The sequence below is a fragment of the Acromyrmex echinatior genome, chromosome 3 (genome assembly GCF_024713525.1).
Source record: "Acromyrmex echinatior isolate Ae372 chromosome 3, ASM2471352v2, whole genome shotgun sequence".
Taxonomy (NCBI): domain Eukaryota; kingdom Metazoa; phylum Arthropoda; class Insecta; order Hymenoptera; family Formicidae; genus Acromyrmex; species Acromyrmex echinatior.
In genome coordinates, this window is record NC_141854.1 from 23,882,746 (window position 1) to 24,007,817 (window position 125,072).

The 125,072-nt window shown below is 30.4% G+C and overlaps 5 protein-coding genes across 10 annotated transcripts; 3 read left to right on the top strand and 2 right to left on the bottom strand.

Moving 5' to 3' along the window:
• Positions 1-3,194: 3,194 nt before the first annotated feature.
• LOC105143369 (hypothetical protein) lies at positions 3,195-6,189 on the bottom strand. Its single transcript, XM_011051671.2, has one exon. It carries the CDS (start codon positions 4,653-4,655, stop codon positions 3,447-3,449), a length of 1,209 nt encoding a protein of 402 aa, XP_011049973.1. The 5' UTR covers positions 4,656-6,189; the 3' UTR covers positions 3,195-3,446.
• Positions 6,190-8,854: 2,665 nt separating this feature from the next.
• On the top strand, positions 8,855-14,557 carry Hen1 (Hen1 methyltransferase). Its single transcript, XM_011051672.2, has 5 exons — positions 8,855-9,243; positions 9,524-9,771; positions 9,857-10,039; positions 10,113-13,144; positions 13,222-14,557. Exons 1-5 carry the CDS (start codon positions 8,977-8,979, stop codon positions 13,329-13,331), a joined length of 3,840 nt encoding a protein of 1,279 aa, XP_011049974.1. The 5' UTR covers positions 8,855-8,976; the 3' UTR covers positions 13,332-14,557.
• Positions 14,548-26,330, bottom strand: GAPcenA (GTPase activating protein and centrosome-associated). 4 transcript variants are annotated; one of them, XM_087404040.1, is made up of 18 exons: positions 25,456-26,330; positions 25,002-25,180; positions 24,410-24,581; positions 24,112-24,328; positions 23,801-23,984; positions 23,154-23,516; positions 22,797-23,072; positions 22,550-22,718; positions 22,225-22,466; positions 21,949-22,137; positions 21,690-21,815; positions 21,420-21,605; positions 21,084-21,258; positions 17,620-17,810; positions 17,485-17,544; positions 17,220-17,411; positions 16,910-17,147; positions 14,548-16,393 (listed from the first exon to the last, which is right to left on the bottom strand). In XM_087404040.1, the coding sequence occupies exons 1-17, from the start codon at positions 25,472-25,474 to the stop codon at positions 16,914-16,916; spliced, it is 3,174 nt and encodes a 1,057-aa protein (XP_087260166.1). In that variant the 5' UTR covers positions 25,475-26,330; the 3' UTR covers positions 14,548-16,393; positions 16,910-16,913. The 4 variants fall into 4 exon arrangements, with proteins under 4 accessions (XP_087260166.1, XP_087260165.1, XP_087260164.1 ...); XM_087404039.1 differs by having other exon boundaries at positions 22,797-23,516; positions 25,522-26,330; XM_087404038.1 differs by having other exon boundaries at positions 22,797-23,516; positions 24,112-24,310.
• Positions 26,331-28,792: 2,462 nt separating this feature from the next.
• LOC105143371 (uncharacterized) lies at positions 28,793-106,079 on the top strand. Of its 3 annotated transcripts, XM_011051674.2 has the most exons (11): positions 28,793-29,111; positions 34,966-35,729; positions 91,761-91,881; positions 92,390-92,580; positions 93,975-94,180; positions 94,547-94,766; positions 95,778-95,849; positions 95,935-96,609; positions 98,224-98,376; positions 101,234-101,439; positions 101,641-106,079. In XM_011051674.2, exons 2-11 carry the CDS (start codon positions 35,584-35,586, stop codon positions 101,760-101,762), a joined length of 2,112 nt encoding a protein of 703 aa, XP_011049976.1. In that variant the 5' UTR covers positions 28,793-29,111; positions 34,966-35,583; the 3' UTR covers positions 101,763-106,079. The 3 variants fall into 3 exon arrangements, with proteins under 3 accessions (XP_011049976.1, XP_087259902.1, XP_087259900.1); XM_087403776.1 differs by lacking the exon at positions 98,224-98,376 and having other exon boundaries at positions 28,794-29,111; XM_087403774.1 differs by lacking the exon at positions 95,778-95,849 and having other exon boundaries at positions 28,794-29,111.
• A 10,479-nt stretch (positions 106,080-116,558) lies between these two features.
• LOC105143391 (nose resistant to fluoxetine protein 6) lies at positions 116,559-123,590 on the top strand. The gene is given in 13 exon segments (XM_087404117.1): positions 116,559-116,816; positions 117,474-117,667; positions 117,816-117,913; positions 118,221-118,445; positions 118,542-118,749; positions 118,911-119,076; positions 119,273-119,352; positions 119,438-119,533; positions 119,603-119,732; positions 121,419-121,593; positions 123,149-123,291; positions 123,359-123,485; positions 123,488-123,590. Coding segments are annotated over 13 exon segments (1,827 nt in total). The 5' UTR covers positions 116,559-116,657; the 3' UTR covers positions 123,514-123,590.
• The last annotated feature ends 1,482 nt before the right edge of the window (positions 123,591-125,072 follow it).

Here is a 125,072-nt window from a genome sequence, read left to right on the forward strand (position 1 = left end):
TGTCCATAATTTTTTTAATGCTACGGATTATAACTATAAAAATAATTTTTCTTTAATGATACTAGATGTTTTCGCAATAATTCATACATGTAAAATTCAAATTGCACTTCTGTCGATTCTCCAAAATCTTATATTAATCGTTACTTTTATTTTCTTTATTTTGTACATTACATTTTATCATCTATGTTAAATAAATTAATTTTTTGAAAGAAGGAAATGCAAATTTAAATGAGAATATTTTCTAGAAGAACATGTAATAAGAATATTACATGTTCATTTCCATTCTGTTATCAAAGAAACCTCATGTATTACATTTTATCGCCTATTTTAAATAAATAAATTTTTTATAAATGGTGACCGCATAATATTGTTTGTAAATACAGGGTGTCCGATAATTGTTCTGGCGGAGTTCGTGGGCATGTAGAGCGGACTAAACTGAGACAGAAAGTCAATAATTTTTACTCAAATATTATCAATTTTACAGAAAAACTGCAAGAAATGAAAATTGTTTATTTTTTTCTCATAGAACTCTACAAATTTTTTCAGAATTTTTCATCAACTTTTTAGTAATACATTTTCTCATTTTTATCAACATGAAAAAAAAGTCCGGTATTAAAAAATTCTGAAAAAATTCTAAAAAAATTTTTTAGAGCTCTATGAGAATAAAATAAACAATTTTTGTCTCTTGTAGTTTTCTGTAAAGTTGATAGTAATTGAGTAAAAAATTATTAAAGATCAATTTTCGGCAATTTTTAGAAATTAATATCTTGTTAACTATTGCGAAAATTGCAAAGGACTTTCTGTCTCAGTTTAGTCCACTCTACATACTCCACGAACTCTGTCAGACTAATTGAATACCCTGTATATTAAAATTGAAATTAATAACTATAACATTAACTTACGTTACATCATGTTAAAAGTTGCAAAAATTATCTTCAATTTAAAATTAATTTTTAATTAACTATAAATTGATAATTTTGATAACTTTTAACATAAGGTAATGTAAGTTAATTTTATAATCATAAATTTTATTAAAATAGTTTATAATTATTTGAATTTTTATAATTAGCTTTTCTTTGTACGGTTAAAATGAAAATATAAATAATTGCAATATGGAATATATTATAAGTTTAATATTTATTTATACATAAAATTTGTATGAAATAATGAAAAAGTATAATTTTCAATATGGAAACCTATATTTTTTAAAAAATTATTTATAACAATAATATAAAAATTATTATTATGTATAATGTGAAATATATGTTACAAATAATTATTCAATTTCAATAAAAATAGCGTTTCAAAATTTATGACACTTAATTTTCCTTTTAAATTAACACATTCATTAGTAAAATCTTTGTTTTTTCTATTCAAAAACACAAAGTTGCTGATAATCAGACATAAAAATTGTTAATTTTATCTTATCATATCTTATCTGAAGTTCATTCGAAGTCTAATGTTCATGTTTACTTTCTATCCATTTATATTTGTCTAATATTTATTTTCTAATGTTTATTCATTGCTTAATGCTCAAATTTTATAGAAGTAGAGAATATTAGCGCTTTTAAAGAGAAACAAAAAGTTTTTTTAACTTAAGAAAAAAGTTAAGTTAAAAATTTAATATGTTTACAATTAGTGTTAAAAATAACTAAGAAAAATTGAAAGTTAATTCTATTTATAGAAATCATTAAGTTACAAATTATTAATTTTTTAACTTTAATATCTAACTTTTTAAAATTTTTTTTACTAGTTACTACCCTTGATGGTTTTATATACACATATATTTTGCAAAAGATAGACGCTGGATTTTTGATAAAAGATAAAAATTGAATGTTCTCAAACAAATTTCAAACGAATGTTAACAAGATATAACACATAAAGGATATAAATTCTGGTTCAAGTAAATTAATATAATAACATTATTACAGCATACATATAAATATTCATAAGATAATGTTTATTAATTATGTAAGCTCATTTTCAGTATTTAAGTTTTAAAGTATTAAATTCTAAGGTATACATGAATTAATGCTACGTATTGTTTTTACTTTCACGATTCATTTTAAAGAACTCCGCACTAAATGTATGGTAAATTGTAGGGTATCAGTAAATTAAGTTAATTTTTACATAAAATGATGATTAATCTAATAAACAAAAAAATATATGTCATGGACGTCAATAATGGACATTTTCTGAGCTATGATGTAATAAAAGTGTGAAACGAATTGTATTTTACAGTATACAATTATAAATGGAGCTTCGATATATCTGGAAATCTTACATATGTCTCATTCAATTCTAATTTTTTTCAATTAATTTGGAAAAAAGAAACAGTATTGATACAGAAAATGATTACTTCGATGTTTCTATTCTTGGCATCTTTTTGAAATAACCTGAGTTCAACAATGTGGACGTGATAGGAAGACTATTGAAAATCACTTGAACTAAGTTTTACTTTTTTAATACATTTAGTTTTATATGATTGCTGACATGAAAATAACGTTGTGTTACATATCTTTTAATATGCTATGTAAAAGATATAAAATAATGTCAGTTGGACACTGCACATCACAGCGACCGAGTTCTTTGATAAATTATAGTTCAAAAACTGTGTATTATTGCGCCTGACGTTATTAATCGATAAGGCCGCGTTAACAAAATTTGAACCCAAGGGCTTCTTGTGATCTCTCCTCAGAAACGCTATTACCTACTTCCATGATTTTCTAATGACCTTTTTTTGTGGTAACGTCACAATTTTCCACAGATAGTGTCAATGTTGCAAAGACCACTTTTCAAAAATAACGTGTAATAGTACGGACTTCTTTTTTAAAACAATTATCTAAACTCTTTATTATTGCTACCGTCATAACAATACAATATTGCTACATCATTACCATATTTCCAGTAAGAAATGATATTGGAATCGACGTCGATTCGACATCGATTTCATTGTCATTTGTTCTTACAGAACAGTGCTGCAGGATTTTATTATTCTTAACGCAAATTTCATTATCGTTATGACGTCATTACGCTGTTTTTTTATTACGGTATTATAACGGTAACGAAATTTTCATCAAGAATTATAAAATAGATCTGCTAGTGAAAGCTTAAAGTTTTGATCTTTTATCTGTTTAACTATGATATGTTTAGAAATCGGAACAATTGTTATTATAAAATAATGTTGCTTAATCTTCGGTTTACATTTATTTTTTAAATTGTGGCGCCCCTAACATTTCGGTACCCTAGGGCTCAAACCCCAAAAAAGCCCATAGGTTAATGCGCTGTTAATCGATATAGATTATGGGTGCGTTCCATTTGATGTTTCACAGCGCTTATAAACATCATTTTGTCCTTGTTTAACATTTGATAAACAACAAGAATGAAATAATTTCTACAAATGGAACACATCCTACATTTCGTGCGTCCGAATTATCTCGCGCAAACTACAAAACATGTTCCAGGCAGCCAAGATCTTTCAGATGCAGTAACGCTTCAGCTAGCATTTTGGATACTTCGTCTCCGCCCATGTATTTCTGTTTTTTTACACTTTCCAAAGGACCCAAATTTATTATCTCTTGTATCATTAATTCTGAATTGAGATGCCCTAGTAATATCGGTATAAAGCTGCACATAATAACGAAACCGAAGAGAGCACCCCTCCTAAAATCGTCCAACAAAGCGTCATACGAGTATTTCTCAATGTCTTGAATACCAGCGTCCAATAGATAATCCTTTAGTGCGTCGTGGTAGGCTTGCATGAACTCGGAAAATTTGTTTTTCCTCATTTCATTTGTACAACATATGTAAAGATATGTAGAAAGATCGATGGCGGGCATCGAGTATTTAATAAGCGCGAAATCAATTAGCATTGAGTGAAGTTGTCCATTGTCTTCTGTCTTGAAGAGCATATTGCTTAATGTAAAATCACCATGACACAACGTGGCCAAAGGTTCAAGCGGTTGTATCGTCTTTATCATCACTTTGTCAAATGCATTCGACAGATAAGCTTCCATCTTATCACAGAAAATTGCATCATAGTTCTGACTGCGAAGATATTCGATCGCTCGTAATGTATTAATGTTGGAACAAAATTTGAAGATATTATCTGTAAATTTATTTGTGTATCTAATTTCTTGAATTTGTTCCACGATGTCGAAGAACTTTTCCGGCTGCATCTGTTTCATGACATATCCTTTGCCATGAAATCGTCCTAACTCGCGCATTGCTGCTAATGTGTATTCCACTGGAGGATTGTGTACACATGAACAAGCGTAATATCCTCGTGTGTTAACATTTTCTAAAGCAATTACATAATCGAGAGGTGGCCGTTCTTCGACATAGAAGCATTTAGCATAGATTTCATCCGGTCGGGTGTACTTTTGATAAAACAAGATCTCATTATGAAATTGAAGATCAGTACGATATATCTGGAAAAGATTCGGCTTGAATCTTTTTAGTATTATAAACAATTCCTCATTCTGTTTATTTGTCTTATTTTCAAATTGCAAATGTATACGATACACGATGGATGTAATAAAAATGCTGATAGATTCTAATAACTTGTACCGAGTACTGTCAACGTCCAACTCAAAATTCTTGATGATCTTCGACATCACTTCGTCGAGCCATTTTTGAAAATTTTCGTGGGACATTTTATTCGATTATGCAATTTTCGTGTCCCAATAAAAATAATAAAATAAAATATATTATGCTAACATTAATTGAAGATGCCGTCACAGGGATTCTTTTAATTCCACAATGACTTTAGGAACAAACTGATTCTTTTGTGTTTTTTTTAAATATTAATAAATCAATAAACGTTTATGTAATAATGCGTTATCCGATTGACTAAACGATTAAGTGATTGACTGAGCTCTTCTTGTATTTTCCTTTTTTATAACCGCTAGTGCGATGAGAGGTGACAAGAATTCACTCTACTCTAGGAAACTTTGTGCGCATGCGTACAGTAAAAACAAAGTTAAAGTACAATAAAATAAGCAGTTTGATCCAATGATGGAAGGTTTTCTGAAGTTTCCCTTATCTTTTGCAACAAATGTTGATATTCATATGATAAATCGGCTGCAGAATCGGCTGTAATAAAAGACAAAATTTATTATCATTCATGAACATACTGTATGTATCTTTAATAAAAACCTTCCTTTTCTCCCTATAACTTTCTTAACATTAGGAGTCTTAATATCATGAAATGTGTATGTCAGTTAAGACTGCTCAGCTTGCAGTTAAGATGGCTTGATGATATAAAACAAAAATAAGAAAGAGTATACAGCCACATACGCAAGTTGTTATTCGCATATATAACCATCGTATATAATATTTTTCCATTTACACTAATATTTTTCTAACAAGATAGCATCGCATTATTGTATTATATTGATAGTTATGAAAACACGGATAAGTTTTTATAATTAAGTACACTTAATTTTTTAATTGAATGATATTAAATGATATTATTACTTATTGATATTTGTTTTATTAGAATCTGATAATCCCGTATTTTAACATACAAGTTATCAAGAATAAATTCTTAATTTCTCTATAAAAGAGATTATGAAGACAAGATTAATTTTTGGAATTTTGTACTGCGACATCTTAATGTGCTAATTTATTATTTTTTAACATTTGCATTCTCTTGATTGTACTAATGATAGTCACCACTTAACCGAAACATTTACATATTTAATTTATTTTAAATATATACTTGTGCAAATAATTTAGGTATGCGACTGCATGCTCTTTCTTATTTTTGTTTTATTTAATAAATATTTTACATTTGTTGGAAATAATTTTTGTAGCGAGTACAAAAGAGAATAAATATTCGTTACATCTGCAAATAATTTGCGATCCCTATATTTGCAAATTAAATTTGCTCTTATGTCATAGAATTAACGTTCAAATTTTTTCTCTCCGCTATAATTTTATTGGTTTATAACTTTACTTGTCGTTTGTGGTATTATATATTCAATATTCGTAAAATGTATAATATTAATTAAAGTAAGTTATTACAAGAACCAAGCACTCTTAATTTAAAAAATAAAATTATGAAAAATTACAGATTATTCTAAATCACATTTAAAAATAATATGACAAATTTGGTGACGGTTTACTTCCTTATAGTTATTTTAATAAATAATAAGTTATTTTAATAAATAATAGTCAGAGATAGATATCTATAAAAATATATTTAACTATTAAATGTCCTGTACACTTCAAATAAATTATACATGTATGAAAGTTGTGAATAAGATTATTATTTTGTTTAATAACACATTTTTGTAGTTTAATTATTTTATTTGTAAAAATGAAAATTTAAAAAAATAAATAAAATGGATAAAAAATTTTACATTTTTCTTTTATAAGTATTTTAAATATTAAAAATAATTTGTGCAAAGTTTCATTGCGATTCACTGATTAGTTACAAAAATATAGAACAAATAAATTGTTTATTTACTGGAGAACTAATTCATGCATTGCAATGTAATATACTTTACGTAAATAGTGCATTATACTTATATTTAAAAATTGAAGTTTTTATAATTTATTGTATAATACATTTCCATATATTTTTATTAGAGCACATATTTAAAAAATACTATCATTTATTAAAATAACTTATAAGATAGTACCGTCACCAAATTTGTCGTATTATTTTTAAATATGATTTAGAATAATCTGTAATTTTTTTATAATTTTATCATTTTGAAAATGTATTATATATAAAATATCCTTGCAGTGTCACAAAAAGATTGATGAGATTGAAAGTGATTATATTATTGATATATATATATATATATATATATATATATATCAATATATATATATGAGATATATATATATATAACATTTATATAATATAAAACTTTTCTTAGTCTTTATATAATAAGTTTATGTATTAGGTGTTGGAATTAATTCGTAGCGTTTTACAAGTGATGGGAAGTACTTTCATTAATGTATTTTTTAATGCTCATGTGAAATAAATAACATTCTTTCATTAAAAAACGCTACGAATTAATTCCAACACCTAATATAATGAGCTCCTTAAATTATTTAAAATGTTAACTTTTATTGTATCAATATTTTTATATTTATTAAATTTAAAATATTTATATTATAAAAATTTGATAATTTGAAATGTTATGTAATATGAAACAGCAAATGAATAGCAAAGAAAATTGAAGAAGCTAAGGTCTGATTTCATCCATAAATGTATGTAAGATTAACTTAACTCAATGAACTTTAATCTCGGTTTAATTTTCTATTTATTACTTTTAATTCTTCGAATTAAAAGAAGATAAAGACTAAAGTAAACCAATCCAAATAATACAAAATCTAAAATTATGACATAAGATGTTTTTAAGTAGTCTTTTAGACGCAAAAAATGCCTTATGGCCTGATTTTAGATACTTTTTGTTGTCTGAGAAGATTATATTGTTAATCTTATACATTGATGAAACTTGGTCTACAAAGATTAGTTTAAGACCTATTTTATACGATGTACTAATTTATACGATGATGACCTGATTTATACGACGTTTTACAGTATTGTATAAATTATTTATACAATATCTATTGGAATAGTAAAATCTTTTGTAATTTTCCTTGCAATAAATATTTGGTATTACATTTATTATTTGTTGGTTGCAAACCCAGCACACGAGAATGGATTGAAATAAATTAAAACGGATTCATATTTTCAGAAATACGGATTCATAAATGTTAAAATGAATCCTTTCCAATCCCAAATGCATTTTTATTCATTTATAAGAATTGCATAGAGCATATCTCTATGCCTTCCAATCTAAAAATATTAGCATTTTTTGTACATCGTGAATACTGCTCAATTCAACATTCTGAATGTGAAATGCAGTTTTTCAATCTAATTAAATAAAAAAAGTATTTATTTAAAAATGGACCATAAATGCTACTTAAATTATTCAAAATAAGTAGAAAATTTTTCATTTTAATCCAACTAAGTTAAAAGTTGTAACGTAAAAATAATTGAGCTATGTTCTTTTGTTTCTCTTTGATTAGAAGTAAAATAAATGATAAATTTGAACACTCGCAAACCAAGCTCGAATACAGCTCGAATATTAGGCTAATCACGTGACAACGGTTAAGCGAGATTAAATTATCACTTACCCAATGTTATCTCATAGTAATGTAAATTGTTTATACTTTATTATATCTGTAAATATATCTTAAATGATGATTTTTTTATTATATCTATATAATTTCATTACTAGTTTAGCTGGTTGTAATTGTAGAGAATGAATAATACATTTATCAATTGAAGAAATGATGTAACGTAGAAGATTCATAATCCAGAGATGCCAGGTTTCTCATTAAGGTGCGTTTTTTAATACCAATTTGAAGTAGTTAATTTTAGGTATAATTATTATAAATGTCTTAGAAATAAAATTTGTAACCTTTAAATATGAATGTTTTTTTCTTTTCAAATATTAAACTAGTGTCAGCTCGGATCCAATCCATTTCAATCCACTTAATCCATTTTCATGGATTTAAAGTACGCATTAAAAAAATTTTAATCCATTCTCGTTTGCTGGTAACATAATAAACTAATAAAATCGACTGTTGTTAATTTTATAAATTACAATACACACACACACATACCTATATGTGATAGAAAATTTTTCCCTCCATTATTTCCTTTGTTTTCCTCTCCCTCCCTCCCCCTCGTCCCTCCATGAGAAGCACTTACAATACACCCCTCACACACCATACACACGCACAGATACGTTCACATATGCAATTGAATCCTAAAACAATAATCAGCGTCTGCTACAATTCTCTTCACTGCGCATGTCTCGGAATCTTCCGACTTCCGATACTGAAGCCGCTTGATCGCTGCGCTGTGTTGGTTTGTCGGTTTAGTACACAGAACGGTATGAGTTTGCAGAGCGGTGTTAGAAAAAGTCTCAAAAGATTTTTACGAACATGGTCGGCCTACTCTTCCACGTGCTCTATTTGCTGGGCAAGTGCATATACGATAGATATCGTGTCAGAAAAACGAGACTCTTGCCCGATGTCGCATATGAAGAGGAATTGTTCAGGTACGATTATGATGCACTCAACGATTCGGAATTGGAAAATACGTTGTGGTGGACACACGGGACAATAGGCAACTTTTATCCACCGGCATACATACAAAGATACTGTGCGGCGATGAATGTGCTCAATGAATACAAAGGAAAATTGTGGAAGGTATCGATATCTTGAATGCTTATAACAATGTAAATTTAACGTATGTGTTATTATAACAACACTACTCGCAATCATTAGTGTAGAGTTGGTATTGTGAAATATTTGAGTAGGTTCTTGTTGTCAGCCGCCTGTTTTGTGTAAAAATCACCAGATAGAGTATTGTACGTTTAAATATCTTGTTTATTTTAAATATATTGACATATTGTTTCAAAATATAAAATTATATTAATTCCCATAATCTCTTATATTTATGAATGCATATAAAAATTTTTTTTTACAGATTGTTGACTATGGTTGCGGCGAGCTAGGTTTATTGTTGTACTTGAAAGGGATACCTGAAGTGGAGCAGATACTTTGTGTAGATGTGGATAGGGAAGTGCTAGAGAGATACAAAGAAAAAGCAGCACCGTTAACCACAGAATTGTTGTCTTCTCGAGAAAGGAAGCTTACAATAGAGATTTGTGAAGGCAGTGTAACAGACAATGACGTAAAATTGAAGAATGCAAACGCTGTAATTTGCATTGAATTGTATGTTCTTATATTGCATGAACATTATTATAAAAGTTATTTGTATATATATCTGTTATTTTAGAAAAATATTTTTTAATTGTAGGATTGAACATTTATATCCAGATACATTAATCGATCTCCCTTTTAATATTTTTGGCTATATTAAACCAGAAGTAGCAATAATAACAACACCAAATATGGAATATAATGTAGTATTTCCACATTTATCAGGCTACAGACATCCAGATCATAAGTTTGAATGGACAAGGGAACAATTTCAAGACTGGTAAGTAATTGTGTAAAGCTTGAAAATTTACTTCATGAAAAAAATTTAATTTTTATCTTCACTTTGTTAACAGGGCACAAAATATTGTGGTAAGATATCCATATTATAGAGTGACATTTCACGGAATTTGTAATGGACCTGAAGGCACTGAAGAATTTGGTGCATTAACGCAAATGGCAGTGTTTCATAGAATTTCACCAAGAAAAGATTCAAGACTAGAAATTTTAATGCCAGATGAATATATTCAGTTAAAAGGTCAACACTCATTATTTAATACAGTTGCTACGTATAAATACTCTACAGGACATGACATTCGTTCAGACGAACAAAAAGTACTGGATGAAGCGATATATTATATCAATTATTTATCCTATAGTATAAATGATGAAGACGAACCCAGAGTCTATGAAATATACTTGGACCGTATATTAAGCTTTATGACTAAGTACACCATCTCGACAGAAACACTGAGGTCGATTCTAACAGATGCAGGATGGAGCATTGTAGATCGAGAAAATGGACCAGCAGTACTTAATCCTTCCGTGGATTCTTATGATGAAATATCTAGCGATGATATGAACATGGAGGATGATTGGGATAATGAATATGATTCTGAAGATCCTGATTCTACAAATGTAGAGAATATATGGGATTATGCAACTGGACCACCCATAAATGAGACAGCTGTAGACGAAAATGAAAGACATTCATCTGAGCAAAATTCACATATTGAAAGTTGGCATGAAGAACCTAGTATTACAAATGAGGAAAATAGATGGGATCATGTAACTAATCCATCCATAAATGAAACATCTGCAGATACAAATGAAGAATATCCATCTGAACAAAATCCGCATATTCAGAATTTGCATGACAGTCCCAATTTTACAGATGAGAACAGGTGGGATTATGAATCCAGCATAAATGAGACACCTGCGTACATAGATGAGGAATATTTATCTACACAAAATCTTGATACTGAAAATTGGTTTGAAGAACGTAATTTTACAGATGTAATGAATAGATGGGACAATAAATCTGATGATTCATATATAAATCAAGTATTGGATGCAAATGAATATTCATCTGCGCAAAATCCTCATATTGAAAATTGGCATGAAGAACCCAGTATTATCATTCCCGAAAATTGCTCTATTAATCAAGAGAACACTTATTTATTTGATGGTGAAAATGATTTAGTAGAAGAATCTCAACCGTTAAAAGAGCCATATGCAAATAATGACGATATCAAACAATCTGGAGTTAAAAATGTAGATTCTTTAGTATACACTGAACGAGAATTACCAAGTAATTCGATTGCTCTAACTTTAAATGAGGTAGAAGCCCAAGTAACTGCTTCTAATATGTCCGCAGCAGCACTCAACAACAGTTTGACATTAAAAACTTCAGATGATGAAGTTACAGTAGAATCAGCTTTATTACAAAATGATCAGATAAATTTAAGAACTATGGAAGAAGTTGCTTCAATGTCGAATTTCCAATCACATATGTCTGTTTCACGTTCATCAACATCACTAAGAACACTTTATTTCAGTTCTGAGATGAATAACTCTTTGCAAGATTTTAGTACATGTTATCAAAATGAATCATCAATCAACAATCAATGTTTATTGAACAGTACTTTTCATCAATCTGAAATGGCAACTGGAGCAGCTATGAATACAGAAGATTCTACTGCAAAAGATATACCTTGTTTCAAAGAAAGTCTTCCAAAGAAAAATACACAAGATGAAATAAATTTTTTGTTACATACTCCAGATAAAAATCAAATTTATGAAGATAACGATATGACAAATGTGATGTCATTAGATGCTTATAGTTTTAATAATAAACCAAAATATACAAGTTCACCTCATACAAAAACATCCACTACTCATATTGTTAACAAAAGTTTAAAATATAGAGAACTAAAATCCGCAATGAATAGCAGTGTTTTACTGGACACACCAGAAGAAATTAAGGAAATTGTATCAGATATTATTGATAATATTTTATTAAAATCTAGTCAAGAGTCTAATAGTAGTATTACAGAAACAATTAAACCACATGCCACTTCTTCGAGTAGTAATTTTACAAATACTTCAAGACAAGACATAGACTCTTCTGCTAGTAATAGCACACAACAAAACTTGTGTTTAGAAAATAAAGAATTTAGTGATGTTGATAATTCCATGTCTGCAGAATTAATACAAGGTACTAATAAAGAATTTACGGAAAATAATATCAATCATGAATCTATTGTGAGTGATATCCAAAATGCAGATGCATCCTATGTCTCATTAGGCAATGAGAGTATTAATCATAAAGATAAAAGTGTATATTGTACATTAGCAAAAACAGATCTGACAAAAGCACACTTAGAAAATATAATTAGTGACCTTGCACAGTTAAGCATAAAGAAGAAAGATTTAAATCCGCCTAGAGAATTATTAAATTCCAAGTCACAGAGTATTAGCAAATATTCTTTATCTGATTGTGCCAAAGAAATTAGCATTTTAAGAAATGATAAGTTTGTACCTTGTAAAAGTAGTGAAGATACAAGTAATGTTTTCACGTCAGCACTGAAAAATGAAGAGAATGTTAGTACAAGTAAAGATGTATCAAATGCTGCTGGAATGAATAATGTTGAAGTTAAACCATTTTCTCCGCTTGAAACACCTCCGAATAGTTGGTCTCCCGAGATCATGGATTCTGGTTATCCAAATTCTGTTTCCGCGCAAGATATAACACCAGAATATGAGTTGCCTAGCATAGCTCAGGATTATATACCAGATTCCGAATCGCCAAGTATTGCGGAAGCACCAAGACTTGGTGTTTTGGAACCGATTGAGGTAGAAAACGGCGATTTAGCAAATAACAATAGAGATGATGAAGGTAATAATATGATGGCTGTGGATGCTAATGATATTGAAAATTTACAACCTCTAATTGACGTACTCGAAAACGATCTGGAGAACGAAAACGATATTTACGTAATGCAGAATGGTTTTCCTATATGGTTACTGAGGATATTGGATATGGCAAATCCGCTTGATTTTGATATGCAAGCTCGACAAAATCTGAGAATTCCTGATGAGGCTGCAGGTAACTGTATCTTTCTATCTTCTTCATACTGTGCATATTTTAAAGATAATGTATTTATAATATTTTTATATTTCCAGATGATGTTAACTATGTAGGTCAGGATGAAGGTTTTGATAGCAGTTCTTCAGAAAGTGAAAGTGATGTAGCTTACAATGAAATGGAAAATGATAATGGACATGGTAAATAAAAAGATTTGTTTTAAAGAGAAAAAGGAAGAAAAGAGAAAGTAAAACATGAGCGTGACATAATTGCAGCATTAAAGTACTATCTTACATATCATTCTTCGATGCTCCTGACAAGTTTGCAGTATAGGCTTGAAAAGTAAATATCTTAGAAAATATTTTTGCTTGCGTTTCATACATAAAGAGTATTCCAAATCATGGATAAATTTTTTTATTCATTAAAATCAAACTAATAAATAAAACTACCTCTTTCTATATATTTTAACATAATATTTTATTAAATATTTCAAACCTATGCAATGTTTTATGTAATAAAATATCTAGGACTACATTCCAAAACGTCTTCGAGAATAATAATTTTATTCAATATAATAGTATATGTTACATACACTATATTTCGAATAAAATTTTCCTCAGAGAGGACGTTTCGGAATGTAGCCAAAATCAATCTTAGATACCTAAACTAAATAGATAAATTATGTTCATTAAGTATAATATTTGTTTTTATTGTATGTATTGAATGTATTTTCTATGATATTCTCTTTCTCTCATTTGAATAACTGCAAGAATTTTTCATTCCTGTATTATAAACGTGTATTAAAATATCAATGAGCTTTTCTCTATTATTATGAATATGAAATATTCTTGTTATTATTCAAATTATTACGCAGTCTTAACATGTTATGCATACACGTATATAATATATGTACATGTATGCATGTTTTGTATGTGTACACGCGCGCGTACGCAGGCACGCACGTGTATGCACATTACGTATACGTAATATATAAAAGTACATACATGTACATAATATATATTCACATATCGATTTGTATGGGTGCATATGTATGTGTGTGTGTGTATATATATATATATATATATATATATGTATGTATATATACACACACATACATGTACGTATATATATATACGTATATTTTCTTACAATTTTATGAATTTTTTTTCAATAGTTTGTTAAATATCTCTAATATTTCAGTCCTTGATGTGATTTATGAAAATTTATCAATATGTTAAGTTTTGATAGAGTGTAACATATATCTATGTGATATCTGGTAGGTCAATAGCAAACGTGATAACTAATATGAAATTAATTTTTGTAATTGTTTGATAATTTCGTTAAAATTTCCTACCTAAGACTGAAACTACATAGTTAAGTTCGCAGTGATGCAAAAACTTTGGACAAATAAAATCGATATAAAATTTGAACAAATGTAATGTTCTCAATATATTTTATCCTAATACAGGTAAACATGTACACATTATATGGCATAAAAGTTACGAGCTTCTTAATATTAAATATTTTACATTGAAACGTGATATCTTTCTTTATTTCAGTGGAATGAAATTACAGGGTATACAATGGTTCATACGTAATTAGCCTAAGACTTTACATGATTCTGTTAGTTTGAAACGATTTTGACTGTTGTGTTTTAGTATTTACAGAAATAAAGTCTTCCATTTTTCAATACAAGCGGTTATTTGCTAGAGTGTAAGTCAAAGAGACCATAAACTTTGCTTGAAATCGTGTACATATTACTCGTTAATAATTTTACTAAATTTAGTTTAATAAAAAAAATAAAATAAAAATAAAATACAATAAAAAATGTGCGTTGACTGTTTCAGTAAATTTCATAATATAATTTAATGGCACAAATATGCTTTAATTTTACATATACGCAATTTTAATATTTTTTTGCATAAGATTCTAATCTCTTTTAATTCTTTCTTGTTTAAATCTGTATAAATAAATATATCACACTTGTATATAAGTAAATGGCACGACTTACGAAGCTAAGTTTGATAGTCAAGAATGTGCTATAAGTGTATAGCAAATTTATTGTGGAAACATCTTATAATACTAGACAAATTACACATCAATGGAATTGCATTTTTAAGTAGTGCCTTAATACTACAATCTATGGCTTTTAGTAACGTTCGTCTTACTACAAATTTTATCAAAACAAAATGCAAATTATAATTAAACAGTATTATAAATATCTTGCAACTATCGTGTAATTTACATGTGTGTCTATTCTGCTACATTCTTACTATTAATATCCCATGATTAAATGGGAAATTAAAATATACTTTTCGCGTGTTTATCAGTGTGACAAAAGTATATATAAAACTAAAATAGTGAAAGTTTTTAATATCAAACTTAACGTATAGAATTAGTAGAATTATCGGAATATTATGTCAGCAGAACTGTCAAGACTATATATACGTATGTAACTATCAATTACTACTATCAGTTGAATTGAAGTTATTGCAGAATATATAATGGACTTAATAATAAAGATACATGGAAGAAAACGCATTCGCACTATTTTGGAATGTTATATTAATTCAGATAAAATTAAATAATGGAAAATCAATTAATAGAAAAATAAATAAAACAATTACTTCTGTTATGTAAATTCCGATTTTCGTAATCACGCATTTGTTCAATAGAATTGTCATGACTATTGTTACTCGAAAGTTACTGTATGTATAGATAAAAGTCTCTACAGCATTTTCTCCCTTTCATGCTTAGACTAGTTTCATACAAAACGTGGCATATGTACTTACTTTTATTTTCTATTATTGTAAATAATTTATCATGTTTACGTACGTAATGTGATTCTTTTTCGGTTGTTCTTCGTTAGTAACCCGCGTGTTGTGTAAATTTTTATATCGAGCACAACATTTACACATATTGATATATGTCAAATGAAAGAAAGAAAAAAGAATAAACGTAAAAAATAATGTTATTATAAGCGTTTATACGCGTGTCGAAAAAAGGAAAAAAAATCACAGAAACAAATCTACTTTTAAAATGTAACAAAATTTATAACAATGATTTTCAATATAATATCAGCTGTTATGTAAATGGGGCTGCCTGATCAAAAGCATTTGATGCGCAATTCAATTGGGGAGCGTGACAAAGAATATATCAAGTTAACAAATAACAGTACATTAAATAACTACGAACATACGTTATGTTCACATATTCGTGCCTGGCGCACGACTCCAAGATGTACGTATTCTTCTCCTAATGGCATTTTGTCTGCATAGTGAAAACATGAAAATAACATGATTTAATATCGAATATTAGACTATCATTATTCGCAAGCACGCACAGGAAGGGCATTAAAAGTCATATCACGGAAGTAGATTGCACAAATAGTCGCTTCATAGTCGCATTGATATAAAAGATTTTTTTATATCGTGCGACAATGGTCGCGTTCAGCAGACTGTATTGGATGATCTAGAAGAATACACCAAGCAATGAGAGAGCGCTCACAGATTCGCTCCGCAACAGTTGAGCCTACTAAACGCAATCATTATGTCTTCCATCTTATTCTTTGCTTTAAAAAATATTTGATAGTTGACATATATATTTTACTTGTTGACAGATATTTTATTCGTCAATGAATGTCTCTGTTTTATATCTATGCAACAACTATACAGCAACTATGTAGCAACTGCTTTACGTAATATATATATATATATATTTCATTCTACTTTCATATTCATTTCACTGTAGTGCTATTTTTTAGGAGGTATTGTACTTTGTACTTACTGCATCACACAACTTCCTTGAGACTATCGCGCGTTTCACGACCACGAGAATGTATCAAATGGTGCAGATCACCTCCGGGCGCACTGTCGCGTCTCAGATCTCTCAGCGCGGTAGGAGCCATTGCTTCTCTCTTGTTTGCCGCTTCCTTTATACTGGACAAAGTTTTGCTGAGCCATGGCCAACTATTTCGCGCGGCTTGCAGCTCTGAAGCGGTGGCGTGCAACTCATGTGTCAGATACTGTCAAATGATTTGCGTTAGAATTCAAAGATACAAACTATCAACTATGCAAAACGTATCCTTGTCGCCCACCTGATTCCGGCATTCGGCCTCGACATGTGCTAATTTCGTCTGCGCTAATTCTAGCTCCAACTCACGCACTCTTTCCTGCACCCTATGAAGCATGGGATCTATTCGATTCTCCAAAGGATGTGCGATATCCGCCAATATGTTTGATGAATCCATTATACATGTCCTACATTTTTCGCATTTTGAAACCTTTGCCTGAAATATATTGTTATCAGTCTGTGTTTGATAAACCGTTAACGCTATCAAAATTAAACCAGAGATTACATACTCGTAATTCGCTCAATGTTGTTTTCGCAGCGTTGTAATCATCTTCCAAACGCTGACAGATCTGGAACGTGTAAATATTTTTGCAACTATCTGTAATACTTAAACTCAAATGTATAATATAATATCTTATAAATACCTGCTTGTATTCGGCTATAATGACATTGCTTCTGCGGCTTTCGGCGTCTGCCCGAGCTACCTCACGCTGTAACATCTCCTTAATTTGCAACAATTCTGCCTCCAATCTTTGCTTTTCTTCTTCATTTCTAGCCACTGTACCGCGTAATTGCTCCACTTCGTTACTGTATTCATCAGCATTTTCCTGTGCTTCTACATGAGGAATAAACAATTCTCATTTAGGCAAGTTTAAGAATTTAATGGATTAGACAATTAGATTATGTTTATTATGTCGAGATTTTGTTTTATGTTTACTCTCTCTCTCTCTCTCTCTCTCTCTCTCTCTCTCTCTCTCTCTCTCTCTCTCGTATAAATTTATAGCTATAAATTCCTAAAATTCGTAAAATGCATAATTGTATACAATGTTATTAAAAAAGTTATTATAAATAGTTATAAAAATATTTTTTTAATACACTTTTATTTTTTTGCATAAGTTAGATTTTTTTGCTAAAAATTTCATGTATTTTATCAGTCATGTTTGATGTTGCTACATGTATTACAAATGTTTTATTTTGAATTGCACACGTTTCTTCTAAAGAAATTCGGCAACAATTTCTGAACATTGCACATTTAAGTATTATATAAGCACACTTTTCACTCTTACTCTTCATTAATTCTTTCGTTGCATGGCTCATATTTGCGCCACCGATACGTTAAAAACAGATAATCCGAACGTAACTGACAGATATCGTGTTAACACGAACGGCCAACTTTGCTATGTACTACAGGAATGTACTATGATCAAATTTAAACCGCTGATATAGCTATATTGGATATCTTTATCTGTTATATATCTCAAGTGACAATGTTGATAGCCGAAATTTCCACGTACACTTTACAACCTTGTTATATCTTGAAACATTGTAATAAAAACAAACTTGACTGATAAAATATATCTAGAAGGATGCCTTTATCATTCCTTGCACATATCCAATTATTGCAAATTGTGATTTCTTGTGATAATAATTGATATACACTGTACTATCATATTGTTAACTGTGTCAGCTTCAAATTTAAATATAAACGACATTTCAGTATATACATAGTGAAAGCTATCTGATGATTAGTCAGCCTATAGTCACTGCTTTATCAGCCTATGTTATTGCGTAACAGCTTATGCATACTTCAACATAAAAATATTTCTATTTATCATTCTTACACATAGATATAATTTCTAGATCAGATAAAATTTTCTTTATATTATAAATACAAGTATATATAACTAATTATATCTCATTATTTTTATTCTTTTTGTTAATTATAATCTAGCATTGTGGTATTTATAGGTACCAGCAAAGACACAATCAGACACTGTGTAACAATGAATCGTTTCATCCTTGTTTAACATAGGCAAACAACAAGAATGTAATGATTTACTGTTACATTGTGTCTGACTATGTTCTTGCTAGAAAGCACCCTATATTGCGATACTACACTACTTCTATAGATATATAAGAGAAATAATTAGTACCATACAAACAAGTGCTGACAATTTTGTTTGATGCGCCATGCATACCCAATATAGCAAGAAAACAAAAATGTGAAGATAGGAAGTGCAGATGCTTACTAGATATTTATTAGGAATAGGATATTATCGGATAAAATAGGTAATTCACAAAACTAAAAGTACTCTGAGATGATTTATTTTTCACTAAGCAATAATAAATAATGTATAAATAAAAAGCAATACAAGAGGTCGTAGACACAAGCGCTACAGCCAATAAGCATGGATTCTAATAACAAACATAATAACAGTTTTTCCAATGTGATATCGTTAAAAAATAAATAATACTTTACAAAATTAAACTTACAATAAAGGTTTGATAACATGACATCTCTCTAAGATATTAATGTACTATATGTTCACAGCACACATATATAGCCATTGTAATACAATAGCACAGGAAGAATATAATAGTTCTACAATTTTCGACATGAGTATTTTATATTACGGAAGTTATATTTGATCAGTTGCTCATCAGTCATTATTCAATCAATAGAATAAAAAAAAAATACAATTAAATATTTCTAATATCCTTATTGATTTTTTTTAATATCCAAGTTTCATTCTTTACTCATACGTATTTAAATAAATTTCATAATTGCAAAAAATTTAAGAATAAAAAAATATTAATCGACCATAATAATAAATCTATTAATTTATTTGTTATTTTTAAATCTTTACACTTTACAAAATTACCATTAATATCATTAATAATTATTCATTGTGTATTTAATAATATATAATATTTTTATTAATATTCAATCATAATATAATCAAGAAATATTATATTAAACTGCGAGCTATTTGCAACTAAATGAAAGCAAACATATTTACGTGTGAAAATAAAATTATTTGCATATAGCATAAATTAAGATTACTAAAATAATTTTTATATTGAAAAATTAGATAAGTGCTTTTCACGCATTTTAGTCTTATTATTTATTAACAATTTATTAACAATTTTTGAAATATTCTGCTCGCTTTTTTTAAAACTCTTAACAAATTTTTCATACTTTAACAATAATCAAGATGTATTTTCGCCAAGTAGTGCACTACTCAATTTAAAAAAAAAAAATAACCAGGCAAACAAAACCACCACCTGACTAAAATAATTTACAAATTTCACACACACATTTCATATTTGTAAACTATTTAAATACTGCTGTATAGAGAGCCATAAAGTTTTTATAAAATTTTTACTAATGTTTGTTAATTTAAACAGCTATATATTAACATATTTCTTTATGAGACTAGAAACATTATTTTATACTTTAATTCGAAAAGTATCAAGTTCTATCTCGTGTGTATTTTGTCGAATTTACATGTAACTACGTTTAATATGCACGTGCACGCAATGTCCTACGCATAATTAGATTTATTTTATATTTAATATAATTCATATATATATATATATATTATAATATATTCAATTATTTTGTAATAAATTTAATTTACTATATTACTATTACTATCATATTATTATTAAAATATATAGCACAATATTTCTTCTATATTTTAATTTAATTATATTTGATTTTAAATTAAAAAGAATTTTCTAAGAATTACAAAAAGAAAAATTACAAAAGAATTTCTACATATATTTATGTTCTATGGCACAACTTAAAAACTCGTTGCATTTTATATGTAATTATGTTAGTAATAATTCTTGCCATGCAAGAATCTTTGCCTCTTTGGTTTTAAATGTAATATGTACGAATGTTTTTACATGTGCCTAAAACTTATACCAACATTGACAACAAATTCATAATCAATAGGCAATGATTGCTGAATGTTGCTCAATTATACATAAAATGTACATGCATGTACAACACGATATGTAGTATTTTCTAATGAATTGATGGAATGTTGTGTTTAAAGATGAACAGGGAAGTATGTAATTCAAACATAGAATATAAAATTACCTTTTAACGTCATAAATTCTGCTTCATATTTCTTCAGTTTCTTTAACGTCACTGAACAAGCTAACTTCATAACATAGCGTGCAACTTCTTCGTTTCGGCAACGTTTTGGTAAGTGTACCCGAAAGTATTTCAATATGCTCTCAAAATCTAATTGTAATAACTCTTTTTTACAAAGCTGAAAAATAAAATTACTTTTTTTAACATACACATTATTTATAAAATAAATGTAAGAAAAATATCAATTAAATCAACAAAATAATTATATAATTTGTTTATATATATATATATATATATAATATATATAATGAACTTTTTAAATTGTTTCTAATAGCCTACCATCAATAAAGCGAGGGCGACCTGGAATAACGTATCGAGTCCTTGTAAAAGAAATACGTCCAAGATATGAAAGACAAGATATAATGGAAATCTAGCAGTAAATAGAGTTAGAAACCATTGTGCGGCAAACATGTGCGTTTCTACACCGCGATCACAGAAATGCTTATAAAGTTCCGGTAATTGATCCTAGAAGCAAAATGTAGAATGTAGCTTCGTGCATAACTCATTGTAATATAAATATCAGATTATTATACATATAGATTGACTTACTTCTATTAAACGATTTAGTTGGTAAAATCGCATGTAAAGGTTGTCAAATCTATCCTTGTATAAATCTCGAAGACCATAGTCGTACATTAATTTAACCAGAACACAGAATGCTTGTTCTTCAGGCATCTAAAAAAAATACCAGTTCATTCGTTTTTGTCGATAAATACTTAACAAAAAGTTACAAAATATATCATTTGTAAAGAACTGCCACTTCAACAAAATCAAATTTCTATAAAATTACTATTTAGTAACTACTTACATGGAGTAACAGACTAGCAACTAAGAAACTGAGGCCCTGACAATACCCAACTTCTTCATCGTGAACAGCATATGCTTTACTTATTCTGTATAAAGAGTCTTGTCCTAAACCACCTGTTTCTTTAAAGAAGTCATGAGCTGGAAATGTTCTATTAATATCCCTTAAAATTACGCTCTCACAGCTGCTTTCCTGTATATTTATTCAAAATTCATGTTATATCTCTCAGAAAAGATTATTAATCATTTTTTATTATATGAAATTATATAAAGTACTTACTTTCGTAATTAACATTCTATATTTGTCCATCATCTCTTGTGAATTGTCACAGCTACTCAAACGTTGCCAAACTTCACCGCGTAAAGCTTCAGGAATTCCTTGTTTTGTTAGTTTTATAAGAAGTTTTGGACGTTGCTCGTTAATTTGCCAACTATCTAAAACTTCAGCCCAACTAGCCAGTTCATCTGCCGAGCAATCCTTCGAGACTTCGCCTGTACCACTTAACATAGGTTCATCCCCATCTATACGTAGAAATCGAAACGTTAGTAAATATATTTTGTATTATTAAATTAATGAGACAATTTTTCCATGTTGAATTTATTACCTGAATCTATTTCTTCTTTAGGTGTAAGTGTGTCAATACTAGTTAAAGAAGGCGATCTAATTAAAGATGCCAGATTTAAAGCAAGATTTAATCTGTTTCTATCTAATTCACCAGATGTTTCTATACTTTGTACTTCATAATGTATCTCTGTACCATCTCCAGAAATTACCTATTATAAAAAAAATTAATATAGAAATGAAAAATGACATATAAATGTAACAAACTAATAAATACATTTATCGCTCACCTCTTTTGAATTAAGATAAAATTGTTGCACAAGATTCCTTTTATTAAAATACCAAAATCTCTCGTTTTGCGGAAATACTTTAACTGATGTTTCTATTACAAATCTTACTGGCTCTCGAATATCTCTAATAACCAGATCGACGGCTATAGTCATGAAAGTTTTACCCTCTCTGGGAGTTTCTATATTAAGTGTCTCCAAAGCAGGATCTGCAGGATCCCAACGTCCACAAATATTATAACACTGTTTGTCTTGCATTATTGGTCCAGTATTAACTTGCTGCAAAATTGTTGTAATATTGCGAACATCTGAGCTGATTATAGACATAAAATTAACTTGCTGGTGTGAATCTCGTTTTACCATCTCGAGTAGTCGCATATCACTGTGTTTAACATTTCGCCCAGGACTAACAAGAACTCCGAAACATCTCTCGACTTCAAGTGTAATGCCACCTTCTTTACTGGAGACTTGCTGAATACTTAAACAAACTTGTTTTGCCACATTGCTTCGTAATTTGAAACAATTTCTATCCTTAGGAACTGTACTAAAACCACCTTTTCCATCCTCTTCTTTTATTTCCATAGTGACTTCAAAAATAAATACTCTAGAATTAACTTTTTCACCAGCATTGAAACCATTAAAATCACTGCCTGTTAAAGAACTTGTCATTGAACGCGGTATTCTGTGGAATGCTTTTGAAAAACAAGCTGATACTTGTCCGACCTAAATAAAATAATTATAAATTATTTTATTAATAATAAATTAATTATTAAGATATACATTATTTTATACATATTAATATTATATATATGTACATGTATTTAAAAATGACAAAATATATTTATCTCTCAGTAATATATGTGCTTTTAAATGTTTTATCAATAACAACATACTTTATATACTAAAATGATTATAATGAATTATGAAATCAAGAAAGTATTTACAGAATATAGCCCTATAATTATAGTTTTTATTTGCATATATATGACAATTAGTGTAAAACATACCGCTTCTGGTATATCACAGCGGAAAACATGACATTGATAAATGGCAGATTCTAAAGTATCACCGTGTGACCATGTAAAAGCAAAACATGCTGCACATGAACCAGTACTCTCACCACGTGCATAAAACAGAATACGTTGCACTTCATAACGTGCAATAGCTTGTTGTGTTGCTGCATCATATAAACTAAAAAAAATTACGATATATATTATAGAATTTTATATATATATATATATATATATATATATATATACAGATATATATATATACAGATAACCTATTTGTGCACCTAAATTTAGACTGAATTACTCACATAACTGAACCTTGAGAACTGTTCGGTACCGAGACGGAAACTCTTATTCCTAAAGTCAAGGATTGCTCTGCATTTAATATACTCATATTACGTTGGATTTCACATTCTGATTTTGGTGCATTTATAGCAGCTGCTCCCAGATATGTAACACCATTGAAAATAGTACATTCTTGTTGAACGTGCGACAATGTGTTTAATTCTGGACCACACAAACATACTTTTAGATCTTAAGCCTGTTTAGATCTTAAGCCATATTTTGTATTATTCATTTTTGTTTACAATTATGTCAGTAACTTACCTTCCTCAACATAATCTTCTGGCTTCATAATATCTTGCTTCTCTGATGAAACAACACAACTAACATCATAGAATTTACTGTGGCCTACTTTCTTCGTCTTCTCCTGATTTTGTTGGCTGGCACTCGTCACTTTGAACTCACTTCCTTCCATTTTCGAGTCCTCTGTCAAAATCTGCAGTTATCACACAAAGTGGAGATATATATATATATATATATATATAATATATATATATATATATATATATATATATATATATATATATACGTTATCTATATGGCAGGCCTATCCAAAAATTATACTTAGCTTGCAGGTTAAATGCTTCTCTCTCTGCATTGTTGAGCGAGATAGAGAAAAAAAAATAAAAAAAGATAGAGCTCTACTCAGTAACACATACGTAACAATATTAAGAAGCTGACTATTCTCTAGTGTTTGTCCCTTTCTGTTTTCTATTTGTCTCGCTCAACGAGACAATAGAGAAGTGGGAGTATTTAGTTCAAGAGCTATATTTCGAATAGGCCTGATCTATAGCATTCATCTATTGTAGATATAGATGAAAGACGACATGGTAAGGCTGATAAAGGTTGTACAGACCTCACGGAGATTATTTTGCAGATCTTCCAGATTACCGTTATTGGCAATTTTTAACATAGGTGGTTCTGAAAGGGCTTGCTGCTGCTTACTAGTACCTTTTTCGTTCACAAATTCATATTCATCGCTTGTCGCCACTGATTCCATGGATTTTACACTCATACTATCCTCCATAACTAGGTCTGCAACATTGATATTCAATGAACGCCGAATTTTACAATTAGCAACAATCTTTAAAAGCATGCAGCAGCTTCTTTAAGATATCATACGTATATTATATTCCTAATGTTTTTTTTTAATGTTCACACAATATTTTGTACATATTTTCAATAAATAAATAAAATATAATTTCAATATTTTGAAATATAAGTTTCAATTAGAAACTTATTTATCTCAAATTATCTATACAAAGTGCGTATTTATCTCAAATTCATCTATATACAAAGGACAATCTTACATCCTTGAAAAGATCCCATGCAGTATTTACAAACATCATTCTAGAACAATAACAATGAACACGTACAAGCCTACAACTTCCTCTCAAGAACACAAATGATTGTACTTCCCAGCGTAGCTTAGTGTTATCTCTGACCCGGTATCCCTGGAAACGTCCCCTAGGCGACACGGCTGATACCAAGGGAGAAATCTCCTCCTGCTGCCCCAATCTAGATTTTCAGCCGCGTCACCCTCGTGCTCTGTCGACGCGACCCATTAAAACGAAACAGTCCGTTCGTTCGTAATTAAATCCAAAGGAAGCCAACGGAGCATGTGCCAGGTTCGTGTCGACGGCATTACCGTTGTGCGGTAAGCAATGCATCCGTGATTTCTCTCTATCTCTTTCTCTCTCTCTCTCTCTCTCCCTCCCTCTCTTTCTTTCTCTCTCTCTCTCTCTCTTTCGTGATTTTCCTGATGTATTATTTCAGATGATGACAGATCATACGTATCCGCCCTAGTCGCCGAGCTTATCCCGACACGAAACGGCAACTCCTGGGATCTGTTCTCGAGCAATCCGCGAGGCAAGAGACTAAGATGATCGCCTTCTGCGGCGTGAATCCTCCTCCCCTTCGTTCCCGGCGTGAATCTTCGTGGCCTTCGACTCGACACCGTCGGGCAACTCTTTGCTGCGTCTCACGTCTCTCCGGCGCGCGTCGCCGCGCCTCGCTTCGCCGATACAATCCGCACGCGTTTTTCCCCGCGACGTGACGGACATTTACATGGTTCTCCCGTAGCAAGCGGCGCGCCTGATAGAAACGACGACGACGACAGTCGGGTCAGCCATTCGCGAATATCCACGGCCCAGAAGTCTCTGGTAGGAATCGCTACTGATATTCCGACTCCGAAACCGCGAGGAGCATGTCGATACCTTTCCTCTCGATATACTTTGCAGAGAAATAGATAGATCGGAATACTCGACAGCGAGAGCTACTATATTCCGATAGATTGCATTTCAAAGTATTGCGATTTTGAGTCTTTTTTGATATCGATACTCGCAAATGAATGTAGAGCGTATCGAATAAGGCACGTATGTACATAGTCCTTTTTAATTTGTTGAATAGGGGCTCTCGCGGAGAGAGATTCCTTTTTTTTTTCAAATAGATTAAGCAGAAAATAGGTTACAAGTCAGTCTCAAGCTTTCTTTGTTTTTATAATGGCAAAACACTTTGATATTTTCGTACATAAAAGTATACTTCACATAATTTAATTTATTTCTGTGATTAAGGGTCGCTTGTTCTACCTTTGGTAAATTTTACCTGTTGGGTAAGCAAGATTATCCAATCACATGCGCGGATTGCCAGATTTAGGTAAAATTTACCAAAAAGTGGAACAATCGAACCTTATCCAGTAAAGCAAAATATACTAATACATTACATTTAATAGTTTGGTCGACAAATTCGAACACAATGCTATGATTGATATTATTTACAAATTCGTATTGTGCAGACTTTCTTGCATAATTTTATATATTAAATGATTTTTTACGTATTAACTTTATTATTAAGTTTATTATTAAGTTTATTATTAAATTTTATAAAAATAGTGTATTTAATTCTTATATTGTCAACTAAACTTTTTTATATTTGTACGTAGTTTCGAAATTGTAAACGAAAATAAATTAACAAATAATTATTCAAAAATGTTTAAAAGTTATTGTAATAATAAGTGATCTAATTGTAGAAAAATTGAATGGGGAATTGATACAATGGATACAGTTTTCATCATTAAGATATTGTTATCGTGTTATGAGAATCGAGACAAATAAAGATTATTATATATATATCTATTATTTTTATAAAAATATAAAGATATATAGAATTAATTATTTTTATCTTTATACTAGGCGTAAATTACATTGGGTAAAACATTGTTATGGAACAAAGAAATTTTTTTAGCCTTAATGAAAAAAATTAATTGAAATTGTACATGTATTTATCCTGTGTGTTGCAAGTTTTATAAAGATGTATAAGAAATTAAATTGTATCAATTAATAAATGTTATTTATTAATTTAATGGTTTTTTGTGCGCGGCATGCAATATTTAAAAAATACTTTATCTTCGCGATATTCTGTTCTAATTTGTAAAATGCGTATATTTTTTATGTATAAATTTTAACTCGCTTGATTAAAATTATCTGTATATTTATATATCTGTATATCTATATATTTTTTCTTTACAATATAAAAAGAAATGAAGAAGTGAATACTGAGAAACATATCGACAAATAATAATATTATGTTGTATTTTTTGTTTGTATTATCTTTATTTATCTCTGTTTGTCTATTATCTTTATTTATCGCTTCGGTCTTAATATAAATATTTGTATTTGTAAATTGGCAATAATACGACATGATGTCATTCAAATTTATGATAAATCGAATTCTTTCACAGGAAATGATTCTCAAAAATGGCATAAAAATAATAATGCCAATTATTTGAATCAATATGCGATTTAATAGATACAATTTTAGAATTTAAATTATAAGTTTCAGGAAAAATATATTATAATCAAAGAAAATTTTGAAATTATATTTTCTTTGATTCAAAATCATATTTTGAAATCATCAAATATCTTAATTAGTCGAAATTACTAACTTTCAATTAAAAATAATCGAATAGCGACAAAACATTTCTTATTTAAGTTTCGATTAAGCGACAAAACAAATTTTGTGTTTTTCACTTTTAAAGATATTTTAAGAAATTGAAGAAAGTTTCTTTTTACTAATCTAAAATAGCAGGTTTATATACCAATGTATGTACAGAATAAATGTAAGACTTTTAGCAAAACTTTTAGTTTAGAGATTTTTTTAAAAATTCTTTAAAGATATCTAAGAAATTGAAGAAAATTTCTCTTTATTAAGCTTATATAATTATATTAACATATATATACATGAGTTAAAACCTTTGACTCATTAAACTAAAAAATTATAAAATTAATATAAATGACATGTGCATTTTAAAAGTTAAAATACTCTTTAAATTATATGTATCTTATAAACACATACAAAAATGTATAATATTTAATTTTATATATATATATATATATATATATATATATATATATATAATATATATATAATATATAATATATATTTTATTATTTGTATTCAATAAATAAATTTTACAATATATTCAATAGATTTTCATAATTGTATATATATTTGTTATATTTTACAATTCTTACTAACTTACCAAAAATTTATCTGTGATTTTCTCTGGACGTTTAACGGCGCCTTTTTTCCCCGAGCTAGGTGCTTCACTGGGGAAGCGCGTTTGTTGCGCATGCGCGCGAAACCTAGTCTGTAATTCTCGAACACCGAGTGCAATAGTGCAGTTCGAATCAGCAGTCAGTTCAGTTTGTTGGCGAGCTAGATGAGCTGTGTTACGTCGGGCGTGAGGTGAAGCGGTCGCAGTCTCTTCGTTCACGGGATTCTGATATCTTTCGCGTCGAGGATCGCCACCGTTGTCGCCGTCACCATCATCGTCGCCGCGGTACTTGTAGTCGTAGTGGTAATCAACGTCGCGAGAGCTCGCACAGAAAGAGAGAGTCTGTGATCATGAAAAGTGTGAGAGTGCGTGAAATCGGCTAGTGTGCAAGGAGAAGCTTACAGAGACATGGTAAGTATCATCCGTCAATTTTCTCATGTTGTGCATTCGTTTCTGAATCCATGAATCGATAATATCTCTCTCTCTCTCTCTTTCTCTCGTCTTGTGATGTCATCCCCATGGGGTTCGAAACGAAACGCGAGCAGGTGAAAGAGAAAGAATTAAAGCAGAGAATTAAAGGAAAATCGGGGCATCGAGTCGTTGACGCGCGCGAGATAGGTTATAAAACTGTCGCATCCGCGCCGTCATCGAACGATTTACGGGTGAGGTTCTCTCGTGGAGAGAATTCCCGAGGATTCGTCTGACGTTCCGCTGCAATTCGCGCGCGTGAGAAAATTCGTCCAGTCGCGGAGTCGAGGGTCCTGGATCGGAGTGTTCACCGAAGATCGATCTCCTGATGCCGCTAGCTTGACGCGCGCAAAAGGTTAGGAAGTCGCTGGAGGGTCATCGGCGTTCTGCCTCGCGACCGGACACGGTCGCTTTCACCATCTCATTAGGCCTGTTTTTTTTTAGCTCAACTTCCTACACGGCTCATCCTTTTCACTTTTTCTTTTCACATTGGAGAGAACAGATGAGCTGACTAAGAAGTTCATTTAACACCGTTTCTATCAATATAGAAATTAACCTTAATCTTCATTTAATTTAGTCTTTATCTTTTTCTGATTCTAAGAATTATGCCCGGTTCTATAAATGTTGTTTAATTTTAATCTTGGTTCAATTAACTTTATCGTTTTCTAGTTCTAAGTACGAGATTAAACTGAAGAGTAAGTTGAACCGAGGTAGAAGTTAATCTATATTGATAAAAATGGGAGTTAGAAAGGGTAAAGAACAAAGTTAATTCACATTGGTAGAGACGTACATTAAAAGAAGTAAATCTCGTGTCTCAAGGGGACATTCGTGTCGCTCCTTCGCGCCTGAAACATCATGCGAAATCCTGAAACACGTTCAATGCGCACTCAGTTTCCTCGCGAAGATTGGTTTGTAATCCCGGAGGATTCGGAGTCGATGATATACTGTTAGGATTTAACGCAATCTGATCGCTTAGGTAGAATCTGACGGAACTCAGGCACGCAAACGGCATCGTGGCGTCGCGGAGCGACTCGCAGAGAGTCAGAGAGGACAGTGTATCCCGTCCGGAGGCGTCTAACTCAATCACCGATCTGTCAACTGGCCGACGACCGACCGAGCGATAAGAACGTGTGTACATTGCGTGTGCGTTCTTATCGCCGTTGCTCTCGTTCCGCAATACTTTCACAATCATCGCGTGCGCGCGATGCGCGCAGTCGAGCACGAATGCGATATACATGGGGATCACCTCTGCGGGACTGTAGGGTTCAAGGCGTTTTAGGTTATGTTGAGCAATGATTTGTAGAAATTTGTAGATGGCACGTACGAGAAATTTGGCTATTCGAATTGTGCGTGTGAGTGTGCTTAAATGTATGAATGTATAATATTAAATATGTATATAGTATTTACAATATAATATATATTTTATACATACTATATGAAAGTTTATAAAGTAATATGTACGTATATAATATTCATAGATATTTTTAATACAAATAATTCGAAAATATATACGCACATGTACACATGTGTGTATAAAAAATTTTATTTTTGCTCATGTTTAATATCAATATTAATATAAATATTTGATTTACTGCTTCTTCTATATGTATATTCGATATATGCAAATATATTTATATTAATATTTATATTAAAGATGTAAATGAGAAACAAACCTTGTTTTCTTTGCAGTAATTCATACATTGAGAGAAAAAATAATTACAATTAATTACCATAATTTATAGTGATTTTCGATAATAACTATATACATTTTTGCAAGAACTATAAATATAATTGTTATTACTAACATTATAGCAGTAATAATTGTAAAAATGGAGTTCTCAACCATAATTATTTTACTATGCAGTTACAGTCATAAATATCGAACACTTTTCTCTCAGTGTAATATATGTGAAGAAGGTTTGTGTAAATTAGAACGATCTAGTTTTTGATACACATTACTTAGACATGGAGAAATTAATCCTATAAAGATTAGTATCTAGGGAGAGAGGAATTATATACTTCTCGATTGCACTTATCGTGATTGATCTCATCCAAAAGTCGGACGAGTTAAGGGAGAGTAGCGAGATCGTTGAGTGGATATCGATGTCAATGACGCTCAATGAGCGGATAATCCATCAATGAATATCCCCTTAATTTTTAAAGACACTGGGATAGAATTACTGCTCGTAATCGAAAATTGACGGATATTTTAAAGGCGATTTCTAATAAATAAAAATTTTAATTATTGAAATGAAATAAATTCTTTATTTCGAAAACAATAGTAGATATCATAAGCTACAAGATATCTTATTTTTTATTAAAATGACAAATTATATTAGGTGTTGGAATTAATTCGTAGCGTTTTACAAGTGATGGGAAGTACTTTCATTAATGTATTTTTTAATGCTCATGTGAAATAAATAACATTCTTTCATTAAAAAACGCTACGAATTAATTCCAACACCTAATAATAAAAATCGATTTTAAGTATATATATCAAATCGATTCAAATTAGTTTAGTTGTCAAGAACAATAATCTCAAAAAGCTTTTAATATTCTGAAATTATCCAATTATTTTGATTTTTTAAATCAATTTCGAATCGATTTTTCTTTAGTCAAATTGATTTGATTTTTCTAAAAATTTTCAGATTTGTGAAGCCCTCTATTTAAATAAAATATTTAAAATACATTAAACAAAAATTTTTTAATTTTTTAAGATACTTACATTAAAAATACAAAGTTCTGTTAAAGTCGCTTATTCGCGTCTTTGAAAATTAATATGTGAAGAATATTTTATTGTTAATCGATTACAACTTTCAAAGATCAGTAATACTCTAACTTGATGAAAAAGAAATTAATTTATTGAAAATTTTCTTTCTACGAAAAGTATAAGAAACTTAAACGAAAACATTTAAACAATAACAATAATTATATTAAGACTCTCGAATTTTAAATAATACAAAAAGATAAATATAGTAGGCTAATAAGAGTCAGCAACGATAAACGGCGCAATTATTTAGTGAACAATCAATAATCAGATGTTAGATTGATGTGATCTTCTTTATTTTTTGAACGTTTCGACTCTCTTTATATTTATCTTTTTGTATTGTTGAAACCTTTAAATTATAATATTTTTTATATATTCATATATACTTTTGATTTATATGACTTATATATGCATATATTATAATTGATTTGGAAAATTTCAATTTTTATAACTACATATATTTTATTTCACAAACATTTGTTATTTTATTAAGAAATATATTTTGCTTTTGTATCATAAATTTTGAGCCGCGATGAGAAGTCTATTGAAATATTGCTGGAAAGCATTAAATTTCCCCGCTACGTCAAGTGGCTTTCAAATATTTTTATCGCTGTCACTGGTCTTTATAATTTTGGCATCGTCGTCCAGTAGCTTAAATTCCCGCTTCGTAATGGACTGTGCGCCAGTTGTTGTACTTGTGTTTTTATCTCCTTTATACCTGCATCAGTCATTGGTGTTTCACGTTACTACGTTGCGCTCATCTAATTCGTATCCCGAAACTCGATTCCGGAAAGGAATGGACTTCGCATTTCCAAGCGCATTAGCATATTCAGAACATCCGTTTCTCTAATTAGTCGTTATGTAGTTAGCGTTTCTCTCGCAGGTATTTCGCCGCGCGATAAATTTTGTCACGATTTGCAAATTATTAAAACACTCTGTAACACAAAGAAATGGCGAAGAACGCTGTTTGCTTTTCTGTGAATAAAACACTTGCGGCGTGTGGCTTTTGTAATCATCTACTAAACGACAGAAATGTGTATTAAATATTACTGCTAGATAATAATTTAATCTTTCTCTTTATCTTATCCGGGTTAACAATAATCTCTATTTGAGGAAATGTTTTTGTTCCATTAATGAACCAGAATGTACTTGAAAAGAACACAATAATGTGCACATTATTTAAAAGTCTATATTGGCAATACGAAATGTACATAGAACATTGATATTTAGGATGTTATCTTGATGTCTTCCGCAAATTTGAAAGATAACGATTTGGATGATTTCTGCTTTCATCAAGCGTATGTAGATAATATTTTTTCTGGCTTTATTTAATTCTGTTACCGCGTAATTAATTATGCTATCGTTTATCTTTACCGTTATTGCTGTAATCTCGAAGTGTTTAATGGATATTTCATTTTGCATATATTTTATCTAAAACTGCATAAATTTGGAAAATACTGTGACATGTTATGTACGAATCTTGCCTCTTAAATTGATAGTGTATAAATTTGTTATCATGCGTTCATATTGATACATATTAAAATATAAACATACACAGTTGGAAAAAATTGTGTTGAATTTAACATAAATCACATGTCCCAAATGATTCACTCAAATTTTTGAGTTGATTTTACACAAGATGAATATGTTAGAAGGTAACACAAATATTATGTAAGAGAATAAATACAAAGAAAGATAACAGCGGCACAATTTGTAAACAGACCGTGAAAGCATTTTTGTCAGAAAATTAATATTTATGATATGTTACATTAAAACGGATTTTATTCGTTTGTCTTAGAATTTACGTTTTAAAACACATTATTTTTATGTTACTTGTTCGCTTACTCATAAATTGTATCATTTTGACACTAAAAAACATTGAATATCAATTTCACAAAAAAATCTTTAAATAATCACATGTTATGTTAAATTAATACTCGAATATGTTAAAAAATTTAACACAAACTGTTAACACAAACGTGAATGGACTGTTTCAAACACAAATACACAAATTTTTTTACTGTGATACATAAAGAAAAAGATAATGTTAGACTTTGTTAAGTTTTTCTATTTACTTAGCAAATTATGTAATATATGTATATGATATGACGTTATTACTGAAGAAAATGGACTAAATTTTAATAAATATTTGTTTTAATAAATATTGAATAATATACTAGTTAAATATTTATTAAATGTAAATATATTTATTTAGTATAAGAACCATTGATTTAATTATTGAGATTAAACATTTATTTACAGTAAATATTTATTAATTAATATCTAAACAATTTCTTATATATAATTATATGTGTGTGTATAACTTAAAAAAACAAATATTATTTTTTGTTGTATGATGCATGTATGTTTATTATTATCGATTATTATACTTTTTTTTACAATAATAGGCGCGCAGTTAAAAAAAAAAGATGTATCAACAGAATAATTTTAATTGAAAATGATCTTATTGATTTAATAACAATATAATGAAACAAAAAAATTTTATTGAATCAAGAACATAACGTATATTTGTTTCATTAAGTATTATTGAATTAACAAAATCTAGCTTCAATTGTACTTTAGACGAATTGTACTTCTTACTTATTTGATTAAAATTTTTTTGTTATTAATACATTTAGTTGTTATTGTTGTTTATACATGTTAGTTTGTTATTTATATACATAATAGTACGACGCAATATTTACGCATAGCATTTTTAATTCCAATTTTAATAAAGGAATTTCCATTTATTATTGTATACAATTAATATTGTATGAAATACTTAGTCTTAGTGTTTTCGCAATTATATGACCCAATAATAGACGTCTCGATGAGGCTTAATTACATTTTAATTTTATTACATTTTTAAGTATAATAATATTGTCATACGCATTATGCTCATTCGTTCTTTTTCTTCGCGCAACAAGTGAGTTGCGTTTTCTTTTTCTTGCCACGTAAACCGGTTACTTTTCCCCTATTTGCCCCGCATCGTTATGTTCACACTAATAAAACGTTGAATTTTACTTGCAGTTCCAGACAATGAAACTGGTGAGCAAGTGTGCCAGCTGCATTTCTTCCTCTTGAATCCTATCGCGACGTCGATGAACGTGGGAACGACAAGTTGCGTCGATGAAGCATCCGCGGGATCACGAAACCATCGTCCGTCACGTCGCACTCGCTCCTAAGACGTTCCTCTTCTGGGGGAGAACTCCCGATGGCAGAAATCGTGTGGCGTAATCCTCTCCTTCAGTTGTGGCAGCAATCTCAATCGCGCGAACCGAATAACTGAAGATTTTTAGGCAATTGAGCTTCGTTATCTCTCCCGGTGTATATTTTCCATAATTAAACATCGGGAATGACTTTCCCGTGCGCGCGCGAAATGTTAGTGAGATCGATGATGCGTAGAAACGCGAAGTGATAGTCGAAGAAACGCGAACCGGTTCCAGGAAGTTACGAAATTGGCCGTATGTATCGATCGGCCGGGATCATCCGCGATTGTTGAATTGAAGTCAGGGACAGTAGTGTCGCTGGAGGGGTCCATACACAGGTGGGCAAACTCGAGATTCCTGCTTGCCTCCAGGACTTGTTTGAGGACTTGCACGTTACACGCAAACAGGATTCAAAGTGCGGTGTCCCGGCCTCAGTGAGATGGCCTTCATGATGAAAAAGAAAAAGTACAAATTCTCTGTGGAGGTCGACCTCGAGGAGCTCACGGCGGTGCCATTCGTCAGTGCCGTGCTTTTCGCCAAGCTGAGGCTTCTGGATGGCGGTTCCTTTGTCGATCATTCCACTAGGTGAGTGTTGCTATTCTGAAATACCATTAATGGGGATAGCGAGTTAAAATTGATTTCACACTTTAAGTGCGCGCAGGAAAATTAAAGGCGATGTTATTGAAAAGCATATATCTTTGTAGATAAAAAAAAATGTTGTGTATGTTTGTATTCACGAATTTAACCAGAGAAGTTTTAATCGTATGATATGCGTTAAGTGTCTCAGATTTCCCACAGTACTTTTTACGAGATGAGTCGAGAGTTTTTAGAATCAATACACTTTTTTTGTGTACTGTGACTCGACTCATCTCGTAAAAAGAACTGGGAAATCTGGGACACTTAATGTATGTTATACGATTAATACTTTCCTGGTTAAATTCGTGAACACAAAGATACACAGTGTTTTTGTTTATCTACAAAGGTATATGCTTTTCAATAACATCGTCTTTAACTTTCCTGTGCGCACTCAAAGTGTGAAATCAATTTTAACTCGCTGAACTGATCCTATTCAGCACGTAGGATTTTATAAACGCGCAAAATATTTCTTTCCGACATGTACCATCAATTTCAAGTGGATTGGATAGCGATCAAATCGACTGAAACTTTACTTCAGAAGCGTTTGCGGTGCGCTTGTTATAGAGAAAGAGAGTTCGGTTGTATGTAAGAAGCGAACGCATTGTTCTGAGAAATCTTTGTGTTCACGCGCGTTTAATAAGCAAGTAGCAAGAAGTGAAAATAATAACAGAAAGTTAAAGTAGCGAGGCGATGAACAGTCACGCGAAACGTGCTGGCATTGGGCAATTCGCAGAATGTTAATACGAACATATATAAATATAAATTACAAAATATAAATTAATCTCAAACAATGTAGATTATTTTGATGATAGCAAACGTCCGGCTGTTTTATCTAACACACGTTTATTTCAAATCCGAGTTTACCGGTTTACGTAACTTCGCTGTATTGTCATAAGTACAATTACAACACAGTATCTATATAAATTATCTCACAGGAAAAATACTCATGCTATATTTCAATGCACGTTTGTAAAATGAACGTATCACTTGGAATCACGATTATTAACAACTGATCATTGATACAATTATGTAATAAAAAATTATGAAAGGTGTAAATTCAGAACTGTTATTATTTTTTAATTTAGGATAAAGTGGGGTAATTTAGATAGGTTAACAAAAATTTTTAAATTATATAAACGATTGAGGTCGCATTGTGTATTTAATCAAACATACAAAACATATTCTATTGCAGCAATAATGTATGTTTTGTATATTTAATTGAATATCTCATGATGCGATCTTAATTTTATACAATTTCAAAATTTTTGTTAACCTATCCAAATTACCCTGCCTCATCCTTTTTTTAAATTATTTTACGCAATTTGCTATCATTTTAATTAATTAACAAGTCAACAGATCAATATCATCTGACCTTAGACTTAATATTTATGGAAATATATTCTTTTTAATTTCGATCAAATTTACGAAAGAATCAACACCTCAACATATATTCTTCTAAAATGGAATATGTTTGCGGTAACTCGGATAATACATGTATTTATCATAAATACGTGCGTTTCGTGTAATCCGTTTCACTATATGCTGTTTCTCTAGAGTCTAGCCTTAAGACCGTGCTTAAGCGTCCTAAAGCTTGAACAGTCTTCAAGTTGGAGACTATCTAGAGCTGAGCTTCCGGCTTGGTTCAACGAAGTTTTAATGGTTCATCAGAAAAAGCAAACTGCGGGCCGCTAAATATAGGTCTCGACTATGGCAGGCCATTATACACTCGCAAATTCTATACAGCATCTTGCGGCGTCTCGCCATAAGAGAATCCCAAATGTGTTTCCGCGTCATCGCCGAGAATACAATTTTCAGTTTTAGTTGCACTTTTCTCTCGATTTGCTGAGGTTTTGATGAATAGCTTTGCAAGACAAAATAAAACGTAATAAAAACGTCTTCCCAAGATTAGAAAAGATTAGAAAGTTAATTGCACGTGCTTTTCCTGCTAGTTTGAAATAGAATTACTCGAAAATGTACACATTTCAAAAGAGAATACATAAAGTAAAAAAAATTCAATTTTTGTGTGAGACTAATCCACAAACGCGTTCTGTAGAGATGTTACGTCGAAATTATATACACATTCTCTCAATTTGGAACATTTGAAGCATTTTACGAACTAAAGTCATAAAATAAATAAATTTTTTTTAATGTTTCTCTCGCTTGCTATTTTCAGAATTATAAATTTACGGAATCGTATCTACATTGAAAATACGATAAAGTATTAGGTGTTGGAATTAATTCGTAGCGTTTTACAAGTGATGGGAAGTACTTTCATTAATGTATTTTTTAATGCTCATGTGAAATAAATAACATTCTTTCATTAAAAACGCTACGAATTAATTCCAACACCTAATAATTTATTCTAATAACGAGTGAAATTAATCGATATTAATAAAAAATATCGAAAAGTTAACAGAACTCATACAATATGTCGGATAACAAGGTGAAATAAGTATGTACCGAGAACTGCATTCTCGGGTGCATAGAAACGTGACGTATATGTTATTATATAGCGCAAAAATGTAAAGTTCACCGTGCCGGGCATAGTTGAGTCTTTATTTCCGTCGAGTATCTATTTCTAGAAAGTCTTGAGTTCTATGGACAGCAATATAAATCTTAATAAATCGTCATAATAGTTTTTTATGATAAAACTTCAACGCTGTTTGCCACAATATTACAAGCAGAAAAAAGATTCCTTCCAAATTAATGCTTGTTGATACAAATAAATGAATTAAATATTGAATACTAAACATTATGTGTTGTAACTAATCAATAATGCTCAAAATTTGCAAGATGTACACGAATATATCATTCAAAAATTGAACAAAAAACCGCGGATACTTTTTAAATGACTTAATATTAGTAAATTATTTTACACTTGCATATCAATATAAAAATTATCGAAAATTGTATAGTACTCCGTGAAATATTGAGCAATAAATTATTTTGTCATCAAATGTACATGTTCATAATTTATACGGTTCATAAAACGAAAAAAAAAGTAATATTAAATCGATGTTTATCGACTGATTAATTTTACTTCAGTTGTTCACATTCAAAGCTTCTTAACGGACTTCAATAAAATCCCATTCAATTATTATAATCCTTTTATAACATATCACGGATAGAAGAAAATTATTACAATACATGTACGATGGTACAATTAAATCTGTAAAACAGCATATCATTGTTTCAATTATTGAGTTGTGCATACTAAAGGTATGAAATTAACGGGTTTACAATTAATATTTACTTTTTATCTTTGCTTTTTCTCATAGAACTCGCGATGTCGATACAATAAATTGAAGTCTAAAGAGAGCCCGTCTTGTTGTTTAACAAAACGAGCTATTGTCTTACTAGCGAGAGAACTAACAACACTACTGTTTGTATCCGTGTGTTATGCGCGGTGTCATATGTTTTTTTTCTCTCTCTCTCTCTCTTTCTCCCCCTCCCCCTCTCTCTCTAAGTAGAATAATGTTTCTATCTGTGTGCAAGTGCGTGCGGCATAAATTCTACCATCGTTTATGTAAGCGTTTCTGCTTAACGAGGCATTTCACCAGCAGAAAATATAATGGTGAAACGTTGTGTATTTTTTCTCAGAAGTGGGATATCAAAGTGTTATTTCTTGTATATTACCTTCTCAAATTTCAAATAATATCCTTACTAGAAAGCAAACATAAGTATATAATGAAAACAAAATATATAAAGAAATGGTTCCGCACCGCATATTTTTCGTGGAAGTATTATATTATTCCTTCACTTTCGAATTTATTTCTCCGTTTTCAAATATTCGTTTCATTTCTTTGCCATGTGATATATTTTTCTTGTTCAAAGTAGAATAAGTCGATAAAACCAGTCGTACAAAAATGATCCGACTCTATGACGTGTACTGATCGCATTCGTATGAAACCGTTTTTTAAAACCGTCGCTTTTATTTCGGATATCGATGTGTTCGTGGAAACATGGGGACGACTATTGCATTTGTGTCAGAATACAGTTTCCATGAAAGGCACTCCAATCGTATTCCATTAGTATTGACTTAAAAAAAGAAGAGTTCCATTGCATGATAATAGCATCATGCTCATTAATTGTCTAGTCGCTTTCTGTTTCGTTCTAAATATATGTAGTCTTTCTTAAATTCCCTCCTTTCTAATTTCTTCTTCACATTAATTAAACCGCTAACGAACTGTGATATAGTATTCTAGCCACAAAGTGAAAGAAATGTTAGCACGTTTTATTAATCCAATTAGAATCATTCGTTGTCACATGTAGATATATTTATTATATTTTAAAAAGTTAGATATTTATTTAAAAATGATATACATAATAAGTCATTTCATTTATTCATTTCATTTATTGTCTAATAACATTTTAATATCGCAAGATATTAAAAGCGATATTAAAGTATAAAATTTTAAATTTTGTAAATATGAGTTTTAATTCCGTATTTATATAAAATTGCCACGTAACAAAGACAATTTTTTATATCAGAACAATTCACATATATCTACAGAAACATATAATATGTGTAATGATATATGTATATGTATATATATATATACATATATATATATAAAATAGTATATAATAGTTTGCAGAAATAATTGAATAAGCTTTTGGTTAATCGATTATTAAATACATAATTTTAGTAATTAATTAACGAAAGCTTATTTGAACTAATTTTGCAAATCTCGCTTGTGCCCTTAATCACTGCAATAATTACGCAAGTTAAACAGATTGATCAATTATTTGTGCATCATTAATTCTCGTATTTCCGATACGCTTAGAAAACTTTAATTCAGTTTAATTCTATCGACTTTCTGAACGATTTCTCCTATCGATTGCTCGCGCTGTTTCAAAGTTTTCCTTGTACCAATAATGATATCGTGACATTTTTACAGAGATAATTCAAAAGTGGAAAATATGAAAAGGGATTTACATTTACAGCATTTAAATGATTTTTTATAGTTATTTTTATTTTCCTCAATTGTCTTACACTTTAAAAGTATAATTTTGATTCAGGAAATAATAATAAATTCTATTTGTGACACATAAGCTTTTTTTGTTAAAGTTTCTGATTTTAAAGTATTATTGAAGGAAATACAAAATATACAAAAAAGGCTGTCGTAAAAAAGAGTATTTTTATTACCTTTACAATTTTTTTTTTAAGTCTATATATAGAATGATATGTAAATTTTTACAGGAAAACTGCTTTCCATTATTCACTACAAATAATGAAAATCTATATGTTTACGTATAGTATAGATTTTTAGTATTCGCAGTGAATAACGATAGCCATAGCTGAAAAAAGCGAAACAAGGTCGTGACAAGGTTTCTGATAATAATTCTATACCAATCCATTAGTAGGTTTATCGATTAGCTATAATAAGTATATTATACTGCTTGCTATTATACTGCGCATATAAGATAAATGCATCGTTTCTATGCGCTCGTCAAGGAAAAAAATTATCAATTAACATGAATAGCTTGTATAACTGATTCTTCAATGTAGCTGGAAGAAAATTCGCTAATTTGAAAGTGCATAACAGGAGAGGATAATGAAAAATTTGATTAATTGCGCCAATGCGAAAACGATTACTCAGCTACATCTTACAAGGAAAATGATGATGAATTTTTTGACGAATTATGTTAATTACTTGCGTATTACCGCATTAACCGTGATTTAATAATTGAATTATTAAACATCACTGTGCTTACTTACGAGACGTTCATTTAGTTGCTAATTGATTACATGTTGCACTTCACTGCATTCTCAGTCATAACAAAGAATTACATAGTACGATACCGCATTGACCTACATTTCCGTCACGCATTTAACGTGCTAAGTATGACTGTCATAATTGTCATAAATCTACGTAGATATTCCACAGTTTCCGACACTCTGTTCAACTACAGAAATTATCATTCGAAAATTAATTTTTCCGATTGTATATAATCGAAAGTATGCATTATTGCACGGAGATTTCATTTAACTAAGCTATACAGATATATAGTAAAGTTTTATTATATCTAAGCAAGTATTTTCAGATTTTTCAATTAATAGAATTTTAATTTGCGCTTTAACTATCGGAATATTTAAGTTTGACAATTAAAGAGTTTTGATTGTCATTCTTTGAAAGAAAAATTCGTCAAATCAAATTTCCATTAATGAAATATCGATCGTTCAAAGAAATGAATAAAAGGAATGGAATTTCTTAATATTTTGTATATATATTGTACATATATTGAATATATAAATATGAATTCTCAGAAATTAATAGGCACAGTTGCCATGAAACACAGTTAGAATGTGTACGTTATTTTTACTTTTATTTCTTGAAAATCTGAATCATTGTTTATAAGAGGAATGATTTATTAGTTCTAAAATTAATACGATGACATTACATGAAATTATCATTATACAGGATGCATTCGTAAATTGAAACGATATTTTTAAAAGTACACGACTATAATTGTATATTATAAATGAAATCAATAGTACCCATAATAGAGAACAAGCAAATGTGCTAAAAAGAAGTTAATACAGATACGGCATATTAATTAGGATGTTTAATAAATAGTATCAATATTGAATAGCGCACTGTGTCATGGCGAGAAATAATAGCTGGCTCTGCGAAACCGGTAGCAATTAATTGACATTTGAAATCAAAACAAGTGGCGATAGAAACGGTGACAAAGATGAGGTCGATGCTGCGATCGAGCTCCACATTGTACTTAAGACAGTCTATGCGTTGAGGGCGTTCGCGTGTTAATTCATTACAGGCTTTGTGCAGTGCTCCACCGCTTGTGTCTAGAATGGAAAACTGAATTCAACGAGAATTTAGTTCGGCGAAAACTAATTTCTCCCAGTTTTTTCGGCTCGCTAACTGCGAGAATTTGTCTTGTTCGTTAAAATGATGGTTTGTACACCGCAAAAAAAAATGACTTTAATTCATAAAATTTTCCTATTTTGCAGTTGCTGTGTAGTTATTTATGCATTTTGCTGTAACAAAGGAGAAGCGATTTCATATTTTGACGAGAGAACTTCCCTCGAATGAAATTTCTTTTAGAATGTAAAGGAACGTATAAAAATAATTTTTAAAACACTAAAATATTTATGCGAATAACAGCTGTTATCAGCTAATTGCTTGGATTTATTCTTTTGCATTCGTAAAGTAAGAGGAAGATAAATAATACTGTAATACATCTGTGATAAATCTGTCCGAATATTTTATGATAACAGGAGTTTTATTTCAAATTTTATTTCACAATGTAAAAGTTTTATCTAAATTACATTTGTTTAAAATAAATAACGTTAAATTGACGGTATGATTAGACTGAGCTGAGCTTTATAATCGGATCGAGATAAGTGCTTCAAGCTAGCAGTAACTACCTTGTCCATCGTCTTTTTGTCAGCTGCGTCACTTTGAACCATGACCTTCTGCGAAATCGTCTCTCAGACCTTCTATTCGGCTAACTTCGCAACGAAAATTCCACGCGACGATGCGACGAATCTCCAAATTTACGGTCGACAAGAAATCGATAATGGTGGAACGCAGAGAATAAAGAACAATGATGGGAAATTATCAGGCGCGTCTTTGTGTCCAATAGAAAGAAAAAAGCAATCCGTTTAATTTTCAAACTTGTTCCACTGCCATTGCAGAAGAACGCACATAGCAACCTTTGAATATTTCTTTATTTTATCCGTGAATCTAGATAGTTGGCTGAGATAATTTTTTTCTTTTTTTTTCTTTCTTTCTCTCTTCTAATTACTTTCTCTAAAAGTTCGAATTGAATCAAACTTTTACGTGAGATAAAATGAGAAAGAAATATAAAAAGTAATTCGTCTTTATACGCTTAAAATTGTAATAATTTTTTCGTGAAATGGATATAAAACTAATATAAAATTTAAGATAAAAATAAAATTATTTCCCATGTAATTTACAAGCATATTATATATATGAACATTGTACACAAAAGAACGATTTTACTGAAATGCTAAACAATTTTTGATACAGATCTAAAAATAATTTTGTTGTGGATGTGTGAAGTTAGTACATTTTATTAATATAAAAAAAAAATAATGACAGTTATAATAGCACTTTTAGTTTTTTGGGGAATTTTCTGATAGTTCTGCAATAGTTCTAGCGCTTTCTATATGTTTTGCTCAAAATCCTGGCCTTTATAGGTATTTTTAAATAATTATTAAACATGAATGCTCTCTGGCATCCTCATCTATGGGAAGTATTCCCAGAAAGTGTTGGAACTATTGCGGAACTATCGGAAAATACCAAAAAGTTGGTTGAAATTGGCCGTTACCTGATAGTTCACTTGTGTGATGAGATGCCAGCGATCAGATTAAAAAAATATTTAAAAATACTTAGAGAAACTATAATAGCTAAAACCTATCAGGAACTATAAAACTCTTCGAGATTTATAAAATTTCATGATTAAAATTAATTTTTTTTATTTTAAGGTGCCACGGGAAATTATCATCTCAAATTTTTAAATGTTATTTTTTTGTTAAATCAATGGAATTGTTTCTATATAAATTCTGTTAGACATTATAGAATTAATACGGCTGCAAATGGAACTTGCGTTAAAATTTGTAGTGCAAAAAGATAAGGTACCAACTTCATACTTTTTATACAAAAAAAAATCAGAAATAAAAATATGACGTGCTAATTTCGCGAATGTAGCACGAAATTTTTTTATTTTTGGTTATTTCGTATAAAAAATGCAGAACTTTTTTTTGTTTTTATAAGAAACTGTGAAACTATAAAAAACGCTACTAGAATTATAATTTTTTTTTAATTAGTAGCATGTCGTGCTAATTTCACAAATCCTTTTGTTATACTATTAGAATAATTACGTAGGAATCTCAAGTATGAGCAACTAATGCTGTAAAACTTTTTTAGTAATCAATTTGAACATCCTACACAATTATTTTGATAACCCAACAAAATTGTTTTTAGGTTTATGTTCAGTTAAATTTTTATAAAGATAAAACTTTAGTAAAACTGTTCTTTCCGTGTTTAATTACGAGATGAAAAGGAAATTGGATTTACAAGGCGAGAACGTTTTACGTTTCTCCCACGACGATCGTAACTAAAATATAAGATCGGTTTGGGTTTTTACGATCGTGGATCCAACAGGGATTTTGATTCCCGTAGACCATTGACTTGGAGAGCCTCGAGAAGATTTACGAGCGACGTACTGATGATGGCCATGGAAAAAGAAGGGAGAAAATTAGGAGGAGGATGGCATGCGATGATAATGGACAATGTCCTGTCGTATACGATGTCCCTGCATGGAAGTGACCGACCGGCCGTGCTCTGGAGGACCTGACACCACTTCATATGTGATGATGAGGAAACGCCCGATTACAACGCTGTTGCTGCTCCAACAGCCGCGGCGAGCGTTACATTAATATTTCTGCGTGTACCAACGCGGATGATTATGTTGATGCACGCACGCGTGCGGAGATAGACGGGATACGTTGTGTTCCCGTGCGCATATTTGCCGAAGGGACAGGAATTAAAAGGATTGTAGAAAGGGATTGACCGTGCAGCCTCATGTCTGACACGTTGTAACATGTATCAATTGATACGCTTACGTGTCACTGACACCTGTATTGTTTCGATATCGCTTATTTCGGTAGACGTTTTAAAAAAAATTACGATTTTATAATAATAAAATCGTAATTTTGGCTTTATATATTTTGTGCATAAAAATAAACATATTTTGGCTTCATAATTTATCATTTATGGTGAGAAAACAAGATTCTTTTTTTGTGAAAAATATGAAAGTTTGTAACGCTTTTGTGAACTTTCAAATTAATATTTTTTTTTCACGCTATTCTAAACATTTTCCACAGTATTAATATTTTCTGTGTTATATCGTGAGTTAGCAAAATCCATGAACGTGTACATATTTATATCGATATTCTGTGTACATGCATTAAAGATAATAGTTGCCACACAGTTTGCCCTATAATCCATTATAAGGGAATCGAGTGCGAACACGTTTGCTGTTTGTAATTGTCATTTATGTGATGCAAGAGTATTTAGTAACAATTACATTTTGCGTTTGATACCACGATATCTTTATTTAAGAACAATACAAATTAATGCTTTCGTGTTTCTTGCATAATTTAATTACTTTTAAAAATGAATATTTTCGTAACGCGTAATTGAAGGATTTCCCCGAAATATTAAAAACTGACCTCTATTGATAATGCTTTAGCAAAAAGCCTGATGCAGCTTGAAAATAATATCTGTTAAATATTGGATAATACTTATTTAATGCACAATTGAATAAAATTAAAATATTATGGAAAAAGATTATCGTCAGGATGTGCAGATTCCATTTATATTATCACATTTCCTCCATCTCTTTTACATTTTTTTATTAAGAATAAGTTAACGCTTACATTTTCTTGAGAATATCTTCAATTGTACAATACGACTGTATTACTCATTTATATGACACAGTCCCGCGGTGGGATCGATTATTATACGGCTATTGATGATACGCAAAGGAAAAGCGAAAGTATCGCCGGTCATCGAATTATGAATAGAATTGCCGCTCCGCGCAAGATAAATGAGCATATAAAGTTATCAAGCGAAATCGCTCATTATAAGAATGTTGGCTCCTCAATTATCGAGTGTGTATAATTATGCGCCGTAAAGCACTACGTTGTATTAGTTGCGGGATTATATCACACGTATAATATTCTGGCTTATAACTTTCAGCGACATCGGTTTAATTACCATTATCGTGCGCGGTGTTAACGATGCTTAATATTATTCTAATAAGGGGAGGATGACTATGATAGAATTTAAGAATGTAATCAGAAAATGCAGGAGCATTTTTCTCAGATCGAATAAGGAATAGGGTCACAATCGTAAAATATTTTTCGACTGGAAAAACTAATTGAATGTCAAAAATAATTGCGATTATTCCATTTGTATAATTTCAAGTAATCCCTCCTATACTTTCCGTTGAATGCGAGAAACAACTTTTATTTCCCGCAGCGATAATGTCGCCTACTTTCTGCGAAATGAAATGTCGTTACCGATGTTGAGGTTTAAGGTACTGAATTGATTCCGTGGAAAATCGCTCAAATTCCCGATTTCTTCGCCATGGCACGTCTTGATCGCTCATATACGATTGTTTCTCGTGTACTCTTCGAATGCACTCCTTGATCACTTGAAGTGGCTTTCGCCTGCGCAAACTGGTAAGTAGTAACGGTAATTCATAAGTGGACCGATTCTCGTCCTCGTGAGCAGGGCCATGGCACCACTCCATTCTGCGTTATCGTCGCGGTCATTTGATCGTAATAATCGTAATGTCCGATGCTGTATGATGTCGCCATTCACACGCATATCGTCGCCATCAGGAAGTCACGCGCTATGCACGTACACGCAGAAATGGGAACTTTTCGTATGTGCGGGCGTCTCGATATTCTTTATTTATCAGAACGTCTGCCGAAATCTTTGATGTTTGCATTCTTCGCAGTCTACTGCTTTTTCATGATAAATGATAAGCTCATTATCCTTTACGGTAGAACGCTCGTGTAGAATGCTGATAACTTAACGGGAACTTTGCATTCGGGGAATATATTTTTGTATTTGATCTACGATTTCTGAGATTAGTGTTATTCTTTTTAAGAAGTAATTTTTCAAGTTTTTATTTCGCAAACATTGTGCATAATTTTATGTTTATATATTTTGTTGTTTAAAAAACAGGCATAGAAACAAAAGTAATAAATATAGAAGAAAGAGCAATTACACGACGACAAAGCTTATAATAGATGTAATTATTAAATTAATAAACAAACTATGATTAAAATATCATATTATCCATAATATTTCATTATACATATTTTATAAATCATAAATTATATTATATTTATTATATATATAAGCATAATTTGTGATTTATAAAATATGTATAATGAAATATTATGGAATGATATTTTAATTATAGTTTGTTTATTAATTTAATAATTATATCTATTAACTATATATTATATAAACTTTATTAAAATACAACGATAAATTCTGTATGATGGAAACAGCAGACAAGCATTAATAATGAAAGTAACTTAGCGCACGTAGCGAAAATACTTCTTGCTGAAAAAGCAAAGTTGCAAGTGTGCTTGAAGTTTTACTTCACACTGGCCAGGTGAAGACCGAGGAGAAGATCGGGGAGAAGAACATGTTCGGCCACTTCCCATTGATGGATATCGTCCGAAGAAGACGGTGGCTACGTTCGATTTCTCCTGTTTTCATCAGGTCGTTTTTCGCCATCGGATTTGAGAGTTAATCTGAAACACGTTTACACATTCGACAATCGATTCGGGCATTTCAATATCCCGAATATGAAAAATCCCGTATTAGCGACAGCATGAAATACATCCAGAGAGATGTAACAGCACTATATGTACCAGTACAAAATTGCTCTTCCCAACTTTTATTGCTGAAATAACAATATAGGATTCTCTATTTAAATAACAATGCATGAATTAATATAGTTTTACCCAATTTTAGAATTTAGTTATCTATTTTAGAGCGTTACAGTTTTTCGGGTATTTTACGAAAATATATTTAGATACTGTATGTGTACTGTAAATATTTACATATATTTATGTAAAAGCTAAAGTTCAATAACTTCGATAATCTTTCCTTTCATACGTATATTTATTTTACGGAACATTTTTCGAGCTTTAAACTACCGCAATATGCTTCCCTCGGAAATTCGATAGTTCAGGTTTTAGATACTCGTACATCCCGATTCATTTTGCGCCGGTGCCAAATAAAAACACATTTCTCTAAGAAACGTCCACTTTCATTTTTTTTTTCCATTGTACAATTCAATTCGGATGTACAGGGAAAATCCGCGATCAACGGGAATAAATCGCTCTTTCGACAGTATTCTCTTTTGCGATTTTTCAGATGCGTTCTAAATTTGTCGGGCGTGAAAAACTTCGCATGTGGTAAATTTTTTATTCTGCTATTTCTATTACTATACTATATATCTGCCTTCTCGTTTTCTTTCGTATCTCGATTTTTCATGTAATGGCTCCCGATTTCTGTCTTCGTCTTACGCTTTGTCATTTTCTGTGTGCTTTCGAGAGGATTGACAGACGAACTGCCGGAAGCGAAGTTGTTTCTTTCTTCCATGTGACTTCCTGCTCGATTGAATATATTCCCAGCCGCCGCGATCGTTTACCTTTGAAAATTGTGACTGTGACGCGGAAGTAGAGCAGACGTCAATTTTCACAGCGGTTATTTCATTGGCTGTATATCACACCCATTACAGTAAGCGACAAATATTGAGAGTTTGAGGCGTTTTTCAGTAAATTAATTGTTTACCACTATAAATCACATTTAGATTATTATACTATACCATTAGATTACTAGACGAAAGGCGCGAAATTAAAGGCGAAAAATTAATTATTAAAATTAAATATTTTAAAATCTGATAGAAACAAGAGAAATAGTTGACATTAGCAATCAAATAGACCATTTAATAAATTTATACAAAATTATATATTGTAAAAAATTCCCATAGTACAAATATCTATACTTATTATAATTTTTTTATATTAATGAAAATTTTTCTGCGAAATAACGAGCTAATTTATTTTTATAATTCAATTTACAATTATTATGATTCAAGATAAAGCATATTATATAGAATTATACTTTATATAGCTCTGTTTTATTTTTTCCGAAAATGCTACAAACAGTCCTTTTAACGCAAACAAATTTTCAATTGAAAAGCTAAGTGTGTTTATACTTTAATTGAAGTGTCCTCAATGCGTGCTCTTTACTGAAGAACCATGATCTTAGAATCTCTCTGAATATTCATTAGATCATTCGGGACGCATCTTTCGACATCGTGGTTAGTCCAAAGCTTCTATTGTCTCACGAAGATTCGCATTGATGACTTGTAACGCGCGCGAATGGGTTGTGATATCGAATCTTCGAAACTTAGTGGTTCAATGAGCAATTCAGAGATTCGGGTGAGCGGACATTTCTGGGAGTTGAATTTCCTAGGACTTCGTTAATTCCCGCACGTTCGAGTTCTCGCGAATTTCGAGAGCTGTATGATGCACCCAATTTAAAGATTATCGTTTATCTGACAATGACTGAAAACGGAGATCGTTTCTTTTTCTCGAAATTGTTTCTCATCGAAATCCCGAGCAAAAATTCCCAGAAAAATCGAGTTTGTTTGAACTTTCGTAGGATCGAAACAGGAACCTCGTGATAGAAGGAGCAAGCCAGTTTTCCGAAAAAGTTCGCGCGTTTGACATTTCTATTTCCTTTTGCGCGAGATATTTTTCGAGCGATATTTTGTAAGAGTAGAGATAGTTATCTTTCTTCTGCCGAACTTCACTGAAACTTCGAATTAAAACGCCAATCGTGCTCGCGGTCGAACGAGCGAGTAGTAACGAAGAGACAACTTCCATTTTTCGGTATTATTAGCTAGAGAATAAAACAGAAAGTTTGAGAATGGAGAGGACAGAAGATGAATCGATGAATTTACCATAGCACCAGTGGCGTATTAAAACCCGCCAGGTTCTTCTGCCAAATGGTAATCCGGATTGCCGGCATCGATTGCATGAGCCGATGTTTCCGCCTTCTATTGACCTTGAATGCCCACGCAAATTTGCTGAATGTGTCTCTTTCGCTCCAAGATAAATGGCTGGTACGGGTAGAAGAAACAAATCGAGAAAAGTGAGAACCATTCCTTGATGCGGAATTAATTGGGATAAATATGGTAAATGTTCAATCATCACAAATTAGGTATTGGAGCTGTACCTGTTTTTACCTTTAATCTTTCAAAATAGTGTAAAAAATTATATATTTCTAAAAATACGTCAATTTAAATGTAATTACTTTAATTACATTTTAATTAAATTTGAATTCACGTGGATGTTTTACCATTTTCTAATTCGTTTCAATTGATGTGTAAAGAATATCATGTTGAGCTATAACTCTTAAAAGATCTATAATAAAAGGCAGTTAACACCTGAAGAAGGGAAGTAAACTTGGAAACAGCGAATGTAAAGTATGTGTATAGTTAATGGTTTAGTTTATTTCTAATAGCATTTGACATTTGAAATGCGCTTTATACTGTATAATTTATTTTATCATTTGTCTTCTTAGAAATGTAAAATAAAATAACATCTATTTAACTACTATACATATATTATCAATACAATATGTGTTAAGCCCGTATCAGACTATACTTTAGAGAATGAGGATTAAATAAAATTATATAACTTGATTGAAGATTATAATTTGATCAATCACACAGAGATAATTTTAATTTTAATCCATTTTATTCTAATTGATTGAATTCTAATTTTCAATTTGCAATCCTTATAACCTCTAATTCATAGTCTTAACTTTACGGACTTAAAAACTATTAGCTAGGAAATTATGAAACATTTGGATAACACGCTTTTATTGCTAAAATATTCAGTTGTTAGTACTTTGAAATAATCAAATAAATCTCTATATGCTAAATATTATATAATATATGCAATTTAATGTGAAACTGAACTCGTTTCGCATTTATTTATTAGTATTATCAGAACACTATAATATTTTTGACTATAAATTATGAGACAATGTTAAGATCTAATATGTGATCATGTTTTCACTAAAATTTCAAGTCCACCATTCATATTACATTTATAAATGCGAATTTAAGTATATGATCTTTTAATCTTTATTCTAATATTTGAACTTAGTGATCAAACGTCAATTTAATTAGCCCTTGACTCCTCTGATCTTCTCATTCTTTTATCTTGAACCTTGAGACCGTCGCGTAAGCCGTAACCTACAAATCATATTTTTTATTCTGAATCTACACTTGTGTGGACTCAACTATATGTTTTATATCGCAGCAAAAAGGCGCAATAGCATCCCCGCTGGCGAAATTATGGGTTCTCTCGAGGTCGCACTGAATTTCATTTGCAGCGATTGCTTCTTAACTTTATTGCTTCTTAACTGCAATCGCTTCGGCAGTTTTTTGCTTGAATTTAGTATAGCGGAGGAAAAAAAATGTTTTTCATGTAGATGGTCAAATTATGCCGACGAGCTCGATCTATGGACCACATAGATTTCTGTATTGATTACTTGAATAGTCTTTCTTCAGATATTGAAACGCTAGTGATATATTTCATCGTAAAGCATAAAGCTTCAATTGCTACTTCAATATGATAAGATTAATGAAAAACGTGCGATGAAATGCCTTGATATAATAGTTTGCGGATGAGACAATGACGTGAAATCTATTTAATATTGAAAATATACATTATATACATTATAGAAGAGAAGGTGGAAATGCTATAAAATTTTTAAATAAGAAATTATATTACAATTAATTGATTTTTTATTTTTTAAATTACATTGTACATATTCTGTCTAGGTATAGATCTACAGGCATGAAGAGAACATTTCCAAAAAAGCTTCGATATCACCTCTAATATCATATTGTCGAATCAAAATATTTTATTTAAACAATATTGGCGAAACATCAGCGAGCCAGTTGCTGAAATATATATTCTTCAATACGTTATTTATTCAACCTTGGCCAATACTTCCATCCAGATACGGCCTTGAAATATTGTTGGCAACACGTGCGACGTGAATTCTCTTTGAGAATTCGCATTGGAATAAAAACGTATTGATAAAGTTTACTTACAAAGTTTCAATCGTACGTAACTCAATAAAAAATAGCAATCACGAATATATGCTTTATCGCACACGTGTAGCGTTATTATCGTTTTTACAAGAAGGATCGTATTCAGAGAATCGTCGCGTATGTGACGTAAAACAGCTGTTAAGATAAAAGTGATAGAATATTGCCAGTTTAATAGTTAGCCATTAATGAATTAAATAAATGCTTTCGAAATAAATAATTCATGTTATACAATAGGTGAATCAATAAATAATCTTAATTTTATCCCTAAAAATTAAGATGTTATTTATATATTAACTTAGCCACATATATAATTAATATGAAATAATTGCATACATTATTAAATATAGAAACATGCATTTAATAAAATTAGAAATTGTTAAAATCTATTTAATCTTTAATCTTTCTTCAGAAATTGCAAAGATTCCAATCTTTACATGCAACATAATTATTGAGAGAGTAATACAAGAAAGTAATATCTCGATTTTGCTATTATAAATCTCTTAGATGTTTCATCATTTTATCATTATAGCTATTATTATTCCATCATTAAATTGTGAGGATAACTTTAGAGAAGATTACTTTCTTCCCCTTTTATCTTTATATATATTCCACAAAAATTTCCTTTTGCGGTGCACAAAATTAAGATCGAGCATGTAATAATGATAAATTGCCTTAAGTATATTGGAACGATGTAAATTGTTAACAGGTTTTTTTTTATGTAACAATAATGCTTGCTCTTTGATTGACAAATAAATCTCGGTTTCATAAATCGACGTGCTAAAATCGACCTCAACCTTCATTTGTATTATATATAAAGAAAATAATGTTTCACACAATGTGAAACGTTGATTGTATCATCTCTAAAAAAAAAAAAGAATATAAAAAGAAACAGCTTATTTATGTATTTCTTCATCCACACGTTTGTTTTTATTAATTCTGGAGCTTTTTGGATATTTTATTCGGAAAAGTGGCGATTTATTTATTTATTCGTTTTGAAGTATAAAGCGGGTGGCATTTTGCCTTCTTCGAGAGCGGTTCTCGCGCTAAGCATTGTTTAACCGACAGTCTCGAGATTCTCGAGCGACTTATTGATTACCTGACCATATACGCATGCACACGCATGCATACATACACTCACGCGTATGTGCGCGCTTAAGCTCTCGCCTTCACGTGCTTGTGCACGCGCGTAGATATGACATTGCGATACAATCGTTTTTAGCGTATCTGATTAATCGATTGACTACGTGATTATTGAGACTCTCGCGTCTGAGGACAATTTTAATTTAGTACCTACTTTTGTGTGTTATTGATTCGAATTTTATCACGCGGAATAGCTAATTTCAATTTTGGACAATCACATAAATTATCATATTCTCTTTTTTAATGTATATGTATATGTATATATATATATATATATATTGTATATACATATATTAATATACTTTATTATATATTAGGTGTTGGAATTAATTCGTAGCGTTTTTTAATGAAAGAATGTTATTTATTTCACATGAGCATTAAAAAATACATTAATGAAAGTACTTCCCATCACTTGTAAAACGCTACGAATTAATTCCAACACCTAATATTAATAATTATTTTCACGTATTCCGTTTCTTATATTCTATATATAATTTATAACATACTAATAATCGTTTACACATTTTATTCTCTTTATGCATTCTTAAATATTATATTTGTAACTTATCTGTGCTTGAATCTTTTCTCTTAATTTGGCCCAGGATTCAACAAGTATTCGTGATACTTGAGCCAAACTCGCCGACTCGTAGTGTGTTAACAATGTTTTCCTTATCTTTGGGCACTTCTGGTGCCAGAGGGATATAACAGCTGGTAAATGTCAGTCGTATAACGACACGATCGCTTCATCGGATATAAACCACATGCTCGTCTTCCCTTTTGCCGTCTTAGTAACGTAATATTTATCACAGGGTCGCCCACATAGCATTTCACATTTCTTTTCCCATGGGAACATCCTTATGTTTTTGCGTGACGACAAAGAGGACTTTTTGCACGAAAGTGTTTTGACATCGAGGAAAGCGTTGGTATGACAAATAGTTCCTAGGGGAATGTGTTAATATACAATGGTAATGGTCGGTCTTTCTAAAATTAAGTGTGGTTTTAACGGGCTTTTATGATGTTGGTGTGTTCAAATAATAAAAAAGTGAAACATAGTTTATTATAATTAATGCAATTTTGGATACAATATACCTATATGCATAAAAATTTTGTAAAAAAAGACACAATTGCGTTAAAAACACATTAATTAATACCAGTTTTATGAACATCTGATCAGAAATTTTTACTTTCTTGTTTTTGTTTTTATTTTTTGTAAACTTGTTTTCATTAAACGAAACTTTTTGTTTGATCTCGTAAATTAGAAAACGTTTAATTAAAGAGTGTTTTTGTTTTGTACTATAATATTGGTTCGTAAATTTTGCTAAACGCAGTTAAAAATGACGCCGACAAGGCTATTGTCGTGGAGAATCTTTGGATGTGTGTAAAAAATGGAAACCTTCCGCGGCTGCACTTGTTGCACTTTACTGTCAGCATTGCAACGACGAGTCACGCTATCAACGCGTGGACGAACTTTTATGCGTCAATTTATTGATTTCACACATGATCTCTAACATGCAGTAAGCATGCAATAAGCATGTCAGTGAAAGCTCCGTACATCGAACATTAGATTACTGTTTATTATCGTCAGGTTGTCGCGATATAAATTGTTAATTATGCTCTATCTCCATTATTTTCCTGTTAACACATCGCGGTTGAAAAATGGTTAAAAGAAAATTTCCTTATAACGTTTTTTTAAATTGTCTTTTAGTAAATATGTTGCATATTTTAAGTGTAATCAACGAAATATGCATTTGAAGAAAGATAATAGGAACATAAGAATTATTTTAACAATTAGCGTGCTCTTTAGATCATTGTTTGTCATTTCTTTGATTATTTGACTCTTCATCGATACGACCTTGGTCGTCGTCATCTTGTGTTTTTTAATACGTAAGATCTCTATTCAGCATTTTATGTCATAACAATCTTGGGAATTAGTATGCATTATTCTTCTATTCGATAGCGCATGCATTGGAGTCACGCATAGTAGTATAATTATTAGCGGCAAAGTACGTCATATTACGAAACTTAACAATGAAGTTGATTTTTCAACTAGTTAAAGCTATTCTTTATACTTAGCAGTAATTTATATAGCTCATGGATTAAAATAAGAATCTCACTACCAGATTTATATGCAAAGGCGATTTACGTTAAATATAGATAGAGAATATTTTATTAGTTTATTTATTTCATGAAATACATGTAATCTGTTGAACAATATACATTTTTACGAATAAATAAATATTAAATAAAGAAATGTATTCTATGTTTTTGTCTAGTCTTGTATATTGTATTAACTTCAATTATATAAGTATAGATTTTGTATTTATAATAAAACAAATCCATATTTATAATAAGAAACATCTTATAAGTTAGCGAAATAAAGTGAACAGACTCAATTCTAACAAACATTTTTTATTTGATGCTTAATTGTTGTTAAAAAGTTACTAAAAAAGAAATTTGTTGCCCTATAATTTTTTTAATGTTCCGTTAAAGGAAGATTATAAAGATTAATTAAAGTATATATATATATATATATATATATATATATATACTTTAATTAATCTTCTTAATCTTCCTTTAACGGAACATTAAAAAACTATATATATAAAACAATGAAATTATACTTAAAAGTAGAAATCTATTGCTAATTTATTGCTATCGAAATATTCAAGTTTCGAATCAGTTACTTGCAAAATAAGTAATATCGAAAAACTTCTTAGCGTGTAGGCAGTATAAAGGTAAAGTACGTACTAACACAAAATTTATTGCTTGCTTAAAGTTTGTACGGAGATATTCTCTGAATTTGTTGCTCTCGAGGTATGCAAGTTACAAATTTACGAAGTTAACACGTCACATCTTCAATTTTCATTTTTAGTTTAAAAAATGTATATTTTATTTTATTTTGGTTAGAAACTAGATTTGTGAAAAGTGCTACTGGAACTATCACTTATTTTTTTTATATACAGAATGACGTATTTACTTCACAATTCAATTTTATATGAATCTGTGAAGTTAACATGACATTCTATTAATATAAAAAAAATAATGACAGTTCCAGTAGGACTTTTTATAGTTGTACATTTCCTTATAAAAATGACATAAATATGACATTCTATTAATATAAAAAAAAGTTTCGCATTTTTTATATTAAAAAATGAAAATTAAAAAAATAGCAATTGGAACTCTGTTTAAAAATGACTGTAGAGTATAAAATTCTGCTAGTGATAACGAGAAGTCGTTGGAATAGCGATAAATTATCGGCACAGTACTTTTTTCCAAGTGCAGTGATACGTAAAATCTGAATTGATAAATTTGATAATTGTTAGAATTTTGTTTTCAAATTACATATATTGGTATAAAAGCAGTTTAACGGAAACTGTATGTCTTATAAGTTAGTGGAACAAAGTGAGCAGAATCAATTCAAATTAATATTTTTATTTGTTGCTTATTTGTTACTAAAAAAGTTGTCAAAGAAACAATTTTGTTGCTTTGCAAGTTTTCTTAAGAAAATTATGTCTGCTAACTTAATCTTCTTTTAGCGGAATATTATTTTAAGAAAACTACAGATTAATGAACTTTTTTTTTGGCAACTTTTTAGTAATAAATGAGCAACAAATAAAAATGCTAATTAGAATTGATTCTATTTACTTTGTTCCGCTAACTTATGAGACGTCGATAAGAAATAAAATTAATTTTCTCACATATATATATAAAGGAAAATAGAAGGACATATATCTTACTTGTTTTGATTTTCATAATTATATTCAAAATAAATACTGAGATCAATGCCTGTTAAGCTTATCTATATAACGGCAAATCGTGATACACTACTTCTGAGAAGGATATCGTTTTCCTGTAATATAAGTGAAAAATAAAATCCATAAAGATAACCGCAATAACAAACAGTGCACTGACAAGATTCCGAGCTCTCTTCTTTTCTTTTACAAAAAAATCAGATTAAGTGCAGCGAGCATATTTGTTTGATCTTTTTTATGAATTATGATTTTCATAATTTACAATTGTCATACGGATTATGTCTCATAAATAGTTATAAAATAAAGTCATAAAATATTTTATTAATTTATTTACTTCGTAGAATACGTGTAACCCGTTTGGCGCGAAAGGATTAAATGACTGATATATTGCCGCGTTTATTATTTATCAAAAGTTTTCATAAAAATTGTAAATACTGTATGACCAACAAAATATATTATGTAAATATTAACAGACTTAAAAAAGAGCGAAAACTAAAAATTAAACCTTTTAATTATTGTTGTAATTACGTGGTATTTGAACAATTCACGTATTTTTTTAAACAATCTAAACAATCTGTTGATCATAAACTATTCAAAATTTTCTTTTGATATACTCAGAATTGTGCCGTCTATGCACATGAAAAATATGTTCGTCGTTGTTACTATTTTATAATTTTAAAGTCAACTTACTCATTCGTTCGCGAATTATATACATAATAAAATTTTGGTTTGAAATGTCAAAATTTACGTAAATGTTTAATTCATATATTGCATATCAAGATTGTTGGTCATCGTAAAAACGGAGTATTCTGATTGAAGATTACGACGAATCTGGATTTTTCTTCGTACAAGACTTCGTGGAATCAGGGAAATCTGCCAAACGATTTAAAGAGTTCAAGCAAATTTCAGAGCAAAAAAAATGTTCAGACAAATGTGTTTTCCATCCGTTTCTCCTATCTGTCAATTACGCAAGTGTGTCTTTTCTGTTCAGAAGAAAGTATATCTTCATAATTGCCACGTGACGCAGATCCCGTCGAGTCGAGTCTCGTTCTGATCAACCTTTCGTAATAATCCGTTACACGTAATACATTTGTCGTAACCATGCAAATTCGAGATTGAGTTCTTTTTTTCCTCTCCTTTCTTTTTCGTGCAACAACGCGGCCTTTCACTCGCTTTCGCGATAAAAATATGAGTCGCAAGGGCGGCGCAAATGTGTAGATTTCCTGTATATGAAATATCACAAGACACGTGTTTATTATCGTTGTTCATTTTACGCTTGTCATTGGCAAGCGTAAAATGAGCGCGATTTATCTTGTGAATCTGTCGGAATTAAAATAGTAGTCTTGAAGAAGACTTCTAAAGAAAATGTCGACTGCCGTAGTTTTTTTTATCCGATTATCTCAGTCAAAGGTGTGAGACTTATAACAGGCAGCAGGTCGGTGAGCTCCGTGCTATAGATGCATGTAAATTGTCTAATCGTGATAGTCTGATAGGGGAATCATAACAATTGACGCAGGGTACATATTTCTACATATATATATATATATATATATATATATATATATATATAGAGAGAGAGAGAGAGAGAGATCCATAGAGAAGAGTGTAGCTATCGATATACTACGTTATTATATCCATCTTGTCGTCGTCATTTTAGCTCTCACACATTACGTAAATTATAGTCGGATTAACTTAATAATTGATCGCCGGATTGGAAACTAGGACAATTTGATATTACTAAATTCTCTGAACGGAGAGAGGTTTCATAGACATTTAACACTTCCACGAAATTTAATGTAATAAAATAGAACTGTTATTTATATCATAACATTTTTTCAGAGAGAGAAATAAAATTTCAGGAAATGTAGTCTCGATTGTAGTCTCGATAAAGATGCAATTTATTTATTTTAACATGTATTAACGTAATATGTTATGTTGCATTATACGGTATTTTTTACGAATGGCTGAAAACACAAAGTAGACATTTTTTTCCACGTCGTTAACGTCAATCGTCATTTGGAAAGTTCAAAGTCCAGTCTCATAGTGCTGTGAAATTTACGGAAATATCATGATCATGCATTTCACACTTGACACCTCTATGCGGAGGTTTCTCTTCCTCCCATAATAATTAGCGTAACGAGAAAAGCTGCCGCCGCGCCGCCAAATACACGGTCACGCTTTTACAAATTGGTCTTACCTTTCCCATGCACAATTCACTATTAATCCAACCAAATAAAAACATTCGGTAAAAATGAGATAAGCAGTTAAACAACGGTGCATATTTCTCGCTTTTTAATTAGCGCGGATTTGATTTCACCGCACTGCACCGCCACCGTCCGCGGTCTTTCTGACGAAGAAAAACCGCAAACTGTGATATTTAATTAATATCGCAACATGTTTTATACTTTCTGCGTCATTTTTTAAAGTCTCATTTCACGCACTTCTGCACTTTGCAATGTCTAATTTCCACTTAAACATCCAAAGAGAGACTCAGCGTAGCAAACTCCCGTAAATATCTTCGCAATAACGTCTTTCGTTTGACTTTTTTTTCATAGAGATATTTTATTAATGATTGTTTGAAATGAGATATTTTCTTATGCACTTTGATCTTTTTTGCATCGCTTGTTTTGCAGAAGTAAGAATTAATATAGATACACTGTTAAAGCAACGTATCTGATACGCTTCATCCGATCTGACTTTAGTTTTTCATTTATGCGATTCTTTAAATTGAGATTCCTTTTGCTCTTTTTTTTTTAGAACCTTATTTACGAAGAAAAATGGTTGAGTAATTTTTACCTTACAAAACATAAAAATATTCTAGCTATTTTTGCCGAATTTATGACAAACTTTATTTATTTAAAAATATCGGAGGTGTAATGTAGAAAGTATATTATAGTAAATCCCTCTAAATTATTACTTTACTTTACAGTAAAGTAAATCATATTATTCTGGAAACTGTATAAGCATGAACAACTCTCAAGACTTTATATACTTGTATTTTTTACTGTGTAATAAATTCGATCAGCGTTAAGACAAAAAATATACTCGTCGAGTAAAGTAAATTCTATTGTATGATAATTTATAGAATTCTTTTACGAAATATAAAAAGTACCTTACCTTGTATAGTTGCATGACAATCGCTCATTTTACCAGAAAAGTATCTACAGTAAATTTTACACAGGCGTGCTCTTGTCCCTATGAACCTGCCAATTTCGTAAAATTTACTAGAATTCTAGCGCACATTACTTTACATTTTTCTCCTTCGTATGCATTATCGAGATTATAGCACACTACACGCGCTGTTTCTTTTCCCGTGACAATCAAATGCACGACATGTTTCGTACGATCCGAGTTGCAATATATCGCATTTAAAGACTTCTTGCACGCGTTATTTATCTACCAGGAATGATGACCGCGATTAATAGCACAACAGCATGCATGCATGTGGATTGTTCCCTATGGGCGATGTTTCTGTAACGGACATTTATATTCGAGACTTTTCACGCAATGAAAAACGTTCTTTTTGCAGCGCGAAAGTCGCGAATTTTACGTTACAATTTTTTGGAATCTATTGAGAGTAAGCTGTGCAATATATTTTTTCTTTGGTCGTAATCATATAATCAATATTTATGATCGATTCTGCCGACTAATATGACATATATTTCCGTAAAACGTGAATACTTCATATATCAAATGAAAGATTTTGATTACATGGACGTCTTAAAAATGTGCCAATTGTTACGTGATCATAAGACGTCATGTTCTACGATCTCGGATACTTGATCTAAAAAAATGTATGCTGTGGAATTTCATGTTAGAATCTTAGAAAACCACTCTCTAAATCTGAATTAGTAGATAATCACTGATATCAGTGCCAAATAATCAGTAGTAATCAGTGAATTAAATGCGAGATCCTTAACCTAATTAAACTTTATTATGTGATCTAACTAACTTTGTTTTAGTGCTTAAATTCAATGAATATGATATTGGAAAATAATTGAAATTAACATTTAGATATTCAGTATTTTGGTTATATAATGCTCAAACATTCTTTCTTTTTTAGTTGAACTTTACTGATTATCAGTGCCAAGTATGTCACTGGGTAATTAGTGACTATCCACTGATTCAGATTTAGAGAGCAGAGATGTAATATAAAAAATGTATTGTAGTGAGGAACTAATATAGTACTCGATCTCTCTCTTTCTTTCTCTCTCTCTCACACACACACACACACACACACACACACACACACACACACACACACACACAAAACTGTTATAATATTTTTTTAATGTAATTGGTTTTTGTCCTTAGTTCCTTACTGGATCTAATTAATCATATTAAAAAATCTTACAAGTTGCAAAGCTGCTTTTTCTACTGAACGCAGTCAATCAGTATCTACGTTGGGTTCCCATAAGAAACTAATATGACAATAACAAACCCAACTAATATTACATCTCTAGTTTTTTAAAGCTTTATTTACATGTCAGCTTAAGTTTGCAATGTTTGCAATTAAAATGGAATTAGATACGAATAAACAAAGATTACATCGAGGAAAGTAATTCAAAAATTGGATTTATAACTTGAAAATATTATTTGTTACAGAATATCGAACTATTTTATCTCAATTTTCAAGAATTTAAAAATCTTGAATCCATCGAATAACTATCGTTAAAATCAAATTAGAGGATTCAGAACTTTATATAAATTGTATAATATGTAAATTGTACTTGTATATAATTTAATTGTGGGTTTCGTTGAAACGGAAAATTCGATTAGCATATACGTAAATTGCTTACGAAGTGTTAATGTCTTTTGCAGTGGCTGAATGACAAATGAGAATGCTCTGTTGATTTGCTGTTTACTCGTATTCCCTTGTTATAACAGATGAACTGAACATCTCTCTGAGATGTGAAACGTAATCGGTCGGATGATAAACCGATTTTGAATTAGTAATTAACATTGTGACACGCGAGCGATGATTACGTAACAGCTGTGAAGTTAGCATGACATTATATAAAAAAAATAATGACATTTCCGGTAGCTAGCTAGCTCTCTCTCTCTCTCTCTCTCTCTCTCTCTCTCTCTCGCTTCATAGTTCCACAGTTTTATATACAAATAAAAAAATTTCACATTTTTATATTAAAAAATGAAATATGAAAATAATGGCGTGCTAACTTCGCGAATCTAGTACAGTTTTTCCTCTAAAATACAAGAAAACGATAAATATTACTACTTTTGAAAGTTCCCGTTAATTCTAAAAATACTAAAGTTTTAATAATGTATATATATATATATATACACTTTGAAAATAAAATTCCAACAATTATCAATTTTTACATTTTAATTATAGAAGACAGAGCGATACTTGGAGAAAGTATCGTGCTGATTGTTTATAGCAGTTTTAGTGACAGCTAGAAAGTTTACAAAATTTGATAAAACAAGCTCTAAAGGAATTTATTCCGTAGAGCTTACAAAATTTGACATAATAAGCTCTCAGGAAGCTTATGAAATTTGACAAAACAAGCTCCTCGGGAGTTCATTTCTCTGAGCTTTCGGAGAGCTTAATTTGACACAAGCTTTTTCTCCAAATATCGTATTGGATTCTGATATTAAAAAAATAATTAAAAACATATATACACAGCTGTTTGAACTCTGTTTAAAAATGATTATAGAGCACAAAATTTTGCTAAGTCTAACGAGAACAGTCATTAGAACTGTTATAAGCAATCAGCGCGACACTTTCTTCAAGCGTTTTGATTTGGTATAGACTAAGAGCATCGTTACTTGTGAATCGCACGTTCATATAAATAGATTTTATATTTAGACGTGTCGGTTGAATATATTTAAACGACTAACCTTGGATACTTTTTTAAAAATTGTGATAAAATATCAAAGCCAGAAACTTTCTGTTGTAGAAAGAATATATTAAATAATCTCGATTAGAGATTAATTTTGTAAACTTTGTTGTTAATTCCGTATTCTCTAAGTCTCGAATTTTTTATGAATTTAATTTGACGATTACGTAAGTTTGATTATTTTTACACATAAAAATTGTTCCGTGTTACATTCTTTCATGATACACTATAATTACATCTTTTAAAGTTTATTAAATATACAAAGTTATGGTTATAAAATCTCACAAGTTTTTCTATTTAAAAATCTTGTTGCATAAATTTCGAAATATGCAGAGAGATTTTTTTTTTTCATTCTTATTTATCTTTGATATACATTTGTTAATATAACGATCAGGAGAAAATTTATGAAACATCCTGTATGTAGTTTTGAAGATCAATTCATCAGCGTATCGCTATCGAATTCATCAATTCTCACGTAATCATTTTTATTTGTTGTGCAGAATTATATATGCTTCTTATGAAACAGGCCATAATAATATTTTGCAGTGCGAACAAAGTTCTTCTGTCATTATCAAAGCTCAAACGTAATGTTATCGTGTTCGGCGGATGTAATTAGAAATGTAATATAGTCCACGTCCTCGCGACACTGGTCCAGTTTTTACACACATACATATAATTATTTTATCGAATTAACTACGATCGACTTCTTACGATTTTCTAATCACTAGACAACGATTTCGTTTTTTTCTAAAGAGAGTTAAATTTTGCATAAAATTATATAAGAATAAATAAAAAAGAAGTTAGAAGAAATTTCTATAACTTTCTAATATTTCTCTGTTTTATGTCGAATAATAATAAATCTTTTACTATAATAAGAATAAATGAGATGAAAGAAATTTCTGTTGGTGTAACAACATAGTAAAAAAAAACATTTTGTATTTGTGTTAGAAACGATCCATTCAAATTTTTGTGTTAAATTTTTAACATATTTAAGCGTTATTAATAACATAAAGTGATTATGTTATTTAAATCTTTTGTATTAAATTGATAGTCAATATTTATTAGTGTAAATAACACAATTTATAAATAAATGAACAAATAACATAAAAATGATATGTTTTAAAATGTAAATTCTAAGATAAATAGACAATTACGTATTTTACATATTAAAAATGTTAATTCTACTAAAAAAAATATACTTCCATAGTTTGCTTACAAATTGTATCAATATTACTTATTTTATATCAGTATTACTACTATTATTTTTGTCTAATTTATAGTAGGGTAAATCGAGGCGAATCGGATCAATTTAAATTTTGAAATAGTTAGTCAATATTTGTCATTAATTTTATTATTTTTTTGTTTCAAACGAGCTATTTTTTAAATAAAAAAGTAATCAAATTAATAATAACAATAACAAATAATAACTGTTTCAAAATTCACATTGATTCGATTCTTCCTATGATCCAATTCGCCTCGGTCTACCTAGTATTACTTATTTTGCGTCAATTTTTTTTAAATATTTGTGTTATTTTCTAACATATTCTTCTTTTTTTCTTCTTACATTAGACTTCTGACCTGTGTTTACCTTTCTCATATATGCTTGTGGTGTACACGCTGATTATTCAATTGCCACAAGCATATGGGGCTTATTGTTGGTTTTAATGTCGATTCCGTACGGCAAATTTTCGAGAGGTGTTTCTGTAGGCAAAGATACTCTCTGGAGGCTGTCTTTTTCGAGAGGAGACACGAACGTAAATATTTTGGTTCTTACCGGGATCGAATTCGGAATCTCTGGTATGATACCAGTGCACTACCATATGCCATGCTCGTGCTCTTCTAAAAATTCTAATAAAATTCTTCTAATAAAATATTCATTGTATCTTAATCTTATATTATCTTGTGTTAAATTTACACAATTTTTTCATCTGTGTACTCTACATTTTTTGGGAGGAAATCTCATTCCAAAAGATTGAAAATTGAGCCAGTCTTGAAAAAAGAGTGAAAATATTTTTATTTTTTAACAAAAGTGACAGATTTTCACTCTTTAGATGTGAAAGTCTTTCTAAGAAATAAAATCTCTTTTTTAAAAAAGGAGTGAGATAGATAGATTCTCGCTCCAAAAAGAAAGAAAATCTGTCACTCTTGTTCAAGAGTAAAAAGTTGTCACTTTTTTTCAAGATTGGCTCAATTTTCTCAAAAAGATTTAGAGAGTATGTAAACATCGAATTAATAATAATGATGATTATAATATGACGTTCTCTGTATATCTTATGGCGAACATTAAATTACATTTTCTATGATTGGATTAACCCAGAGCGAAATTATAACGTTGAATTTCGCCTGGTCGTCGTTTAGTGCGGCATGTCGTCAAACGTTGCTTTTACAAACGTCTCTTATGCACGCAATATCGCAATATAAAACAAATATGATGTAATTTTGACCATAGGCTTATTGATTCAGTGTTATATATTCGCTATGCAATCACGCGCAATCATTATGAACTCTTTGATAAGCATGGATGTTTCATCCAATGTTTCTGTTTTATATTCGTAGCGTTTTTAATGAAAGAATGTTATTTATTTCACATGAGCATTAAAAAATACATTAATGAAAGTACTTCCCATCACTTGTAAAACGCTACGAATTAATTCCAACACCTAATATATATATATATATATATATATATATATATATATATATAGAACTGCTTTAATGGTAATTTCATCGCGCGTTTACTCTATTTAATATAAAGAATTTACTGTTGTATATGTTTCTTAACGAATACATAAAATTATATAATATACAATAATTTTTGGATCAATTAAAATAGTCGAATTGCGATTAAAACTGCGATTGAAATTCGAAAATGGATTGGAAATGGATGCTCGTTTTTTTAATGAGATTATTAATTAATGGTTTATTCGTGTTTTTTTTGAAACTATTTATTAGAATATATTAAAATATAAATTGGTGCTTATAATATGAAAATTAAATTTTTATGTGCTAGCTACAATTTTAATTTGTCAGTAGAGAATTGCCTAACTGTAGTGTTCATTTAATTTTAGCGCGCAAGCATTCATTGTGATCGATGCAACGACTGTAATCAATTCATCTTTATGTCTGGCTATTCTATGTGACGCTAGTAGTTTTAATTGTTATACACTGAGAGAGAGATTGCTTTTAAACTCGCTATTCTAGTTAATAGTATCACGATTCAAAGGAAACTTTTTCGTCTTCTTTAGCCAATTGGTAAATGGAATCGTGACTACTTTCAGGGGAAATTTTCCGTTGACTTTCCTGAAGATAGTTTCACCTTCTAAAAGTAGACTCTCTCTGTCGTAGTTTTCAAATCCGGGCACGTAGTTTTTGTACGTGGAATTCGCTTAAAAATAAAAACCCTTTTGTGAAAATGATGAAGTTAATTTATGGTCTTGCAAAGAATTTTATCGCTTAATGGAGAATATTAGCCACGACAGAATAGATTTATACGCGCAACGATAAAATGACTGAGTACACACACACACGATGTTATACGAGAAGAGTTGGAAACAATAATTTTCCTGATAATGTCTCCATCTGAGGGTGCGTATGTTTGTTTTTCATAAATGAATATAACGATGACATTCGTCTAAATTGGCTGTTCTATATTATGTTTAACCATGCAAGTTGTACATCAACGAGCGATAGCTGAACGTACTAAACTTATATTTGATAGTCGATCGTAAAATTTTGTCGATAAGGTAAATTTTCATAACTAACATAAATAAGAGAAGTATCTATAACAGTCAAAGTTATTTATTGTTAGATGTAGAATAATATATCTACGTGTATTTTAAGTAAATTTATTTCAGTTTTATGACTGCGCGCTGATTATTTTTAGACTTGAGATACAATCAAACTAAAATAATAGTATTCTTTCCAAATTAAATTAGATTTTTTATTTTGATGCTATAATACTAGCATCTTAAAAGAACTGTAAAGAACTTATTACGAAAAATATCACTTCAATCGGGATGATATTTTAATAATAATAATTTTATCTATTTTCTCTCGATATACGTAATATAAAAGTGTATTACTATTTACTTCTTTGGCGTCAAAATGTTCATCAGGGAATTCAGCAGTGTAATTTTAATCTGAATGTTTATACTATTATGCTTGTATATAATTTATGCTTGTACTTGCAAAAACTTAAATACGATATATTTTGTGATTAAGTTGAGACTATTAATTAAATGTTACATGAAGTAAACTATTATTCAATCTTTCTTTAAAAATATTTGTATTTATAATTATTATATATATAAAATAGATATTGTAATTTTTAAATGTGTAATATTGATCTCTTTTTTTTATGTTTAAATGTTTTTAACAAAACTTTTGTGATATATAATGTATTTCGTGTTTTTCATGTATTTTATTATTTATCTTTTATAACTTAAATGCATTAAAAATTGCTGTGATACCATTTTTTAATGTATTTAGGTTATAAAAGACTATATCGCGTGCAGATCAAAATTTGTTTCAATTTGTCTCTTTTCTTGAAAAAATTGCGAGTCTACATATCAAGGGTAAGATATAAAAATATTTTTTCAGAAGATAAAAGTGATTCCTGATTATACAGAACTGAGTGTCAGGCCAGTCTTTCAGTTTTGATTACAATGTCCAAAGACGTTTTGGCATTGATCCTAAAATCAGCTTCACGCGTTGCTTTCATATCACTGTTACTTCGCGGTAATTTATATGCGCTGTCATCAATTTCAACAGACGTCAGAATGGATATTTGTGGACCTTCATTAAAGTTGTGATAAGTCATAAATTGACGGAACGAAATCGATGATTTATGTTTTTCAGGTAGATAAAGACGTGAATAGAAAATTGATCTACGTTCGACATTTATTGTTTTTTCGTGGAACAAACACTTGTAGATATTTGCTATTGATATAAATAAAGTAATATATATAGTATATAAGCAATTTGATGATTAATACTACTTTCTCTCACGGTAACAAGATCGATTCTCGCAATTGAAATTACACTGTATTTAAAATTCTTGTATCGTATTCGTACCTGTAATTGGATACATTACGTAAACGTCTATGCTGAAGAAGTATTTCAGCAGCAGCGGTAACTCTATTATATGCAATAATTGCGTATTATTCCTTGTAAATCAGAAAGTTTTTAGTCGCAGTGAAAGTGTAAGAATATTTAAAAATTTTAGTGATTAAAAAAGTATAGTACGAAAATTATAGACCATTAATGATTATAATACAATTACTGATTTAAGTTTTGTTATATATTATATTTGGCTTTCATATGCAAGATAGTTAAACAAAAGCATATAGAAAGTTATACAATGTTCTAATGCCTTACGCTAGATTTATTTTGCCTGCGTACTACTTTAAGATATAAATTTAATTAAGTATGTTGCAGAGATAGAAACTGGCGGTAACTCGAGTATATTAAGTGTGAGAATCAGTTTAATAAGTACATGTATTCTGATATGTATTGTTCGATGAGAATTTATACAGCTCACACGATGAATTATCATTTGATTTTTCATATTAATATCTTACACAATTGTAGACTTGTTAATTATTAGTCAGGATTATTAATTATCACTTTTGAGTTGTGAGCGATCGCGAATCGAAATGTGATTCAGCTGTCTCGTCTTGCAATGCGAAATTATTTTAATCGGAAGGAAATTTATATTGTTTACGTTATATATTCATTCGATTTTGCGATAAAATAAAAAGTATTGTCTGTAAAAATGGAGAACATTTAATTAGTTATTGCGAACTATTGAACTGTTCAGTTATTTACGTTAACATTAAGAAGAGATACTATCTATTTCTTTGATAACTCTTATCACTTATCGATTATTGCGTGATTTAAACGATTCTTTTGAACAGCATGTTTTTCATTTTGTTCAAAGGTTATTTATGATATTCTGAGTTCTTAGTACTGCACATTCGTCACTGTCTAGCTATTATTAAATGCTTTAGCAAGATTTTACGCAAAGATTATCATTTCACTTTTTTCAGATAAATAAATTTTCAAGAAACTGTTTTTAAATAATTTCTTATTTCTCAATATCTATATTTATATTTATTGTGTTAATTAGTTCCTTTCATGTGTATAATTTATTTTTGAATTGAAAGAAATTGGTTACATATTTTTTATATAATATTTTTTTATTATAACTTGTATTTTGCATAATTTTAATTGATACACTATCGAATACTGTTATAACTAATAAAAATAAAAATTGTTTAAATTGTAAAAAATGAATTGTTAATTTTATTTAAATTTTTACGTAAAATTATTTATTACTTTTAAATTTGTATATCACCATCAACATATGACTGTAAAAACCTATATAGGTAAGCTTCGTGTACAGTTTATGAAAGAATATTTCCTCTGCGCCTTCGCTCACGAATGCTAGGAAGTTAATTAGCATTTAATTTTAGCACGACGATCGTATGTGTTAATTCGCCCGCACTGCTACCGGAAACGCTACCGAGAACACGCGTTCGCTTTTTTTTTAATATGACCCTTCCACAAATGTAACGGTCGATTTCCCTTTGCGTGTGGCTCGATTGAACACGTCGCGATAATTGACGTATATTATTGAGGTCATAAGTCTTCGAACAATCCAAGGCTTAATCTTTTTTATTTAAATCGTTTATATTCTATTATTTGAATTCGAGATTCTTTTATACCTTGTTTAAGAATACAAAAATTTTTGAATAATTAGTGATAAAGTTATTTATTTTATGCAAGTATTTTTTATTATTATCTAGGAAAGAATATAAAAAGAATCCGTAAAGTAGATAAAATATATTATAATTAAAAGTATGTAAGTCTTTCAAGTTTAGTTTTCTGATATTTATATTCTTAAATAATTATAAATTGTTCAAATTATGATATTATTTAAGTATACCTACTAATTATTATATATTATTATTGAAATTGTTATGATTGAGTAAAAGAAAAATTCTTTTTTTCAATTAAGAAAAAAACTTTATTCTAAATACTTTAAAATAATTATTACATAGAACTAAGAATAAAGCTAGAATAAATTATATGTGAGTAACGTAATATATATATATATATATATATATATATATATATATATATGATCTTTTATGTAAAATATAAAACAACTGTGTTTAACGTTGAGAAAGGAAAGAATAAAATTTGATAGTGCAAATTTTATAAATTTGCTGAATACTAATCAATATTAATGAAAGTAGTAGTATCGTACATAAATGCATAATACCATTTATATATTTATACGAAAATCGATAGAAAGTTTTCGTCGCGAACGTCATGCGAATTTATTCGATAGGTAGGTAAATGTACGCGCGCATGTAATACATACAGGTAGCTATAAGGTTCTCACTGAGAATATATTTCTTGCTGAGGAAACACGAAAACTCCGGTGCAATGATGCGAAGAAAGTTGAAGCAAGCAAAAAATTTCCAGACATTCGGTATATAGTACAGAATTTCTCGATAAGAATTTTTCTATTGCATTATCAATATAATTATTTATGCTTAACATTTAAATCATTAAGTATTTCATAAATAATACAGAGGGCAAAGTGATTAATAAAATTATGGATTTAATAATTGAATGTAAATTTAATTATTTTGAAAATTTAATAATTAATGCTTGTTTCTAATATTTGTAATTTAATTCTATAAATTTCTATAAAAATAAAGTGAAACAAAATTATTTATTATAGAGCCTGTAACATAAAGTATTCATAGAGTAATATTGAATACAAGATCTTTCAACACTTTAATAACCAATTAATTAAATAAAAACCTGTGATTAGCAAATACCTTTAATACTTTAAAATAATAGTATATTACTGTATGTAATAAATGCACGTGCACTGAATAGCAATTTATATAAACTATTAACTCGTTTTACGCAGACGGAATGACAAAGAAATAAATAATGAGGAATATAACTTCGTACATCGCATTGATTGAAACTTCGCAGCCTTAATTATCGGCAAATCAGTCAAGTCCTGTATTCTCCGTTAAAGCTGCCCCTTTATATTAAAATTCGTGCTTCTTCGAGCACTTTACCTTCATCTGCCTTTCCGTATGAAATTGAATCTAGAGAACGAGACGGCTCGATTTCGATTTCGTTATCGTTCGATTCGCATCCAGATCCGTAAATAGAACGGAATGCTTTGCCTCACAGATATTACAAATCTTATTTTTATTTTTACGGAAAATAGTATTATATTTAAATGGGATTTTTTTATTTTATTAAAAGGTAGTAGGATTTTTAGTTATTTTTAGACATTAATAATGCTTATATCTGTGCGCTGGAATATATTTATGTGCTTGCAGTTAACAACATCTTTTTAAATTAAAATAGGATTGAAAATTATATTTAAATTGAAATACATGGAAAAGCTGTTTTCCGAAAATATTACATACTTATTTCATGTCTTATTTTTACAGAAATTAAATAATTATGAATAATAATAATAATAACAATAATAATGAGGTATTATTATTGTTATCATATTATTATTTATATAATAAGACGTTAGATAATTGAGTTGATTTTACAGTTCAGAACACTAAAATATAATATATATTTTGGATTGGTTAAGTTCTGATTTTGTATAATACGTTTTGCCTCGAGCGCAAATTTTTAACCTAAATGTAACCCGATTAATCACGATCAGCCAACTCAAAATAAGATAAAGAAAACTGGTCTCACCGGATTAATGTGACAGGGAACGGCTTTGGATACTGCTCACTTTGCGAACGTTCGATTCGAACAACAACTTCGTCGTACCATTTTTGATCCGTTGCATAAATATCGTTTTTTCAATGAAGTGTCGCAAGTTAACTTTCCAGCATTAGTCCTTTCTCCAGCGACTTTTCTCTCTCTCTTTCATGTTTAGCAAAAAACCATCTCTATGGATATTTAAATGCATCTATTTCGCTTCAAAACGACTTTGCTTCCTCCTGAAGCGATGCTTGCGAGTTTGATGTCGAAATTACGTACAAAAATTCGGTCCCGAAGGGTAAATGAAGGTTTACTTCATCAAGTGAACATCTACCATCACAGAGTGCGAGTTCTCGCGCGGTTTTTTTTGCAATTTATTTGCTTACTTTATTATGATAATATAAGCTAAACGTAATTTTTGACGCAGTAGTAACTTTTACCTGTCTATTAATATAATAATTGTTACATTTCATTATGGAGTTTTGGAAATGCTCGAGATATTTGAAGCAAAAATCATTAAAAATTTATGCGCTTCGTGCATAATTGAATATTTTGTTACTGATTCGGTTTACGGATAACGCATGGAGCCATGAAATTGTAAGTAACCGTTTATGATGGGCTTTTTCCTGCTTGAACAAGGGTTAATATCGTTTAGTAAATATGATTCTGTATATCATCGCATGCTGTATACGTATTTGCCGGTTTACGAGCGGATATTTGCGGACAGAGGGCTGTACTCGCTTATTTCCGTTCTTGAATTTCAGCTGCTGGATTCTAGAATAAAGAGAGAGATACATTATATTGCGAAAGAATTTCCCTGAAAACACACATAATTAGAGTTGAAAATGACCGAAAAAAATTAGACACTCAGAATACAGTATAATGACTAATAATAAGTAGTGGTGGATAATACACTGTCATTCACATTTTATTTGAACGATTTTATTTTTTGTGCTCTGATTTTAAAATTAAGTGCTCCACATTATTATTAACTGCAGTTAATAAATATTACTTTATTATAGAATAATTAACACGGTTTTTGTTTTATATCAGTTTTAAAGTCAAGTATTAAATGCTTGAAAATGGAAAAAATTTCGCAAACAGATAAGAATCGATAATAAGATTTTGTTATTGATTTTAATTTCGTGTCAGCATTATCTCGCAGATTACTCATACCTTTCAAGATGATATTAAGGCTGCATCGTTGCTTACAGCGCTCTTGAAATAATTTTATCTTTGTTACTTATCAAATGTTACAAGGACAAGTAATGCTCATGAATGCTTTTAGCGTCAAATGGAACGCACCCTAAGTTACAAGAATATATGAGGAAAAAGAATTCTCGAAAAAGAAATGAGGTAGCACATAGGAAATTTTACATGTTATCGAAAAATCAAAGGATGTGGTAATTTCGAAAAAACTTGGCGCACGATCCACGTGTATTGTGAAAATCACGAATCCTTATTGAGAAATCTTAACTACTCCTTAACATTATTACGCCATCGTTATATTGTGTACGTTAAACGTATCGATTGCATCTACGATTGGCATCATCGCTAGCGAAGTCTCTCTTCCCGATCAGTCTCGATCATTCCAACTAGCGCTTGCCTTGGTATGCATTCTTGAACGCGTACGGAGGAATGGCATAATGATGACAATAATCGCAGACGATGCTGCAGGAGTTCACGGCCAATCGCCGTGTCTCCCCCGACGAATCTCGAATCCTTGCGCCTCTCGGGGATCTTCCCTCGTGGAGCAGATCTCGCGCGCGAAGTGTGCATCACCGAGAATAAACTACGCTTATTATTAGCTTACATCATCAGTCGCTATGCGCCATCGTTCCTCCTTCGCATATTGCTCAAGCTATTTTTTTTTCTCGTTTTTTTAAATGCGCTCCGCAGCTGGCAAGTGCAAACAAGATCCACAAGCTTACAACGTCTGTACAAACAATTAGCTGCCGCCATGTCGCAAGCACGTTGCGAGTTTACATCTTTTGTAGAGAAATCGATCCGAATTTTTGTACGGTGCTGAAATCGATCGTTATAAGCTTTTGTCGACAAAGGAATTTGTTTTACAAAGACCTATGTTGAAAAGAAAGATTTTATCCTGGTTCCTAAATCTGAAACCAAATCGACTTGTAAATCCGGGTAACATTTTTTATTGGTATACGAGGCACGTCCGAGAGATTATTCAAGTTGTGGTAGAGACTATATGTTTATCACCGATTTTGTCTCGACATTTAAGAAAAGGTTATAAAGTAGATAAAAGATCAAAAGAACAGAATTTCAAAAGAAAGGCAAAAAATTATGTGTATATATATAGATTTTTGACGACATGACAGTAATTAATTATTTATACGATGTCGTAAGCTTATATACAAGGTGTCCTGAAATTTGTGACTTAAAATATCATAATAAGAAAGTTCTCGAAAAATTAAATAAAAAAGTTTGTAAATTTTTTTATTTTCAGCGGCAATTTTTAAGATAAGGGCTCAAATATGGCCAGTTACAGACTACATTTAAATGACCACCTGTTCATGAGTCACGCATGTGGTAATTAGCGAACACTTCAGCGTGCTCACTAATCTCATAGTTGATCATCCAAACGTAGTTTGTAATTGGTCGTATTTAAACCATTATATTTCAGAAAAATTGCTTAAAATACAAATTTTTAACTAATTTAGTTAATTTTTCGAAAACTTTTTTACTATAATATTTTTGTAAATTTTGACAACCTGTATATTTAAAATTAACATAAATATATTATTTTTATTCACAATTTATATATTATTATTTATAAGTTTTAAAAATTATAATTTTAATTGATGTGATAAATTGACTGCCATTTAATTGAATAATATGTTAATAGTTATGTAATATAGAATCAGATTATGCTGATTGTCGTATTTCACTTAAGATCAGAATGAACAGGATGACAGTTTTATTAGCTTTGTTTGCTGATGCAGTATCATATACTGCGATTATTAGATCTCATTAGTGCAGCGACGATTTCTCGTCGTTGAATAGCGGATTAAGATTCGATGCACAGTTCGGCCAAGTCGAGGATAAAAATGAGAAACTCAACTGGTGAATTCCCGATGCGTTACGGTGGCTCGTTTACAGTTACGCGCATTATTCTACAGAACGGTTTTCTCCGGAACGCTCGTCGATCGTGTTACATCGCGACTTGGAGACAAGGTAGAGAACGTCATACTTCAAAGAATCCATGATACTTTATCCATGAATTCGAATATTATTTGTCTATCTATCGTTTTATCCATCAGTTATGCAATTATATTATATCTGTAACTTCGGCATGAATGTCAATGTCGATTATCGCTTCGCGTCGTCAAATTCCAGAGAGATGCTCTGTTAACAAGTTCCGACGAGCTCGAAATACCTTACGCGACAGTTCCGCCTCGGCAACGCTTAACTACGTTTAATAGTTTTACTGCCATGCAAACAAGCCGCTATTTATCTTGAAACGCCTCCTGATACCGTTCGACGTCCGGTATAACGGAGATCGTAACAGATTCCGCGATAGAATGGTGACAATCGATGCACATCTTTCGTTACAATTCTTACATTTAAGGAGAGTAGTCCTTGGATATTAATAGCTCGTTAAGACAGAAAAAGTGAGCAGGATTTTATTATGGAGTCAATAAAATTGCTTTACACGACATGTAAATTTGTAAATTTTTATTTTTTTCTTCTCAAGAAAAATCTAAATTATTTATATAATTTATTTATTTATAAATATAACGTAGCCAATCATTATTTCGTACCTGTTACATGTGGTCACATCATTCACAGGGAAACATGGACGAGGATATCGCAAGTGTTACGATTATCGTGAACGTCTAAATAGGATATTTTTGCTTTGGTACTTTAACGTACATCAATGTCGTATAAATTCTCCGTAAACGGTATTCTCGGCGATTCACGTGCAAGGTGAACCAAATATAGCTGTTGACTTGACGTTGAAGGATCTGGCGATCGATTTGTCTGCGCGGACCGATTAGAGTATTTTATACGGGTTGGCTTAAGACTTTATATTGTTTATACTTCTAACTTTTGAATACATTTACGGATAAATAGATATGTTTCAGTAAATGTCAATAGTGAAGTAACACGCGATATGATATGCAATTAATGCAGAAAGAAAATTCTTTAACTTGCTGAAAGCTTAGGAAAAGTGGACGATTACTTGGTTTCACTCTATAGAGAACAAATCGCATAGACACCAGCATACGTATTTATGCGAGTCTTCAACTAGTCCAGTTTTCCGTCCAAACTCCGTTAACTCGATAAACACAGAAAGGTCAAGCACAGAGGAAAAACAACGCATTTAAATAATGCCCCGCACTTGTGATTTTATTCTGTTTTATTTGAAAATTAAATTTTTTAAATATTTATGCTATATCGCAATATTTATGCTTTTCACATAACCTAATAACCTTTCATTTTTCCTGAGTTAGTAATTTATTGCTGGGAAAACAAAACTGCGAAAATATAATTTATTATTACATTGATAATACTAATTTACAACAAAAAATTACTTTGAACCAGACAAGGGATTTCTTATAAATTTTTTGGATGTTGAAAACAATTTGCTGCAAACAAAATTTTACTAGTATATTATTTTCGAAATAATAGACGTTTAATGTGAAAAAATAGCTTTTTTGCGATTTTTGACTTATTTGTAAAAAAAATTGAAATTCTGATCAGAAGTCATGATCATATTATGTACCTTTTTAAACTTTAATTATTTTGGATACCTGATGTGCTAGTATTGGTTTGCGGCATTATTTTTGGTATTCAAAATCTATCTAATATTTTGTCCAGTTTAAAGTAATTAAAAAAAATTTTTTCTTAACTACATAGTATAATTTAAAGCAGTAAATGAAAATGGTCCACACGCATCATATGCTCTCATTATGGGACACGCTCTTCTGTTTGTACACAGGACGCATTGCAAAACCATGAACGACACACGATCCCGACAGCCTTGAAATAGCCTTGCCTACAGCTAATGTAACTGTTGCAATCACATTCGTGTTTCTGCAGACCCATACCGGGTGTGCCGAGGGTAAGAGTGAAGTGGGCGAAGAGAATGTGTTTGACATGGCGAAACGCGTTTGATACTCTACTTGCGTTACATTTTACAGATGTGATCTCGACTGATGCGATTAATCAATTACGCCTGCAGTAATACGTAATAACGATCATCGATTTAGCGTATTCTAACTTGGCGATTATGTAAGGTGAATTGACATGGAGTCATACTTATAATATATTAAGGCAATTATTTTTCAAATTTAGTGTTTACTCAACATCAAGTTAAGCCTAATCATAAGTTAATAAAAAAAAAAAGAAAAATCGGACCTAAAAGCGATAAAAACAGTTCTATACTGATAAATCAATTGTATACAAAAAGAACAGTTTCCCTGAATATTTAAAAATTTAATTAGATGCAGATCTGAAAATAATTTTGTTTGACCTTCAAAATAATATGCAGAATACTCAAACTGGTTGCTAGAATGTCAAAATTTTTTGCAGCATTTTGCTTATTACGCTTGAGTGTCCTACGTAATTATTTTAGTAATTTAACGAAATTATTTTCAAATTTATAGTTAAATTTTTTAATACTTACACTTAGAAAATTCTTTTCAGCGTATTTTAGCATTAATTATTTTTGAATTTATATATCACGACGAAATATTTGATGATACAATTTGCGATTTTGATCCTTTGATGGATTTTTTTTTATCATTATTGAAACACTTTAAAAGTACTAAAATTTGATATTTCAGTCGCTCACCTATTTACATTTCAAGAAATTATTATGCATGATTTGATAATTTTTATATTTTATTCGCGTGCCAAATGAATTGAATATGAAAATTAATTAGTTGTTTTGGACATAAATAACATCGATATTGCGTATTGACCTCATGAACGCATTTAATTCTTCGTACATATTAATATCGAGACGACAGTTCAATTTTTACGTTACGTGACTCATTTACTACCTTTGTGCAACATTAACGGTTTCGGCCTTCAGAATGTTGTAAGCTATAATGTTTGTCGCACTGTTCAAAGGTCAACCATCAAATGGAAATAATAAGCAGGAGGAAAGCGAAAGCGTATATTTTACTATTTATTATACATACATGTCTATCGCAACCGTCTAGTTATGTCACACTGCTTATATCGAATTTTTAATTAATATAAATTACGTACAAACGTATATTTTAAATTCTTTTTCCAATGTATTTCAGAATGAAGTAATCGTCATCCACGAATATTTTTGATAGAACATCTTTCAATTATGCCTTTTTTTATATCTCCCATTTCTCTCACGTGTTTATTTTTTAGTGAAAAATGGGAACTCTTATAATATTGATATTAATAATTATAAAATAAATGCGCAAATATGCGCATAAATATTTATTACAACTATGTTTTCAGTTTGTCTGCTTATAAAATTATCTCTAAAATTATCACTTGTAATACAAATATCAACTGTATTACGTGATTTGTCGTGTTTCATGTTCGCGTATGAATCTGATCGTGCAAAGGTCAAACCGAAACGAGGTTAATATAGTGAACTTAATAGAGCTTTATGGATAACACCTAATTGCAATGTGGATTGAGTACAACGAACTTCTGAGTTTGTTATCTAGAAGATTAATTCGGTCTCGCGTTTCTACAGTTCTGTGAGAGCTCACAACTTTGTAAAAGTGTCGCACGTAAGTCAACTTGAATTCTACTTCATAAATTTTGGCTGCATTTCAGTTGCATTTTTGAGAATATTACCACTTGTGCAACTACGATTTTGCGTACGTGCAGTAATCTAAATTAATCCTATCTACGATTAAACTTTCCAAATAGAAAAAAAGTTAATGTGATTGCTGCGGTTTCGAGGCATTTTTTAATGCGAATAGAGTATTTTATAAAAAAATTAAAGACAGATATTTAGAAAATAGTAATTAAAAGGAATGGGTTCACCGTTATCGCCAATAATATCCGACATAATCCTTCAAGACTTAGAATCTGACATTTTAAATAAATTGACAATCAAACTTTCATTTTATGTACACTACGTAGGTGACATTGCTCTTGCAATTGACAAAACACACATTGACGATCTTTGCAATATGTTCAACAATTATCTTGACTTGGTTTTACATTGGAGGAGGAGGGTGACAGATTGAACTTTTTGAATGTTATCTTGATAAAAGACAAGGATTCGGTTATTTATGATTAGCACCAGAAGGTTACCAGGGCGTTTTTTGAATTTTTATTCCCAGCATCTTATAAGTCGAAAAATAGATATAATGTTGGGCTTGATAGATAGAGTTCTGTTACTGTCACACCCTTCCTTTCATGAAAAAAATTTTGATAAAATTATAAAAATCTTGTTGAATAATGGATTAGAGTTGATTTTCTCCACCATTAAAAAAAGATTACATAAAAAATTTAACCTATGGAACAGTAATGCTGACAAGAATGAAGAGAATAATTTAAAAACAAAAAGGAAACAAATATTTTTTACAATACTATACATAACAAGCATTGCTGATAAAATCAAGAATTAATATTATATAAGTTGAGCAGGTTTATTAGAGTCCATAAAAACAGACTTCCTTCTATCCATAACAATGTGGCATACAAAATAAATTGCGGGGACTGTGATGCGGCCAGATGTGGGCCAGATGAGCAGAACTTTGAAAACGAGGATAGGTGAATACAAAAATCATATAAATTGGAGAACACAACAACGTTCTGTAATTACGGATTATTGACATTAAAACATGGACATGAATTCGATTGGAATAACACAGAGATTCTTGACGAAGAAAGAAATTTAAATAAAAGGCTTATTTTGGAAATAATTTTCATTCGTAAATAAAAATATAATTTAAATTTACAGACACAGAGTGTTAGACAGCGTTTATGAGAACCTATTGATTAACAAATAAAACTTCCTCTCTTCAATGTTTTCTTTATCTATGTTTAGTTATTTTACCGATACATGCTTATTGTTAGATGAGTTATAATTGTCAATATATTTTCATTACCTTTGACGAAATTCATATAAGATAAATTAAATTTTATGTACAGATATTAATTTAAATATTAAGTAATGTTCTGATTAATATATATTAATTTATAATGCTTTCATTTATTATTGTACAGTGTATCAGGAAACACACAATGATTTGCGAATGTAAATTTCTGACATTGAAAAGGATCCGAACTAGGATCGAAACGTTTGGAGTTTGTGTGAGAGATTAAATAAAGAAAATATTTCACACCGAGATCCAGTACATAACTCACAAAGACACATTAATTCATTGATCGATTAATTAAAAAGAATATAAGATCGAGCAGTAATTAATATCTTTCAATAGCAGTATAATTATAAAATTTAGTTAAAATACATACACATGTGCGCGCGCGCGTACATGATTTTACATATTTGTGTATACTTATATTATTCTTCATTATCAATTTTCGAAAGTACGTTTTATGGTATATAAAGCGAAGAGTTTTTATAAGGGAACGAGTTATATTGTAAAAATGATTAAATAACTAACGTTATCAATTGACAGATCACGTTTGAAATAAGTATTCTAGACAATCACATCCTTATACGTATATAGTATATATGAATTCTATACCTAACTTAGACCGAAACATATTTGGCCATTTTAATTTAGACGCCAAAATATCTCGAAAACAATGTTTTAAAAAAAAATGTTTCAATTAAAAAGTGTAGGGTTTGAAGAGGGTCATCAGATAAACTACTTAGATCTTGGATCCAGAGATGTATTTTCAAGAATTTATTGTTTTCGAAATATCTTGATGTTTCTAAATTAAAATGGCCAAACGTGCTTCGAGTGCTGAATCCATAGGTTTCCAAGATTTGACCATCTAGAGTACCTATTTCAAATGTGATCTTTTGACTGATAACGTTAATTTTTCTATATTACTTTTGCAATATAGTTCCTTTCTTATATCATTCCTTTATTATCAGGAGGCTCAAGAATTACAAAACTACTATTCTTATACTAGTGGACAAAATGATCAATACAACAGCCATGGGAATTTAAATACTTATCCTTAAATTAGCATCGGATTTCTGGCGATCAGTCTTATTTGAAATTTTATGACGCGTGATATTTGGATTGAAGATTTGCAGTTCGGGAAAATCCTTGCGCCACTATTACCAATTCTAAAACACGCACAGCATGTAGTAGACAGTGTTTTCGCTTTTTTGGAGTCGAGTTGCATTACGCCAAGTGGCATATTTGGAGCAGTGGAACGACTCGCTTAAACCAGCAAGACTACTGCAGTGGTAATCTTTCATTCAATATACATCTGATTTTGTCCCGTTCTCTTTTTCTCCATTTCTTTTTGGATTCTCTCGGCAGCTAATAGATTTCGACCAAATCGTATGTTAAAACCATATCGCTTTAATAAAGAAGATAACCTGGGATGGAAGCAAAGAAAAATAGCCAATTTTTTCAATCTTTATATTATAGTTTCCTTTACCTATTATTAATCGTGATCGGTTTTCTTACATAATTAATTAATTATTTTGCATCAATGCAAATCCCCTGACATTTAATATTAATATAACTGATTGTGAGTAATTGATTCTGCTGAAATGCTTTACATTCTATTCTTTTATTTCAGTTAGAATGTCTATAAATTATTCAGAATTCACATTATTCCAATGTGTATATAAATAAAACTTGGAAGATATATTTCTGCGCAGCGATACGCGCTTATCGGTCGCGAAATATGTAACGACGTAGTACATAAATCACGGTAACAATTTTGTCGTTATATCTCGGCAAATTCTACACTGCAATATACAACATTATATAAGAATGCGTTAAATTGTGTCGAACAATATCTGACATAGAAATCAGCGAATGTAATGGGGTGATCGACCTGTTGACATCCGACTATAATACCGAGCTATGGTGCGGTTGCGTTAGGTAGAATCAACGATCAAGTTACACGACGGAGAGGCTGAATTAAATGCTCGCCCGGATCGGCTTACAGGTCGGATAATTCGTTTCAATGCTTTCGATTGTTCCTCTTGTCTTTTAATAATTGCTGCTGTACAAATAATCGTTTTTTTTCTTTTCCTTTTCGTGTAAATCGTTAATTTGCAATTTAAGATACGTGAAATGATTATACTCAGCTCATCATGCGGGTTTCTCACGAGGATTTTTCAAGGATCTTAAATTATTAAATTAATGGTGGTTTATTACGTAGATTACCTAAATCGATTGTACTATGTGAAAAAAATATTTGGTACGGTATAAGCATAAAAGCATTTTGTTAACAAATCGTAATAATTATTTGTCCCAAGTTTTGTTAGATATTATCATTTTTGCAAACAAAAATGGACTAAAGACGAAAATAACAATAAAATCTATTCTTATTTAATCCTATATATTTTACAGTTAATACAATTGCATATATCCGATATATTTACATTCAAAAACGTGTTACTTTAATTTTTATATTTTTAACACATCTAAAAACGAAACATGAGACTTTTTTATTATTCACTGACTAATTATCATATCCGAAAGATATAGTATGCCTTCCAACAAGCGACACAAATGACACGGTATGACACAATGGATCACTATATCCTTGTTTGCCAATGTTAAACAAAGATGACATGATCACTGTGTTGCACTGTGTCGCTTGTTGGAAGGCACACATAAATACGTATATCAGATTTTTGCTGAATATAAAATATAAGGTCACACTTTCGACCTACAGAACACAAATGCGACACGCAAACGCTTCACTATCAATGCTCTTTGTGTCAATCATTTCAACAAACAATGTACTTATCGATCGATCAATAGATCTTTTATCATGTGAAGAAACGCGTGTATTTGTTATGCGCTTGTTGCTATGAGACGGCATCCTAAATCTATAACAGCACTTTGCGCAAATATAACAAGAATGTTAATGAAAAATTCGATGAATGCAAAAATGTAGACTTCCGCGATTAATCTTTTGTAGTAATTAAAAGTGTACCGGAACATTATACTTGAAATCGTATGAATTTTGCACTCTTCTTTATAGATTAATGAGATGTTTCAAAAAGGAATATAAGTAGAAAGTTAATGAAAGAAATTAATTAATAAATGACATTTATTGAAAATTTAATAGAAACTAGAAACTTTTTTGTGCAGAATATAAGCTAAAAATAAAACTTTCACGTTAAAAAATATTAATTAGCTCTTAATTATAGAAAAATCTTTTTTAAAGTTGTTTACAGTTTAACTTTAATTATTCATAATTTATATAATTATTTCCTCAATCATAAAAAACTTTTTAACTTTATGTTTCTTAATAAATAATTTACGATTATTTTCGTTTATGATCATCAATAGAAAACCGCTGATAAACTTGACACTGAAATAATGGGACGCGGCTATGGTCGTAAAAATTCAATCGTAACTCGTGCGAAAGAAAATCTGGTCGCTAAATTTTGCGATGTGATGTCGCATTTTGGTACCAAAAATCCGATTCGTAGGAACGTATATTCAAGAACCAGAATCCGGACGTGTTGTTCCGGTTTTCCACGGTAATTGGCTCGCTACGTTTTCGCTCTGGCGAAATTTTGGCAACCGCAGGAACGATTTCAACGCCATCGGCACGTCGCGACGCCTACGACGCCGCTCAAGTATTGACTGGTGCTCATCGTTGCACGCATTCTCACATCCGTGACGTGAACCGTCCGTAACGGCAACGTCCGCGTTACGTCTAACTAATGAAATTTTCTATCGAGATAATAGTCCGATAATGAGCGTTGCGACACGCGTCGCTCTTTCAGAGGATATCCGTGAGTATCAAAATCGGTCATCGAATGCGGAAAAAACTGTCAGAATATGTGGAGGCTGGAAGAGAATTCACGGTGGGATTTGGGTTTGTATTGAAACTCAATCAATAATAAATCATCAGTTTCGTGTATACTGAAGCAGGTTTTATATGATTGATAATTTAGTTATCGCGATGTCTTAGACGACACACAATCTGATTAGTCACATTCAATTTATGAGTAGATGCTAGATTTGAAATCTAATCAGACGTAAATTATCACCTATATTTATTGTAAGAGCAGATGTAATAATCATAATAATATATTTTATTTATTATTATTTTAAGCGATAAAAAATTTCTATTATTAAGAAATACAAAGAATAATGACTTTGAGATTAAACAATGATAAACGATTTATTAAGAGAGATTTTGAGATTAAAATATATTTTATTTAAATATATGCGATAAAATTGCATAAATATGATATTTTTCTTTCAAGATTATTTCTGACTATCTAATTGTATATTACTCATTTTATTTATTTAATTCAATCAAATAAAATTTTTTTATTAGGTGTTGGAATTAATTCGTAGCGTTTTACAAGTGATGGGAAGTACTTTCATTAATGTATTTTTTAATGCTCATGTGAAATAAATAACATTCTTTCATTTAAAAACGCTACGAATTAATTCCAACACCTAATATTTTCTTTTATAAATGCTACATTTAATGATATCTACGAAAATAAAGAAGACGTTATTTATTAAAAGCGATTCGTGTGAATTTCGTTGGAAAACATGCTGCTGTAAATTCACGCGTCGATATATTTTTCTGGAACATGCTTGCGAACAGGTGTTTCTAATCGCGATTTTTCGCCGACAACGTTTTTCACGCGAATATGTAGGCGATAAGTTTTACGGAGATGAATTCTCACATTTTGCACACGTAGAAGGGATAGAAGGGGGAGGTCTTTGAAACAATTTTACGGGCATCGAACCGATGGAGATCTCACAACGTGAATAGACCGGCATAGCTATTTCATCCGGGCGTTTCCTCCATTCCTCGCACTTCACAATCAGCGGTGAAATTATTGGTCGCCATTCAGAATTCGTTTCATTAAGCAGTATTTTCTGACGTTGCAATTCATTTGCAGCACCAACTGCCATTTCTCGTTACATTCCCGCCTATGAATACCGGAATTCAATGGGAAGTTGCTGGAGAATCCCGCTGGTTATAGCTTTGCTTTCGCTCACCATGTCGAGCGCATTTACGTCATACCGCTTACTCGCTTATATGTTTGAGACAAAAAAAGAGCTCATTTTGCAATTCATTACAGATATTTATACGTTCGCGTTTTTACACGTTTTCGAACCATTCTTTGAACAATCGGTATGGCACGAAATCTCAAAAGCTTGTCTGATTATAAACGATGTTCAACTACTGAAAATATATTATTAAATATCTTTATTTGTATTTTCGATTACACATTGCATAACATCGTTTATATAATTTTGCATATAGTAGTAATTCGCATATATGAAGGAAAGATTTTCAGCTTTCGCAACATAATAATTATACATAATGTATTTTTATTCTTTCCTAAAATAAACTACATTATAAAAAGAATGAATGAAAAAACATGAAAACGAAATTATTAAATTAAATTATTGATATTAATTTTAATGATCTCAATCTTATAATAATGATCCTATTATATTACATTTTTTCACGAATGCTGTGCATTATTTAAGAATTTAATCAAACATTACTTTCATGTTTATTACATTTACGTCCGATCGCTCGTTCGAGTGATAATCCGCGAGTTGTCGTCGTTGTCACGCGGCAGACATGACGAGTAACTCTGTTAAGCCTCTGGAAATGAAAAACATTACGGAATTATGAACAAAGGGGGATCTTGCAGGCGTACAATGCTCCGGCGAGAAGTCCTGGTGACGATCCTCTTTTCATTCGTGACGAGGACAATGCACATGATACAACAGGAGCGAAAACGAAGCGAAACTCGTTATATCGCAGGCCTCTGAATATTTTCTTATATTGTAATCTAACATTTCGGTAGCTCGTCACGTTTGAGAATTGTCTTGAAGAAGATTGCGATGTCTTCGAGATGTCTCTTCCCTTTTGACACGATCTTAATACGAACGATAAGTGTTGCATAAGAAAGCGCGATAGTTTCATTCAAATGCAGATTGTAACTCACAATATCATTGGGCTACTTTGAGGAAATAAGAAGTTGCAATACCATTGTACGTAGCATATCGATATTAATGAATGAATAGGTGTTATTTGATTTATATTATAGGTTGATTTATATTATTTGACGTTCGGAAAGAGGATAATTTATCGAAACAAGTAATGTACGATGTACACGCGATGTTACGAAACTACATAAATTATAACTAATAAATTGCTATCTCATAAATAAGAATAAAGTTAATGGCTTTGGGACATCATGTTTATCAAATACGGCTTTACGTGAAGTAAGATTGTACTTTGCAATGATTCTTGACTGAATCGGGGATCTTTTTAAAATCATATTCTGTAAAGCGACACATTTATGATAAAAATAGCTCGACGCAAACAGGATTATTTGCGAAGCGCGTAATTGATAAGTTTATTTGCGAAATGAATTTTTTCGTTTTGTAAATTCTGACGTAGACAGATTGTCTATAATGATTTCTTAAATATAGATTATTCTTCTTGATTTTAATTTATGTTGATATATTATGGATGCACTCTTAATGGAATGTTAATTAATCTTATCATAATTATATCAGTCATAGAATTGTCAAGACAATTGTCAAGAAGGGATATATTGAATTACCTATAGTTCACAAGAGTTTTTACTTCTACCTTCGTTAGATTATATACTGAGTATGACTTGAAAAAAAACCGAAACATTTGTACGGATTATGGTGATTGATATTTGTGAGAAGATAAAATGTACAATGGAATAAATATATTAAAAATTGTATACGCTAACATAACTGCGGTATTTGCTCTCAGTTATACTTTTCCTTATTATGAATATTTCATTTTAAATATTGAAGCTCTAGAATTATTTTATTTTATTAATGAATTCGTTCGGATTTTCTACATGAGCAGTAAAAGCTACATGGAATAAATTTTCATCGAATTTACAGATCGGGAAAATATCGCAATATCAATTTTCGTTTGCACGTGTACAAGATTTCAACATTACGAGGCAAAAAGAGAATTCGTGTTGTAGCTTGCGTTCTCTATTGCATCGCCGTAATCTCATGTCTGTTATCAATGGAACAACGATACCGCATGCAACGATATCGTTATTATCCCATAATGACGTTTGATACCACCGGTTCTTTTAACTCACTATCCTAATTTAAAAGCTCTCGTTGTTTTTTCAGCTATCTCGTTGTTTTCCTGTTCATATCGTTTATTTTTTAGGATCGTTACTTTCCACAATGCATCGCATTGTTCTCTACTTTCCTTTTAATGAGTAACGCTGAACAGTAAATATAATTATTATAATATATATCAAGCTAGTAATTTTACAATTTGTATGTCCTCAAAAATATGAATAAATATGAATATTTTGTATTTTAGTTGCACCAATATTTTAACAAAGATTTTTATTTGCGATCTCCGGAAATTAAATGGAAAATAATTAAAAAATTATAAATAAGAAAAAAACGAGATTGACACTAAATTTGCTAAAAAATGTATAAGTTAATCTGGAATATTTTGTGTATAATGTTTTATAAAGCTATGGCAAATTTTGATGAGATTGAGTTTTAAAAAAATGCTAATAATGTTTATTATATAAATTTATATATTTAAAATATATAAATTAGTTCCATTTTTTCTATTTATATTTATTATTTTTTTAACCCTTAATTTTTATGAAATATAGAGAAACATGTATTTCTTGCAATTTGTCACGTGAAAAGAACGAAATTAAAGGTTATTAGAAAATTGATTGTAAAAATTTTATAAACTTTAATTAAACGTCAATGTCACACACATAGAAGGTAATTATATTAAAGATTGTCCTTATAAAATTTTCTTTTCAATTTTGATTCTTTATTTATAAAAAATTTATATAAAATTGCATGTACAAAATATATGTTTTATTCATATATTTCTCTGAAAATTTACCTCCTTTATCAAGATGATCGGATAGATTTACAAATATATATAACAATAATGTACATATAATAATAAAGTTTATTAAATAAGTTTTCCGCTTGATTATATACAAGCTATACTTTTTAGATGTCTGTACAATCATTGTACAACCGAAAAAATAATAGACATTGGAAAAATAATAATTTGAAAAAATAAAATATTTTCTTCTCGTAAAATATACGTAAAAATATAACATATTTTGGTATTTAATATATTTTATATTATATATGTATAAATATTTGAACTGCAATAGCATAATCGCGTGCAAGGAATGTGTTTCTATGAATGTGTAGTTTCTTATCAGCTGTTATCATAACAGGCGTCATCGTGTTGCGTTGCTTATTATTTTTTTTTTATTACGCAAATGCTTCGAGTCGAGTTGCCTAACGTGGAAAATGAAAATTTGCTCTTTTCTATTACCTCTCGTTATTTTTTAAGTCGCACGATTTTTGTTAGGAGCAGTATCTACGTTTCACGAATTGTATATCACGAAGTGATATGCGTTTTAATGGGCCTTTCATTCCGATAGAAACCATCGACATTTAAAATTAATGGCACACACACTCTTATATAGTACTACAATCATAGCGAATGTACTAAAATGTACTAAACCACTTATTAATGTTATTGTGGCCACATAGGCACTTTATTCCTACATTACCGTTTATCGGCGAAGCGGTATTAACCATTACTGTTTTATCCCTAAAATATTCGTCTCTTTTTTTTTTATCGAATTTTACTCTTTATCGTAAGGTTCATTTTTTTCGTTTACCATACGAAGCACGTTTCCAATAATAAACTTTAATAATAAATTTTTAAATTTCAAAAAAAAAATACAAAAACGTATATCGTGTATTACTTTATTTGTCTCTTCTGATAGGTTCTGAAAATTACGATATTGTAAAATAAAGTGTACTGTCATGTGCGCGCGCACCTATAAAACGCTCTATTGACGTCACAAAGATATTTTTAGCTTATAGCAACTGTTTAGAAAAAAAAAGAAAATAATATTAAGTTTTCTTTTCGAATTGCAATTATGTGTACTGTAGCCTCCTCCCCGTGATTATTTGCACGTTTTCGTCATTCTGAGTGATATTCCGCCCGCACGTTTCTTTTCTTTCTTTCTCATTACCTACCACTATCGATATTCCTGCCTGGTATGATAAGAAGGGTTGGCGATGATATTTACGATAAGGCGTTTCTTCGGGGTTACGTGGGCGCTGTAGAGTGGTGGGTGTTGTGCACAGGGTGCATTTGGTTTATTTTAAACTCATGTCATCACGCATTATTCGGTACACCATGAGTCAATATCGGCCTCCGCCTTGATCGCTCTTTACGCTTGCTTAGTTAAGATATCCGTGAGATGAGTAAGGTGAGAAGGTACAGGGTGGGCCATCTATTGGTACGTTTTTGAATTTCGTCGTATGGCAACACCGAACGAGCTACAGACCCGAAATTTTGACAGTTTATTAGTCATACCGTCCGCGGCACGAAACAATATGTTTTCTCTTGAAGAGCGTTTTGAAATTTTAAAAACTTATTTTCAAAGTCAGTGCTGTGTCGCCGAAACTGTACGAATTTTAAAAAGAAATATGGGTCGTGATAGAGCACCCACCGAAGGAGCTATACGCAAATTGGTGAGGAAAGTTCGTGAGAAAGGGATGTTAGTGGATGACATTATATTACGACTGTTTTGAGTGAAATTGGCGCCGAGGTAGTCCAAAATGTCATTAATAATTGGGGTGACCGAATGGCATACTGTAAGGCCAGTAGAGGGAGCCACATGAACGAAATCGTTTTTCATTCTTGACGCGGATACTTTTAGCTTCACAACAAAAAAAAAATTAATAAAAAATATCAATGTATGCTCATTTGATCGCATTTTTAAAAACGTACCAATAGATGGCCCACCCTGTATATTGAAGGAAAAAAAGAGAGAAGAGGAATATAAAATGGCAGGGATACGCAGGGGTTAGATTGGGTTGAATTTAATATTATCAATAAATTTATTTAATGCTATCGATAGTTTTTTTTAGTTTTTCTCGTTTTGCAGAAGTCTTTAAAACACAATTTAAATTTCTATTATATATATATATATGACTGTACAACTATTATAATTGTAAGAACATTTATGCGTTTACAATTACAGTTAATTATTCTGGAATAGCTTAATTATTTTTCGATAATAGTTTATCGCAATTGCCTGCTCATTGTCAGTAATAGAGCCACGTCATATAAAGAAGTTTATTACACAAAGTCAGAAATAATAGAACGCTGTTTGCCTGGTTAAATCAGTAATAACATTTAACATCGCAATAAATAGGAATTATTCACATAGTTTCGCTATCCACATAGTTTGCAATTTCAGTTTTTACATCATCGAATGTAATTAGCTGGGGGGCGTCATGTTACAGTTATCAATACGTACTAACATCAATTACGATTTTATTCACAAACCGAGTGAAATCGATAATAATAATGTTGCTTGTTCCATATGACATATTGCGAATCTCATTATAGGTGTGGAAATTAGTTGACGAAATTCAGACATGTCGATGGTAATTCGTTGAAATCGCTATCGATCCCTTTGACGATCTAATATGTGTGCTGGTGCATGTGGGAACGTGTGCTGGAAGTATTCTTACCGGAAGTGAAGAGCATCGGACATTAATCGGCGCGCACATTTCATTAACAAGATACACATGTCGGTCAAGGGCCTCGGCGCGACGAAGGGAGACGCCCTCGTCATTTCGAGTCATGATTCATTGGTGTCTTCGTGTTCCCAGCGGAACTGAAACTGCTGATCGCATGGCATTATGCATACGCGTCAATTTGTCTTCGTTTGCATTAGACGAGAACGGCACGTCTTCTCGGGAGGTTCTTTATCTCTTTTCTCATATTATTATGCATGCATACTTGGCGTGAAAAGCGTTGCCGCATAGAAAAATTCACTTGAAACTCCTGGGAAATGCAAAACGTTATTAAAAATGATAACGCGACAATCGGTGGATAATTTACATTTTTTTCTATCTTAACGATAACGTTTCTTTTTTTTTTTATTTCATCGCTTTTCTCGGTAAAGCACGAATGTTAAAAGAATTCTTGAGTATTTGAGTTTTCGAACGTTACTTTGCATTTTTCTTGAGTACACGGGCTATCCCAGAATGCATTTTCCCCGAGTATGTATGAGCTGTCCTATAGAACGCATTTCCTTTCGGCTATAGATCTTCTCATGAATGCAGAATTCATTTTTCTCTAGTGACGTTTTACTGACAAAATATTGAAATTTGTAACAATGATAATTAAAATAATTTATTGAATTGAACTTCAGGGAGAATCAATGATAAAAAAATAAATTATTCTAATCTCAGTTTAAAACAGAGATTTCAAGGTAACATAAATTTATTACGAGATCTATCAACTTGCTATAAGAATTAAGAAATAGACGATTGTAATCACAGCTTGTAAAAAGATTAATGAAAATTTAATAAAACTTCAAGGAATTTAAATATCTACATAAATTGAGAGTGTGTAATATTAAATGAAAATACCCTTCTCCACTTATTAGAGAAAGGGAGAGAAAGAGAAAGCAATTAGTACACTTTCAGTAATAATAAAAGTAACGTGCTGAATAACACGGGAAGACATTAATCTTCCGTTTCATCCGAAATCTTTGTCTATCTTTACAGGGAGGAAGTGCAAGAGCACACGGTGAGATGGAACGCGAAGTTCGAGTTTTTATGCAAGATGAGCGCCAACGCGTCCACGGGCGTGCTCGATCCATGCATTTTAAGGATATCTGTAAGAAAGGTGAGAGCAAACTTCTTCGAGGTGTGAATATCACCGGACTGAGAAACGAAATGAAAGGAAGACAGAGATTTTTCTCAACTTTTGTTTTCACAAATGTTTTACTCTTCATTCACATTCTCACGCTCGAAATACTACAGAGCAAGAATTGACTAAGAAAAATGTTTTTATCTGATTTATTAATTCTTTATTTTATTTGTAAACTTATAATAAATAATATGAAAAAAAATTAATAAATGATGAAAGATAAAAGTATTTCTTGTTGTAAATATTTGCTAATTTTGTTTAAAAAATATTCTAATAATTTTATTATTTACAATTAGTTAATTAGTTCGAATAATTGTAAATGTATGAACCTCTCTCTTGGAAAGATTCGGAATATTCATATATTGAAGTTATATATTTCTTTTTACTACAAAAATAATTTTCATCGCGTTCTTACAAATATATTATAATTAGACAAGTGGTTAGCTTTAAAAACATGTCCTTATGAAACTCTTTTGTGCGACAGGAATTAAAAGGAGGCAGATCCTTCCAGAAGCTGGGCTTCACCGATTTAAACCTGGCCGAATTCGCAGGAGCTGGCTTCTGTCGAAGAAGATGTCTCTTGGAGGGTTACGATGCGCGACATCGTCAAGATAATTCTATGCTGCGCGTAGCCATAAAAATGAATATGCTCTCCGGAGATATCCTATTTAAAGTGTAAGATACTATCTGTTTATCTGAAATAGTGCTTTATTATAAATTGTTGAATGTTTATGTGCAAATTTATAATCTAAATTCTTGGATTTATTATATTAGTATATATGTATGTAATCTTTAGTATAAATAGTTTTTTTTTAATTTGATAAGTTAGTATATTGAATTAAGTTAGTGGACTTAAGTTCAATAAATTTAAAACTAATCTAACTTTTAAATGAAGCTTTAATGAAAAATATTCTTTAAAGTGTATTTTTCATTTCTGCCATTTTTTTTCTATATCACGCGAAAACGTGGTAGTAGAACAGAAAAAAGCAGAAACAGAAAATAAGACAATCAGACAGACTCTATATCTGCTTAAGCTTTGTAATTATTTCTAATTTTTTACTGAATCCAAAATTGAAAACTGATTCAAAAGAAAAAATATTTTTGAACGTTAAAAAAATTTAAGACATTTTCAAATATTTACATGAATGCAAAAAAAAAATTTTAAGAAAAACTAGCATTTAGGTTATTTTGTGTATACATATAATTTTCCTCTTTTTCGTAAAAAAAAAGTTAGAGAAATGAAAAATTATAAATTTATTAATATATTGGACACGTAAGAAAACATAAAGAAACTGTTTTAACAATCTACTGATTTATTTGTCTACTTATCTCTACAATTAGCAGTTTAACAGATAAATTATAATTCATGATCTGGAATAATAAAAGTATTAAAAAAAAATGTTACACTCAACATGCTTGGATTAGCCATATTGGTTCTGTCTTATGAAAAGTACCTTATAAATAGTTTTTTCTTTGCTTGTATTAGGTGTTGGAATTAATTCGTAGCGTTTTTTAATGAAAGAATGTTATTTATTTCACATGAGCATTAAAAAATACATTAATGAAAGTACTTCCCATCACTTGTAAAACGCTACGAATTAATTCCAACACCTAATAAATACAACATTAAAATATAAATTAAATACAGTATTATAAAATATAAATACAGAGTTATAATAATATGGAAATTAATAATCATCTCTTGATAGTTATAGAAAGTTAAATTACGAAATACATTACGACTACGACGTTCTGCATTTTGCTTTACTGATAATAACAGAATGAATAAATTGAGCAATAAACTGATACAATTGAGTCAGGCAGACAATCTGCACGATTTACTAATGCCTTTGTTAAATTTATCATGTAATTACTCACAAATAACGAATAGAGCATACTAGGCTATATAGAATTCGGTTATCTTATGCTATAAAGAACTTCTTTATATTAAGGCTCTTTTTAAAAGTTAAGATTTAATTTTATTTCTACTGACACAACTGTGTCTACGATTTTAATCGAAAGAACATGGACATTTTTTTGATTAATAAATTAATCAATTATTGCCTCAGCCCTTCCCCATCATTGAAACAAACGCAGTTGGCGGTGCCTGGGGTGCAAGGTGTACCTAGTGTTACCGGTGACGAAGTGACGGCATCCGAGAGATGTTCTAATCGAGAGGATTATGTATCTACCGGTTCCTTGGCAGGAAGTATAGCAAGTGCCAGCAGTGGTTTCGGCAGTCTTCCTAAGAAGAGGCCCGCACTCTTCACTTCCGGTAATTTGCCCGCTTTCTATGCCGTATCCGATATATGTGTAAAATATTGGGTGGATCCAAATAATCGTTCGGTTTTTGAAGGTAAAATGAAACAAGTTTTTACAAAGAATGAATTTTAATCAATGATATGATTCTGCGTTTTTGCACTACTAACAAAAACCGAACGAATATATGGATCCACCCAATATATACATATGATTCATAAAACAAATTTCATATTTAATAATAATAAAAAAAAAACGTTACATAGCTAAGTACAAAGCGTCGAGGATAATATAAGTCTAAAATTACAAAATATATTAATTCTGGAATATATTTTAGAAAGAAACAAAGGAAACTTATTTTAATGAGTTATATATTAATTAGAACTTCTCAGCGGAACAGAAACGTACGATCCGATGACTCTTAGCGAAATCGTACCCTCGGCAGTTCCTGTGGAGACTCTAGTAGAGGCGCACACGGAATCTGGGCACTCGCGCAACAGTAGCAATACGAGTCAACTTAGCAAAGGATCCGGCTACGGTTCCTTGAATTCGCACAGTCAGCATAGCAGACAGAGCAGTAGCGGTGATAGCGGTCACATTAGGTAAGCCTTATCATGCGTTTCGATTACTTCTCGATGCGATCTCATGCGTTTACTTTGAACAACTTTCGAAATCTTCAGATTCTGATGTCATAATATAAAACAAAACAATCAGGAAGGTTTATATCTTGAAAAATATTTTCAAGTTGGGCATAATCAACGATGACGTTTTCATTTCCTATTGACAAAAACGATTTAAACTTTTCATGTTGCATTATTTTTCACATTCAATTACATTTAATTGAAATAGGAAACTATATAGAATTTTAATTGTCAGTTATATGACGTGGAAAGATTATCGATATCTAGTTCACTAGTTCATTTTTCTTCTAATCTACTTGCGAATTGCCTAATTTTACTATTTCTATATAATAACAGCAACGAGCATGAGTTGAAAATAAGGTTTAAAAAATATGTTTGTTTATAGTAATAACTATAAATGATTAATAACGCGTGAATGATAAATAAATGATCAATACATTTCATTCATAATTTTACCATAACAAACTAACGATTTCTTTTTTATAATGCAAGACACTTGGCTTTATTAATAAAATACTTCAGCTACAATTATTACACTATATCTTGCTTTAAATATTATTCGCCTTTATCTTGACTCTAGAAAGATATTCTATCTTCGACCTTTAACGATATCAACCTTCTATACGCTAATCGATAAAACTTGCTTGTTGAGCAAACTCTTGCATTGAAAAAAATGTCAGATTGAATTAATTGAAATTCTGGTTGAAAATGGATAAATCAAAATTTTCTGGTTAAATCTGCTAGAATTCTAATTGATACAGTCGGAATTCAGATTGATATAATCAAAATTTTCTAGTTCGTCCATTTTCAACCAGATATTTTTTCATAGTGTGTAATTTTTTAAATAGCCAACTATTTTTATTTTAAATTAATTATATGAATAGGATTATATATGATGATATAAACGGTCTGACAAATGATTAACAAAAGAGCGAATCAATAACGCGAGAAAATCTCCTATTTTTGCTCCAGCCTCAAGCAATCTCTTCATTCTCAATTTCTCGACCATGAGACTCTGGACTCTCTATCTTTTTTTTACTTTACGTATGTCTTTTTTTCTTTTTTTATCTTTATTTATATGAGTTTATGATTTTTGCATGCTTGTACATTTGTGTTGTGATCTTTATAGGTCACCTTCCTGGCCGGTATGGGCGCCACGAATCCTCAACTCCTCTCAGAACCTATCCACACAACCGATTGCCTATCGACCTGATACCTGTATCGAACCTCTGTCATTGCATCCATCTTCTCTGTCGCACACGGCCTCCAGAACTCGATTCTGGTCGGCATCGAGTCCTCTCTCCTCTCGTATTGGTCCAACAGATATGGAAGATCCGATGAAAGTAGACATTATTGCGAAGAACATTTATTCGGTCGGAAAGCAGCCACTTTACGAAATCGAGAACGGTTTCTTAAATGACAGCGATTCACGCGAATGTCGCAATGACGCGAACACCCGAGTAACACCCGGGATCTTCAGGGTGCCAGACGTGCCGCGCCACTCGCATAAGAATTACGAGAGGAACAGCTTTGAGACGCGTAACGAACGTAACATGATAATGAGCTCGATCGTCAAGGAGAGTAATGGGCAACAGAATAACGTCTTCCCAATCGCAAAGTCGAGAATTAGTGCCGCGGGTTGGCGCAGCATGTCGAAGACCTGCGATTGCATCGAAAAGGGTAAAACAAGCCCGGTGTTGCGATTAGTCGATCAGGCCAGAGCTGTGTCCTCTCCTGATCCTCTCCATAGGCCTGACAATCAAAGAGCCCCACTACGTCCCACGACGACAGCTCAAACCCTCAGGTAGGTTTTATTCATCAGCGAATTTTTTAGTTGTGCGATTCTTTTACGAGAGACGATCTCTCTCCTTGAAGAGTCTCTTTCCTTCTATTCTCCTATTTCCCTGGCGTTTTTGTGTATTTCCAGTTTTAAAATCCTCGAAACGATTCTACGTATCGTAATATCTGGCTTTATCTTGAATGATTAATATCCTTCTGCCACAAAAACGCATATTGGCAGAAGATATCTAAAAAGGAGATATTTCCATACTTATATTTACAACAATGCATTTGTGTTTTATTATTATTATTTGTGATTAGTCGATGGTGTGTCGCATTTTATTCTTGCATTAAATGGTCTTTATTCGAAGGTGAGGTCATCTCACTTACAAATCGTTAACGACTGTATGTCCGGCATTCCAGAGTAATTGATTCCGTCCTGAACGAACCAACAGATGTTCGAAGAAGCAATCCCCCCAGTGTTTTTTTCCTTGTAATACATCGTGTTTTTTTATATTCAGAAAGTTAAAAATATTTTCCCCAATCAAGTTATATTCATCAATCTTGCTTTATATTAATCACTTAATTTGTTTTACGTATTTATTTTCTCGATATCTTTTATTTTGCTATAATTTTTATTTAATTTTGTTTGGAGAGTAGAGTGATGATGCTTGAGACAAAATAAATAATGATAACCCAATAAAAAAGCTCATTTACGCGTAATCGATTCGCTTAAATTTTATCGCAAGAAATTAACGGTACATCATACATAATCGATCATACATATAATATAAGAATATAACAGATATATTAAAGTATATAGGCATGTACATTTTACTTATTAAAAATTGATGAATTTTTGGACAAATTTAATATTATGCTGCTGCTTAATTATCTCCCTATATCTTACTTTTATCATATGAGTGCAATGACTTGTGTTTCATTAACCATGCTCGACCATTATCATTTCTGCCTTTGATGTGAGCTAACTAAATATATGCTACGTTACATGGCAGTTCCAAGTAAGGAAAGTTATCTAATGTCACAGTAAGGGGAATTGTATGTGTACGTCTAACACATGAACATAACATTAAGGAATATGTGTTTTGTTAAAAATTCATTACTATTCTCACGCGATATACAATCTGTCCTCATATTTTTTTGCAAAATCAAAATTATTATTAACATTTATTATTAGTTTATTATATAGTTTCCAGACTATATTGAGCCTTAACTAAGTAATTCCTTAGTTATAATAATAAAACCTAATATAAATATCTTATAAATTAAAAAAGATAGCAGAAGAAAATTCTAGGAGTTATTAATTAGAAAAGTAATAACAAAAATGTTTAAGGTTTTGATTTCTTCAATTTTCATCTTATATAGTCATTTTCTTAATTTTCGATAAATTAATAAAATAAATAACGAAAAGTTGAAACTGCATCTCAACGAATAAACACATAAAGTACAAAGTAATGCATTGTCAGGATCAGAAGCAATATCGTTATTAATCCAAATTTAATTATTCTAATTAAAAGCTGATTATTTCTATACAAATAAAGAAATACAAATCGGGGTGTATAGTGTATGTATGCGGTAGCTATGCTTCCAGTTTGGATGGCTTTGTGAATCCTTGCAGGGGTATTGGCGGAGGTCACCGGAAGTTGCTGGACGGGGCGGGGGGCAAGCTAGCTACGGTCGCCACCAGTCCAGCGGACTCTGAGGAGTCCTCGTTAGGGGTACCGGAAGTTGCGCCACCAATCTCGCAGCATCGAAACAGCATTACCCCACCGTCAGTCCATGCTTTCGTCTTACGTATACCTTTCCTTTATGCATACATCTTTATTTTCCGCTATTGCAGTAGCTTCTAGCCTCTATATGAAGAATACTTAACACTGTATCAGCATACTTTAATCCGAAGACAATAAGTAGCTAAAGCATGCATAAATATAATTTTTTGCTATTTTCTCTGCAAAGCTTCCAATTACAATTCACATGCAATTCACTATTAATATTAACTCTCTCATGATCAATATTTAAGCTGTAATATAATAGATCAAAACTAAGCCAATTATTATTGAATCAATGTTTATTTGATTTGGTAATAAAGTAATAAATGAATATTAATTTAACGATGTATTTATGATATTTATTTATTATAAGCAGAAAGCTGAAGGCGGATTAAATATTATTCGAAAAAATAAATTTGGATTTCAGGTTGATTATTTATATCAATTACTTTGTCTTTATATATTTGTTGTAAGTCTTTGAATCGCACATTTAAATTGTCCGATGCAAAGCGTATTTTATTTCTTTGTTAACCGTGACAAATTAATTATTAAATAAATTATTATGCAAGGGAAATGAAAATAATTGTTTGTTTTAATTACATAGTGGAATGAAAGTGTGATGAAGTGAGCCTTGAACTAGCTATAGTTCAGGAAACGAGAACGAGCAAACCTCAATGAGACTTAAGTGCTCTCCAAGTTTGCTTCTACTCGTTGCGAATGAGCAAGTTACGAATGAAATCTTATTTCACCGTGTTATAACTCTTAAAACACTAGAATCCAGCGCTTATTATTGTCTGACAATGAAAATCGATAGTCTAGGATGTTATCAATGTTAAAATTTTCCTATGCTTTTCGGAAGTTGACGCGTCCAGTGATCCGACAGCAACGATGATTTATTTTAACATTCTGCAGCACCTTATAAACTTCTTGTTTTCTTGCTTCGTTGTTCATCATGCAATTAATCATACAAGAATTCAGATTTGCATGACTTATCGCATCTAAAACGCACGCTTTTCAAAAGAAGTAGTTCTGCTACAAAAATTCATTCAATAATACTTGTACCATATCCACTTCTCATGTTAATAGTAGTATTAATAAAATATATCACAAATGATATATTTTATTAATACTACTATTAACAATACACTCATTAATTTACTTGGATATGTCTCACATTCATGTGAACTATTTCATTGCTAAATATAATTTATTTTATATATTAAGTCTTAATGACAAGTTCTTTTACTAATTTTAGAGTTATAATCAGTTCCTATTAATAAAATAATTTTTTTTAATTCTTATGAACTGAATTTGACAAATAGATTAAAAGTGTAAATATTATTCTTTAATAAAATTTATTTAAAATTTAAATTCATTTATTTGTTTTTTTGTTTTCTATGCTTATTTTTTGATAATATTTAAGTCTTCAAAATTGAAAAATTAAAATTAAACAAATAATTGCTTCATTAATTGAAGTCGTTTTCTAATATTTATAATATTTATTTTCTTTAAATGATTTAAATTACATTATTTAAATTACCAATATGTTATTAATATCATAATCATTATATGTTTTGCTTTTATTTTTAAAGAACTTACTTAACAGCAACTTTTATTTATTAAGAACATTTTTTTAATAACTTGTTTATTTTAATTAACATAACATAAACTTTTAACCACAAAAAACTGGTCACTATAAATATATATTTATGGTCATTCTTTCTGTGAGTTTCTTTTTTTTTTCATTTGTTCACTTGCTTAATTAATCGTTTTCCCCTAACATCCACACATATAATTAATCCTATCGACCACTACCCGCACGAGAAGTCGTCTCCCTTATATTAAATTGATTGTTAGTATCACGCAAAGAAGCATCGGACATTCACGTCTTAACATGTTTCCTTTTTTTTAAAGAAATGCATTATACATCACACTCGATCAATATTCACCTCAAAAGTTAAACAGATGCGAGCATATCGACAAAAAATCTATTGTTTAGGAAGTAATACTTCCTTTAATTTAAAAAAAATCTTAAATTCTACACAATTATTTATTAAGTACATACTTGACATCATATTTATTGCTTGTAAATACAACTATGACACTACTCTGCGGAGAAATCAATGCAATACAGAACTAAAATGTTAGATAGAAACTTTGTACCTTAAAGGTATTTTTTTTGCTACTCTGAACTTATATATTTTAGCTAAGATTGAACGAATAAATAAGTTTATATATATACATACATATATATATATACATACATATATATATATATATATATAATATAACGAACGTAAAAAGGAACAATTGATCAAATCTTGCTTGAAAGCAAGACTTAATTAATTATTTCATTACTCTATTCTGATAAACTCTACAATAAGCGCAAGCTTAATAAATTGAATGATTTTTTAAAGTCAACTATTGCGTAGAATTAATTTCCATTTTAAAGATATATTATACAATGACATCTTAAGCAAGATCAAAATCAGGCCGTGAGTTATAATTACAGCTTATATCTACATCGAGTGATTACAAAGAAATAGATTAATACTATAATCACGAAAGATTTAGACTTCTTACTGGATTAATCATTAATTTTTTATGATCTATGTGGTCAATGAGTCGAGAGATAAAATTAATTCTTATAAATGTATCAGATTTGTTTTTACCATTATTTGTATTCAAGCTGTTCAATCTTTTATAGTCTTCTGATTTCATCGAAGAGCAGTGTTGGTACTTTATTCCTGCTTTTTATGCCCAGTGCTCGATTTAATACGAATTAGAATGATTTAATATGATTTAGAACGTGTCGCAATATGTGATGAAAAATGTATGTAATTTGTATATTATTTGCAGAAATCCTTCCGGCGGTTCAGGTCTCAGCGAAACTGGATCCCTGGATCGTGCTAAGGCTGCGCTAGAGCGTAGAAAAAAAGCGGAGGATGGTGCTGGTAATCCTATCCTCTGTAGAGTTGAAGTCACTAGGCCGAATCCTGATTCTCTTATCGACGAACTGCTTAAAGCAACGAATTTGGAGCAGACGGATCTTGAAAGTTCCGAGAGTATGTTTTTTTTCTAATTTATTGTATTTATTATATTAGAATGTATTGTATTTATTACATTAAAAAATGACCGTTACAGAAACTAGATCGGAGAATTTTGCATCTTTTGTTCAATTGATTTTTTTCTTTATTTTCTACGCTGGAAAGTAAGAATAATCGAAAAAAAGATGAATTTTATAAATAAATATTTGCATTTTGCAGCAACTGGTCTTCAACTCTTCATTGCGAAAGACGGCACGACCGCGCTTGGCAGTCATGAGGTAAAGAGTCAGATGCCTGCTGGTGTGTTCAAGCAAGTGGTAATGGAAGAGAACAACAGGTAACACGAAGCCATCACCACAAGACGGCAGTACGCAAGACAGACCAGTGCCACGTTCTCGTTGGCTCTGGTGCCAGAGCTCGTCTATGAGGCCTACGAGCCGCGGTAGTTACAAGAGATAACGATATGAATGAGGAAGGAAATCATTGACTTGAGAAGAGCGGCTAAACACGATACGAAGTACATCCTCGTTCTAGACTGTATCTTTCCTCCATATAAAAAAATGACGCCTCTGAATAGTCAAACTAATATTCATCGAAGTAGTATGTTCGAGTTGATTACTTCGTGTGAAATTTATTGTACGGATTCGCAAGACCGAGGCTGATATTTATGTCATAAGTGCGCATTTAAATGTGCGAATAATCGAACAATCATATGCAGCTTGCAAGAGTGTTAATTGCGTTTTAACACTCGGTCCTCCAAGATAATTTTCGTGGATTTTGCGTTTTTTAAAATCCCGTGCAACGAACGAAATCTATGTACAGTGTTGCTGTTCATGACGAATGACCTCAGCTGCGTGCACAATTTAAGGACGATATTAAATGAATACATGTTTTCGGAACTATTTCAAAAAGACAGGTATATGTATTTCTTCCTAAACGAAGCATAATGATTTCCGTCAAGCATGTTTCGCTTAAAAAGGAAGTGTTAGCCCGGTTCCACCAATGTAAGATTTTAATCTCCGTTCAATTTACTTTTTATCTTTTTCTAATTCTAAGAAACTTTCTAATTCTAATAATTAAAAAAAGGCAAACAATAAGTTAAATCGAAATTAATGTTAATCTTACATTGGTAGAATTAGGTCTTGATCAATAAAGTTTAACCGAGAGGGAGCGTAGTGAAGAAGTATAGTTACAGAAAAATAATGACAGGTGAAACACAGTCAAGGTCTGGCGAAACTTCGCAATGGGAAGTAACATCGAGCAAAATTTAAGCGCCAATTTTTATTTATGCACCTACAGCAATACGACGGCGATATAATCTTGCTAATGTGAACGTACATTATAAAACAACTTGTGAAGTTAGCGTGAAAAGAAATATCAAATTGAGACATTAAATATCGTGTATCTTTATATGAAAGTATTCTTGACAGCATTTCTGACAATATTAATCAAATAGAAAATGTTTCTCCAAGATGGCTCAAAATGATTTCTAGGAAAAGCATCTCGAGGAAATTACATTCTATCGATGTCTTGCTTTTAAATTATTTTTTTATCATTTCTGCGTATTAACAATTTATTTTGCTTCATACTATAGCACATATTTTTTTATCATTTCTGATTATTTTTTGTTGTGCTCTTTTACTATTTGTGACATCCTCATTCATAATTAATCTAAAAGTGCGTTTAAATTACGCTAAAGATGAAATCAGTTTGAATAAACAAATTAGTCAGTTAGAGACAGAGAGAGGAAAATATAAATTTATAATTTTAAATATATTGCATGTTGCGTTTGTGAAACTATGAAAGCGTAAATCTATAATTTGTATATAAATATATTATTGTTTTCAAATAAGTTTGCTTGAAAACGACATAATTTTGACTTCCTGAACAATTCCGTTTCGCGATCTGTAATATCGAAAAAAGCCGATTCATTTTTTTTCAATAGAAATAAAGTTGAAGATATGTTTTTGTGTAATATAAATATTTCACGACTGAATACATACATACATACATATACACACAATACATACATACTCGTGTGTGTGTGTGTGTGTATATATATATATATATATATTATATATATATGTGTACAGACTGTTTACTAAAAAGCATTTAGCATTTATATGGTAGATAGTACACATTATATCAATAAGAGTAAAAAAAACTTTATAGATCGAAAACTGAATTGTTTTTTAGATATATACAATTTTATATGTTCATAACTAACTTCTTGTATTCTACGTGATGTAAAGTATTGTATTCGCATGTGATGTAAAGATTTACTTCAGTGTTTATAAATTGAGAATATTTTCTGAATATGTTCCAGTCAATTTTCATACATATTTTATAAAAATTTCAGTAGGAATCAGTTGACATCAATCGGCGATTGTAATTGAATAGGCAATATAAGAGAGTACCTTATTGGACTTGTAATTCTCCCAAATAGGCTATCAGGTGCTATTTATCTCAATTTCTTTCTTTTCACATTGCATGCGACACATTGTAGGAGCCAATATACTAACACATAAAATTGTTTATATCTCAGAAAAGATTCAGACTTATATTTACTAAAGTTTTTTCCTCAGTATGGTATATGCTATTACCATGTAAATGCTGAATGCATTTTTGTGAACACTTTGTATAAAATGTATTATTATTTTGTATTATGAAACTCGACGAAGATGGATCACCGTTTCGTCGAACGTTCTCCAAAGGCCCGTGAAGGTGAACTTGACGCGACCGGCTGTCCGGTAGTAATCTGTGTATATAGTTGTAGTAATTGTTATGTAGCTAGATCGCTGGTATTGTATACACATTCTCTCCGTACTCGAATAATCTGTAATTGCTAGCATTGTGCAAACGTATCAAAATAACGTATGCGAATGCGTGCGTATGCTTGTGTATATGTATATGCGTGTGCATGTGTGCATGCGAATGTGTCCCTTTCTGAAGATTTTTTGTATGTCTGCAGACGAAAGAAAGAATTGTTAAATGCGTGTGCTTAGGTATGCCTGAATCATTGCAGAGGGTAGTGAGTACTTCCAATGTCCGTGAAGCCGATTTCGGAAATTAGTTTGAGCGTTTCAGTCCTCGTGGCTAAAAAATAAGATAATGGAGTATGAAGTTGATAAAATCGCATGCACAAACGCTTCCTCAGAGCTTGCTCTCTGAAGCAATTTGCCGATTTGATTTACCGTACTGATCTTAAACACGCTCGCGAGCGACTTTTCCCCAAGAATTTCCCATCAGATTCCGCTCAGGAAATCAAGTCCGCTAATTACGCTAAACCGGGAAGACTGTAGAAACGGTGATAATCGCCGATGTTCCGGCAGATTCATTTATCCGATCGCTGGTTTGATAATAAGCAGCCATCGCGCTGTGCGTTTTTTTTATAAATAGATCGATACGTTCCTTCCATTGTTGCGTTTCCTCTTCGTTTTGTACGTACGTATTTCTCCTTCTTCTAGATCATACCCGAGTGCCGTTCGATACTACTTCGATTTTATATTACCACGACTGTACTCGTACAAGTTCCGTCACGGCGACTTCCGGATTAACTTTCAACCACTAAGAGATCGGATCTATTCTCATGTCACATATTTTAAAGTAACAGAAAAATTGCTCAATATACGCATACTTGCTTTATCTTAAAACAGGATTTTCAAAGATTTATAAGAAATTTCAGAGGTTTGGTAATTGTAATTTGACAAAGATAAATTTGAACAATTGGAAAAGCTTGCAATTATTTTCAAAAAATACGTGAAAAATATAGAGTATATAATTTGTTAATTAATTTAAAATTATAAATTATTTTAATTATACTTATATGTTTATTAATATATATACATATGTTTTTTTGTCCGTTTATAATACATTTTTATTTGTTATGAGAATAAATAATATAAATAATTAGAATATAATTAGAATTGTCAATTCGTTAATAAATATAGTGTCATTTATTATCAAAATAAAAACTGAATCTATGTAGTCATATTATTCATCTTCACAGTGGTTGCGAGTTAAAACGCAAGTCGATGTACAAGATTTCCTGCGGATGAGCGTGAGAGTTATTTTTTCAACATGCCGCTCGCGTACAGCTTTTTTATTTATAACATACACGTGCGACCAGATGTGATTTCTCCGTGGCGATGTCACGTTTGCCGATTGACAATTAGTTAATTTATTAAACGGAGCTTCTCGCGAAGGGACGACTCTAGTATGCGTGAGTATCTCTCCCGAGTGAAATACCAATAGTTCCTCGTTTCTTTTATTTTTTTTTTTGTATATCAAGACAAAGAGGGTAGATCCGATAGATGTGAAAAGTGCAGATTCCACTCATTCGCTGAGTCTCTTCCTTCGCAAGAAGCCACGATCACAGATCGTTCGCTTCATTCGCTCGGCAGATATTAATGTTGTGATATTTTACGATATAGCATAATGATAAATGCCGTTATTATCTATATTATTATGATCGAAATGTGTATTGTAAAAAATACGTTATCTTTATTTTGGAAGGCAGCGTCACTCAAGTCTGCGAGTTGCGTGCGAGGTCGCCTTTCTTTTGATTCGCAATTGTTGACATTTCGCGTCTACTTAATCTTTACTTTGTGAGACGAATACGAAACTTCCATGTGCTGATAATAACATTCTGAAAACTACTCTTGTATCATTTATTGACGAATCCACAATGGTATGTGAATTAGTAAAGAACAATGCTCGCATTATTTGTTTCAGGCTCATAGCAAAAATTTTATTAATATTAAAATATTAATACAATTGCATGGTATATTTTTAATATAACATAATCGATAAAAATTTTTTGACTGTGGAGTTACGCAATACCACACAGCACCGAAAGTTTTCAGAAATATCTCAGAATATTTTAACTGAAAAGTGAAACATTTCATAAAAATTGTGAAATATATGTCTGCAACACTTCTGACACAGTTCTGGAATAGAAAAATGTCCACAATACTTGCATATGAAACCTTGTTGAGAGATTGATGAAATGTTACAAGAAAAATCTGCAATCTCTCTTTTTGAAATATTACGGAAAAGATTTTAGCTATTTCTAATACTACAAAAATGATATTTAAATATACTTGATTGATACATAAATTATTTTTTAATTCCATTATTCATTACAATCTGTCACAACTAAAAACATTCAGTAATTTTTATGTAAAATTTGAAATAAAGACCCTGAAGGGTAAGAGTTCTTAGTAACTCTCCCATTAAGTGTACGGGAGTTACTCTAAGTCTTGTAGGATTGTGCGCTTAAGCCTTTGTAATCCGGATTATTAATTAGAGTTGCTATATGATTAAGATGATCCTGTAGTCTAACCTTATGTTATGCAGCTGAATTTTTAATTTTTTCCTTTGGTAAGTATACCAAAATCCGTGTGGAAGATTTCGTTAGAAACAAGTCAGGTTGCATCTGCTATAGCTTGGAGGATTTTGGACTGAATACATAAATAATATTTATGTTGACATAGTAAATTTAAACGATGTTTAAGAGTATCAATTAAACATATATTTAAATATCATTTTTTTAAGTACGTAAAAATTATTAAGGGGGCATGTACCTTTCTCGACTCGAAGAACAGTTCATTTTTTTTCTTTCAAGAAAGAAAAGGCGCATTAGGATCGAGTTTTTTTTATGTTAAAGAACATATTCTAGATTTATAAATCAAATTTTATTAAGGTAAAATAAGTCCCCCTTTATTCCTCTGCAGTTCCGAAGTTGGTCGTGTTCGACGGGATATAATCGCGGTAGTATGAATCGGTCCTTGGCCACTCATCTGAAATAAAAAATCCAAATAGCATCTTGAAGTTTATTAAATTTATTCGTATTTGATCCATACTTTTTTTAAATTTTGAATTTAAAACAAAATGACGGACGTTCCAACTCAAGGTATCATTTTTCACGTATTTCATTTCTTAAATGTGTAAAAAGAATACAAAAAATTAAGATATCAAAAAATTATAGATCAAATACTAGAGAATTTTATAAGCTTTCAGACAAAAAAAAAGAGAGGGAATTGGTTGAATAGTTATCGAGATATTTATGGTTATCGACTTTATGTAATTACCTATTCCGGGGCCAATTACCATACAGGGAATCCTCTTGGAAAAGGTGCTGTCTTTTTGATTTTTATTTACGATTTGCACTTCTCGGCCAATTTTTTACTCGGCTCCGCCTTCTGCTACTCTTCTCACCTCATCACCCCTGGCATAGTCCAAATGCGATATCTCTCGACGCTTATAGGATCGCATAACGCTCGTCGACGTGAGGTCCATCCGTTTTAGGCTATGTGCTGTAAATTTCATTCTATCTTTTTTTTCGTACATTATATAACTAAGAATGAAGCTACGTGCTCGATCTTATACGAGCCAAAAATTGATCGAGAATCGTATTGAGGTATGTTAAAATATTTCATGTGACATATTGCAGAATCCTTTCAAAATTGTTGCACCTGACATGTGAAAGGTTGAAACATTTCTGAAAATTTTAATTTTTCAATAACCAGTGCTGTATGGACTTACAGTTATTACTTATTTTATTAATTTTAGAGAAATTTTTGAGTATATTTCGTTCATCTTTTCACACATTGGTTGTAATCAATATATTTAAATTCAGTGAGAAACTAAAGAATAAAATCTATCATATTACAGAATTTTACAACAATTGCAAAATTGCTTTTTCTGGTGAGCCACTGTTAAATTTCTGAACTGATGTTTTTTATGCTATCCAATCACTTTCAAATTTTTTATAATATGTTTTACAGAATATATACGTAGATGTAAGAGGAAATGGCAATGTAAATGCCAACATCAGTTCTTCATGTAATTCAATGCATATATTAAAAATATGGTACAGACGTTTCGAGTATTGAATCTTCCTCAGTACATAAAATATATTGAAGTTTGATATTAAGCCATCAATGTTTTTTGACAGTATAAGCAATTTTTATAATATTCTTTACAATTTTGCAATAATTAATTTTTTCATAAGCAAAAATGAGTCTGAATAAAATGGGGTTCAAAACTGATGCAGTAATACTACGTATATCTATTTTTTTTCTTTTTTATGAATTATCTAAATAAAGTACCTACAAGTGAATGTATATAAGATATTCTAGAATCTTTTCACTTCATTATAAAACATTTTCATTGAATTATGTGCATATTCACTCCTCTATTAAAAAAAATCAAATCACAACGTTATATTATGAAATCATGAAATTAAAACACAAAACCCAATTTGCCCCAAACATACGGTTTTTTTTAAAAAATTTGAAAAACCATGATATTAAAAAATTTTACCATTAATTTTTTTTAAGGCCAAAATTTTAAAAAATTAAAATGAAAAGGAGAAAACAAATATCATGGACTTTTTAAATTACAAATTTTAAAGAAAAACGATTTTTTGAAAAATCGTTCCCCATTTTTTAATTTTTTAATTTTTAAATGATTTCATTAGTCCTTTTGGGGGGGGTTTTTTTCAGAAATTTTACGTTTTCTAAAAAAATGCAAAAAAACGCGTTTTTTAAAAAATTTTTTTCTATATGCACTATTTTTTTCACCCCCAAAAACCCCCTTTAAAACCCAAAAAAACTTTATAAAGATTAATTTAGTCATGATTTGTTTTAAGACGGGTGGAATTTACGCTGTACAAATTTTTAAAAATTTTTAAAATCGTATAAAAAATTAAAAAAAAATATTAAACTGTTTTTGGAAATTATAATTAAAAAATACGATTTAAAAAATACTCCATTAAAATTAAAAAAAAATTTAATTGAAAAAAAATTTAAAAATTAAAATAAAAAAAAGGTCTGATTAAAAAAAAGGTTAAAAAAGAAAAAAAAGGTTTCAAAAAGTAAAAAAAATTAATTTTTTAAAACAGCTTAGGTTTTTTGAGGAAAAAACCCAAAAAAAAACCTACCTTGAGTTTATTGTCTCATTTTTAAATCCCCTAAAAATTTTTCTTTTTTTTCAAAATTTTTTCAGTTCCCCTATAAGAGATTCATTTCAAAAAAACGGTTTTGTTTTGTAATAAACAAAAATTTTTAGGGGGAATTAAAAATTTTTTTTTCGTTTTTTTGTGTTCCCCTTTTTTACTAACCCCCTAATTTTTGGCATCTGATAGTGTGGTTAAAAGGGGGAGTAAAGAAACTAAAATTCCCTTTGGACGATTTTATACCTTCGTATATTCGGGTTTTTTTTTTTTAAAAAAAAATAAAGCAGATTTTGGGACTCCCCCCCTTTTTGGCCCCTTTTTTTGTTTAATTGTTTTGGGTTTCCCCTTTTTTTTTTAAAAAACCCCGTTTTGAAAAAAAATTTTTTTTTTGCCTTTTTTGGGAATTGGCCTTTGAAAAAATTTTTTTGAAATTTTTAAAAAAACCCCGATCCCGTGGGGTTTTTTTTTTTTCCCCCTTTTGTAAAAAAGGAATTTTGAGCCAAAAAAAAAAAAGGGTTTTTTTTTTTTTTTGGGGCCAACAAAAAAAATAAAAAACCAAAAAAAATTTTTTAAAAAAAAACCCTTTTTTTGGACCAAATTTTCCTTTTTTTATTTAAATTTAAAAATTTAAAAATTTTTTTTCCAAAATTTTAAAGTTTTGGAAGGAAAAAAATTTTAAAACTTAAAAAATGGATTAAAATTTAAGTGGATTTTTAAAAAAAAATTGTTGAGCTTTCATACAATAAAAAATTGTATTTTTAAATGTTTGGGAAAAAACAAGGGAAGGGAAAAATTTTGGTTTAAAAAAAGGACAAAATTCCAAAAAAAAGCTTTGGGCCGGATTTTTGGGTTTTTTTCATTTAACTTTCTCTTTCTCCTTTTAACTTTTTTCCTTTTTCCCCCCTTTTTTTTTTCCCCCTCCCGATAATTTTTTTGCTTGAATTTCTTTTTTGACATCGTGTAGTCGTGTCGTTCCTTTGGAATTTTTTTAATAAACCTTTTAAAAAGATTTTTTTATTGCCCCAAATGGACCACATTTTTTTTTTTTCCGTTGTTTTATTCTTTAAAAAGATTTACTAAGGTTATTTATTTATTTTTTTTTGTGATTAATTTATTTTTTTTCTTTTTTTTTTGGGGTTTTTTCCCAAATTTTCTTATATTTTAAAATTTTTTAAAAAAAGACCCCGCAGGTATTACAAAGAAAGAAAAATTTTATGTTTTTTTAAGAATTGTAAGATTTTTAAAAAAAATTTATTTTTAATTTTTAGAAGATATTTATTTTTGAAATTTTCATTGAAAATGACTGATGGATTGAAATTGTTTTTTTTTTTTTATTTTTTTTTTGTATTATTTTTTCAAAATTTAAAAAAAACGAAAAATTTTTTTTTGTATTTGTAAAATTTTTTTAATTTTTTTTGATATGAAAAATCAAAATAACAATTTATTTTTTCCCCCTTTAATTTTTGCAAAAAGATTTATTTTTTGGGGTTCAAAGTCCCCCATTTTTACTAAAAAAAGAACAGTTTGTTTTTGAAAAAAAAGGGGGGTTTCGCTTTAAAAGCTGTGTCAGTATCGGTTCCCTTTTATTCTTTCTTTTACAAAAAATTTTGGGAATTAAAAATCAAAATTTATTGGTTTTTTTTTTGGGGAAAAAATTTTTTATTTTTTGCTTTTTTCAAGATTTTATGTTGAATGTGCAGGCACGAAAAGGGGGGGGCTCCGCCGGACAAAAAGTCGGGGGGAAAATTTTGCACTTTAAATCCCTTTTTTTAATAAACTACCCCTTGGGCCCCCCGTCGTCGTCTTTTTAAAATTTAAATTGCATTATAAAATAAAAATTTTCTAAAATAAAACTTACACAACGTTTGCCCCAAAAAGTTTTAAACAATGTTTTTTAAATTTATTACTCTTGGGAAAAGGGCCCCTTTTTACCGGCGAAAACTAATTCTGATTCCTTAAAAGAATTTTTAAAAAAAGGGGGCAAAAAATTTTTACACCCCCTCCTATTGTTTTCTAAAATTTGATCACTTCATAATCGAATAATTTAACCCAATTTTTGTTTAGGGGGAAAAAAAAGTGATTTATTTTTGGATTAAAGTTTTTTAGTCTTTTATTTCGTATATCTCCTTTTCCCCCTTTTATTCGCTTTTTTCCCCAATTTCCCCGTTCTAACGACAACATTTTTTTTCCCCTTTTCCCCCCTACCCCTTTTTTCGAGAGCTAGTCTTTTGTTGGGGCAACATGTGCAAAAAAATTAGGTTTCCAAAAACGCGTCGAAAAAGGATCGGGGGGGTTTAAAAAGAAGAAAAATTCGTCTTAACCGAAATTTTTTGTAAAACGGACGAAAAGAATTTTGCAAAATCAAAAAAAAGGGGTTCAATCAAGAAAAACTCGCTTTAAAACTTCGTTGATTTTTTATTGTACCCATTAGAAAACTAAACTCCGAAAACAACGTTTGTTGTTTTTTTTCCTTTGTTTAAAAAAAAAATAAATCAAAAGTTTCAGAATCCAACCCCAAAAACCCCTGAACGCCCATTTACTTTCCCGGACTCCGTTTTGGAAAAATTTTTGTCCATAGGTTTTATTTTTTGAAAACTTTGTAGTCTAAAAAATTTTCCAAAAATTTTAATTTAAAAACCTTTAGAGTGTTTGTTTGTTTTTGGATATTTTTTTCGTTTTTGAAGAGTTTTTCCCCGGGGAATTATGAATTTAATAAGTGTTTTTGGAAAATGTATACCCAAATATCCCTTGAAGTATTTTTTTAATTTTCCCCCGTTCCCAAAATTGTTTTGGCCCAAATTTGCGTGGGGCCGATCCCCATGTATAGCATAGGCCCCAAAAAAATGCTTTTTTGTTGCCCCAACCGTGTATTTTAATAGAAAAACTTGGGGAAAAGTAAAATCAAAAGGGCCCCCCTTTTTAAATGTTTTGAATTCCGTTTAAAAAACCCCAAAAAAATTTTTTTTTTTTCAAAATATGTAAAAAACGTTAAAAAAAATTTTTAAAAACTTAATTTATCAAAACAAAATTTCCATTGTTTTCAAAAATTTTTTTTTTTTAAAAAAATTACATTTAAAGAAAAAAAAAATTAGAAGTGAAACAAAAAAAAAATAACGTAAAAAATTTTTGAAAAGTTTTTTTAAAAAAAAAAAAAAAGTTTAAAAATTTAAAAGATTGCCATACAAATTTCATCATTTTTTTCAAATTTTTTCATTTTTAAAATATTATAAGTACAAAAAGACTTCCAAATTTCGAATAAAGAATCGTGGGGGAAAGGTAAAAAATATAATACATAGAAAACAAAACAATAAAAAATTTAAATTTTTTTTGATAACAATTCTTAAAACCAACCCGGTTGGTCCACTCCGGGGGCCCCAATACGCTTAAAACCTTTTTTTTTATAATTAATAGTGACCCGTTTTTTAAAAATTTTTAAAAGTTTTTTTGTTAAGTAGCAAGAAAAAAAAACATAAAATTTCTAAACGTTGTTACTTTTTAAAAAAAAACAATTTTGGGTTTTTTTTTTCCCCCCATTTGGTTTGGGGCAAAAACCCAAAGGTTTCCCCTTTTGGAAAAAATTTTTGGTGGGCACCCCTAGTAAAAAAAGCCTCGATAATAAAAAAATTTTTCCAAAAAAATTTTTCCAAGAAACTGTTAAAAAACACAAAAACCGCGACCGCGGAATTTTTTCCCCCTTTTCCCAATAAATTTTTTTTTTGCTTACATCAAAAAAAACAGTATTTCAAACAATAAATTTTTTGATAAGAAGTTTTTTTTTGCGTTAATTTTGACGTCTAGAGAAAACCCCCTTTTTTTAAACAAGGTTTCCTTTTAAAAATTTTAAATTTTTATTTCAAGCCCAAAATTTTTTACTTATATGGGGAATTTTCCTAAACAAACATTTCCCCCCCCTTTCTTTTTTACGTCTAAAAAAATTTTTAATAAACTTTTATATAAAAAAAAAGGTTTAAAAATTCGGTATAAACGCAAAAACTTTTTAGTAATCGCAATTAAATTGATACGAATTTAAAATTTTTTGGATTTTTCCTTTAGCATTAATAAAAAAATTTTTAATATTTAAAAATATTAAAATTTATTGGAAAAAACCCCCGGGCCCATTTTTTAACCCCCTTTTTCCCCGTACGAGGCCTACCATTAGCCGGGCTTTTTTTTAATTTTTTTCTGATCTTAACTTTTGAAAAGGCCGAGTCTTAAAAGTGTTATTTTTATTTTTTTTTACAAAAAAAAAATTTTCAAATTTTTTAAATTTTAATTTTACCAAATTTTTTTTTTTAAAAAATTTATTCTTCAGGTTTTTTTTTCTTTGGGGACTTTTTTTTTAATTGGTAATAAAAATTTCAAATTTTAGGTTGATACCCCGCCTCTTTCCCCCCGCATCTTTCCCCGAATAATAAATTTCTTTTAAAGGAATTTTTCATAAATTTTTTTAATCAATGATTCTTTTTCGTGGCCCCCAAACCTGACCAAAAAAATTAAAAGGGGGAAATAACCCAAAAGGTTGGGGTTAAAGGGGAAAAAACCCCTTTCATATGGTTTCGAAAAAAAAAGAAAAAAAAATTTTTTTTTCCCAATTTTAAAAAAATAAAAATTTTTTTTTTAATTTAAAAATTTTTTAGTTTTTTTCCCCGGATTTAAGAAAGCGAAAAAAAGAGATTTGAAAAATATTAATTTTTATTTTTTTTTTGGTTTTTGGTGTTCCTTTTGCTTGATAAAAAGGGGGGTTAAATAAAATATATTTTTTTAAAAATATTTAAAGGAAGGGGAAAAAACTTTTAGTAATTTTGTTTTTAAAAAAATTTTTATTTTTTTTGGGGGGGGGGGGTTTTCGAAATACCAAAAATTATTCCCCCAAAAAAAAAAAATTAGGCCCCAACGTTTTACCACAAACTTTTTTACAAATTTTGGAAAAATTTTTTTAAAAATTTCCCAAAAATACAAAAGAATTTTTTTTTCGTAAAATATTTTTAAAATTCCCTATGGGAAATTTTTTTTTTTAAATTTTGTTTGTTAATATTTTAGTATAGGGGAAAAACATCTTTCGAATTTTTTTAATACAATTCCCAAAATTGTTTTTTAGTTTAAAAAACCGCGGTCGAGATGCAAAATGTTTTTCGTCTTCACGTGAGAAAAGTGAATGGGAAGTTAGTTTTTTTCCCGTTTTACCTACGAAGAATTTTAAAAAAATTGGGTACCAAAAAAAACCCGTCTTTCCGGTAAAGTTTTTTTCCCAGGTTTGTTGGGATAAAATTATCCCCAAATTTTTTCCCTGTGATTTTGGGAAAAGTTACTGACAAAAAATTGCAGAATAAAATTTGAACTGCTTTTTTCTTTTCCAGTTAAAATGTTTTTTTCATTTTGTAGAAATAAATCAAAATTGAATTTTCCCGAATTCCCCATTAAAATTCCAAGGAACAGATGGTTGACATTATTCTTTTTAAGCGGTTTTTTGGGGGGTTACACGTTTTAAAGAAAAAAATGAAAGGAAAAATTTTAAACCTTAAAGACAAAACAAACTTTGTAACCTAATGAAGATATATTCGGTATCATTTAAATTTTAAATTTACGCGCCCCAAAAAAAGAAAGACCGTAGCTGAATATCAAAAACCGAAAAATATTTACAATCAATTTAATAATGGCCAAAAAAAATGCTTTCCTATATTTTTAAATTTGAATTTTTTTTAAGATTGCCCCCGGCTTATATTGATGATAGGGTTAGCCCCAATTTTAGCTCAGTTGGGGACGACAAAAATTTTTGAAAATTTTACTTTAAAAAGAGCCCCGGGAAAATTCCAAAATACTTTGGAAAAAAAGTCTTTCATACATAATCTTTTTGGTTAAAAAACGAGGTAAAAACGCCAATTTAGGTATTTCCAAAATTTTTCCAGCCAAACTATAGTCTTTAGTAAAAAAATTTTTTTTTACTGCAGAAATTTTTGGGAAACAGTTTTAAAATTAAAAATATAAAATTTTGGGAACACATAGGGGGAAAAAACTTTCCCATTCAAGTTATATAAATTTCCCCTTTTTGCTTGCCAGTTGGTATTACCACGATATGTTTAAAAAAAATGGGGGGGCCTTTTAATTTTTCAACTGTGAAGAAAAAGATCTTTTATTGATCGGGAAAATACATTTTTAAAAAATGATCTGAAAAAAAAAAACTAAAATTTCAGATTTTTTCGGGGCTTTTTTTACAAGTAAAATTTGAACCTCATTTTTTTTAACGGTTACATTATACATTTTTATTGTTCCGACTAATTTTTTAAAAGATTTTATTTAAATTTAAAATAATTTGTAAATAAAATTTTTTTATTATTCCCTTTTGGGAAACAGTACGACTTAAAGTGCCTTTTCCCTCCCTGGATTCGAATTGGTCCATTTTTTGGAAAGATTACGGTTTAAATTTTAAGAAGATTTAACAAAAAAAAATTTGAAAAGAAAGTATACAAAATTTTTTTTTACATAAAGAATTTTTTGCAACCCCAAATTTTTGGTTTCAGTATGTAAGCTACCGATTAATAAAATTTAATGAAAAAAAGTTATTTAATTATCAGTGAATTTAAGATTTGCATAAAAGGACTATTCAGTTTTTCAAAAATTTTAAAGTAATAAGTTTAAAAATATTTGCAGCAACATCAAAAACACCACGCGTCCGCGCTTTTTTGGGGTTTATGTGTAATTTTTAATTTTTTATTATATATGACTTTAATATTAAATAATCAGAGTATTTCATTTGGGGTTTCAAATTTGCTTCCGTTTTTTTTCCGAAATTTAGGGTTAAATTTTAAAAAACGGTTTACTGTTACATGGTTTGATTCAAAGAAATTTTCCACCTGGTGGGGCCCTCTCCCATCTTCGGGGAGCGTACGAATCCACGTCGAAAAAACTGATATCTTTTGAGGCGATCCGAAACGTTCAATTTTTTCTTCTTATAAGAAAAGTGCTGGTCAGCCAAGCCGTGTGCCCTTTAAAGAAAAAGTGATAGTTAGAGGGAGAAACGTTTGGGGAATACGGTGGGGGAGGATTCCCATTTCAAAGTTCAAGTAGTCTTGACCCCTTTCGCAACATGGGGGCGAGCATTTTCATGCGGGAAAATCCCCTTTTTCGTGCTCTCTTGTATTTCGGCCATTTTCTTCAAAGTTCCCCAAAAGATGTGTATTTTTGTCTTCCAGCATTGGATTCTAGTGGCGAACTCAAATCAGGTTTCCTTTATGGAAATAATTTTTGGCTGGGCAGTCGTAGTCAATGCCTCGATATAATGAACAAGACTCCCATCGAGTTCGCAAGACAATACATGTTAAATAACACACGATACCGCGATCCGCAGGATGAGTTTCCACCTTTCCAACTGAATTATTTCGTTGCTTACATCAGACACAACAGTACTCTTCAGTATCACATCAATATGTTTGATGAAGTAAGTTCTTTCTTTTTGCGATTATTATTAGACTGTCTAGAGAATACCACATTTTTAATCAACGGTTCCTTATTATAGATTTTAAATTTTGATTTCAAGTCCAATTTTTTTACATTATATGTCAGGCAATCCTAAATCGAACATTTCACGCACCTTTCTATATTACGATCTAAATAAATCTAATAAACCTTATTTATATAAGAAAAAATGTATTAAATTCAGGACTATAAACGCAATTAAAACTACTTTAGTAATCGCGAATTAAATTGATACGCAATTTAATAATTTGATGTTACTATTAAGCATCATAATATAAAGAAGTTAATATGTTGAAAATATTAATAAATTTATTGTGAAAAATATTACCTCGGCCCAGATTTGAACCCTGTTGTATTCCGTACGAGAGTCCTAAGCCATTAGCCGAGGCATCTTTTTAATGTTATTCATGATCTTAACATTTGTCAAGGCCGTAGTCTTTGAAAGTTGTTACTTTTATTTTTATTTTTACTATAAATAAATCTTCTAAATCTTTCTAAATTTTATAACTTTTACCTGAAATATTTTTTTTTATAAAACTTATATTCTTCAGGTATTCAGGAGTTTCTTTCAGGTACTTTTTATATACATTGTATATAAAAAATTTCATATATATTTTAGGATCTGATTACGCTCGGCCTCTGTTTGCCCGCATCCTGTTCCACGAATAATATAAGTTTCATTCTAGAAGGAATATTTCGAGATAGAATTCTTTTAATCAATGATCTCTATTTCGTGGACTTCAATCTGATCCAGATAAAAAACTTAAAGGATAATCACCAATGGTTGTTAAATGGTGCAATACCTTTCATATGGTATGTCGAAAAACATAAAGACAAAAAAAATTAATTTTACCAATAAAATAATAATATAATTTTATTTTAATTAAATTTTTATGTCTCTTCCGAGAGTTTAAGAAAGCGATGGAAGAGATATCTGCAAATATTAATTTTATCATTTCAGTGTTGGTTTAGTGCTTACCTTTGCTTTGATGATAAGCGGTACCATATATGATATATTTATATATCAAAAATATTTAAAGGCAATGAATAAAACTGTTAGTAAGTATATGTTTAATCATAAAATTTTTTAAGCTTTTTCGGAGTATTCGTAATACTGCTTTTATTATATTCCTCCTACAAAAAAAAAATTATGCTCACGTTTTACACACTAAACAGTTTTACTAAATTGGAAATTATTTTAATAAAATTCCGAAATACAAAGAAGATATTTTTTCTCTCGTACAATATTATTTATTCCTATGGTGTAATATCTTTTTTTCTAAACATTTGCTTGTTAATAGTTTTTATGTATATGCCGGCAAACATCATTCGCAATTTTTAATACACATTCCGAATTGTGATTTAGATGTAGAAAACGCGGTCGAGATGCAAATGACTGATTTGTCGTCTTCACGTGAGAAAAGTAGAATCGGGAATGTATTAATGTGTTTCTCCGTTTATACAAGTACGAAGATGATATTTAACACAAAATTGGGTACCGAAGAAATAACCGTCGTTCACGGTATAAGATTTTTAACCATGGTTTGGTTGATAATATTTCATAGCATATTTTTCTCGCTGGAATATTTAGGTAAGTGTACTGACACAAAAATTGCAGAACTGAGATTATGTACATCTGCTAATGAGTCACTTTCCATGTATAATAAATGTTGTTTCATTTATGTAGATAATAAAATACAGGCATTGAGAATCTCCGAAAGTCTCTCAATTCAAATGTTCAGCAACGGAACAGTATCGGTTGACACTTATTTCTTTTTAAGCGGATTTTTATTGGCTTACACGTATTTAAAGAATAAAATAGACAAGGAACAAATTAATCCGATTAAAGACAAGATAAACAAATACTTTGTCAACATAATGAAGAGATATATTCGGTATCTAATATTATCTTAAATTTACGCGAACATAAACAAAGACGACGCTGTAAGCATGACAGTATCAAATAACAGAAAATATATTTACAAATACAATTTAATAATGAGCCAAATAATAATAGCTTTCTCTATAGTTTCTAAATGTTGATATTTCTTTTAAGATTGACACCGGCTTATATAATGATGATAGGATTAGCGCAATTGAGCTCAGCTTGGTACGACAAGAATTCGCAATTCTACGTTGAGGAGAGACCACACGAAACTTGCGCAAAATACTGGTGGAGAAATGTCTTGTACATACATAATCTGTTTGGTTATAAAACGATGGTACAAACGCCAATTTAGGCTATGTTCCAAAGTTTTTTGCCAGGACTGAAAATCTATAGTGCACGTTACGTAAATTATAGATTTTTAGTACTGACAGTAAATTTTGGAATACAGCTTTAATTATAATATCATTTTGGTATCACACACTCATGTAAGAGAAACTTCCTATTCAAAGTTATATGAAATTTCCTTGTAGTGCTTGTCCTGGAGTTGGTATCTATCCAACGATATGCAATTCTATATAATCGGTCTGGCACTTTTAATTCTGTCAACTGTGTAAGTTAAACGATCGTTGATTGATCGTGGAAAAATACATATTTTCAAAACATGCATCTGAATAAATAAAAACTATAAATTTCAGATATTTTTACGTGGCTGTTGTCATACTAAGTACAATTTTGATAGCCTCAGTTATCTTAAGCGGTTACATCTCATACATTTATGAATATGTTCCGACGTAAGTTACAGAGCATCTTATTAATTGTAAAACTAATTTAGTAAATAAATACTTTTTTTATTATTACAGTTTGGATGAACAGTACAGACTTAAAGATGTCTTCTACTTCCCTCCATGGATTCGAATTGGTCCATATATTATTGGAATGATTACAGGTTACATTATAAGAAGATTTAACAAAAAAATAATCTTGAAAAAGGTAAAGTATACAATATTTATTTTTACATAAGAGAATTTGATGCAACCAATTGTTAGAGTTACAGAGTATGTAAGCTACTGATTAATAAAATTCAGATGATAGTTATTTCTAATTATGCAGATCACGGATTTCAAGTATCTATGTCTATAAATGGACTAATATCAGATTTTACAAAAATTTTAAACGTAACTAAGTTTAAATTATATTTGCAGTTATACACATACAAACACACCCACGCGTGCGCGAGCGTGGTGTATTGTATATATATGTGTGTATATATATATATATATATATATATATATATATATATATGTACATATATATATATCAGAGTATATGTGCATTAGGTGTACAACTTTGCTTCCAGTGTTTTTTCCGAAATTCGAGGATTTATTGTAAAAAACTGGTTATACTGGTTACACTGATTATGATTCAAAGTATTGTCCATCGCTGGCCACTCTCCCATCTTTCGGGCAGCGTACGAATCGCACGTCGAAAAAACTGATCATCTTTTGAGGCGATTCACGAATCGATTCAAATTTTTACTTCTTCATAAGACCAGAAGTGCTGGTCAGCCAAGCCGTGTGCCATTGATCGAAACAAGTGATAGTTAGAGGGAGAAACGTCTGGAGAATACGGTGGGGTAGGACTTCCCATTTCAACGTTTCAAAGTATGTCTTGACCGCTTTCGCAACATGGGGTCGAGCATTGTCATGCTGCAAAATTACTTTATCGTGTCTCTCGTTGTATTCCGGCCATTTATCTTTCAATGTTCGGCTCAAACGTATCAATTGCGTTCAATACTGATTGCCTGTGATTGTTTCAGTCGGATTTAACAACTCATAATACACTACGTCGAGCTGGTCCTACCAAATATAGAGCATGACCTTGGAGCCGTCAATATTCGGTTTGGCTGTCGACGTGAAAACATGGCCGGACTCCCCATGATTTTCTGCGCTTGAGGTTATCGTAAGGAAACCATTTTTCATCCCCAGTCAATGCGATTCAGAAATCCTTTCCGTCTTTGCCTTTCAAGGAGCTGTTCACAAACCAACAAACGCCGTTCAACATCTCTCGGCTTCAACTCGTACGGCACCCAATTTCCTTGCTTCTGAATCATTCATGACTTTGAGGCGTTTTAAAATGGCTTGTTGAGTCCCAATGATCGTGCTAATTCTTCTTGATTTTGACACGAGTCTTGATCAAGCAATGCCTCCAATTCTGCATCTTCGAAAACCTCTCTTCCACCACTATGCTGGTCTTCGACGTCAAAATCACCGTTCTTGAAGTGTTAAAACCACTCACGACACGTTCTTTTACTAATAGCGGCCTTACCATAAGTATATGAGAACATTAGATGAGCCTCAGCCGCAGATTTCTTCATATTGAAGCAGAAAATTAAAATCTCCCGCAAATGACGAGAATTTGGCTCGTAAACTGACATTTTCAATCGAGAATAACTTTATGATGCAAACACAAATCGACTAATGTTTCTATGGAGTTATGTTGACAGATGCCTAAGTTTGTTGTATGACGGCTATGATCTACTTATTTCGACCACCACTTACGCTAAAGCCATCTATAGGAAAACGGCGGAAACAAAATTGTACACCTAATATATTTATATTTTATATATAATATATATAAACAATATACAATATTTTAAATAAAATATATAATTTTCAGAATATTATAATTTTATGTTGGATTTTTAGTGCTGCTTGCAATATTTTGGTGGCATTTGGCCTTTACAAAAAACAAATATCCGTTCTGTCTGCTGCTACCTATGTTGCACTAAGTAGATCAGTTTGGGCCATAGGCATAGCAGGGATTGTAATAATGTGTTTTACTGAGCATGGAGGTTAGTTGATTTAATAACAGTATTAAATAGATAAAGAATAAGCAGAATATTCTGACTTAAGAACTTTTAAAAATAAAGATTACTAGAAAGGAAAGGCTACGAGGCAAAACATGTTAAGTGCTAATTGTTAATCTATATTTAATATTTATCAGTTGATATAAACATTAAATCATACAAATGTGTCAACTTCTTCATCAGATCCTTGGTGTAAAACATAATGATTAAGCTAATTGAAAGTAACAATAAAAATAAATATAAAAGAGTTGCAATCGGATGCGTTACGACCACTTTTGATGTCCTACGCTGGAATTTGCTTTTCCTATCACACGGTTATCTGAGTCTCTGAATCACCAACTGAGTCTCTGATCTACTACTAACGACAATTAACTAATAATTAAAAAAAAAAAGGAATTTCCATTAATTTGCATAACATAGGGATACGAATACAATAAATTTCATTTTTTTTTGTATTAATATTGTGACGCAACGAACTATATTAATGCAACGAACTATATTATACTACTATACTATTATTTTTTCTGGCTTGGTTTTTGAAAATATTCTGATTACGTTATTAGTATGTTTACGTAATTTCAATAGTTACGCAATCAAAACTGATTATATAATCAAAACTGCTAAACTCGCCAATTATTTTTCAATTGATATCATAGCTAAATCGCATGACCACGTTTCGCGTCATTTTTCAGATAATACTTTATTATTTTCAATTTTAAAAAAGATGCCTTTGTAGTTGCCACAGACATTGAAGCAATTAATAAAACCTGTAACGCTATTGCTAAATTTGAAAAGATTTCCAGAAAGTCACTGTTAATTCATTTAAAAATTTTACCTTACCAATTAAGATAGAGCTTTGTATTTACAAGAGTAGCACTGGCTGTTAAAATTTTGCTCCCCTCCAAATTTTACGCTCTACTCTGGAGCGTACCTGCTCAGTGGCTCGTCACGCCTCCGGTCGCAATATAAATCGGTTACATATATTAGATAATTTCAGAATAACTTGATCATCATAAATATTAAATGTTGGTAAATTCGTGTTCTCTTTGGAAGAATTAAGAAAATATTGAACGAGATCATTAAAATTAAAAATTGACGTTACATATGTATGTTACATAAATTGTAAATGGTAATAGATCTTATTTTCCACTGCAATCTTCATTTGGAATAACATCTAACAAAAATCCTTTAACGTATGAACTTGCTCAATAAATCGACCCTGACTTTTGCAGTAATCATTATGTACACAAGTATCTCTATCCACATAATTGCAGTCGGTTCACAATTTTCCTTGTGGTACATTCTTTTTAAATTGTTGTCTGATAAATTAGTTATTTCAAACGTAATGCGAAGCTATGACATATTACATTTGAGATAACTAATTTATAAAACGACAATTTAAATTTCGAGAGTGATTTTTAGCGCCGATGAATGCAAGGCTTAATAAGCATTTTTGTAATAGATAATTACATATTAATAAATCATAACCATGCAACGTTATAATTTAGAACTAAAAATTTATTCAAACGCTTTATTACAGATATTGTTAAGAAGCTATTATCATGCAAAATCTGGATTCCTCTTAGCAGACTTACATACTGTGCTTATCTTATAAATCCTTTTATCATACATTCGATTTATTTGCAGAGAGAAACATCTATTCATTATGAATTCCAATCCTTAGTAAGTACACAAACGATGAAAACTCCAACTTCGACAAATTAAATATACTTATGGTCACAATTTTCAGGGCGCTATAATTATAGGATGCGTGGTGATTAGTTATTTCTGTGCATATGCATTGTATTTAATGGCAGAGTCACCGTACATCCTATTAATGCAAATGTTCAGAGAATCTCGTAACAGAAAAAGGAAAGAGATGAGATTATAATTTCGCATACCTGATTGCAATGGGAATAATAATTGTATTATAATAATAATTGTAAATGAAAAACAATAAAATAAAATCAATTTTAAATGTTTATCCCTCTATAGATTTGTGTGAAATCATATTCGACTATGTTGGAACTAAGAAATAAACTAGGTCCAATGCGTATGAAGTATTTCGAAGGAACAATATTTAAAATAAGCATAAATTTAATAAATTGAATAATTTTATAATATTTTTAAAGTCAATTATTGCGTAGAATAGATTTCAATTTTAGGGATATAGAGCTATGTGCAAAAGTATTAGGCACTAACAATTTTCTCGCATTTTATGAAAAGTTAAATGTCTCGAAGAAAAGAAATCTCAAAGAGGTTTTCGATTACGCATTTTAAAGTGTAAAGAAAGGGCTTCAAATCTGCGTTTAAATCTTTTGTCTAGGATATTTTGTTTCTAAGTTATATAAACTTTAAAAATTATATTGTTGCAATATTTTGTTTTACTTTAAAGCGCTACAGTTCGATAAAATATTAGCAAACAAAATTTAATATAAAAGTAGGCTTCTTAAGTTTTAAAATATCTTTTAAAAAAATTTGTACGATAATTTTTCGTAAAGTATCGTAATTTTTATTATGTGAGATTATCGTGTAAAAACTTATTTTTTCTAACAAGTTTTTTCAATTTTGGAATTGAGTAATATACGGAAAGAAGACAAAAGGAAAAAAAAATTTTTTATAATATGCATAATTCGTATAAATTATTTCCAATTTTTTTTTAAATTTTATTTCGTCAATTTTATAAACGTTTACAGTGGTTACTTGCGTAACTTACACATCAGTAAAGGTTGCCTATCTGAGCATTCCCATGAGCATGCCTATCTGAGCATAAATATTTAAAAATATATAATTATAAATATTTATAATTATAAAGCAAATGTTTTTGTCTTGAAATGTCTATATAATAAATATTTGCTATATAATTACAAATATTTATAATTATATATTTTTTTTCAATAAATATGTATTAAATGTCATTTATGTAAGATTAAGTCAGATATTTGTATTGTTAAATGCACATTTTATATGATATTACTGAATTTAACACTATTCCAAAATGAAATTCAATTTCTCTTGTCTCATTCTCCGCTGGACTCTCTTGCGATCTTATTCTGCATTACCAGTAGAGCGTACTCCTACCGATAGGCAGATAAGCAACCCGACTTACTGATGTGTAGATTACGAAAACACCCTGCACACAATAAGACTTAACATTATAAAAAAAACCGATATTTTTGCGATAAATTATCGTATAAATTTTTTTCAAAAGGCATTTTGAAGTTTTAGAAGTCTACTTTCAGTCTACTTTCATGTTAAATTTTGCTAATGTTTCATTGAAATTGTAGCACTTTAAAGTAAGACAAAAATATTGCAAAGGTATAATTCTTCAATTTTATGTAACTTAGGAACAAAATATTGAGACAAAAATTCGAACGCACATTTAAGGCCCCACTTACACTTTAAAATGTGTGGTCGAAAATCTCTCTTAGATTACTTTTCATCGAAATACTTAACATTTCATA

Excerpts from the sequence above, each read along its gene's own strand:
- LOC105143371 (XM_011051674.2), top strand. The coding sequence starts at position 35,584 with ATGGCCTTCATGATGAAAAAGAAAAAGTACAAATTCTCTGTGGAGGTC. Across the intron at positions 92,581-93,974 it reads GGAGATATCCTATTTAAAGT|CCCTTCCCCATCATTGAAAC; the intron begins GTAAGATACTAT and ends TTATTGCCTCAG. Across the intron at positions 98,377-101,233 it reads CGAAACAGCATTACCCCACC|AAATCCTTCCGGCGGTTCAG; the intron begins GTCAGTCCATGC and ends TATTATTTGCAG.
- Hen1 (XM_011051672.2), top strand. The coding sequence starts at position 8,977 with ATGGTCGGCCTACTCTTCCACGTGCTCTATTTGCTGGGCAAGTGCATA. Across the intron at positions 9,772-9,856 it reads GCTGTAATTTGCATTGAATT|GATTGAACATTTATATCCAG; the intron begins GTATGTTCTTAT and ends TTTTAATTGTAG. Across the intron at positions 10,040-10,112 it reads AGGGAACAATTTCAAGACTG|GGCACAAAATATTGTGGTAA; the intron begins GTAAGTAATTGT and ends CTTTGTTAACAG.
- LOC105143369 (XM_011051671.2), bottom strand. The coding sequence starts at position 4,655 with ATGTCCCACGAAAATTTTCAAAAATGGCTCGACGAAGTGATGTCGAAG.
- GAPcenA (XM_087404037.1), bottom strand. Across the intron at positions 24,582-25,001 it reads TGCAAAATAATCTCCGTGAG|ATTTTGACAGAGGACTCGAA; the intron begins GTCTGTACAACC and ends TGATAACTGCAG. Across the intron at positions 17,811-21,083 it reads AGAATTTATGACGTTAAAAG|AAGCACAGGAAAATGCTGAT; the intron begins GTAATTTTATAT and ends TTCCTCATGTAG.